This window comes from Rhinolophus sinicus, linkage group LG15 (assembly GCF_036562045.2).
Source record: "Rhinolophus sinicus isolate RSC01 linkage group LG15, ASM3656204v1, whole genome shotgun sequence".
NCBI classification, from domain to species: Eukaryota; Metazoa; Chordata; class Mammalia; order Chiroptera; family Rhinolophidae; genus Rhinolophus; species Rhinolophus sinicus.
Genome location: NC_133764.1, coordinates 5,686,190 through 5,830,368, shown reverse-complemented (window position 1 = coordinate 5,830,368; position 144,179 = coordinate 5,686,190). Strand labels below are relative to the sequence as shown.

At 39.3% G+C, this 144,179-nt stretch overlaps 1 protein-coding gene across 1 annotated transcript; it reads right to left on the bottom strand.

Annotated features, from left to right (window-relative positions):
• Nucleotides 1-50,951: 50,951 nt before the first annotated feature.
• On the bottom strand, nucleotides 50,952-134,061 carry HS3ST3A1 (heparan sulfate-glucosamine 3-sulfotransferase 3A1). Its single transcript, XM_074319681.1, has 2 exons — nucleotides 133,463-134,061; nucleotides 50,952-51,720 (listed from the first exon to the last, which is right to left on the bottom strand). Exons 1-2 carry the CDS (start codon nucleotides 134,059-134,061, stop codon nucleotides 51,099-51,101), a joined length of 1,221 nt encoding a protein of 406 aa, XP_074175782.1. The 3' UTR covers nucleotides 50,952-51,098.
• Between the last annotated feature and the right edge of the window lie 10,118 nt (nucleotides 134,062-144,179).

The window sequence follows — 144,179 nt, the reverse complement described above, 5'->3', positions numbered from 1 at the left end:
CTAGTAACTTACAAGGGAGCTCCTATAAGATTGTCGGCTGATTTCCCAACAGAAACTTTGCAGGCAAGAAGGGATTCACACAAAATATTAAAATGACTAAAAGCTAGGAACCTACAACCAAAAGTTCTCTATCCAGCAAGGCTATCATTTAAAATTGAAAGAGAGATAAAGAGTTTCCCAGACAAGGAAAAGCTAAAGGAGTTCATCACCACCAAACCGGTATTACAAGAAATGTTAAAGGGACTTCATTAAGAAGAGGGGGGTGGGGGGAATAACATAAAGATGAATGATGAAATGGCAATTACTGTGCACCTATCAATAATTACTTTAAAAGTAAATGGATTAAATATTCCAGTCAAAATACAAAGGGCAGGTGAATGGATGAGAAAAGACCAATATATATGCTATCTACAAGCAACCTATTTCTGCTCAAAAGACACAAACAGACTGAAAGTAAAGGAATGGAAAAATATAATTCATATGAATGGAAATGAAAAGAAAACTGGAGGGTAGCAATAATTATCTCAGACAAAATAGACTTTAAAACAGAGGCTATAATAAGAGACAAGAGGGACATTGCATAATGTTAAAGGGATCAAGCCAACAAAAGGACATAACCCTGTAAACATTTATGCACCCAACGCAGGAACACCTAAATATATAAAGCAAATATTGACTGACATAAAGGGAGAGATTGACAGTGATACAATCATAGTAGGGGACTTTTAACACCCCCTTGACACCAATAAACAGATCTTCCAGACAGAAAATCAACAAGGAAACAGTAGTCTTAAATGACACACAAGACCAGATGGATTTAATTGATGTTTTTAGAGCATTTTACCCCAAAGTAGAATAGTATACATTGTTTTCAAGAGCACCTGGAACATTTTCCATGAAGACCACATATTAGGCTACAAAATATGTCTCAGTAAATTTAAGAAGATTGAAGTCATATCAAATGTCTTCATTGTCCACAATGGTATGAAACTAGAAATCAACTACAAAAATAAAACTGAAAAACATACAAACACATAGAGGCTAGACAACATGCTACTAAATGATGAATGAGTCAACAATGAGATTAAGGAAGAAATCAAAAGATACCTTGAGACAAATGAAATGAAAACAAAATGACTCAAATCTATGGGACACAGTGAAAGCAGTCCTAAGAGGGAAATTCATAGTACTACAGGTCTACTTGAAGAAACAAACTAAAAAAAACTCAAATAAACAATCAAAACTTACACTTAATGGAATTAGAAAAAAAATCAAAGCCCAAAATGAGTAGAAATAAATAATAAAGACCAGAGTGCTAATACATGAAACAGAGTCAAAAAACGATACAAAAGATCAATGAAACCAAGAGCTGGTTCTTTAGAAAGATAAACAAAATTAATAAACCTTTAACCAGACTCATCAAGGAAAAAAAGAGAGAGGACCAAATAAATGAAATCAGAAATCCCCCCAAATTTATGAAAATACTCTGAGCAATTATACATCAACAAATAGGACAATATGGATAAATGGATAAATTACTACAAACATACAATCTTCCATGACTGAATCAAGAAGTAACAGAAAATCTGAACCGACTGATTACTACTAATGAAATTAAATCAGTAATCAAAAAACTCCCAACAAACAAAAGTCCTGGACTGGATGGCTCCACAGCTGAATTTTACCAAACATTCAAAGAAGAATTAACACTTATCCTTCTCAAACTATTCTAAAAAATTCAAGGGGAGGGAAACTCTTAAAGTCATTTCATGAGGCTTCATTACACTGATTCCAAAACCAGACAAAGACATTATAAAAAAAAGATTATAGGCAAATATCCCTGATGAACATAGATGCAAAAATTCTCAACAAAATATTAGCAAACTGAATTCAGCAATACACTGAAAAGAGCACACACCATGATCAAGTGGGATTTATTCCTGAAATGCAAGGTTGGTTCAATATCTGCATACAATGTGATACACCATATAAACAAAATGAAAAAAAAATCATAGGATGATAGTATATCAATAGATGCAGAAAAAAGTGTTTGACAAAATCCAGCATGCATTTATGATAAAAACTCTCAGCAAAGACTAGAGGGAACATATTTCAACACAATAAAGGCTGTATACCACAAACACACAGCTGGCATCATAGTTAATGGGGAAAAGCTAAAAGCTTTTTCTTTAAGGATCAGGAATAATACAATGATGTCCACTTTCATTACTTTTATTCAACATAGTCTTGGAAGACCTAGCTACAGCAACCAAACAAGAAAAAGAAATAAAAGGCATCCAAACTGGACAGGAAGAAATAAAACTGTCATTATTTGCAGAAGACATGACACTATATAGAAAGAACCCTAAAGATTCTACAAAAAAAAAACAAAAAAAAGAACACAAAAGTCCTGTTAGAACTGATAAATGAATTCAGTAAAGTAGCAGAATACAAAATTAATATATAGAAATTGGTTGCATTTTGATACACCAATAATGAACTATCAGAAAGAGAAATGAAGTAAACAATCTCATTTAGAATTGCATAAAAAAATACCTAGGAAAAAATTAACCAAGAAGGTAAAAGACTCAGAAAACTATAAACACTGAAGAAAGAAATTAAAGAAGATACAAATAAATGGAAGCATATACTGTGCTCATGATAGGAAGAATTAACATTGTTAAAATTCCAATACTACCCAAAGCAATCTATAGATTCAATGCAATCTCTATCAAAATATCAATGACATTTTTCACAGAAATAGAACAAATAATATTAAATTTATATGGAACCAAAAAAGATCTTAAATAGCCATAGCAATCTTGAGAAAGAACAAAATTGGACATATCATGCTACCTGATACCAAGTTATACTACAAGGCTATAGTAATCAAAACAGCATGGTACTGGCATAAAATCAGACACATAGATCAATGGAACAAAATAGAGTCTGGAAATAAACCCAAGCCTTATGGTTATTTAATCTATGACAAAGGAGGCAAAAACATACAGTGGGATAAAGACAGTTATTCAAAAAATGGTGTTAGGAAAACTATACAAATATAGGAAAAAAAACTGGATCACCTTTTTATACCATATACAAGAATAAAGTCAAAGTGGATTAAAGACTTAGATGTAAGACCCAAGAGCATGAAACTCCTAGAAGAAAATATAGGCAGGAAACTCTCTGATATTGATTTTAGTAATTTTTTTTTCTTTTCTCTATCTCCTTAAGCAGGGGAAACAAAAGAAAAAATAAACAAATGGAAATACATCACACAAATTTTTTTGCACAGCAAAGAAAACCATCAACAAAATGAAAAGACAACCTACTGAATGGGAGAAGAAATTCACCAATGCTACATCTGATAAGGAGTTAGTATCAAAAATTTATAAAGAACTCACATAACTCAGCACCAAAAAACCCCCAAACCATCCAATTAACAAATGGGCAGAGGACCTGAATAGACATTTCTCCAAAGAGGACATACAGATGGCCAATACACATATGAAAAGATGCTTTATGTCACTAATCACCAGAGAAATGCAAATTAAAGCCACAATGAGATATCACCTCATACCTGTCAGAATGGCGATCATTAATAAATCAACAAACAGCAAGTGTTGTCTAGGATGCAGAGAAAAGGGAACCTTCATGTACTGTTGGTGAGATTGCAAATTGGTGCAGCCACTGTGGAAAATGGTTTGGAGATTCCTCAAAAAATTAAAAAAAAGAACTATCTTATGACTCAGCAGTTCCACTTCTGGGTATTTATCTGAAGAAACCCAAAACATTAATTTGAAAAGATATATGCACCTATATGTTCATTGCAGCACTATTTACAATAGCCAAGATATGGAAGCAAGTGCCCATCAGTAGACGATTGGATAAAGACGAAGTGGTACATATACACACAATGGAATATTACTTGGCCATAAAAGAGAGTGAAACCTTACCATTTGTGATACATAGATGGAACTGGAAGGTATTAGGCCAGGTGAAATAAGTCAGACTGAGAAAGACAAATACCATATAATCTCACCTATATGTGGAATCTAAAGAAGAAAATAAACAAACAGATTCATAGACACAGAGAACAAATTGATGGTTGCCAGAGGGGAGAGGTGTTGGGGAGCTAGGTGAAAAAGGTGAAAGGATTAAAAAATACAAATTGGTAGCTACAAAATAGTCATGGGGCTGTAAAAGACAACATAGAGAATATAGTCAATAATGTTGCAACAACTATGTATAGTACCGGGGGGTAGTAGACTAAAATGTCTAATTACTATGCTGTATACCTGAAACTAACACAAAATAATATTGAATGTCAATGTCAACTGTGAGTGAAAAAAATAGTTTAGGAAAACGTATGGAGAAAATTAAATTTCTAATAAATCTCACAAATAACAGAATTGTCTTTTTTGTAGATTTGAACATAAATGGAGCAGATCTTTTCATTCCTTTTAATTTTAACAGTATTAATTACATTCATATGAGTCTTCCCCCAACATTTTATGTATATTTTAATCCTGGAAAGGAAGCTCTTGAGTTCTCCTGGCTTAGTTCTCTCTCTACATATGCACGAATGTATGAATGTGTTTATATATTTATATTATATTGTAGGAGTTTTTCTGAAGTTGTTGAGAGTAAATTATAAACAACTCAAAACTTTACTCCTCAATACTTCAGTGTGCATCTGTTAAAACACTCATATTCTCCTACATAATCACAACAGAAATCATCCTTAAGAAATTTAACATTGTTTTAATCCATGCAGTTAATAGTCACACTTCCCCAATTGTCCCCAAAACATCCTCTTTCGATTTATTTATGTATTTATTTAATTTTTAGTATCTGGTTCTTATTCTTTGCAGTGTCTGGCCCAGTAGCACACGTTTATTTTGCCCACAGTAAGAACCAGTCTGTTTCTTGGACACATTGGCTGTCAGGACGCAACCCTAGTTCTTCATAGAGAAACCAACTCATGTTCATAGAGTGCAGCTCTGCTTCTGGCTCTCACTGATTTCCCTTTGCAAGGTATTGGTCAAATTTTGTATTATTTTTTTATTATTTTCCCCAGTACTCAGCATTGCCCTGGGTTTGTATTTTATTCAAGAGTCGTCAGATTGTTTTGGCTGGAAAAAAAAAAAAAAATCAAGGTTGGCTCTTTAAAGGGTAATAGACAAACGAGAGCACCGTTAGGAGCAGGGGAGCAGCCCTGGTAGTTTAAAGGAAGCCTTGACTTGTTCCTTTTCTACAACTATGAGAACACTCTTCTGAGAAAAACGTTGACAAAAATTTCCTTCCGTCCTGTTTCATCTGTGACTTATGGCATGCAAACAGGAGTAATCACTTCAATTGGTGAGGTTCAAAAAGGCAATTGAGCTGACCTGGAGTCTGATTTCCTCAGGGATGCCTTCTGGAGTGCAAAGGTCAGCGGCAGAAACAATAACTAAAGGCTCTCTTAGCCCCTCAGCCCGTGGCTATTTTCCATCCTGTGGGTAATTTGCCAAAGTAAACTCTTCTAGATGAATGGGGCCTCTCCCCAGTCACTTTCCCTCCAGTATTAGCTGGTAATGTCATCACAGTACAGATAATAGAGGTCCACCCCCACCAAACCCCAGTGTAAGGACTACTTACAAACCTAAGTCCAGGAATCCCCCTGTATTGTCAAATCTTGCAGGGACGGTATAGCCCTGATGTAAAGCTGTCTTCCCCCTCCCATTGCAGCTTTGGCACTATGCTGCATACAGCTTCCACAGTTCCCGTTAAGCATATTATTGTTTGTTTCTTTTTTAAATTTTACTATATGGTTTGGAAGGTTGCAGAGAGGTATTACAGAAAGGGGTCTCCAGCCTTTGCTAGTTTCTGTCTTCTCCCCCCATTTCTGAGTTTCTCACTATCGCTTCCCAAAAGAGAAAATTGTATTGTGTTCTTACCTCAAACCACTCAGTTCCATCCCGCTTCTGCATTTAAATTTGTCTACTTCCACCCATCACAGTGCTTAGCAAAGAAAACCCTTTTGCTTTTACTGGAGAGTCTTCTAAATGAGGGAAACAAAGATGATTTGGTTTATGCCCTCCAGGGGCTCTGGTAAGGGAGCGAGATCGCCACTGAACAATTAACAATAAGGAAGAAGAAAGAAGTACCCACTGCAGCTTTCCTGCCTTTGTGCTTTAGATTAACTTTTTTTTTTTCTTTCTTTTTTTTTTTTTTTTGGTGACAAACCAAGAAAGCAGAAAACCCAACCAACATCTTCCTTGATGGAGTTAGGGCCTTTAAGTTACAAGGTATGGAGAGGTCAACCTCAACCCAAAGTAGTTAAAGCTGGAAAATCTAGGCGGTAGAGCTAGCTTTAGATATGGCATATTAAGGGGTTCCAGTCAGATGGCCAGAATCACCTTGCTTATCCTTTGGGTCATATCCAGGGATCTACATGGTAGATCCTACAGCTTTAGGTTCCTGTGAAATAGAGAAGAGTTGACTCTCCCATAGATCAAAGGAAAGCTTCAGATCTGAGAACTGTGGGCCCTGTTTAGCTAACTTGTGTTATGCCCATCCTGAAACCAACCAATGTGTGGGGACAGAGGGACATGGGCATGGGGAAAAGATGTGCTGACTGACCTAGCCTAGTTCATGCTCTACCCTTGATGGTACAGTCAACTCTACATGAGCTGAGAGTAGACTGAAGTGGTTCTTGCAAAAAGAAATTGAAATAACGTGATGAACAGATGTTCAGTGGTAAAGCAGCAGGTATCTACTATAGTAAGTAATATAAAATAAACCATGGACAGAGGAATTATATCCTACCTATGAAATATTGAGCTGACCCCAAGTCTGCCAAGGCAGTGTAAACTCTGACCTGTCTCCCTCGGCTGCTGACACTGGCCCATCTTCCTGACTCTGGGATATCATCACACAGCCTGGGCAGCTGGTCATGACCGCAAGGTCTGTGTCCTCCAGCTAGCCCAGGGCTCACTTCCCCCACAGCCCAGTGGCAGCACCCACAGACTGCTCCGCTGACAGGGAATAGAGATAGTTCTCATCCTTTGGGGTTGAGAAGATCTGCCCCATTTCTCTACCCCAGAATATTATCTTCCTGAGCCGAGGCACTGTGTGGGATCATGTTCACCAACAAACAGTAAAACTTTCCCCCTCACTATCTTTGGTCCTTTGATTATTATTTGGAACTTAGCAATAGGGCTCATATCTTGTATTGTTCAAAAGCCATTATTGCTGCTGCTTTCGGCTACTACTAGTACCATTATTTTGTTGTTAAAAATGGCAATCTATTGGAAGTCCAGAAATAGGAACTAGAGAATGTAAATTTGACCATGATCTCCAATATTATCTAAGATAAAGAGACAGTACCTCTGGCAAACCAAATCATGAAACATTAATGTGTTTGAGGTGGCTCTGAGAGGGAGGGTGTACATCTAACATTAATATTCAGGTCAACTAAAGGCTTTGGCCCAATAAATTGATATGATGCTTCACAGAACTAAATCTGTCTGGAGTACATTGCTCCCCAGACTCTGATAATACCTGGAAAACTGCCTAATTGGGCCCAAATGGAAACAGCCTCCTGAGTTTTTGCCACTTGACTTGCTTCTGAAAATCAAAATCGATTATTTTGACCATTGCATCTTCTGCCTGTGATAGTATTATGGCTTCCAAGAAGTTAGTGTTTGATTATGATTTCCTTGATGTTGTTTATAATAACCTGCTGCTTGAATGTTTTATTAACAAAATACTGCCTGGCTTTTGAATCTAGAGAATGGGGTTTTACCAGGCTCCCAAACAATCTCCCAAAACAATCTAATGAAACAATTTTCCCTCTAAATCAAATTTGCCACATGATGGACTCTATTATTTAAATTTTGTGTGGCTTTTGATACATTAGGAAGGGGAACCTTGAGAAGCATAAGTTATGATTATTGTATCAAGTTTAAAAATCCCTGTGCTGAGCAGATGCTGGCTGTTTTCCATCTATTTCCATAACTGCATTTAAAAGGCATTAAGTGTTGTGATTGTAGGATTATTTTTGTTTGGCTTTTGTCATCAATTGCAGATACCATATAATAAATTTCCAAGATATATTTTTATGGTGTTGCATTTGGGAATGAGAAAGTTATTGTTTTACATGAGACTCATTGGAAGGATGATGCTGTGTTAATGATAATGGCCTTTGAAATGTTCCACATTCAAGAACATTCCCATTCAAAGTTATGCCCTCTAAATCATTCTCTCAGCTTGCACCATCACTCTAGGAAAACAGCGCATTAAGCTCCATGACTATTATTACCACTAGTCTCATTTTATCTGAACACTTATCAGAGCCCACACAGCCCAGAATGTGGAATGACAAGAAATGTTCTGCTTCACTTTCTGAGCCAGCTTACAGGGGCCTCCATGACCCGTTAGTCTCCAAGTTCTCACTGGCAATTTCTAAGTCAGGCGGTAAGACCCAAGTCATTATACAGAAACACCAAACAAAGCTAGAAGTCTTCAAGCCTTTTCATTGTGGTGGAAGTGACAGGGGACCTAGCATGGTTATTTTCACTAAGGAAATAAAACAAACACAAGCCTCTCAAAGAACCTCAAAAGACCCATGAAAATGGAAAGGTGAAAACATAATCCAAGAAGTGTATATGTTAAGACAGCCTGTGTATAACTTATACTGGAAAGAAAGGAAGGACAAGAAAACCTCCAGTTGGCACCCCAAATTAAGTAACTACTGAGACCTGGTAAATAATGCAAATGAGAGACGCAGGCCCAATGAGTGTGTGTGTGGCAGGGGGGTACAAGCAGGGACAGGAAAGGGCTTCCCCAGGAACAGACAGGTAGTTTCTGTCTGCAACAGTGATCCTTGGCTGTTGGCATCCCACTGTGGCCAGGTATTTTGAGTTTTAAAGAGAAACTGGAATCTCAATTTTTATAGAAAATCTAACTTTACAGTATCTTAAGAATTGTGTGTGTGTGTACATATTTGTGTATACATATTAATAAATGCAACTGGGGCCATTATTATGTGATCTCTCCTTTAAAAAGAACTTGGGCTCAAGGTTTGGGAAATTACTGTTCTGATATAAATTTTATGAGAAATAAAGGTGAGACACTAGTGGTAAATAATATGTATCTCTGTGTAAGGAAGTGACTTTTTAGTTCTGGATGTTTAAGAAAGTTCACACTTCGCATTTTAATTGAGCCCATATTCAAAGTTTTGTAATTTATTTCTAAAAAGGTGACTTTTATTTTTAAGGAAAGGAACTGGTAGATAGATAATGGAGGCAAGCCGACTGACTACTCTGTCTTTCCTTCAACTGCTGAAGAGAAAAATAAGGGGGAAGAGCACAAGCAGTAGTGTGTCTGTAACTCCTGCGTTTCTGTGTCTCCGGAGACCTCACACTTGTTAGTGACCAATGAGATCAGCTATAACTCACTTGCTTATCATCAGCCCTCCCCAACCCGCCCCCCCTGGAGTCACTAGAGAAAGTCCCCATGTGTAGGAGCACACCAGCGTCTATTTCCCTCCCTTCAGCATCGCTCAAGTCTGAGCAGGGCAGTCACCTCAGGGAGGGACTTTGACACTTTCCCTGTTTGCCAAGGCCCTCTGGTGAAAGGGGCTCCCCACAGCTGTACCACAGACACCTCGCCACCCCCCCCATCTCTTCCCCCACCATTTAGTGCTCCTAGAGTAGCAGAAAAGTGGAAAATACCCTTTTTCTTACCTGTGCCCTGCATCATCATGGGCCTTCCTGTGGAAATAGTTCCTTTGGATTTTGGTATCTCCTTCTACTCCACTATTGTGATGATATCACAGAGCATCCCAGCTGAGCCCAATCAGAACTGCATCCGTTGGCACGTGGTATGTGATCTACAGGGGGCTTCTGTTTTTGACAAAAGAAGGAAGGAAGCTGGTTCTCCAGTCCTGTGGGAGGGAGGGAGAGGCTCCAGCTGATCCTCATAGAGTAGGAGGTGACCGCGGCGGTGACATTTGCTAGCACCTACTAAGCATAAAATGCACTGGGCACTTTGCATGTCTTTTCTTGCTTTATTCTCACATTGGCCCATAGATTAGTACTGTAATCTTCATTACTCCTATGAGACTCAGAGTGGTTGATTAACAGCTCAGTTACGCGCTGGATGAGGAGCTGGAGTCCTCCTGTTGGACAGGTCTCTCCACCAACCAACGCTGATGCCTCCAGAAGAAAGAAGGTCAAAGGATTGTTTTACCTTGAGATGGTGAGACCTCAGATTCAGGCTGCATGAAGTTTTGGTCACCATATTGTAAGAGGAACAGTAAGACACTGTAGTGTCTCCAAAGGAGAGAGACCAAGGACTCAGGACTAAGATGCTGAAGGCTGGCTGAGGTAAGTGGGGTCAGAGGATTTAATAGAAAAGGGAAGAGTGTGATCATTTTCGTCAGGTACGTGTGAGAGCCAATGTCAGTGTGATTGTAGAGTATTCATGAATGGTAGTTACAGGGAAACGTTTTGTTTTATTTTTTCCACAATGGAGGAAGTTTCAGGTATGATTAGTGAATTTCACATCCTAAAATACATCCTAAAATATCCAGTAAACTACTTTTCAGGGATGTTTTATAGTAATTTCTCAAAATGTGGTTCCCAGACCAGAATCATCATCATCACCTGAGTCCTGGTTAGAAATGCAGATTCTCAGGCCCCTCCCCATATCCACTGAATTAGAAATTCTGGGGGTGGGCCCAACTGTTTTCATTTTAACAAACACTCTTGTTGACACTGATTCATGTTGAATTTTGAGAGTCACCGCAGGCGTCTATATTTGCATGTCTCTCCTGCCCTCTAGACACTAAACTTCTTACCTCATCCTTCTGTCCTCAGTGTTTACCACAGTGCCCAGGACACGATAGGTACACCCTCCTTAATTGTTTGATGTACAAAAGCATTAACCCTGAAGGAGAACACTTCTGCAGATATAATTTCCAGCTGTGGTCCTTAAAGCACACGCATCATATAAAGATGGAATGCATGTTACCAATGTAAATGTTTATCCCCCCCATGCTATTTCACTACCCACACATGTACCTATGAGTACAACTCTGGGGTAGGATCAGAATTTGAATTTGAATTACTTAAATAATTGCATGAATTTTACTCTTTTCTTTTAAAAAATTTACATATTTATGGAATAAGTAATAAATACATTTACATGGAACAACATTCAAAACATACAAATGGGGATTCACAAAAAAGTAAATCTTCTCACCACCCTATACCCACCCTCTCAGTCTCCCACAAAGCAATTACAAGAAGCAGGGTTTGTTTTGTTTGTTTATTGTATATCCTTTCAGAGATCTTATCCTAGCAATTACACACACACACACACGTCCACACACATACACACATGCATATACTATACAAAAGGATCATACTGTATAGTCTCTTTTTTCCCTACATCTAGGATGTACAATTAAACAAATTAACCAAGTGAGTCTTTTTACTGGTGGAGGGTATGTAAATTGGTGCAGACACTATGGAAAACAGTATATGGAAGTCACTCAAAAATTAAAAGTAGAACTACCATATGATTATGGTATTTGTTTGAAGGAAATGGAAACACTAACTCAAAAAGGTGTTTGCATCCCATGTTCATTGCAGCATTATTTACAATAGCCCAGACATGCACACAAGCTAAGTGCAAACAAACTTTTGAGAATTACTTTTTTAGATTTTCGGACAGAATTTTAAAAATGTGTTCCCATAAGTAAATTCTATAGTCTTCGGATCGCTCTAGTTAAATTTTAGTTCATCCCTCATCTAGAACCCCTCAAGTTGTGGATGAATAGGATCTGAATTAATGAGATAATATTTAACTTATGCTTATTCTTAGATTCTTACTTTGTGTATTTGTCATGTGTCTCCCTTGAGTGTAGTAAAACCACCTATGAGAAGAGACTAGGTCTCTTCTTTCTCATCATACTCAGTAGGAGTACCTGGCCCATGGTTGGCATTTAGTAAGTAACTGTTGAATGAATAAGTTTGTAATGTGTATGGCTAACTACCACTGGGACTGACTGAGTTGTATGGATATATTGGCCTAGTGGTCACAAGTACTGAGTTTGGAGGGCTTGTGAGGGAGACAAAGACATTTTAAGCCTCCGTGCTTGCTTCCTACCTTCTCTCTTTCTAGGGGTGTAGAGCAGTGTCAGTGGTAAGGTAGCACCTTCACAGTGTAGGGAATCTTTAGCACAAAGTCAGGCTGCTTATACTACTGGAGCTGCAGCAGCCAAACAGAGCAAACAAACAAACAAAATCCATTAAACCAACAAACAAAATTGCTCGCCACTCAGCCAGCTCCACAGGGCAGAGACCAGCTCGGATTCTGCCAGACGCCTTGGCTTCACAGCTCCCTGATCTCTCAAACTGACGATTAAAAGAAGACAAACGTTTAATATTTCTTAATGTATGCAGACGATCTTTCCTGTTAGCTCAATAAAGCCAAGCAAATGGAAGTAAGAAAAAAATTTTTTTTTTCTGGTCATTTATCCTTCCTAAAATTCAGAGACTAAATTTAAAAGGTTCTCTATGAAGCCTGAGACTATCAACTAGTTCCTCCCAAGGCCTTTTAAAGATTAACAAAACAAAACAAAACAAACTGGGGTTATTATTAAAGGATAAAGCCTCAAGCTGTAGTCTAATGACAAGGGCTTCTTAGGAATAGGATTAAATGGCCCTGGAACTGCTGGAGTCTAGGAGACAAGGAGGTATAAATAGCCAAATCAAAGGATGCCTATTCTAAATGGTCCTTTCTGCTGGGCATTCTGGGGCAGAGCTGTGCCTGAGGCAGCGCCGCTAGGTCTAGTGGAAGGGAACCAAGAACAGACCAAGCAGACACTACCTTCTCTCACTGCTGTGTGGTCTTCAGATTTTGCAGGCATTCCGCATCCAGTCCAGTGCCTCAGCTTGCAGGAATGGATTAGAGATAAAATGCAGATAAAGCAATCCCCAGAAGTAATCCCCAATGCAATCCTCAAGAGGCTTAATGACCATGTGGATAGAAAAGGACTCCAAAGCCAGCTGAAACTTGGTGGAAATAAAATCTGTGCAAGTCACAGTTGAAATCTTATTGCGCTAAAATGGTTTTTTTTTTTAAAGAAAAAGCTCTCCAAAAACATTCCATGGATGATTTTTGCACCTCCGCAATGTCTCTGTTGTAGAGTGGAGACGTTTCTGCTTTCATCTGATGGATGCCCAGAATTCTGCCTCTGTGCCTCAGATTAATTCTCTGACCTTCAATTCAATTCAAGAGATACTCAATCATCACCCAGTATAAACCAAGACGCGATGTTACGCACGTTAAAAATGTATAAATGAGTGTCAAGAGACATAAATATTAGTTATGGAAAGGGCCTTAGATGTCATTCATTAATTCATTTAAATAAGTACCGAGTGCCAAGCCTTGTCTGCCCCTAGAAAACTGAGGACATAGCAATAAGCCAAGACAGGTAAGGTCTCTGGTTTCTGTTATCTAGGGCTACAATCCAGAATCACAAGAGGAGCCTGTAAGATGCCCATGCCAGGACTTCACCCCACCCTGAAGATTCTGATTCAGTGGATTTTCATAGGATCATGGCAACACAGGTAATTCTTCTCATGGATGTTCTGGCTTGGAACGAGTATTATAGCACCATTTTGCCATCATTAAGTTGAGGAAACTAGGCCTAAGAGAGAAGTTGTGATGTTCCCAAAAGTAAATATTGCTTAATACTTGGCAGGACCTTGAACTTCAAACCACACTATGCCATGGCTTGATAAAAACAGAACAAAACAGAAACAAACAAACAAAACACATATATAAGTGACTATACAGATAGGTAAAGCATGACAAGGAAAGGTCCGAGTACATGAGGACATAGAGGAAGAAGTCACTTTTAGGATGATAATCAAAGGTGCCTTGGGAAGAGCTTTGGATGGGGATTATATAAATTTTTAAATCAGGAAGCGTGGGTCCTCCAATTGTGTTTTTTTTCCCAAGACTGTTTTGACTACTTAGGGTCTCTTGCAACTCTATATTAGTTTTAGTATTGGCTTTTTCATTTCTGCAAAAAAAGGCCACTGGAATTTTGATAGGAATTGCGTTGAATGTATAGATTGATTTGGACCACATTGCCATCTTAACAACACTAAGTCTTGCAATCCATAAGCAAGGAGTTTTTCTAATTATTTAGGTCATATGTCTTGCACCTATTTGGTTAAATTTATTCTTAAGTATTTTATTCTTTTTGATGCTATTATAAATGAAATTGTTGTCTTTTTTGTTTTTAATTTTATTGGGGAATATTGGGGAACAGTGTGTTTCTCCAGGGCCCATCAGCTCCAAGTTGTTGTCCTTCAATCTAGTTGTGGAGGACGCAGTTCAGCTCCAAGTCCAGTCCCTGTTTTTAATCTTTAGTTGCAGGGGACACAGTCCACCATCCCATGTGGGAATCAAATCGGCCACCTTGTTGAGAGCTCGCACTCTAACCAACTGAGCTATCCAGCTGCCTCTGAAATTGTCTTTTTAATTTCATTTTTGGATTGTTCATTGCTAGTGTATAGCAATCCAACTTATTTTTACATGTTAATGTTATATCCTGTAACTTTGCTCAATTAGTTTACTATCATTAATGCTTTTTGTTTTAATGCTTGTTGAGAGTTTTTTTTGTTTTAATGCTTTTAATGCTTTTTTAATAGATTCTCTTGGATTTTCTGTATATAAGATTATGTCATCTGTGAAGTTTTACTTCTTTCCTCCAATTTGGATGCTTTAAAGAAAAAAATCTTGCCTAATCATACTGACTAGAATGTCTATTAATTACTATGTTGAATAGAAGTGGTAAAAATAGACATTCTTATCTTATTCCTGATCTTAAAAGAAAAGCTTTCAGTCTTCATTGAGTAAGATGTTAAGTATGTTTGTTTGTTTGTTTGTTTGTTTCATAAATGCCCTTTATCATTTGGAGGAAGTTTTCTTCTATTCCTAATTTTTTGAGTATTTTTAATCATGAAAGGATGTTGGGTTTTGTCGAATGTGTATTTCTGCATCAATAGAGAAGATCATTTTTTCTCCATTCTATTAATGTGCTCATTACATTGGTTGATTTTCATATGTTTAACCCCATTGCATGCATAAATCCCAATCGGTCATGGTGTATAATCCTTTCAATATGCCGCTGGATTTAGAGGGATTCATTCTTAAGTAATTAAATTAATCCAGTATATAATATAGCTGCCAGTTAGAGTCCTAGTAAGGAGGGTCACACAATCTAAGGAGAAAGGTTTTAATTCTGAGTTCTTACATGGATGATGGAAGAAAAAGCAAGGAAATTAGAAAGGAAAATTCAGACTTTCTTCTTATTGGCTTAAAAAATCTCAGAAAAGACTCTGTGAAAGCTTTAGGCTGCTAAAAAAAGAAAGGCTACTGCTGAAAAATCCCTGACACACAGTGAAGCTTCAAACTCCCAGGTGAGTGACATGGTCCTCCCACTCATGGCATGTCTGTGCAATAGATGATAATTAAGTTAAAATAAATTGGTGAGCAATTTATAGGTCTATAATTCTGTGCATTTTTATGATTAATTTGTGCTCCTGTTATGTATTGCTGCCTAACAAGCCAAAACATGGTGGCTTAAAATAAGAGCCATCATTTTATTATCTCTGGCAATTTCTGTGGGCTAGGAATTCAGAGAAGGTTTAGCTAGGCAGTCCTGGCTTGAGGTCTCTCATTTCAATCAGATGGGGGCTGGTGGGCTTCTCTCTTTATTTAGTCTCAGGGCTTCTCTGTGTGCCTTTTCCACACGGGCTACCTTGAGCTTCCTCACAGCATGGTGACCTCCGCGTGGTAAGATGTTGTGTGTAGGCAGCTTAGAACTCTAGCTTGAGTGCTCCAGGGTACCAGGCTGAAGCTGTACCTCCCTAATGATCAGCCTCTGAAGTCACACAGCATCACTTCCTCTAGCCTGTGAGTTGACCAATCACTAAGGATGGCCAGATTCAACAGAGGAAACAGAGATCCTACCTCTCCAGGATGAGAGTCAAAAATTTGCAGGTGTGTTTTCAAACTGCCTTAGTTTACTTGACTGGTCATTTTAATAATATTTTATTTCATTGATTGGAAAATTTAATCCCCTGCTACTGAAACATAAGCTTTGTCATTTGGCCCACAGAGCTCACAGCAAGGCAAAACTGTTCACTCAGTAGCAAGCAAACTGCCTGAGAGGAAATGATTAACTTCTTGAGTCCTGCATTTACAACCTAAATATAAAGTGAGATTTTTACAAAATATCACTACTCCCAATACAGATATATAAAACCCACCTTCCAGAAAACAATGTTCCATTTTTCTTTATGTGAAGTTTAAGAAAATATCGTAAAATCAAGGCCCCCACAGTACCTGTGGCTGACACTTATTTGCTATTTTTATTTGCGTGAACCATTTCCCCTGTTCCACAGAGCAGAGAACAAACAGCTGGTTAGCCCTTAAATGAACACGATGATACAAGAATGATGTTCTGTGTATGTGCGCTAAAGGAGGTCTCGCTGGATAAATAAAAGCTTGCTCATTTATTTATGATGCAAAAATCCATTGTGCATTCGGTGGGAGGAATCATCAATTATTTATTCAGAACTCCCTGACTCCAAGTACAGCTTTTTGTGTGCATGGGTCATGTCTTTTTTTATTACTTTAACCTACACATAATTTTCTTTTTGAGTGTGGTGAATGTTCTGTCTCAAAGTGTGTGGAACTGTGGTAACCTATACATTCAATAAAGGATTTCTAGTTTATTATACCATTTTCATCTGAACCCTCCGTCTCCCTGTAGTCAAATGCTCAGGAATTATGACAGATGGATATCAGGAGTTCATTCATTCACTGCACACTCATTCCTTTTCCCTTCCCCCCAAGCAGAAATATTATATCACTAAATCATTAATTATATTCTGGGAGCAAACATCTACTCAGGCATCACTGACTTATCCTAACCCTAGTGAAGGAATGATTAGGGTGGCATCATTTCTCAAATGTATTCTATAGCCCTTAAACTCTTCATTTACATTAACTCTAGGTCAATCACATCACATTGCCAGATCAGACAGTCTGGTTTCTGTGGTCTGTGTGGAAAATGTAAATAGTTTAGAGACATTTACAGCCTTCTGTGTAGGTTCTCCAGGGGATTCATTCATTCACCGCCCCCCCCCCCCCCCCAATATATACACAGCAGCCCTTCTGCTGTAGCAGTCAGTTAGATTGTGACTAAGGGAAGGTACATGGCGTGGGCCAGGAATGACTCCTCTTACAGCCAGCTGTCAAGGGCTTTCTCAAAGCAGAGGGTGTGAAGTTGCCCTTATTTCAGGTTTGTCTGGCTGGCTGGCAAAGACTCTTACCCAACACAGCTTTGAGGCACTTGAGCAGTGCCAGCAGCAAAGGGCAGGGCCTTGGAATCCTTACCCAGCATTTCAGGGTGCAATCTACTCTGGGGCCCTCTCCCGTTTGAGGCACTCTGGGTGCATTGAGATGCATGGCTCAGGTTTCCCGTGGGTGAGCCTCTTATGGGGAGAATGGTTGATTAACAGCCTTCAGCTGCCACACCTTTGCACCCAATGTGGCATGCATGCTGAGGCCACACTCTTCCCAGGCTGTTTCCGGTCAGTGATTGAGTACAGGGGCTGGTAGAGCCAGGCTATTTCTTCCCAATGTGGAGTTCCTTCCCAATGTAGAGTCTCTGCTCTAGCTCTTCCCATCAGAGAGACTTTCTCTGGGTTGCATTGCAATTTGAGGTTTTTTTCTACCCAACCTTCCTTCTTTTCCCATTTCCTTTCACAGATGTCAGACCTGCATTGTGATCTGAAGACTCTTCTCACCTACTTTTGCTCCATCTCCTCTTTATTAAAAGATTAAACAGGCATTTCCCCCAGCAAATCTCTCCTACCTTTAAGTCCATTTTAGTGTCTGCTTTCAGGAGAACCTGAACTGACCTATTTGGTTTCTGAGTTCCAGCTTTCTTTTTCTCCTATTCTTTCATTCTCCCCTAGTTCCTGACCATATAATCTATACCTGCCCACACAATAGGCCTATTTTCTTCTTTTCTTTTATGGTGGCAGATCAGAAAGAGATAAATATCCCATTCTATCTAAGCCTAAATCCTTAATGCGCGCGCGTGCACACACACACACACACACACACACACACACACACACAGCCCAAAATTTAAACCTGGTTTGCTTTCCCAGTCTCCACTTTCTCCAGAATAGGTCTGGGTACTCCTTTCTCCAACCCCTCACAAAACACATGAATCCTTCTACTGAAGCAAAAAAACAGTAAAAATCAAATTGAACTTTGTAAAAAAAAAATAGGTGAAAGATTCGTGTGCTGCTATATCTGAATTTTACTTGATCATGTTTTATTTATTTTTATATTACTATTACCAGTGGCTAGAGTAATACTCACATAGCTGTAATAATTGTTGAATAAAGAGCCCACTCAATTTGTTTCTATTGTTTATCAACCCACACTCCTCTTTACATAACCCCTCTGGCACCTCTTTCAAGCTTCCTTCTGGCACTTTTTTAAGACCTTAATTATCTTGCCCAAATCAGAACTCTCACCACACAAATTTGTTCTTGGTCCTCATCTAAAATCCATATTAAAATCCTTAACCACTAGTATCCATTATTTCAGCTGCCAGAAATCTGATTAAATTCAAAAAGTGGAAAAAGAAATGTGCCTTCAACTAGCTGTATATTTTGGATAAGTAATTCCATTTCCCTTGGCTTTAGTTTTCTCACCCATGCTACATAATTTATAACGTGTATTGTAAATTGAAAGTATTTTTGAAGAAATTAATTCATACAACAATATGAATGATTAAAATTTTACTTTACATTTTTTATGGAATATCTGTCTATCTATCTATTTATCTACCTATTATATAGTCGTTAAGTCAAATACATCAATTGCACTTAACCTTTCTGTTGATGGAAGTGAAGAATGTCAAATAGTGTGGAGGCCATCCTGGGAGGAGTAGAAAGGGTGATTCTCCTTGCATCAAAGTATATTGCCCCTGCCTTACTACACACACTCACTCACACCACCTGCCCAAACCGCCCACACTGATGCATCTCTCGATGTGCATACACTTGGGCATGTTTGCTACCTCCTGGGTTACAGTACAAGTCCTTTGGTTGTCCATCAAAGCACACAATGGATGCTCTCACAATGAAAGACGACAACACAAATAAACAACACAAGGGGTTTGAAACACAAGTCAAAACCTTGGTTATTTATGCTTAACCACTCCAAAGTTTTGACAGAGAAAATCTGGCACAAACCTCCACATTTCCTTTCCCACCACTGGGAAGAGACCCTGAAATCCACACACGTAGGAAAAATGCAAGATGTCTCTTGGACCTAATTCCCTCCCTGTCAGCTTTGAGTATTATAATAAACTAAGATAACAGACAGCCTGGAGACACTGCAAATGTTCCTCAGTAAAATGTGATGTAGTGAGACCCTCCCATCTGAGAGATTGGAAGAGAAATGAAGAGCCTATTTCTTTCCTGTCCAAGCTTTTTGGCAGGACCCTAATTTTTCATGTCTTCTTTAGTCTCAGAATATAACCAATATATGTCAGAACCCTTCCCCTAAATGTTCCTGAGGGACCCTTGGTATCACAGGAGTGGCAGCCTCAGGTCAGATGACAGACTGTGGGAAGCTTGTTGTATCTGTCTGATTAAAAGCAGCAGATAGAACAGGATAATGTTTTGAAGTATTAGCCAAAGATTTTTTTCTCTCTTTTCTTTACCCTGTGACACTCACTTTCTGAAACTCAGACAGATAGAACATTCCATTTTCATGTCCCAAGACAAGGATATTTCAGCAGCGATGCCAAAAGGAAGAAGAGTTGACTCAGCTTTGGATCAAAATTGATTTTGAAACTGCTGGCAGGAGCAATGGTCTGCAGGAAGATTTTTAAGTCACAAGGGCCTCAAAATTATGAGTTTCAAGGGCACACATAATACTGCCAATGTTTTGATAAAAACTGAAATGAGAAAGTAGATGAAGAATTGAGCTTTGCTGCCTCTACAATAGATTTCATAGTCTGCGGGAGGAGAGAGGAAAAATAGAGAGGAGGAAAGATGTTCTCCCATGCTGCCTCATTGCTTACTCACCTGGTCCTCGGGTGGGTCACCATGATCACAGCTCCAGGGGGGTTGGGAAAAGTAAGGCAGTAACATCTGCATCTCTCGTCCCTGTGGAGCCTGAGGTGATAAAATCCCGTTCCCTGGTGCCCAGCACAGCAATGGAGCTGTAGAGTAGAAATGGCTGTGATGCATACATATCTCAAGAACTCAGAGTCCTTGAGGCTGAGGAATGGCACAGAGAATGATTGCCTCTTTGCCGTGCAACCACCAAAAAAACATACACACATATACAAAATGAAGGAGACCAGGCTTAAAAAGGCCTTGTAGCTAGGACAAGAACGATGAAACAGCAAGCTAAATGGCCAAATAACTGGAGAAATGATGGGAATAAGGATAGCTCAATAAATATTAACACTGAATAACAACCTAGGACCAGACACCCTACCCCTCCAATACACACATTCACATACATAACCCCTTACACACACTCACAGGTGTGTACACACGTCTGCCTTGGCACTTGGCAAGAAATTGAAGTTCAATGCTATAGAAATTGGGAGAATCCTAAAATTCACACACTCAAAAACTTGCTTCTTGAGTTCTACACATTGTTTTGGGCTTCTAGGAATACAGAGGAGTACAAGAAATTTAGTTTCTACCACCCCGTGGCATGGATCTTAAAAGGGAAAGTAGAATTAGCTCTTAAAATAATATCACATTTCTTACCAAGTTGTGTTCGTGGCCTGAGATTAGTGTCTGCTCATAGGGGATCTTAGAGGTGTGTCAGGAATCAGGAGTCACAAAGAAAGGGACGTTAATGGTTTGCTCTGTTTCCCTAGCTTGAGGGTCTTATTTTGCCAGCCTCTTGTACAATATGCTTCACCTCTCTTAGTTGGGCATCCACAGGCAACCTCTGGTAGTTTAATCTCAGAACAAGAAAGAAGGAGAACCATCTGGGTAGGTGATTCAGAATAAAGGCAAAAGAAGCTATGGGACTAAATTAGGTTTCTCAGTCTTAGACTCTTGAACTTGCCACTTTGCCCAATGCTCATTCTAGTGTAGTTTGTGTATTGGCTCTTCCAGAAGGACTTGTCTCTTGGCCCGGATGCTGTTATTCCAAGTACCCAGCCTATAGCTACAAAGCTAGTAGCTACGCTAGTTACTAAGTCTCTCACTCCCTGAGGCTGATGGAATACCGCCAACTCTGTTTTGATGGAAACCATATGGTTGTAACTTCATGTCAGTGTCAGATGGCAAGACATGGAGTCGGAGCTATGGCTTCTTGTTCTATGAAGTGTTTGCTTGCCTTAGGCATATAAAGATCAGTCCTACAGGCTGCTGGGATAACCAGCATTCCTGAACTTCTCACAAAACAACCTTTTTGCTAGACTTGCATTTGCTCTTGGTACTTCCAGACAAGGAATCAGAAGAGTCATCTCAAAACTGAAGCAGTTCATGCATCATGCCGCCCACCCTGACATTGCCCCCCACAGGGAAATGGTTCACTTAGAAGGCAGTGGGGATCAATCTGAGCTTTGTTCATTTATGGTGATGGAAAATACTAGTCACACAACTCCAAAGTCACCCCGAGTGCCTGTGGTTGATTATAAACAAAGAGGAGGGCCTGAGATGGGCAGAGTCTAGGGCCAGGACCACCATCTCAGGCCTGAGCATGGGAGGGGGCATAAAGACTCCTATTGTTTACCCGGGGCTTCTCTGATGCCCAATCAGGAAGCCCCCTTCACAAACAGAGTCACCTCTGCCAGCCCTTGGGGACCTGGGGAATACATTCGCCCGGTCTTTGGTCTGCGTGTTTAGACTCATGCCACACCGAATTTCATCTGGGAGGAAAAGCTGTTTCAGATGACCATGAATAGCAGCTTTCATCAGCTGTCACTTCACATTAAGGCCAGCATGACATGGAAATGTACTAGAGGCTGCTAGAGGCCTGGAACAGGGGTAGTTCTTTCTATTCTAAACATTTATTGACTTCATTTATCCTTTTAAAAAGGTTAATAAGTCAATTTGGCTGCACCCCACTCCACTGCTGCCCCTTCCTTAGGTTCATCTGACTCTATGGGATGAAAAATTGGTACCTTAAGCCAGATCCGGATGGAACTAAGATGACAATCTAGATTATTTCTGGAGTTCCATTCTGTTTTCCTTTGGAGCAATCAGCTGTGTGCCTCAGCTTCCTTACATGGACTTGGCCTCAAAGAAACAGGATGCATTTTGTGTATTAGGAGAAATGGGATAATGACCCTGTGGGCAGGTATTCTGTCTTATAGTTATCATTAGAAGTAGTAATGGGCTTACTTCAGTGGCATTTGGTAAACAAGCTCTCTATCAAAAAAAAAAAAAAAAAGAAGAAGAAGAAGAAGAGAGAGAGAGAGAGAGAGAAAGAAAGAAAGAAAGAAAGAAAGAAAGAAAGAAAGAAAGAAAGAAAGAAAGAAAGAAAGAAACATAGAAAGAAGAAAACAGGCTATATTTGTAGTGTTGGCCAATTTCTACAGTGTAAATACTCCCACTATGGTTGATTTCAAGCTACCAACATGGCATCACTAAATGTGGAGTCCCTGAATTTGGGAAGATATGAAAACAATTGACCCTAGTAAGCCAGTAGGACTTGGCTCCAATACATAGCTGGCTCATGGGTCTGTTGCTCGATTTTACAAAGCTGTGTGACCAGAACAGGCATGGAAATTTATTGACCTATATTCTTCATACCATCACAGATAATAAAAGAGCTCTTGATCAAGTGATGGAAGAGGCAGGAAGAAGGGAAGTCATAATTGGCTATAGCCCAAGCTAGGTGATGTAATGTGCTTTAAGCTCCAGCCTAAGTGCAAACAGGTAAGAAGAACCATTTATTGGCCATTCAAGATGTTGGAACAGGCAATGGAGACAGGCCAAGCCTGCCTGTCTTGACCCTCAAAATCTTGTTTAGGTTTGGCCATACTATAAAGAAACACAGAATTGGAAACCAAGCCTTATTCATCAAGTCTTAATAGAAATCACCAGATTCTATTGTACTGGGCAGGCAGAAGAAGGAATCTAACAACTTCTGATGAAAAATGATCCTCACTACTAATTTTCTACGTAAGCTGCTATGACTAAAGTAAATTTGCATGAAGTCCACTGGACTCCCCTGATAACCACTGATTAGTTTAAGGATTAGTGTTTGCGTCAGAATAACTGTGTGTAGGGTGCGGACGGTGAAGCTCAACGGCCCCCAGGGTGATCTGGGACAGACACCTCCCAATAGAGGCACTTGAACAGCATGGTTCAAACAGGGCCTATTGGGGAAAACACATAAATGTAAACAGTCGCATCATTTGCCCTCAGTTGTTTCTCTGTGACATGTGAGAAGTGGCTTTTCTGGTTGTTTGTGAAATGTGCGGCATATCCAGTGCTGTAATCATGCGGTCCCTGGTCTTCTTCCCTTCATCACAGTAGCCTGTCTGCCTCTCTTTCTATCCCAGAGTGAAACCGGCCCCGTGCTTAAGGATATTGCCATCTAGGAATATAAAACCTGTATATAAATAGCTGGTATATAAATAACAACATAGAATTTGTCAAGTGTCACAAGGGGGTTCTGATGAAGGGTTGTAAGAAGAGGGGAGATGGCGTAAGTTGTGGAGTGATTGGAGATGGGATTAGGACACAGCCTTGCAACTGGGCCTGGAAGAGTTCACAGCATGAAGACCTGTACAGAAGTTAGGAACTAGGGAGAACAAGAGAACATTCCAGAAACCGTGAGCCACTGTATCAGAGTCAGGCAGGCATGGACTGTGAAAGTGACCAAAATGTACCCCCCCAAAATATGCCTCTCTGACATATTGATTATTGGTTTGATTACTTTTAAGAAACAGAATACAAAGGAGAAGCTCTAAAAACCAAGTAAAAGTTATCCTTTTGTAACAGACATTTGCACATATAAGGGAAATCTCCATTTGTAAGGGTGTCCTCCTCTCTGTACAGGAAAAGAACATGACTAAATTTCTAAAAACTCTTATCAATGGAGAAGGTATGGACTTAAATCTGCATAACAACCTTACTCTTGTTTATTGTTCTTTTCCTGACAACCTCCATAGCTTGTTCGCTCCACCCCCAACATCTTTTTTTTGTCTTTAGGTGGTGGCTTGGGCTATTTTGGGGAGTAAGTTTTCCCAGCCCTCTCCCATGTATATAGGAAATATATTTGCTATTAAATTTCTCTTTGTTTTTCTCCTGTTAGCCTGTCTTTTATTGCAGAGGGGTCTCAGGTAAGAACCTAGAAGGGTAGAGGGAAAATTATTTTTCCTTCTCTGCAACTGTAAGATGGGGAGCAGGAAAGAATGGAAGGAGCCACAGGAAATAATGTGAGAAAGAAATAATCCAGACCAGGTCATGGGAAGATTTTAAAAGGTAGACTGAGCGATTGGACGTCAAGATATAAAAAATAAGCTAACAAAAATTTTTGACCAGGAGAGAGACTCTCTAAGAATTTCTTCTGAAAAATGACTGTGGTGATACCGTGAAGCCAGAAATACAAAGGAAATAAGATCCTACCTATTTCCCTAATCCACCCAGAAACAATCTGACATTGAAACTTTTTTCTGATTAGGATGCCATTTGTATTAAAAGATGACAATTGATATGACATCTGGCATCAATGAAAGAATACGAGACGTGCAATGCTAGCTCTGGAGGTAAATTAACTCTGCTTGGACATCCTGCCAGGACTTGAGTAAGGGCCATGGGGGAAAGGTGGTTCTGACTTCGCCTAGCAGCGCACAACAGTATGAATGAGGTATGAATAATCAAAGAAAATGGAGATAATAGGATTCACTCATTCAATTTTTCTGTGTTATTTTCTATAAAAATGCAATCTTGAGAGAAAAAGATATCATTTCTATTACAAACCTACTCTCCTAAGAATAAGGTTAGACAGAAATGGAATAGATTCATCACAGAATTGTTGTAAAAAAATAATATAAAACCATCTAGCACTGTGCCTGTAGAAACTGCTTCGAAATGCTTTCCAAATATGACTCATTTGACTTTGAAACTCTCAAGTACAAAGTCATCTATGATGGAACACCTGTCCTACAACAAAGGTAGTAGAGCCATGGGTTAGGAGTGAAGGCTCTGGAGCCAGACTGTCTAGTTTGTAATCAGACTATACGTTGCCTCCTTTGAAAACTTAAACAAGCACTTAGCTACCCCATGCCTCAGTTTCCTCTCCCATGAACTTGAAGTTGCTGGGAACACTAAGTGAAGGCCACATGAATTTAGAATAACACCTAACACACAATTAGCACTCAATACATATTAGCCAGGAATACTGACGAACTTCTCTTTACTGAATGTTCACATTTGTTTTGATCAGATGGAACTTTGTTAATGTCCTCTAACATAGAATGGAGCTGAAAAGTTTTCATGCCTCAGAATCTACCTGTAGCAGTACATTCCCTGCTGCATCTCAGAGAAATTGTCTCAATCGAGCCCATTTCAGTCTGGGGACAATCAGGGGTTTTAATTGTTCTCTGTTCAAGTCACCCGTGGGTAGCATCCTGAAGACTTTCCACTTCCACAAGGTCCTCTGACTTGCTCAGGAGCCCCCAGCATGCCCTTTCATTCCGTATCCCATGCTCGGCCAAAGCCCTCCCCGAGGGATAGGAAGATGGAACGGGAGTGCATTTGGCAGTGCATTATTCAATAGGAGCAGAAAGAGTGCCTGAGTCTTTCCCTCTTTCCTTCTAAACACGTTTCCTTCATTGTCTAACTTGGCCTTTTAGAGCAGCCAGATCCTTTTATTCTTTTTAGCTTTTTAGCTTTTTAGATCACCACCAACATCCACAACATGTTTTTAAACAAAACTTAAAAAAAAAAAAAATGCTTCATTTTGTGCCACAGTGTGTTACCAAGAGTGAGAACCATGGAAAGTTCTACTGAGATCTGTGCCCCAGACTCCACTACTGCTCATTGGCCTTACAACATGACTTGGGGAATTTGAGCCTCTTTTCCCAGTCCCAATTCACAGTATTTTCTATTTTGGAGCTGACTTTATTTCAAAATAATATATTTGCCCTCCTTTCTTCTTCTTCTTTTTTTTTTTTCCCCCTCAAACTAATGTACGGGAGCATCTCATGAGAGAACTTCAGTTTATCTACTTCTTCCTCACTCACAATTTACTATCCTTCACCTTATAGAATTACCATCTCAGTCCAGCTTTCTTCAAAAATGCCATTCTCCCTGTTATAAGATAAAGAAATCATGGGGATGTAATGTACAGTGTGGTAACTATAGTTAACAAAACCATGTTGTATGTTCGAAAGTTGCTAAGAGAGTTGATCTTAAAAGTTCTTATCACAAGGAAAAAAGGTTTGTAATTATGTGAGGTGAGGAATGTTAACTAAACTTATTGTGGTGATCATACTGTAGCATATACATATATCAAATCATTATGTTATAGACTTTAAACTAATGCAAAGTTACATGTCAATTATATCTCAATAAAACTGGAAAAAAATTTAAATGCCATTCTCCAGTTATAGGGAGAATAAGTGTGAGAACATTTTCTTCCTGAAATTCACGTTTGTCCAAAGTTATTATTTTGAAGAAAACAATAACTAACACCTTTTCCACATACCTTCATACATCTCCTAAATATATATTTTTTAAAGACCAAATTGACGGATATGCCGTGGTTAATTCCCAAGAAAGTGGGAGGCAGGCTTGTGTGTGTGGAATTCAAGATGGGAAGGGAGCAAAAACAAGTAGATTTAGGGGTTCTCTTCTCGCCCTCCGCTGCAGATAGAATTTCTGAAGAATTTAGAATTTGGGGACACTCCCTCTCATACCCTGACTGACTTCATTTGCCAATTCCTCTCAGCAGTTCATGGTGAAGTGGACTATTCACATGGCAGGGTCTCAGCGGGTTCTCAGGACAACCTCTGGGAATCTGCTCCAGTCACTGCCCCTCTCATTGCCCCTCTATGGAAGAGAAAATACCATTTTGATTTCCATGGCCCTCTGAATGCTAGTGGAGGTGGGATGATAATCTGATGCATAGGATTCATGGGTATAAGCCAAATAGTTTGATTGAGGGTGGGGGGTGAGAAGGAAGAAGGATTTTTCCCAAATTAGATTGAGGTTTCCCTGGAGTGAGACAGAGACAGGGACAAAAAAGGGGGGAGGGGTTATTAGATAAGGTTCCCAGGACCCCAGAGCATATCCAAAGAGATGCTTAAGAAGAAAGAGGCCCCACTCCTTATGAAGCCTTGGGGAGCAGACCCCACTGACAATCACCAGGGGCTTTTCCTGGGGGAGCTGAGTCAGTGGCCTGGGATTCTCCCACCTTCATTGGTGAGTGCACTTTGTCCCTTGAGCACTAACTACAGGGCGGCTGCATTTTATACAAATGGAAATAATGCTCTAAAGACACTATTAGTACAGTCTCACATTATATGATGAAAATGATTTAAAAGGCCAATAATCCAAAGATTGCAGGAAAAATTAAATAAAGAACCACATCGTTGCAAATGACCAAATGTATTGTCACCTTGACCGAGTAGCAGCCCTATTCCATCTGTAAAATGACATTCTTGGCACCGTTCGTCTGTGTCCTTTGTACTATATTGTTGTCTCTGGGTGTGGAAACTCCTGAAGTGGGAGAGGTGACTGCTGTGCTGCTGCTTCAGCATTCGTTGTCAGGATAATCAAAATCGTTTTTAACTCAGAACCAGGTCATCTGAATATTTCATTAAGTGGCAGCATTAATGCTATGCCAAAAATTATACATGGAAGTCAGAAGATTGGTGTGGAGTTTTAAATGGTATACATTGCTATGCTAAAGGCAAAATATTTCTCATGATACATCATGTTTTTTAGAAGGGCAATCCCGCAAAATATTAGAGTGCTGAAAAGGAAAAACAGCCTTGGAACAATATTGTTCTCAGTGATTATAGATTTGGGGAGTCCGGGAATGTACCCCTCCTGACTTATATATAGTTTTCAAACATGCAAGTTCTCCAGGAATGGCTCCTTTGCATCAAACATGGCTTCCTTGGGTCACTGCTGAAATTTTATTTTCTCCCTTCGTAACTACTCAGTAAGAGGGACATTCAGGTTCTAGAGTCTAGACCTTTGCTTAGTGTCTGTCTCCTCCTTACTTGTCCCAGAACAACCACCAGCCCAGATAAGAGGGTAAACCCAGGACACTGGAGAGGAGAGAGGGTAATAGCGGTGGAAGTCTCTTTCCATGTATCCTTTGGTGGGAAAGACCATGGAAGTGAACCATATCAGAAGCCCCTGAGCTAGATTGTTATTAATAACACCCTTGACTTTACTGATGGTATAAAAGAGTCAGCTCAGTTGCTTCCTTCAGAGACACTATGATTGAGTTAATTGAAGTAAGAATTTATAGTTGAAAATCAAGAAAATCTTCAAGCTAAGAGAATAATCAGAATGTAGATCAAGTTATCACATGGAGAAACATAAGTTTTGATATGTGGGAAAGGAAATACAGAAAATTGGAAATTTTTTTTTTCCCAAAAGACTTGCTGGTGATTGTTATTCAGCTTTCTGCTAAATGATAGCTTGGCACTAACTGTTTCCAGAGGCAATATAGGTAGGATATACAAGGTACAGTTCCTAGAACTGGAGCTCAGCCTCTGGAATTGTGCCTGAGTGATAGCCTTTAGAATAGGCATCTTTTAGGGTGGCATGAGCCCAGAGTGTAGACTGGAGCCAGAAATAAACCACTGTAAACTCGCAGAAGAATCCAGCCCACATCTACTAGGGTCATAACTTGAGAGTATTAATTATAAGTACCAGTGATTACTACTGCTACTTTCAATACTTGTGTAGATAGATTGGGAGAAATTCAATTTCATAATTTGCTTATTTGGGTAGGATGTGCTCAATTCTGCCCATGGATGACTTTTTGCAGAGAGGCCTTAGTCATTCCGTCCACCAGGAACTTCTGGAATTGTTGAGATGATGTCCTTTGGCTGGAGAGGATATCCTCTGGAATAAACCAGGAGTTAAGGAGTAGAGACTTACTGATTAAATAAGCTTATATCTCACAACCGTGACCCTCTCACTGGGTCAAAGTTGTGAGATATAAGCTTATTAAAGGAGCGCTTTCCAAGCCCCTTTGGGCAATACTCTTTTCACACTGTCTTTTCTCCATTTGTTCTTTACTTTCTCTCACCTGACCCATGCCTTCCCTCCGTCAGTGAGTTTGGCATATAGTAAATTCCTTCAGTCTTTAATTCTTTTAACTGCTTTAACTAGAGCTTTATTTGTGCTAGATTCTGGCTGTATGAATTGGTTCTAACCCCTCTGTGTCTACACCACATGTGGTTTGCATTAATATCAGGAAGAATGTCCCATGCCAACTCTTGAGCGGAGCCCAATATGCTACATAATACAATGGTATTCATTTCTTCCCCCAACTCTGAAGCTCCTGTTCTTACATGTGAATGCCCTGATTCTCTCTGTACTGGGTTCTAAGATAAGTCAGAATGAACCTAGAAATGAGCAAATGGGGGTGGCTGAAGTGTGGGATTGTTAGTGACATCCAGCAACTTCTAGTGTACATGCTGGGTTCTCCCCTCTCCACCCCTTCTAATCTCAAGAAAATTTTCTCAGTGTGCTACTGGATGGAGTTTGAAATTATAGGAATTAAGTTAAAAGCTCTTGTTTTTCATGGAGGGCCCAGCTAGGATCTCTATTTACTTCCAAATAGCTAATAGAGTAAGAGGAGCTGAAGGGGTCTCCTCCTCTGTTCTCTTTGAAGGTCAAGGAAATCAGGAAGTGACCAGTGGACAAAAGGACTAAGGTGATAACTTGGGAGCTTTGTCTAGGTCTTAAGGAATTTGGAATGGTTACCTGCAAAGATCTCTTTGAATTCCAAGTATGTGCTATGGAAGGCAATGTGGAGGTTCCTCAAAAAATTAAGAATAGAATTACCATATGACCCAGCAATACCTCTCCTGGGTATCTACCTAAAAAATCTGAAAACATTTATCCATAAAGATGTATGTGGCCCAATGGTCATTGCAGCTTTATTTATGGTGGCATGAAAACAACCCAAGTGTCCTTCAATAGATGATCGGATAAAGAAGATGTGGTATATATACACAATGGAATACTACTCTGCCATAAGAAAAGATGAAATAGTGCCTTTTGCAACAACATGGATGGATCTTAAGATTATTATGCTAAGCGAAATAAGTCAGACAGAAAAAGTAGAGAACCACATGATTTCACTGATATGTGGGATATAAAACTGAAAGTCACAAAGCAACAAGACAAACAAATAAAGAAACAAAACTCATAGACACAGACAATAGTTCAGTGGTTACGAGAGGGTAAGAGGGAGAAGGGTGGTAGAAGAGGGTAAACGGGGTCAAACATATGGCGATGGAAGGAGAACTGCCTCTGGGTGGTGAACACACAATGTGATATATACCATAGATAATGCATTACAGAATTGTACACTTGAAACCTATGTAATTTTACTAACCATAGTCACCCCAATAAATTTTATTTAAAAAAAGAAAATAGAAAAAGTAAAAAAAAAAGAAAGAAAATTAACAGATTTTCTGCACTGCTTTTGACATTTCACTGACGGTACTGTACATTTGTTTATGCCCCTGGCATATTGAATTCTTGGATTTTGGTTGAAGGGCTTGAGCAAAGAATCAAGTTACTTTTCTGTCTTTACAATTCTAAGTTGTTAGAAAACTTTAAAAATTAATACATCTTCTATTTTTCATGAACAGGGCAGTGTAGTTGGTGAATATAATTAAGATTGAAACAACAGTTTTAGTGGCAATAATTAGAAGCACTGATTTCATTGCAGTATTTTCTCTTTATTCTTTTCAAATGTTTTTTACTTGGAACACAGGCAAAAAACAAAACCAAATAGAAGCCCTGTGATTTGCCAAAGTCTTCAATATCATCCCATTTTACTTATTACAGGTCTTCGGAGTGCTGTGATGCATGGCCCGAAGGCATAAGGCAGAGGCCCTGATGTACTGGCTAGGTCTAGAATGGAAGCTGAAATCTCAGAACACTTCATAAATCTGGGAGGGCTCTCTTATGCCTGTTGGCGAACCCTTGGCCTCTGATCCCTGGGTCAGGTCCAATAGCACATTTCCTCTAAGTATCTCAGATATAAAGCACGACCAATTGTGCAACAAGAAGGTCCCTGAGGGCCAACTGCCTCTGGCTCCCATTGCTCTACTGAAAGGAGGTCAGTGTGTTCATCCATCCTTTTCATTTTCAGATAGTAAAATAGAGACACAAATAGGCAAAAAGGTTGTGACAGTGACCATCATTAATTTCAACCTGAAAATGTGCTAGAAACCTATGACCATTTTTTGCTTCAAGGCTACTGCTTAGCCCACTAAAACTGCATTTATTGCCAAGAGCAATAAATGATAAAATCACTTTACTTAATTGCTCTTGGACATAATGAAGCAGAAAAGAGAAGGCAGGTCTTTGGATTCCTAGCCTCATCAGTAGCTAATGAATCAAGCATTCCATCCCTGGATACCAGTGGTTTTAACTAGCAATAGGTGCAGGATTTATTGGGGCAGATGGCGATGATATAGGAGGCTGGTGTGCAAAAGTTCCCCTGAACTCAGAGCTGTGTGCCCATTGGGGCAGCCCAGTGCTGTACAACAGATGTATTTCCTGCCCTGGTTACTTCACTTGGGTTCTGTAACTAAAGAGGTCCCTGACGACAAATTCCTCCAACACTTTTAAAACCACATTTCCCAGGAAGGTCTTTCTGAGGTGAAGTAAAAGTTAATGGGAACCACAGTGAGGGGCTGGGGTCAGGTTGCGTTTGGGAAGTTTGTTATGATTCACACAACGCTGTGGAGCCTGCAGACAGAGCCTCTCTGCTGTGACGTGGTAAATGCAGAGGTAAGCGAGTTTGCCAGTTCCTTCACATGGCTTGTTTCTGGAGCAGAGGCAAAATGTCACCCGGCCCACACAAGAAAGGTTGTGTTGGTGTTAAAAGATGTCTTGCGAGCCTCACCAAGAGGGTAATTGCTTGCAAGTCATAACTAATATTAGAACAGTAATATCAATGATAGCTAATATTTATCAAGTACCCATCACACACTAAGCACTACTCTAAGAACCTGACACGTAGAACTTGATTGAATCCTTACAACAATTCTACCGATTTGATGCCATCATTACCCCTGTTGTATAATACTACAAATGAAAATGAAGCAAACTGAAAACACTACAATCTGTCTCTGTGATTTTAGGGAACCTAGATATTTTCTGGGCACCTGTATTTCCGTTTTAGGATTGGAAAGCAGAAATGTGATAAAGTGAAACGTACCATAAAAAACAGGCAATTGTCATTTCAGATCCCAATGATCTTGTCCATTTTCCTTTCCAAACCTCTCTTTCCATTTTATTCCTTTATATTCCCTGAACTCTGGAACAGACATGGCAAATAAGTTTCATAGCCTGGACCAGCTTTAATCAATTGGTAGTAGCTTCCAGAACCATGTGGTCAGGAGCATTCTCAGGGGAAACTGGGGTTCGATATGTCAGAGCACTAAAATCAGTCAGTGATGTCTTCTGTGGGTACAGGGGGAGCGCATGAGGCAGGTAAGCCAAGTGATGTCCGTCTGCACATGGTGCCATGGTACCTCTGCCTGTGACAGCACTGTGCTGTCCTATGCCCTCACACCACCTCCACCAATAATCCCATCCATCCTATGAAGCCCCAGTCCAACATTACTGCGCTGAGGAATGGGTTCACTGTTTTGAGGTTGGAGGTTGCAAGAAGAGTTTCAACAGATATTGGCTCCCAGTCAGAATTACTTTACGTGCATCTCAATGTAACATGGATCTAGCTCTATATTATTATACCCAGGTTTGAAAATGTCTTTTTTCTCACCAATGAGGCAGGAGGTGGGCGGGGAGTGAGGAGCAGCAGGCTGAGGATGCAGTTGGCTGTAGGAACTGCTCCATCACCTTAGCCCAGGAATTAAAGAACCTTGTGTCAGGAGGAGGGGGAAGGAAGCAGAGGAGAACGTCGGTACATGTGTATGGACAGTGACCAGAGTGGCAGCTCGGCAGGAGACTTAGGGTGGGGACATGTACGTTCTGAGCTCTTCTCTCCCAGAAAGCATCAGTTTTCCACTATAAATGACTGAGTGAAAAGGAAGGAGGGCTGGATGCATCAGTGCTGAGATAAGATGGATAAGCGATGCACGAGTGGGGATAGGAAAAAAGGCAGACGGAGGCAACTGACACGTCAGGGTTTTGTGTGTGTTGTATTTTGCGGTTGTTTTTACTTGAATGCTCTAGTTGTTGCAAGGCTGGGACTGGTTGTAGCCTGAGCAGGTTGGAGAAGACAGAAGAAAGGAGAGAAGAAAGAGGGGGTGGTAGAGTAAGCAGAGGAAGTTGTGTGGCATGCGAGAGAAAGGCCATAAAACAACGTCTTCTAAGCACAGTAACATGATCAGAAGCCGCTCAGGAGAAAAACAATATGATGGGGCATTCCTTCGCATTAGTGAGTTACATCAAAAAGTCATAGTTCTGTAATTCACCTTTTTGGAAGCAGGGGATTTGATGATAACTTCAGATCAACAAAGAAAGTATTTTTCGAAAGACTACGTAAGAGAATGTATCAAGGAAAAAGAAGTCAGGAGTATTATAAATTTAAGTTATTCTACTCAATCAGAGGAAAGTGAAGACTTTGTCTTACTCAGGAATTAAAAGTCACCTTACATTGGTTAAAGAAGCCTTCCTATGAATGGCTACCAATCTCAGCAAAGGTAGTTACTAAGTCTGGGTGTTTTATTGGCAAAAACATGGGTTAAGTTCTGAATGGCTCTGTGCTTGCATGTCAGAAGTGGGACCTGATAGATGAGGGGAGGGGTTGCCAGCACATGTAAACTTGGGGGTGAAGGATCTCCCTAGCTGTTAGGTGCCACAGCTGAAGGGAACATGAGTGAGCACTTACGGCAGTCCTGGCATTCATCAGGCAGGGAAACATGTGGCAGACAGACTCTAAGGGGGCCCCCGTGATCCCACCTCTACATACCTCTGTGTAACCCTCTCCCCTTGAGTGTGGGTAGGACTTGCCTCTAGCCATCAGAATATGGCAAAGGTTATAAATGTCACTCCGATAATTATGATAGAAGATTGCATCTTACCAGCAGACTTGCTTGAGAGGCTCACCTTTCTGGCTTGATGAAGTAAGCAGGCACGTTTGAGGAAATCCACATGCAAGGGACTGGGGTGGCCTCTAGGAACTGCAGACAGGCTCTAGTTTCTGAAAGCAGCCTCCAAGAGATGAAAGTGGCCAGATGACAGCAAGAACTGGGTCCTCAATCCTGTAACCTCAAACAAAACATAACAACAACAAACAAACAAATTGAGTTTGGAAGCAGATTCTTCCCAAGACAAGTATCCAGATGAGAATGCAACCTATCATTGCAGCTTTCTGCGACTCTGATCAGAAGATCAAGCCAAGCTTGCCTGGACTCCTGACCCACAGAAACTGCGACATAATACATTCGTGGCAATTTTGTTCTGCAGCAATATGTAATACACACATGAAACACAGAAAAGAGAAATAATTTGTCTATGGTGAATTCAGTGTAACTCAGAAAATATCTGTTTTATGCCCTGGATTTATAGTACTGCTTGGGATTGAATTGTGTCCTCCAGAAAAATATGTTGAAGCCCTGACCCCAAGTACCTATTAATGTGAACCTATTTGGTCTTGGTCTTTGAGGATGTAATCAAGTTATGATGAGGCCATACTATTTTAAAATACTAAAATTAAAAATGGAACTACCATATAATCTAGCAATTCCACTTATAGGTATTGATGCAAAGAAAACAAAATTTCTGACTCAAAAAAATATATGCATCCCATGTTCACTGCAGCGTTATTTACAATAACCAAGTTATGGCCAATCTAAGTGTCCATTGATGGATGAATAAAAAAATGTGTAAGATATACAATATATAATAATATAATGGAATATTATTCACCCATAAAAAAGGAAATCTTGCCATTTGTGACAACATGTTTGGACATTGAGGGCATTATGCTTAGTCTTATTAGACAGCAAAAGACAAATATCATATAATCTCACTTACATGTAAAATCTAAAAACAAATCAACCAATAAACAAGCTCCTAGATACAGAGAATAGATTGACGTTTGCCAGAGGTGGGGTGTGGGGGAGTGTGCAAAATGGGTGAAGGGGGCGTTCCAAAGGTACAAACTTCCAGTTATAAAATAAATAAGTCATGAAGATGTACAGTACAGCATGGTGACTTACTTGATAATGTAGTATTGCTAATCTGAAAGTCGCTAAGAGAGTAAACCTTAAACGTTCTTACCACAAGAAAAAAACTTAACTATGTAGGATGATGAATGTTAACTAGACTTATTGCAGTGATCATTTCACAATATATAAATATTGAATCATTATGTTGTACATCTGAAACTAATATCATGTTATACATCAATTATATTTTGATAATTTTTTTTACAACGATGATGTCATACTAGTTTAGGTGACCCTGAAGTCTAATGACTGGTGCTTTTATAAGGAGAGGGAAATTTGGAGACAGAGGGGACACAGACACACACAGAGGGAAGACAGCCATGTGAAGACAGTTGCAGAAATTTCAGCCATAAGCCAAAGAATGACAAGAATTCTGGAAAACACCAGAGCTAAGAGAGAGGCGTGAAACAGAGTTTCCTACAATGTCTACAGAAAGAAATAATCCTGCCAACACCTTGATTTCAGACTTCTGGACACCTGGGCTATGAGGAAATAAATTGCTGGTGTTTTAAGCCACTCAGTTTGTGGTCATTTGTTAGGGCAGCCCTAAGAAACTCATATAGGTTCCTTGGAAAGTAAGCGTAATGACTCAAGTTCTCAGGGTCCTAAATCTGAGTTCTTTAAAGTGATGAGATACCAGGATAGAGCTAGAGATATGCAGGGCCAAATGAGACCTGTGGTGAAATAGCGTGCGTGTGTGTGTGTGTGTGTGTGTGTGTGTGTGTGTACACATGTGCACATGTGCATGCTCATTCAAACCACATAAGATTATAATAACGAGCAGGTGGTGGGTAGGACTTAATGCTAGATATCAAATGGAAGAAACATAGTTCTTTTTGTTTCATTATGGAACTATAAGAGCTAAACATTGTTTCAATCCCACTTTTTTTGGGATATCCTACATAAAGAAGAAAATTCATTATGTATTAACAACCCACTTCCATAAGCCAACCAAGAGATAAAATGAAATCATGAAAGTCAATTAATCCAAAGGGAGGTTGAAATAAAGAAATGAACAACAACAAAAGAAAAATGGATGGGCCAAATGGAAAACAAATATCAAGATGATAGATTTAAATCCAACTATGTCAATAATTACATTAAATATAAATTGTCTAAATACCTCAATTGTCGTAAGGGATAAAAAAGGCAGAGATTGTCATAATGGATTAAAAAATCAAGATCCAGCTATATGCTGCCTACAAGAAAAGCATGTGAAATATAAAGACACAAATGGATTAAAAGAACAGAAAGAAAGACTTACCATACTAACACTAATAAAAAATAACGCTTAAATGACAGTGTTAATACTAGGCAATACATTTCCAAGACAAGAAAGTTACCAGGGACAAAGAAATCTACTTTATAATGGGAAAGAGGTCAATTTATCAAGGGGACATAATAATCCTAAGTGTGTACGTACCTAATAACAGAATCTCAAAATATGTGAAACTAAACCTGATAAAACTATAAAAAGAAATGAGAAACATTTTGGAGTATTAAATATATTTGTTATTTTGAGTATGGTAATGGTTTCATGGATTTTTACATATCTCAAAACTTATCAAACCATATGCTTTAAATATGTACAGTTTATTATGTTTAATTGTATGTCAATAGAGCTGTTTAGAAAGTATACTGGAAATCCAAAAGAATAAAATAAACTGTTTTAAGTAATGAACTAACATTAATATTTGCTTTATCAGAAAATCAAAATTCTCCCCATGTCTTGCTTTTGCAAAGAAAAAAAAGTTAGACATAGTTGATTTCAAGGAAAGAAATTATTAATAGTACCTAGACACAGGTCGAAAGTTTTAATAATTTTCATTTTAAAGCACTAAGACTAATTTAATGTTGAATTAATATTTACCTCATTGGTAGTTTTAAGAGCCATAAGTATTATGTTCTATAAATAAGCATCAATGAATGACAATAACTGAGCCTGTATTATATGAAATGGGTGCCTTTTATTAAGTAAAATATAATACACAAATTTTTTTTAAACAGAAATAATACTGAAGGGAAAATGACCAACAAAATATTATGTGGAGACAGATGTTTTAAACTCTTTAAGCCTTTATCATAGAAAACATACATATTTTATGTTACAGGTGGATACTAGACTTACCAGGAGGATCACTGCATAAATTACATAGTAAGTGTCTAACCACTACGCTGTACATCTGAAACTGATATAGAATAATATTAACTGTAACTGAAACATCAACTGTAACTGAAAAAAAAAAAAAAAAAACTAAAAAAAAAGGAAAAAAAACACACCTCGATATAGTGATGCATTTTAATAAATACATTTAAAATGGGATTTTTCAATTTTAAGTAAATTTTAAACTTGTTATTGTCTATGATTTTCCTGGTAGTTTAGTCACAGTGAATTCACATTTAATATATTAAACAGTTTCTAGTTTTACTCAATACGAGAGTGAAAAATTTACATAATTAAGAAAATTCCCAGAGAAGCTTTTTGAATAAAATATCTTAGTGGCTTTTGTAAGAAATAATCAAGAATGATGAACATAAAAGAGAAGAAGGAATTGTATTTCCTCAGAGAAAGAAACTGATGAGTTCTCTCAGATGGGGAAAATTTGCAGTACTAAAAATAAATTCAAAGACTTAAAGCTCATAAAAGCTACGTTTTTTGATGACTTAAGTCATAGGAGAACATTTTAAAGAAGTTTTGAAAGGCTTTTTAAGAAAATGTTAATGATCATCAAACATGGCCAAAAAAACTTGGAACTTCAAATACAGTGCCTCCTTAATATAGCGTATATATAAATATAATTTCTATTTCAGCAAATGTGAGAAAACAAATTGCATCAAGTCAACATCTACTACCACGAATGATCTCCTTTCTGTTCCCTTTCCATTACAGGGGGAAGAAAATAAAAATGTATAATTGGCCTAACTGAACTGAGGCATCCAGGGAAACTATTAATTTGTTTGTTATTTATGAATCTTATTATAGTTGCAAAAATCCCTAGGAAGCCCAGATTTACATTTGAAAAATTACAACTTTTAATTTAGGAAAAAGTGCTATAGTCGTATTCTATAAAGCCTTGTAAAGTTGTATTTCGTAGCATGTAAGTGCTATTTCATGGTAAATATCTTAATCTTATGGAATTGCTTCTAAAGACCATTTTCATCATGTTGAGGTTTTATAACTACAAGCATGAATTAATTCCAGGACCTCAAAACATTCTGATAAACAGAGCATTCCAGTTTGATTAGCCTAGTTTTTAAAGTTGTTGAATTTGACCAACGTCCTTGCCACTATATGAACCATCTCTCATTAAGCATTTTTCCCTAACGCTTATTACTTGAAAAATCAATATATTTTTTAACTTCCACATCACCATCTTTCTTCCTCTTCCAACGAAAATATAAAATGTGAATTTCTATACTAGATGATTACAGAAGTGGGATGTGGCTTAAACTAACAGATCTACCAGATCATTGTGCCCATGGTAATGATTAAAAACAAAAACAAAAATAGTCTGCCATGTTGTGGCAAAAGTATTATTGAGAAAGTGTCATTGAACTTAGGTGTTCAGAGATAAACATGGAAATAACCCACCTTTCAGGACACTGACTGCTAAAGAAAAGAAATTTAGTCTGTGACATCAAAAGACTTGTGCAAACCTTCAAGTGGTCTACCACTGAAATGTGTCACCACTAGGATTCACCAAGCAAACAGTTTGTTGAAACTTGGTTTTATATTTGCTTAGCGCTGGTACGAACCTTTGAAAACATTTAATCTACTCCCTCATGAGCAAACTGAGACTCTGAAAGTCCCTGAGGATTTATGTAAAGTCACAAGACAGCAAAAGTCCAGGTCCTAAGGCTGTTAGGGGCTGCCTTCTACAGATCCTCAGAGCCCAGCAATGGGGAGACTCATGGGTCACTCTACCCTGTAACCCCAAGTGTCTGCATTCTATTGGATGACTTATGATGACGAAGCCTCAGTGGCCTCTCTCCTGCCTAGGACTTGTTTCTGCAAAATATGGGGATGTAACTGGAATGACAAACATGGACTCCATCAGTGGGTTTAAATTACTCCTCTCTCTTTCTGATTTCTACTTCGCTGTTAGAGAGCTTTAGGTTTTGGAAATTTTCAGTGTGGATTTGATCAGTCTTCTAATTTCAAGATAAAATAATCTTAAAATGTAATGCAATTATCCCAAATTGCATAATCTCTGCGAAGAGGCCTGAACGGGCTTGGGATGATAAGGATGTACATGTACTTAAACGTACTCATGTAAACTACAGTCATTTTCTAGAACCAAGAGAACGAGTCTACATAGTTTCTAAATAAGAGCTAATATAAAAGCTGAAACTTAGATCCTATTTTTTGTGTGCCAGGCATTGATATAAGCACTTCACATGATAAAGTAATCCTTATAACAACCCTATGCTGTGAGTGCTATTATTGTCATCCCTTCTTTACAGGTTAGAAAACTGAGGCCCAAAGGGATTAAGTATGTTTCCCAGAGTCACACAGCTAGAAAATCGTACATCTAGAAATTCAAATTGAACGTCCATGCTTTTAAGTAATAATCTATACTGACTGTCAGTGATAAAGATTTATGTTACAAAATAGGCTCTGGGGGGCCTAAGAGGGTGGCAGTTAACTTGGAGTTCTGTTAACATAACTTGTGCCCCTGGTCACTATGGGTTTAGGCCTCTGCTGATTAGTTTGATCTGGAAATACTAGCTAAAATGAAAATGCATCATTACCATTCCTTTCACATGGTCTCCCATTGTTCTGGTTTGGCATTGCATTTTACACAGATCCCTAAGCCTCTCTTTGTAAGTTACAGCTCTCAGCCAGGTGCAAGATAAGAATGAGGAAGAAAAACTGGAGAACATAACTGATGAGTTGGGGAGGATGGGATTTGGGATGCACTAAACCAAGAAGAGGGTACAGTCTGACTTATTTCACTTAGCATAATACCCTCTAGGTCCATTCGTGTTGTCACAAATGGCAAGATTTCATTTTTTTTTAATTTAATGGTCGAGTAGTAGTACATCATAGGGACTATAGTCAATAATTTGCAACAACCATGTATAGTGCTAGGTGGGTACTAGACTAATCGGGGGGGTCACTGCATAAATTATATAAATGTCTAACCACTATACTGTACACCTGAAACTAATATTAAATAATGTTGAATATCAACTATAACTAAAAAAAAAAATAACTAAAAAAAAGAACTAAGGGGTGCAAGGGGTGCTCAAGGGTGAAGGTAGAAGAGGGCAGAAGGAAGTCCTGCTGATGTGTGCCCAGGTGGAGTGGAGACTTCTTCAAGGAAACCTTGCAGGAGAAACCACAGCCACCTGGGGAATATCAATGAAATGGGAGGAACCAAAGTTGCAAAAGCTACCCTTCCAATTCCTACAAGGAACACATTCAGATTGAGAGAGAAAAGTGATTTGTTTTAGAAGATGTATGAAAAAAAAAAAAAAAAGGGCCACAGCTATTGGGACATGTGCTTTAGAATTAGGCTTCCCTTGGCTTGAGCCTGGATCAGCAAGGACATCGGTAAGGTGATAACATAAACAGCACTAGTGCTACCGGCACCGGTCAGGTGTTTGGGTGAACTCAGATAGAAGGCTCCTGTGCCCCCCAGGTGGATACATCAAGGGAGGTCTGGCAGCAGATATCAGGAATGTGGTCAAAGAGATGGGTTCGGGCATATACCGTCTAATCTGGGAGGAACTGGGGAAAGAAAGGTCAAGCCCAGCTACATAGGTAGCAGTCCGCGCTTAGCTACTGGGCAACATTGCAAGATTGGGAGCTCATTTACAGAAAACAAAATGAGCCTAATTATCAGAATTTGAGCAAAATGTCCAGGCAGTTGGGGCCTCAGTGAGTGTGGCTGCCTACTTAAGGATTAGGCATCTGAGGACAGTCTCTGAGACTGCAGTGGTTCTGAATCAGCTCCTGGTAGCATTTTTCTCATACCCATTTTTCAAGATGACAGATGCAAGAATTCATGCAGATCCTTTCATTCATGGTGACACTTTCATATTGTTTTTGAAGTGAAAGCAATGAAAGACAGCTTGACTTTTTGTATTCGTAGTGATCCTGCTAAGTAGGCTTACGTGACATTTTGCTTATCCCTTCAGGATCAGGGAGAAGTTGTGACTGAATAAAGAAATACTGGGTCACGTTTACAGTTCTGGTGAGGTTGACAAGCCAGCCTGGAGTTTGTATTGATGAATATATTATGTGGAAAAGGAATGTGGCCTGAAGGAAATGTCTGCCATTTGGAACTTGCATGGTTATGGCTGGTAGACCATTCACTCAAGGTCTGGAGCAGGTCAGAGAGGTCACTTGAGTGTTACATACCATGAAAACTTCCCAGTGTGCAGACCAGGAACCTGACAGTACCTCAAGTAAAAGTGAGATTAAATGTGATCTTTGGTGAAGTTTATGTGTAAATGTGAGTGTGGGTGCCCTGGCTATGTACTGACTGTGATGAGAAGGAAAAAGGTACAGGTTGGTCAACTTCAAGACTCTTCCTTCAAGAATGGAAAAGCCAGACAAGTTGGGGGAATCAGAATCTATCCAGATGAAGCCACGATATACTTTCAGGACAGACAATCAGAAAGGGTTTCTAAGGCATGGGAAGTTTGGAAGAAGGAAGGGAAAGCAGTCGAAGAAGGTAGAGGATTAGTTGATTCCTATTGTGGAAAAGAAAAGCAGGGAAGGAGGACAGGAGAGGGCAAGGAAAATGAGAAACTAGTCTGTGCATTTAAAAATAAATAAACAAATAAAAAAAAAACCCTAGAAGAATTACAAGAAGGAAAGGAACAGCCAAAAACAAAGACTTCAAGTTAAGGAATGAGAACAGAAAAAAAGCATCCTTTTTCATCACACTTATTAGGAATGGCTATTATCCAATTATTTTTGTTTTTTAAATAAGTGTTGGAGAAGATGTGGAGAAATTGAAAACTTCATACTTTGCTGATGGGAATATAAAATGGTGCAGCCACTGTGGAAAAGTTTGGCTGTTCCTGGAAAACTTAAGCACAGAACTACCTATTATCCAGCAATTCCACTCCAAGGTATATACCAAAAAGAACTGAAAACAGAGACTCTACCAGATATTTATACAACCATGTTCATAGTAGCAGTATTCACAATAGTCAAAAGATGGAAACAACCCAAGTATACACTGACATGAATGGATAAGCAACACACACAGACACACAAACACACACACGTGCAGGAATATTATTCAGACTCTAAAATGAAGGAAATTCAGACACATACCACAATGTGGATGATTCTGAAAGAAATTATAAGTAACCCAGACACAAAAGTACAATATGATTCCACTTTTATGATGTATAGAGAGGAATCAAATTCATAGGGACATAAAGTAGAATAGAGATTACCTGGGGCTAAAAGAGTGGGGGATGGAGGGCATTTTTTAATAGGTACAGGATTTCAGTTTGGGATCATGTAAATTTTCTGGAGAAGGTTGGTGGACATGGTTGCAGAACAACATTGTGAATGTAGTTAATGGCACTGAATTATGCATTTAATGGTTAAGATGGTGGATTTTATGTTATGTGTATTTTATCAAAATTTAAAAAAAGGATCCTTTTTAAAAGGGGAGTTGAAAAGATGACTTGGAAGCTAAGTAAATTCTCACAAATCAAAGTAGGATGGATTTCATTGTAAGGGCCATAGAGGCCAGGACACAAAGCAATAGATATAAACTTTGCTGGTCACTTGATGAAAATCTTTGGCAAACCCTAGATCAGGAGGCAAGAAGCACTGCCCCCATTTTCAAAAGATTATAAATGGTACATTTTCTCAGTAGTAGGATTCAAAGAATAAGGCTCTACCTCCTTTTTCAAGCAGGGAATGGTGCAGAAGGTGGGAAGAAACAGAGTATAAAAATTCACAGAAAACAGCATATGTCAAAGGATAAACATGGTCTGTCTGGACCAGATCAAAGTGGTGATGAAAGTGATGGTTAACACAAAAATGAATTTCTTTATAGATATATTTTACTGTTCAAGGTTGGGGGTAGCCTGTAAATTAAAGGGTCCAAAATGGATGGATTAAGATAGTCCCAATTTAGAAACTGTTATTAAGGACTTCTTTTTAACAGAATTTTTTTTCAGAATCCAGAAAAGATATGGCCTCAGAGTCAAGGAGGTGTGATAACGCCAGGACGTCAAGGAAAGTAGGATGAAACACACAATTCAAAGGCAGTCACCACTCCTCCAACGCTGATAAATGTTACCATAAGGTTTGGTGGCCAGCTAGCACTGATTCTTACTAATAAAAGCAAATTTTGGTTGTAGTTTTCAGGGCCCTACGGAAAATAGGTAAAGTGATTGATTTAATGATAATCATTTTAAGAGACAGAAGAAAAATAATTATTGTGACAGTCCCAACCATAAAGTGTTTCCAGACATTTCCGTTGGAATGAATCTGACAGCATAGTTTATCTTCTGCATTTTTTAAAAAATAAATAAGATAACTGAAGTTCAGTGGTACCGAATGATTCATGCAAGACCATTATTCCTGGTCAAATCAAGACTATTCACAAAATTATCCACAAGACATGGATTTTCATCATTAAGGCACAGAAAGAGCTGATGAATTGAAGGAATCATTAAAAGGAAGGTAAGATTGAGAAGATGGATGGATTGGACAGGCCATGGTTTCCTTTCAAGGTATATGTAAGTATGAAGCTGTATGTAAGTCTAATGAATATGTCATCAGATTATTTATCAGTATAGCTGTATCTCTGGCCTCAAACAGTGAGTGGGGAGAATTTTAAATAATGTAGGAAATGAAGAAGGGTTGCACATAAAGATGATAGGGTGTCAGGGAAAAGCAGAGTCAGAGCTGTTTTATACACCTAGAAAACATCATAGTAACAATAGTAGAAATAAGAGAAATGGTAGTAAAAGTGAGGAAGATCATGCTGGAGAAATTGGAGCTAAAGTCAGTTAAATAATGGAAGTGTTGTAGGAATGCATGGGCATCAAAAAGCAGAGAGCAGACTGATGAGAAACCTAGGGACAAGCATTGAAGGACTGATGAGGGAAACGGATTCTGGGCATTGTTACCATGTGGGAGATTTGCAACTTAAGTTAGAAGTCGGTGAGTGAGGCTGGTAAAAACAGATCTGCTTCCAATTTTTCTGTGTATTCATTATATATGGCTTGGGCTAGTAGAGTTTATCATCCTGTTGATACAGAACTTTTTATTAATGGCCTCATCAAATAGCTGGGGCCAAAGAGTCTGAAAAGGAGCTCATTATTTACAGCTAGATGGAAGAAGAGCTAGACATGTTCAATATGGAATTATTTTACAGTTGGAAGCCAATGCCACTGACTACTTTTGCATTTCAGTGAGTAAAAGTGGAGAAGAAAGCCACATCCCCAAGAAAGTTTCAAATGTTGTATGCTGGAATGCTAGTGGGAAGGGATTTTTCTCTAAAGAGAACTTTTCCTAAAATGTAAGGGCAGAATCTAAGTAAAGGTAAAGAAGATAAAAGAAGGTAGAATAAAGGCAAAGTTTGAAATGAAAAATAAAGTATAATTCTGGGACCAGATGGTTATAAAAAGGGTAAAAGTAACAAGAATCTCACTGAAAAGAAAGGAGGACTACCAAAAATAAAAATAAGGATGCAGGGTGATTTTTGGCATAAGGATTTTGATACTGGAAAATATTGAACAGTAAAAGTTCACTCAGAAATGATATGGAAGAAAGAAGGGTGAAAGGAAAGAGGCTGAAAAGATGTTTGTAAGTAACAGTTAAAAGGAAATGTGGAGATTATTGGAAATGGGAAAGAGCTATCACAGACTATATAAACTTTTAATCTAGAAAGAAAGGAAAAAGGAAAAAAAAACAAGTATTCAAATCTAAGTAGGGTGTAAAAATACTTTGAATTATTCTATATAAAGGTAAGTTATGATTGTTATAGAATATTTAGTTGGACTTTCGTTAACAAGAACAACTGCTCTTGGATTTAAAGAGTAAGATCAAGTAGTTTGAAATAACAAAGGTTTGATGCGCAAGGTTATCACTTGATGATAACTAATCAAGAACTCTTGTTTCCTTTGAAAAATTGCAGTGAATGACTGTAAAGTTTTCTTGCTTCTGACTGGTTTGTTCTCTCGTTGACCAGCTGTTGCAGGCTGGAAATAAAGAAATCTGAGCTTAGATAAGGCTTTATGGGAAAACAGGTGGGAGAAAATGCCATGCCCAGACCACAGGCAGACAACCTTGCCGAAGTGGAATGCCAAGTTGCAACTCTGGTTCTTCAGGTCAGTGGTGAGGGGTGAGGCACTAGAACCTGGTAAATATCCTTCCAACACCATCTCCAGTTCCTGCCAAAAATGTACCCCCATGCTTTCATACTGTTTCATCCATCTTCTTTTGGGTCCTGATTTTCTAATGCTAACACTCTTTGGGGAAGTTAAATCCATCTGACTTTCATCTGTCTGGGTATCTGCATCAAATAATTAGATTGCTTTCCCTAAAGCTGAAGCTGAGAGCAATTGCGTAAGGCGGACTGCAAGGTTTTCCTCAGGAATCTGAAGCAGGAAGTAGACACCATGGAGAACGGTGTATTTGAAGAGAGGGCAGAATGTAGGCCAGTAGGGGCTGGGAGACCAGGCATCCTTCGACGCAGCAGGACGTAGGGAGAGAAGGCACTAAAAAGTGAAAGAAGCATGGAGATGGGAGAGGGAAAAACACATTATTCATCTTTGCAATGAAAGCAAGACTCCAGGGGTGGTAAACACACTAGGTTGACTATAAAGTGACTTTGGGAGAGAGTGGAAACACATGGACCATTTTGGCCAATGTGTGGACCAGACAGTAAGCTTAAAGCTTTCTTAGGAATTATCAACTAGCACCAAGCTAAAATTCTAGCCTGATCATGTATCGGCCAGGCAGAGCTATAAAGGACGACATTTCTCATCATATCTGATCCTTTAAAATGCACCTAAATTATCAGAGCCAGGAATTTGGGGATGAAAAGTATGGTTCCAATTTATTGTTATTTTTTATTTTGTCAGGAAAACTAGAGGAGAGTAAGTTGCTGAACATATAGCTATTAAAAGAACACTGCCAACAGTTGGGGATTGAACTAGAAAATGAGGGTTGTAGATAGAAACATACTAACTAAATATCCTAAATATCCCACAATGGATCCGTATATTAGAAGCAATTTCTATTTTCAGTTTCATTTCCTCCTGGCATCATTAAAATTCATTATTTTATTAGTCTGTGTATGAAGTTGCACTGCCTCATAAATTTCCCAAATTCACCTTTTTACAAGCTTAAAAGGGAAGGCCTGCCATTCTGAAACTCCATGATGTGACAAAGAGGTTTAAACTTTCCCTATCCATGTTTTTCACCGATATAATTGAGACTCTGAATGCAAATCCATTTTTATGTTGATGACAATATTTCAAGGACCACAAATTCTGCAATCGTGTTGATCTTTCCCCAATGGGGCTTGACTTTGGGTTTATTGTGTCCCATTCTTCCTCAGTGATTACAGGATACAACAGGAGAATAGGTAGGGTCTTTCATTTCTGCACGAGGAGTTTCATTGGACTGAATTGCAGTCACACTTTCCTATGTTTGAGAGCCATAAATTCTTCTCTTCCCTGCCTCTATGGTATTACATACAAAATTCTTGAGTTTCTAGAAAATGTGGCAATAAAATTCTCCTTGCTTTGCTATTACTCAGCAACTCAGGGCCATTTGTAAACCATAACACATCCATTTGAATTTAGCTGCTTAACAGAAGTGGAGCCATTTATTTCTATCTCTTGTCACTTGGTTGTGTCAAGTGACAAGAAGTACTGTCAGACCTGTCATGGAGGCAAATTGAAACTATAAGAGTTGAACTTGAGTCTTTAGAAATGTTTTATTGGAATGTTATTTTTCCACCTGAAATTGACTGGTTCCCCTTCAGAGAAATGTAACTACCTGTTTGTTACAAGCTGCTCCTGTATTTCAAGTGTAAAAACCCAATTCAGTAATGTTTCTCTTTAGTACTCCTCTTGGCAGAACACAATATTAAACATCGATCAGCTTATTATAATGGAGGCACTTATAAGGTTAGAAAGAAAGGCTTTCAAGAGAAAAACCCAGAGTGGCAAGTGAAAGAATTACCAGTCAAGCATAAATTAGAATCTGGTGTTTAGACCTGGATCCGACACACACTAGCTGTGACTAGATTACTTCTTCTTACACAGGGAACCTCAGAACCACAGATATTTGGATGGGGTAATCCTTTGTTATGGGGGGGCTTTCCTGTGCATTCGAAGGTGTTTAGCAGCATCCCTGGCCTCTACCCACTAGAAGCACCCTACACTCCACCACCCTTGGGACAACCAAAGTATCTCCAGACATGACCCTGGGATGCAAAATCATCTTTTTTTGAGAATCACTGTCTGAAGGATTAGTTTCCTCCTCTGTAAAGTGGAACAGATGAGAGTGGAGAGCTGCTGTTGGTTTAAGGTGAAATGGTGCATGTGAAAGGTTAATCTGCTACATGAAAATAAGGTATTATTATTATTTTATAGACATTTATTTGTTCACACATTGAATTTTAGATATATTCATGGGTAACAAATTTGACAGGTCTCTGCTGACAGAATAGGGTGAATGTGTTTAGGGGAAATTTATCTTCTTTACAAGTGCAAAATCAAGAGTCAAGAATTTATAGGCACATAGATGCTTTCAATCCCTGCATAACCTGCTAAAGAAAGGATTCAAATGCCAAATAGCGATTTGATCCAAATTACCATTGAGGGTTTTATTCTAACTTTAAACATCTTTGAAAATAAGAAAATTAGAGTGGGATTAATACTCCTAGAATAACTAGCATCCATTCTCTAGAATTTATTAATCTCAGTTTATTAGAATAAAATTAATGTTCCTTGAAAGTGACTAAGTTATTGGGAGAATTTAGACACCATAGACACGGCCTGTGTCTAGTGAACTGCTCAGAATGAAGCTGTAGACCTCTGGTTGTTCTTCTGGAGAGACAAGACTTCACTTCTAAGAAGAGTTTAGGAGGTTGGTAGGCATGGGTGGGGAGCACACAGCTTGGATGAAGGATGGCTAAGATGCTTAAATCAAGAGCAAAACTTAGTATTTGGTGTAGCTAAATGGACAAATGAAATCTGAGGTCAAGTCCGTGCCTAGCAGGAAGAAGTACTGCATAGAAACAGAAATGGAAAATTCCCATTCTGGAAGAAACTTAGAGAATACTCATTCTAGGTTTTCATACATTTTTCTGTGATCTATAACTTCTAACACCAGCATGAAATCTTAGAAGTTAGAAGGTTTTTCTGGAGTGCTGTGTAGTCATTCATTTTTTTAAATAACATGAACAGCAACAACAAAAAGTTTACATTCAAGAAGAGGTCCTTTGCACTCAATTCTGTTTTTGTTTTTTTAATTATTACTTCTTAACACAAAAAGATGAAGATTGCTGAATACAATTGTTAGATGCACTTGTTTCCTTGTGCAAGCTACTTTTGCAGAATGCCAAGCAAATGCTTATAAAAGAATCAGAAGCACAAACAAAATGAGTTAAGAGAAAAAATGAAAAACAATTAAAATGGCCATCTTTCTGCTGGTAGTGATGATTTAAATCGAACAAAAACAAGGTGTAGCATTGGAAAATTGGGGGAATAGAATGGAAGGGGCTTGGGGTTTGCTTCACTCCCAAACGTGGGAATTAATAGAGCCAAAGATTTGGAGCAATGATGGAGCATTTAGAAACTGAAATGATTTTTTCTCATTTTCCTGTGTTAGGCTTCTCAGTAAATATTTATTTCACCTGATGCGGCCTCTATGGCAAATGTACAATTGTACTACATATTTAAAACAAATGTAGTTTCCTTTGATTGACAACATTGGAGAAGAAAAATAATATTATTTTAGAATGCTAAAGTGTCTGGTCCTTTAAATTTTGGCAGATACAGAAAACTTCTATGAGATAGGAGACATTTTCCTCTTGGGTTTAAATCTGTAATAAAATGTTGCTGACAGAGTAATTATGCCTGTTTTATATATTTCGTGCATATGTGCTCCTCTCTAAACCAATTTAATTCCCATTAATGCTAATCTTGTTAATGCCCACTCAGAGAGGAAAGGAATACTCTTAATAAACGATTGATTTATTTGAGCTATTTAAATGGGGGATGGGCAGAAACAGATGGGAGAAGAGGAAAAACAACTATTTTACCCACATCTGCATTTCTGAGAATATTTTCAAAATATTAATGAATATTAGGTTATGATTGGTATGAATAGAAAATGAAGACAAAATAAAGTGTCAAAGTGACAGTCCTCCACCCGTGAAAAATAAGGGCATTGCAAGTGAGATGTTTATTGATATATTTTTAGTACTAGCTCCAAGATTAGAAACGAGATATTATGAAGAGAAGCAGATTTTCTTTGTTAAAACGGAGGTAAAGAAAAACAAGATTCATACTTGTAAGCTCTTACAGAAATGGGTGTTCTAAAAAAAAAAAAAGACAGTCAAAACAATAAATAGGTTGTGCTCCTGCCACACCTTGTCCTATTGCCAGTGGGACTGTCCATCTTGTTCTCCATACAAGAATCCAATAATTTCTCTCAACTTCAATCAAGCTGAGATTTCCATATCTCAGGGTACTTAAATAAGCCAACACTGGCTCTTAAAGATGTGTCCAGGTCTGAGTGGTTTCCTTGAGCACGGCTATGTAGTGTGATGGAGTGCCAGAGGGCTAACCCAGAACTTAGAAAGCAATAGGAAACCTTCTCCGTCCCATCTTAGATCATCTCCAAACTAGCTAGCCATTTTTAAAGGTAGAGATGTCTTATTTCCCATTCTGCTAGAAAAAGTGCCATGAAATAAGGAAAAAGTGGAAGATGGGGTTTTTGTCCAGGGTTCACCATCTGGCCTTAAGTTATTTTACCTCCCTGAGACTCAGTTTCCTTATCTGGAAAATGGGGATAATAAACTCTATGTACCAAGTTCTTATACCACATAGTAGTATAAGGATCAGAAAAGATGTTTTATTTGAAAGCACTGTGATAACTGAAATGGTGTACAAACATACAATATTGTTAATTGGGAAACAGTTTAAGAAAATGTGGGGCACAGGAACAAAATTAAAGGGATAAAAACATAAGGATAGATATCAATTTTATCTGGGCTGTGTGTGTGTGTGTGTGTGTGTGTGTGTGTGTGGAGAGAGAGAGAGAGAGAGAGAGAGAGAGAGATTTACCCTCACGATTTTCTTAAAAGTTTTAATGGCAACTGATGCTCATACTTTATAATTATGTATATAAAACATAAAATAAAAATTGAAAGTACTTAGATGAGTAAAGTTTTCTTTTTTTGTTTATCCAACTGTTTGGTGTCGGTTAAACACGAAGATCAGGGTGGAGGTGAGAACTCTCTTTTAACATTCATTGAAAAAAATACTGAAACCAATATTTTCAGCACAAATATTAAACTGCCTTTTCTCTACCGATTGGTAAAAAAATATATTATATTTTGATATTATTTTTTCTTTTTAAATTATATTGTTATCCATCCCAGCCAAAGTCGTGCCCCGTCATCTGGTAGAACTTGAGGTTGAAAGGCCGGTAGAACTCCCGCAGCCTCTGCACCACCTCGCGGTCGATCTCCGGGTGGGTCCTGCCCTTGGTCTTGCCCAGGCAGTGGGGTTTGCTGCTGCCCTCGGCCTTCTTCAGGCAGGGGAAGCCCTTGGTCTTGTTGAAGTAGAAGTGCTTGTCGGTGATGATCCTCTTGAGGCCCAGGAAGTCCTGCACGCGGCCCAGCTCGCCGGCGGGGTCGCTGATGAGCCGCTCGCCGCTCACGAAGAGCATCTGGCCGATGGGGAAGTGGCGCAGCCAGTGCTCCAGGTGCTTGGCGTAGATGCCGATCTGGATGGCGCTCCACGACGTGTCGATGAGGCCCGTGGTTCTGTTTTTGAACGTCAAGCTCTCGAAGGTGGGGATGTCGGGCCTCTTGGAGAGCGTCTGCGTGTAGTCGGAGATGGCTCTGGTCACCGGGTCCCGCACCACCACGATGAGCTTGGTGTCCTTGGACATGGCCGAGATGCGCGCGGGCGCTTCCCGGGTGACGAAGTAACTGGGCGTCTTCTCCATGGTGATCTGCCCCTCCAGGGTTCTCGGCATCAGGTCCCTGAGGAAACACAAAAAGACATGTTAGTGTCTGAAAACCGAGCGACTTACCGTGATTTACGTAGACAGCTCATTCCAAGAAGAGGGAGTGCAACATATATTTTGGAGCCAGACTATTTGAGTTGCAATTTCAGCTCTCACTTACTAGATGTGTGACTGCACACAAGTTGTGTGAACACTCTGCACCTCTGGTTCCTTGTGTATTTAATGGAAAATAATAATAATAATAATATCGATCTCACATGATTGTTGTGATGATTAAATGAGTTAATATACCTCAATAGCTTAGAAAAGTGCCTGGCACAGAATAACTGCTATGTAATTTTTTTTATTTTTTATTATTATCAACCCACAATACTGTAAGAAAATTCTTTAGGTGAATTAGAATATTGTAATAAACACAATTATAGTGCTATGAGAGAGTATTAAAATATTCTGAGCCCTTTCTATAGTTTTCTTATAAACAAAGCAATTATATTTAACATAATATCATAGCATACATGTATAACGCAAAATACTTCTCTCATAATTCCGGAATATTCTCATAACAAGCAAGACTTATTGAATAATCCATCTTTTATCTAATTATTTGAAATGTCATCATTACAGTATTCTAAATATCCTGGTTCCCCTCTACATTGGCCTTATTATTGTGTTATTATCAAGTGAGAGTGTATTTTCATGTATGCCAAAGTAAATTCTAACTTTCTATTGTTCAAAATATTCTTGATGAGTCTTGTCTGTTTATTCTTCCTGATGAATGTTAGAATCACCTTGTCATGCTAAAAAATAAAAAATAAAAATCCCACTGGGATCTTGATGAAGCAGATATTGCTACCCAGTTCAAACATGCTTTCCTACTGAGAACAGTTGGGTCTCAGGGCCAGTCAGAAAGTATGAGCAAGATAGATAAAACCTATTTACTCTTCCAACTTAAGTGCACTGACATTAAATCTAATTTTTTTTTTCTAATTCCATGTTTTATAAGAAATAGATGATAGATGTTGCTCAAATCAATCAATATTAAAATAAATGTATTTGGGGAATTTACAATGACTAAATTTTGTGTTTTGTCCTTTGATCCAATGATGAGAAGAATCAAACTTATAACTATCCTTATATAGGATTCACTTTTATTCCTGAAATGAACTTTATTTGACCATGGTATTCTATTTTTTTAATAGGCATATAGTTCTAGATTTGGTTTGTCTTTATTTTGTTTTGGAGTTTTCACCTGTACTCGTTAATGAGGTGTTTCTGTAGTTTTTCTTTTCATTCATAGCTTAATCAATTGTTAGAATATGAAATATTCTACAAACAAAAGGAGTTGAAAAATGTTTCATGTTTTTCTGTATCCTAGAGAAGTTTAAGTTGGAAAATAAATTTCTATTCCTTCAAAATTTGATGGGTGTCACCTACAAAGCCATCTAATACTGGCACTTTTGGGGGTGAGGGTAGTAAAGGAACTAGGATCTTCAAATCTCTTTTCAGTTTGTCTATCTATAGTTACTGGCTTTTTGTAATACTCTGCCTTGTCTTGTGTCAATTTGGGCAATTCGTGTTTTTCTATAAATTACCCTTGACTAGTTGAAGTTATGTTCAACCGTAATTTTGTTTTCTGACTCTCTTTATACTTTCTAGGTTAGATGATCTTTTCTTATTCGCTGATTTGCCTTTTAGCTTTTTAATGCCCCCTTTATTCTTTTTCTAGTTATGCTTTGTTATTCTTCCAATTTATTTAACTGAATGCTTAGTTCATTTATTTCCAATCTTTCTTCTCAAGCAATAAAAGCATTTCGAGGCTATTTTCCCTTTAAGTACAGACTTGGTCAAATTCCACAAGTTTTGATATGTACTGTTGTCATTTTCATAACTCGACAAATATTTAGGAATTGCATTTTGCACTTGTTATTTCCTTTTTGGTCCAGGCATTATCTAGGATTGCTTCTTTTTTAAATTTTTAATTCTAATGGTTGACTTGCTGGGTTTGTTTTTTGTTTTTTTTTGCTGCTGTTGGTAATTTTGTTATTAATTTCTATTTTGCTTTTGTAATAAAAGAATGTACTTTGTGTTATGTGAGTTTGCCTTTGTTGACTTCCTATAATTTAGTTTTATCTATACTGTTCGCTAATTATAGATTATGAAAAATTTCAAATGTACACAAAACTAGAAAAATTATAACAAATCTTATGTGCCATACACCTAGCTTCAAAATTTAATAACAAATAGCCAATTTCATTTCATTCATAACTTTTCAATTTCCACTTCCCCACCACCCCAAATGGATCTCTTTGAAGGGTATCTTAGACTTTGGGTCAACTGGGTCTTAAACATTCTGGTTTCCATCTGTACTGTATCGGACACAAATTCCTCAACATTTGTGACCATCTAGTAGCACTGACACTGCCTTAGTATAATGATGCTGGTTTTCTCCTATTTTGCTTTCTTTGATGTTGCAGTCAGGTTATCTTTCCTTTCTTTTTTGTTTTTTTGGAAGAGGGAAATGATAAATAGATGTCTGGTATCTGTTGCTTCTTAGGAAAAAAAAAAGAAATCTGCAATTTCTTTAAAAAAAAAAGTTTAATGTGCCCTATTCTCCATTTCTTAACTGTATCTTAAAGTCTGGGTAAGATTAAGCAAAGCCCAGGGAGTTCAGTGTTGACACAAGGGAGATACAAATTGTCATTACTGTCTGTGCAACACTGGTGCCACTGTGTGACATGGATTCACAGATTTTGTCACTGTGTACCTCCCTTAAATGGATTTGAAAAACTGGCTATGCCAACCTACTGTGGAAGCTTAGGTTACACTTTTATAAGATGAGCCAGGAGATCTATCCACAAATTGTTGGAATACCTCATTAAAGAACATTTGATCACATGTGTGAAAAAGTTTTGGATGGTAAAAGTAAATATCACTAAAATGATAAGGAGCATTTGTTTATTTTTTTAAAAAAATCAGCATTCTTGCTTCCTTTCATAGAATCTCTGACTTTTAACTACTCGACCTCATATTTTGACTAATAAAATAGAGATAACATACTTCACTTGGGAGCTACTGGTTGGTAATCTCAGCCTTCCTTCCCTCTGTCTCTGGGGGAATGTACAGATCACCAGCAGCCTTTCAGCAGAGATTAAAGCGGCAGATTGTGCTGGGCCAGAGGAAATACTACTAATATCTTTCAAAAAAGAGACCATATTTTAACTTATCTCAATAGAGTAGGGAAAACAGCTATCCAAAAGAGGGAGTTGAGAAGGAAACGACTAAAATAGGATTTCAGAAGAAAAATATTAATTCCTGTCATCTACAGGATGAGAAAAGCTGACTGGTTTAGCACGGGGTGGAATGGGGAGTCGAGGTTAACTATAAACTGCCTGCAAGCTACTTTTTTAAAAAAGAAGAAGTGATAGTCTAAATAAATCTTTAATTGAGCTTACACTGTAGAAAATGTTTGATTTGTGAAAGAACTTGTAACAGTTTTTTTTTTTTTAATAGCAGTGTCCTTTCTAATTTCTTTATTCATTTTCTTACTGCAATTTGAATTTTAATGGTTAGAAAAGAGCTCATATATGACATAAAATGAAATGCACATATAATTTGGAATACCATATTTCAAAGTGTTTAGGAGAACTTAGAAACTGTCTTTCCTTACCCGAATGAAGTATATACTGTGACTCTACTCTGTGTAAGGGCTTGAGTCTAGAATGGGCAATGAAAAGAACCATCCCAGTATTGTAAGAGCTTTGCAGAAATACCAGACAGGCTATGGGAACAGAAATGGGTATGCAATGAGAAGACATAGGAAGATTGCTTGAAGACAGAAAAAGTTGGGGTGAAGATGAGAAATTCAATTGGATGATGGGAAGGATAGATCCTTGGAGGCCTTAATTTCCAGGCTAACAGTGTAGGCTATTCTAATTTCATCTCTAAATGGTGAAAAGGATTTGAAGACATGTATAATAAATACGGAGATGGCGAAATGGTTAGAAACCAGGATTACAAGAAACAATTAGAGAAGCTTATTTGTTTCTCCTGAAGAAGAAAAGGATAAGAAGGGATTTCACAAAGCAATTAAAGATTACTACAAGGTGAGTTGCATACATTTGCTCTTTGTTCCTGAAAAACACAAGAAGAATTCACAATAACCAAAAGGTGGAAGCAACCAGGTGTCCATATGCGGATGAATGGATAAACAAAATGTTGGCCTCATAAAAGAAGGAAATTCTGACACATGCTACAACATGGAAGGACTTTGAAAACTTTATGCTAAGTGAAATTAGCCAGTCACACAAGGGCAGATCTGTATGATTCCATGAATATGATACTTCATTGACTTCTAGAGGAGTCAAATTCATACAGACAGAAAATAGGACGGTGGTTGACGCGGGGTGGGTCGAGGGGGGTGGGGAGTTGTTTACTAAGTATAGTTTTAGTTTTATGAGATACAAAGAGGTCTGGAGAGTGATTGCTTAACAATGTAAATGTACTTAACACTACTGAACGGTACACTTAAAAGTGGTAAAGATGGTAAATTTTATGTTATGTCTATTTTACCATAATTTATCTTTAAAAGAATTCCCCACAAAGACAAGGGCTTCACTTGCATTGATGGAATTTAATTAGACAAAGGCGTCTTTTTGGCTTTGCTAATAATTAAACATTAGCACAAGGTACTGAAGGAGTCTGTTGTTTTGCTTTCCTCTTAGTAGACCAAAGAGGAACATAATAATTTATGAGATTTTTGTGGAGCTTTATGAAATTAGAAGATGAGGTTTGTGTCCTGTCTCTGCCTACTGCCAGCTGGGTGACCGCAGCCTAGTCATTTAACCTCTCAAATCTCAGTTTGCTCACCTCACCAGAAAAATCCAGCCACAGGTTTGGGAAATCTCGACTATAAATGGAGTGTCAGCAGGACCATTACTACAGGGATGATTCCAAGCACTTTTCTTAAGAAAGTGACACCTGCTGTTCAGAACCCCCAACTGCCGGGAGAACCCCATTCAGTGCAGACACCTGGGACCCAGAGGAAGTGAGAGACCCTCTGGCATGTTCCTGGAACATCCACACATCTGTCTGTTTGAGGCTTCCTGTTTATGACATGTAGACAGACAGTGAAGATACCTGATTTGAGGGCCATGAGCTGGCAAAGAAAGCCAAGTTCTTTGGAAAGATGGAGATAGGCTTGCTATGGTGTGAGAGAGATGAACTGTTTTCAAGGGGAATCAATGTCCCACTATGAGGTGTGGTGCAGTTGTGCCAAGAAGGAATCTGGTAAAACTTCCATCTGATTCAAGACATTGTGCTACCTTAATGCCCTGGGGATTTTATTTTGGATCCAATCAGTGACACTAGGATATGTCTCTAGGGGCCTATGTTTATTTGAGCAACTGTCTATGGTGTGGGAAATGTTATGGCTAAGTAGGAACCATGACAGACCTGACAACTAGTTTGTTCTTTTCTACCTGAGCCATATCAAGTGAGTAGTTTACAGTAGGAGTACGAAGGTGACCCAGAGGGATTCCGCACTGCCATGCTGCTGATAGGACAGAGCTGCCTCCAGGGACAATCCTAGAGGCAAGGCCTCCCTTGGAAGAAAAGGACCCATTGCTCTAGCACTGTCCGCACCACCACCACCTCCATGGCCGGGGCACCACCCAGAGGTAGCCCTCAATGGCACTCAACGACACATATGCATTGTGCATATAATCTATCAAGAAAGTACAAGCAAGGAACCCACCTCATGTGCTTCACCCTTCTTATCCATTTGGGCCATTTTCCCTGAATTCCCACTGCCCTCATATTGTTTTCTTGCTCCCACACCCGCCTACTGGAACTGCTACTGGCTCTCTCTGGAGGTACTTCTTCCTAAAATATTATCTTTCCCCATTACACTTTTAATAAATGGTGTCTGGTTAACTGGTTTTCCATATAGAAATATAAATCAGATGGATATTGAGATTATTATGCTGAGCGAAATAAGTCAGACAGAAAAAGTAGAGAACCATATGATTTCACTGATCTGTGGGATATAAAACTGAAAACAAAGGAAAAAGACAAACAAATGAAGAAACAAAAACTCATAGACACAGACAATAGTTTAGTGGTTACCAGAGGGTAAGGGGGAGGAGGATGGTAGATGAGGGTAAAAGGGATCAAATATATGGTGATGGAAGGTGAACTGACTCTGGGTGGTGAACACACAATGTGATATACAGATGATGTATTACAGAATTGTACACCTGAAACCTATATAACTTTACTAATAATTGTCACCCCAATAAACTTTAATTTTAAAAAATCTTAATCTCTTACCATATATGACAATCAGTTCCTGATGGCATGTAGATATAAATACAAATGATAAAATAATAAAACTTTTGAAAGGAAACCTAGGAGAACACCTTAATAATTTTTAGTGGGGGCAAAGATTTCTCAAACTTCTTAAAGGAGGTAATGATGAATTGGAATATATTAAAAACAGGAGCTTTGTTCATCAAATTATACCAGTAAGAGAGTAAAAAGGTAAGCCTCAGAATGGAAGAAAATATTTAAAATACATATATCTGACAAAAGATTTGTATCCATAATATATAAAGAGTTCCTATAAATCAGTAAGTATAAAAAAAGACAGCGCAAAAGAAAAATGAGCAAAAAACTTGAACAGATACTGAATACAAAAGACAGTACCCAAATGGTCTGTAAATGTATGAAAGGATGCTGAACTATATTAATCATCAGGGACATGCATGTGAAAACACAATGAATGCCATACTAAGACACACTTACCTGAGTGGCTAGTATAAAAACCATAGAGAGTGTGGGCGAGGATGTGGACCAACTGGTTCTCTGTTGGTTTGAGTATAAACTGGCATAATGACCTTAGAAAACTGGCCCTATCTACTAAAGCTGAACATGTGCATACACTATGGCCCAGCAAGTTCACTGCCAGGGCTCTACTCATCAGAAATTGTACATATGTTCACCAAAAGACATGCTCATAAATGTTCATAGTTAATCAAACTGGCCCCAAATGCAAGCTGCCCAAACTTGTATATCCTTCTATACACACACACACACACACACACACACAATATTTCATATGTGTTTGTATATGTATATGTATCATAAGCTACTATATATATGAACTACTATATATATAAACTACTATACAGAATTGTCATGAATGACTCAAAATCTGTGAATATGTCTCTCACACACAATGTCAACAAACATAGCCAGTCACAAAGATGTATATACTATATAATTTCCCTTATAAAAAGTTCAAAACAAGCAAAAACTCTTAGTGACTTAGGGAATTAGGGACTTAGGGAATTAGTGACTGGAAGTGGGGAAAAGAGGTTTCTGGAGAGATGGAAATACACCAGTTCCTGAGCTGGGTGCTGTATACACAAGTGTATCCACCTTATGTAAAATTATTGAACTATATCCCAGGATCTGTGTCCTTTTCTGAATTATGTTATACTTCAATAAAAGTTTACAACAGATAAGGAAATTAGTGGACTGATTTTTCATATTCTTCAAGAAAAACATGCATTTCAGAAAAGGGCATTTGCAAAACCAACTACATCTCCAATTTTGGAAATTCAGATCCTGAAATAAAAGAGGTTGAGCTCCCATCCCTGGGAATCAGTGGACCTCTCCATGACCACTCCCCCCTCACCCCAGGAAAGTTATCAGAAGAGGAGCTGCCTAGTCTCTGCCCCCCACGTGGGCCATTGATTCTCAGGGTGCTATAAGCTCAGCAGTGTTCACAGTGTCATAGAGGATGTGTCTCTAGAGTGTGGACACTAGCACAGAGATATCTGAAGAATGCATTATGTTTGCACAACACTTTATCAATTGCTTTCTCATTTAACCTTTCCACGGCCATAGGAGAGATAAGGTAGATAGCATGTTCCCCATTTTATTCTGACCAGAAGCTGAGATTCAGAGAGGCTGCTTGGCATGCGCAAGTTCCCACAGTCAGTATACGGAAGGCAGTGGATGGTCCCAGGGCAAGGTTTTTTCTATTGCATTGAATCAGAGATGGTCTGCCGGCAAAGAGAAGAAGAAAGGAATATACAGAAGATGGCTTGGATGGAGCAAATCTGACAGATGGAGAACTTGAGAATGTGAGAAAGTTATCCAGAAGGTAGCTGTGAAGATCCTAAAAGACCCAAACTGAACTGTATACAGACAAAGGAATTTGACTTCTTGTATGGGGGAGTTCTATAAAATTAGATTAAAAATATGACAGTATGATTAATGTCAGTGATAAGTCTGAGGCAATGCACAAATTATAATGGAGCAAGAATAGAATGCAGGTAGTTACATACGTTTGGAGGCTCTTCCCATATAACCCACACTTGAGGAGCTAAAGACCTGGATTGATAGTGGAAAAGAACGAGGTAGTGAGAACATGAGAAATATTGAAGGGAGAGAGAACTGATGTGGCTGAAGAGCTGATTTATGAAGGGAGCAAAGTAGACGTTTTCAAAGGATGTCCCAATGTTTTAAAGGTGGAGAACGGTGAAAATTTTGCTAAACAAACAAACAAAAACAATAAAACCCAGTTATTCTGAAAAACAAAGTAGTCTCCCCTCTCCCTAGAAAACAAAACAACAACAACAAAAAAGTAAGTTTTGTTTTTTTTTTAGTAGAGTTGAGGCTGATTTGTAAAAGTTAGGACTTCTGCCTAAGAATTCTAACAAAGGCAAAACATTACTAGTTTATTTTAAACTATGTCACAGATGGATAATAATATCTCCATGAAGACAACAGAGCTTTAGAAAAAGCACAAAACTGGAAACAGGAGTGTGGATTCAGTCTTTTTTTTTTATTAACTTTTAAAATTATTTTTAATTTTTTAAATTAGTTTCAGGTGTACAAAACAATGTAATAGTTAGACATCTATCATTTATATCCCTCACAAATTGATACCCCTCCCCCAATCTACTACCCCTCTGACATCGCACACAGTCTTAACTCTGCTGTTAATAAGCTGCATGATCTTGAGTGAATCACGTCAGTTCTCTAGGTCTTGTTTTCTTCATAAGCCAAATAAGACTATTGTCCTCCGTGTCTCTAAGGCTTTTCTATCTCTAAGATTCCCTGTATGGCGTAGGACTCTAATTCATTATTAATTTGTTAAATGTAAAGCTGTGCACAGCCTCACACTGCTCTGTCCTGATGTGTGATTCCACCAATCCAATCAACAGTTTTGTGTAAATTATTAGACAGGGCACATCTTCATCAACAGAACTGATTTCAAAATCAATGAGATCTGAAAGAATGCAACTCAAATAATGGATGCCAAGAGAAAGCGTTGAGGTTCATTCAAATGAAGGCTCATATGGCATTTCCCCCGCACTTTGAGTCCGCAGAAAGACCAGGAAGTCCCACTGCATTTGATAATGCAGTGACCAAGGAAACCCATCTCTGGCCCATGTTTCCTCTGTGCCCGAAACATCAAAATAAGATGTCACAACTAGAAGATGAAGTTCATGGATAGGACTAAGTCATAAACAACAGATACAGGGCAGCCACTAATTCAAGTTCAGGTGCCTTACGAAGAACATGATGAAGACAGAAGTAAATGAACTCTTATTAAGCATTTACTAGAGACCAAGGTCTGATGCATTATTTCCTGCATCTCACAGCAGTGAAATTATCATAATTTCACAGATAAGGAAATAGATTCAGAGAGGTAATGGGACTTGTCCAAAGATATGCAGTAATGAGTGAAAGGGACAGACTGAAAATCCAGGTTCATTCATCTTCAAAACACATATTCTTTTAACCTTCCCAGACAGCCAGGGAACATCAGTGGGACTCTTTTGGTTGCTATCATTGGCCATCTTTGACATTTTGTCAAAACACATGTATGTTAAAGGCATGACTTGACTCTTCACCCCAGAGTGCAAATCATCCTGCGCGGACTGTGCAAAGAGGTAAAATACATTGCATGTTTTTTCACCAGCTTTCTTCTGAAAGAGAAAGCCATGCTCCCAGGGAAAGTCCCTGAGTTGTAATGTATAGGTAATTTACCTTGAGGAATAAATAAATCTGGCCCATGTACACATACATTTTTTTTAGTCTACACTACCAAACAGAACCATGTGTCTGTTTTTGGAAAACTCTGGCAGTAGAAAATTCTAGGAAAAACATGCTCTTTTCATGGCCACAGCGTGAAGGTAGTTTGTGGGTCCCTGATGGCGTGAGCCTGGAGCAGGGGAAGCTGCTGCAAACTCCTGGTGCTGTCAGCCTGCCATCCCTTGGGCCAAGCTCCAATCACACCAATATTTCTTTTTCCTGCTGTTGTTAAAGGGGACCCCACTCTAAACGTGCCTTGTAAAGCTGGAAAGAAAACTCTCTTTAGTTGATTTGGCTCTTATGGAAAAAGAAGACATGTTTTTAAACCAGCTCCCACACTGACGGAATCTAGATGTGCAATTCTAATAATCAAACCATTGTCTAGATAAGTCAAACATCAATCTTAAAGGCTGGTACACTTCCCAGTGCTGGTGATAGCGGATTTCTTATAAATCTCTTAGCTATCAAATAAAGAAAGAGAAAGAGATGGTTTTTTTCTTCCAAAGAAAGAGAAAGGCTTTATGACAAAGGAAAAAAGTTTATTTCAAGAAAGTGACACAATGTCCATTGGCACTCCAGGGGAGAGAGAAAAGTCAAAGATTCTTGATTGATAATTTTCGGGAACCTTATAAGAGGGCAGAAAATATTATTTGTACTCAGGTCACCGGAAGAACAGTTCTGAAAGGGAAGGGGCAAGAGTTATCTTGAGTCATAAATTCAAACAATAATGATTTATGTTTGTGTAGGACCTTAGAGTTTCCCAAGCAATCCCACAAATTATCTCATTTGTTGACTCTTAGGAAATACAAAAATAGACCAATATGTTACAAGGTTCATTGCTTCACCCTCTGATCTTCTGAGTTTACTTTATTGGAGAACTAATGCATTCATAAGATTTAAAATATCATTTCTAACCCTGTATACATTATCCCAAACCCTGTTTTAAAATGATGTCTGGCTCTTGGAAAATGATGTGCTTCTCCCAGTGTCCTATCAAAATATTAAAGAACATCCAGGAAAAAAACACCCTAATATTAAAAACTAAAGTTCACAGACAAATCAAATAATGTCAGTATATATAAGCCGATCAGAGCCTAAGAAACAACCTGGAAAAAAGATAGGAACAGGTCATACCTCTCCACAGTGGGTCCGTCTCTGGATTTAAGACATTCTTTATGCACCAAGCTAAAAAGTGACAATTATTCTTTTATCCCTGTGTGCAGAATTCAACACTTGCATGCCCCTGCGAGTTAAGTTTTGCACCCTGTGCGCCACTGGTGCCTGATTTGAATTCCTCACTCTAGTGCGGTAGATATGCACACTTTAAAAAACATTAATAAAATTTTTAGAGTTTCAGAATAAAGAAAGTATTTCATAGACATTCATACAGAAAGACAAACAAAATAGCACAATAACTAGGCTACTGACAACTGGGGGGAGGAGGAGTTTGGCTTCGGACTTTAATTATGAGTGTCCAAAGGCTGTAAAAGATTAAAGGGGAAAAGGCCTTTGTACTCAGGTGAGTTTTACTTCATTTGAAGTTGTATCAAAATGACATTTTCAAATATGCAGTGATTCAAAAATCTTAGCAACCGGTGGTGGCTAGCATCTACCTTGAGAAAATCAAACATTGAAGTTTCATTTCAGTTAAACCACAGAGAGAGCCAAATTAAAAGCTCAAGAATGAAGAAGTCAGTGTATAAAAAACTAAGGGGAATCTGAAATTGGTTAGAATAGATACAAGTCAAAGAACAATACTAAATCTAGTTATAAAAAATGACAGTAAATAAAAGAATAAAAATAAAATAGCATTAAATTAGTCAGGATCTAAAGCCTGATATTCATAAACCCTTAGGAGTCTGTGTGTGTGTGTGTGTGTGTGTGTGTGTGTGTGTGTGTGTGTGTGAGAGACAGACAGACAGACAGACAGACAGACAGACAGACAGACAGAGACAGAGAGAGACTGATTACAAAGAAGAAGAGCCCAAGAAGGTGGGAGAAACAACAGAATGTACAGGAGAAAGGAAAGGGGGAAGACTGTTCTAAGTGGCAGCTCCACTGAACACCAGAACTGGAGGAAATGTGGAAAAGCCCTTATCCAGCCCCTTCATTTCACAGATGTGGGAAGATCTGAGAAGTCATGGAAGCCAAATGAATACAGAGCTTGGCTTCAATTCCGGTTCTCTGGACCCTTGGTTCACCACTCTTTCGATAACTTATCATTCTGCCTTAATTCTCAAACTACAATAGAGACAGGGCTTGGCCACCTTGATGCTTCAAAATCTCGGAAAGTAAAGTTCCTCTGTGGAGGGGAAATTCCCTTGTAGTGCTTCTGAAGCAGGAAAGTTCCATTCAGCACGAGCATCGATGAAAGGGAGAAAAGTACCAGATACCAGGTACTTTAACCACATTATAAGATCAATCTAGAACAGGAACACGCAGTTCTTAAAGTGGGCAGGGTTTGGGCCAAAAACAGGCACTGCTCCCCGCTCGGTGGCGACTGCCACAGCAAACCCCGTTTACTGGCTCATCGTGGCTTCTGACAGGGGTTTTATATAAATGATTAGCTTGAGAGCTGTGCTATCAGCTTTTGTGCTGCTGTGGACAGCTGCTTCAAAACAGATTCTTCTGTCAGCCAGGAATTATCAGGTCTTTGCATATGTGCTTCGGGAGATAAGGGAAGGAGCTTGCTTTCCTTGCCTGGAAATCAACAATCTAAGGAGAGTGGGGAAGCTGAGAAAGAAACATGTTGAAGTCACAATAAGGAAAAATCTGAAATTTTAGACAGGTTCTTTGTTACATTTTGGCAACAGTGGATTTTTTGTTTGTTTTCTGTTTGCTTGGTTTTTAGTTACTTTGTTTGTTTACTGGGTACTAGACACAGAGTAGGTGCTAAGTCAATATCTCTTTTTGAGTTTAAAACAGGAAAAGCATGTGAAGCCATGATTTTGCGTAGCCTGGGGCCTTGGACTGCCTGGGTATTCTTTCTAAAATTTGCCATCAGTATCTTGCCATCAGCTTCCCTGATTCTGAATAGCAGAAAATGATACACAATCCGTCTCACTAACATCAGAACAGAGCTTCCCCAATAATCTCGGTCTTATGATATAAAACAAATGTCCAAAATAATGACATCATCATGAAATGAGGCATGCAGACAAAACAAACCTCAGGAAAGCAATCAACGGTGTCCATTAGACACAGTCTATCAGAGAAGCTGTACCGCAGGCCACTATGAAGGAGAAAAGCATTTCTCCAGTAGGGATACAGGTGAAAAACATCAGTAGTCCCTGTAGACAAGAAGGGCTCCAGCTCAAAGCCCTACAATTTGGAAAGTCCCACATGACACAAAAATTTAGTAAAGAAACTGTTCCTCAAGCGCAGGCACAGCAGGGCAACCCATGACCCTAAATAGCCGCTCTCGGGGTGGACCCTGTTCAGGCCCCAGGAAGTGCTTCTCTAAACCTCTTGCCCTGTGTCTTCAAAACAAAGGTCTGACTGCTGAGAATATAGATGGGTTTGTGTTGCTGCCCACACTGGAAACGGGCATCGCTTCTGGCTTGGGGAAGGTTTGAGTGAGGGAAGTAATTAGCGGAGAAAAAAGATAAATTATGTAACTTATCAAATGCCTTCATATTAATAGCATGAAATAGCTTCTTGATAAAAGTGTCATTTGCTGGTATTACTGAGTGTTAATTTCTTTGCTTCTCCTCCTATTACAATTCACGGTCCTGGAGGTACTAACATATTAGCGTGATACTCAGAGCAGTTGCACGTGAAGGTGGAGGGACACTTTGTATTATGAATTGAATGATGCTACTCGGAAACTTGTAAATACGTAGGGCTAGGTGAAAGAGGTGAAGCATGGAATTCTTTCCATTGACAACTCAATATACATTGCAGGCTAGAATTGAAAATAGTTCTGAATTTATGAACATTTTTAATAAGATTTAATTACAATTTAAAAAATTAATAAGAAGTCAACTTGAATTTTTATTTCAAATTTTGATACTTCTTAATTATAATTCATATTTTGTCTTTGGACGTTGATATACTTGGAATACTTCAGAAGGAAAATGACTTCTAAAAACATACGAAAATAATTTTAGTTTTTATACTTACTTTGAGGTACAATTTGGATCATGGTACATCCAAATTTGTACCCTGGCACTTTAAAAATCCTTTAGATCAAGAGTTGCTGAACTATGGTTCAGAGGGCAAATCCAACTATTTTATCAGTAACATTTTATGGAAACATAGCCATGCCACTTACTTATGTGTTGTCTATGTCTGTGTCTGCCTTTGAACATCAACAGCAGAGTTAAGCAGTTGTGACAGAGACCATATGGTCTACACACTCTAAAATATTTATTATTTTGACCATTTCAGAAAATGTTTGTCAACTCCTGCTTTAGATCACTATTGTCAAAAATTTTGATAGTAACATAATTAGTACTTTGTTGAAATTAAGGATGAAAACAAATTGTACTGCATAAGTAAATGAGGTCAGGATTTGTATATATCTTTATTTTATTACTCAGCCAAACATTGCTAGCCCATCAACAGAATACCCAGCTGAGCAATAATAATTAAACCTAGTCATCTTTGGTATTCTGCCAAAACTTTCAGCCATATAAAAACAGTAGATTTAAACATTTTTCTGTTTTGTTGTTATGAAGTAATATTTATCAAAATGGGAGAATAGAATATATTCCAATTAATAGTTTATCAGCTTAACTTACTGCTTTTTAAAGTTTTAGACATATGGGATGAAGGGCCTCCATTTGTCCTCTTGTCCAGAGACCTGCGGAGTTAAGAGTGGGCCCGACGAGAATGTACCAGGGCTCAGAGAAGTCACTCTACAGGATGAGAAGGGAGGAAGGCGAGGCTCTGGCTCCAGAACAAGCCTGAGGGTCCTCAGGAATTGGATTTTCCAAAGGAAACAATTCATAGGGACTGGATGGTTTTTCCACAGCAGAGAAGTCATAGATACACTCTCCCTACATTTATGTGATTAAACAAGAGTTTCTCTTCTTTCAGCACCCGAAGACCAAACATCATAGGCTCTAGGGTGAGACCATGAAAAAAAGAGCTGCTTTCCAAATGGACGTTTTAAAATTAAATGTTTCAAATATTTAAAAATTACACACGTGAAAAAGGTTCATGATAGAAAAATTATAAAATTCAGATAAGCACAAAATTTTAAAAAGGAAGATCATCCACCCAGCATTCAGATGTTCTAAAATATATCCATCCAGACTATTCTATGAAGATCTTTATAATAAATTATTCATAAAATAGATCATTTTATACATGCATTATTTTAAATGCTTTTTGCATGTAGGCATGAATTGGAAACATCATTCCTGATGTTAAATATACATCAATTTCATTTTAAACGACTGTGTAGTATCACATTATATGAACTGCCATAAAGTGTTTAGTGAATCCCTTACTGATGGATACTTAGGTTGTTTACACAGTTAAACAATTTATTCATGTGTTTAATTATTTCCTTGAAGTGAAAATGAAAGCATGCATATTTTAAAAGTTTCTGAATCATATTACAAACCTAACAAATCATAAATACCTTCTGTATCTGTATTTAAATTTCGTCTTTGAATTTTAATATATTACTTTTAATATTTTATTAATATTTAATATTTTATTCAGTATATTGAAGTATATGTTTTCTCATGCACTCATTGTGTGTTGTGATATTACACAATGCCAATAAACATAGGGAAATGATATTTTAACATTTTAATACTTATGTTTTAAACTAGTGAGCATTGTCCCATATATCATTAGGAATATAAATTTTAAAGACATTTCCTCATTTTATATTATTTTTTGCTATTGTTTTCTACTGGATATCTTTATTCTTAGATTTTAAGCATTTTCTATATTATTTATATTTATCCTTTTTTTTTTGTATGTAGCAAATATTCCAGTTTATAATTTCTCATTTCCTTTTCATTTATGGTTTTAAATTCTTTTATGTTTTTAAATCTATCAGTCTTTTTCTTTATCACTTTTGCATTTCCTTTATGATGTTTTCTAAGTAAGGTCTTTCTTACTTTAATATAATATAAATAAATATCCATCTTAATTTTAATTTTATTCATTTTGGAATTCATTTTAGATAATTGCTGAGGTTGAATTCTAAATACCTTTTTTTTAATGACTGATAGATAACTTTCTTTTTATCCAATAATGATCTCACCTATTTAATATAGTAAATTCCTATACAACTTTCATTTTGTATGTCAAGTTTTTATATTGTTTGTATATTAAGTTTTTATATTATGTTCTATGTTTGTTTTGGCACTAGCAGAGCACTCTTAATTATTGTAATGTCCTAATATGTCTTAAATCTAACATGAAATTGCCTGTCAATTCTATTCTTGAATACTTTTTATTGAAAGTGTTTTTTCCCAAATGGACTGAAGAATTAATTACAAAAGATTTGTATCAAGTCCCCTTCCTTCTGCCACTGGAATTGGGGTTTCACAAAATGTATAGATTGGTTTAGGAAGAAATGGCATTTGTCTATATTGGGCTTGTCAATCTAGGAAGATGATATGGTTTTCATTTATACAAATTTTCTTTAATGTTCCTCACTAAAGCTTTTATTTTATTTTAAATTTAAGTTAATATATAGTAAAATTGACTTTTTGGGAATGCAATCCTGAGTCATGAGACATGTGTGCAGTAAATGTTTCCATTTGTATATATCACATTATCAGTAGCCTAAAATAATGTCAATCTCTAAAACTATTTCAGGGATAGGCAAGATATCTAAAATGCAGATAAAGATATAGATATGACACAATGCATATTCTGGCAACTTGCACAATTGTCATGAGTTAAGGATAAAGGGCTATGGTGGGTGGGTCATGATGGATGATCTAAATTCAAGTTTCCCAAATCTGTCCTTGGTGTAGTTAAGTCTGACATAGGCATGTTCTTATCAACTGAAGGCAAAGGTTCTTAATCTGAGTCCCAAAGAATGAGTATCAGGAAGTAGTGAGTTCACTGTAAGTGTATGTGAAAATGTGAACATGAGCATATATGCATTTTCTGAGGGAAAAGTCTGGAATTTCATCAGATGTTCTTAAGAAAAACAATCATCTCATTTCAAGGAAGTACATTCACATTCTTCCCATCCTCTCATTTCAAACATACCTAATTCAGTGCACATATTCAATAAATATTTATTGAATTATTACATGGCAACCTTTAGGTTTGACCTCAAGTGTAAGATTTTTATTTAGCAAACATTTATGGAGTGCCAACTTTGTCCAAGCATCCTATATTAGAGAAAATGGAATTACAAGGACAGAAAGACATTGTTCCTACTCTCAAAGACCTCACCATCCAGTGGGCAGACAGACTTAATAGCAAATGTATTTCATTGGGAGAATTACTATAATGGAAGTGTTTATTACATTCAGAGAAAGAGTGCCTGATCTGCTGAAGGAATTTAGAGATGATTTCACAAATACAGTGGTTGCTTGAGTGAAGACTAGGATGATAATGAGGATAGAGATATAAGTGGTTAAATTGCATAAGCTGTGAACTTGAGCTATTGCAGAGTTAGTCTGATATGGAGGCTAGGAGACAATCGCCAGTTATGCTACATGTATTTCACTTGATCACAGGTTTCACTATGGTTTATAAGGGTCAAAGTGGGAGAGGGAGAGGAATTCTAGAAGAAACAGTGTTTGAAAACATGGAGGCATAGGAGATTGTGGCATGTTCAGGGAACTAACAGATGGCTCAGTCTTGCTGGATCCTACCGTCTTTTTACATGTTCAATTTACAGAAATACCACTGTGAATATGCAAATATTTATGTAAATGGGGGTCCACTGTAGTATTGTTACAAAAGCCTCCAAAACAGGAAACAACTTAAATGTTCATCCTTAGAGGACTGGATAAAAACTTCTGGTACAGTATATCCATATAATGAAATATTTTGCAATGTGAGAAAGATTAAATTACATTTGTTTCAAATTTAAAAAAAAAAAATTCAAATAGTATAAGTCATAAAATGATAGGCTATCTTATATTTGTAAAAATAGGCAATAAAAAACAATTCTTGTGTGTTAAAATATGTTTCACTGGTTGTTAGGCTGAGTGTGTTGATGGTACCAATTCTTTATCCCTCTCTCTGTTTTTACCCTTTTGCCATGGATTTTGCAGCTCATTCATCATAAGTAGAATCCATTTTCCCAGTCCTTGATACTGAGTTCAGCCATGTGACTTGCTTTGGCCAATGGACATTAGCAGTTGTAATACAAGAAGAGGCTTGGGAAAACCTCTTATGTGTTCCACTCATGCTCTTGTGCCTGGCCATCACCATGAGGACATGTCTGGACAAGCCTTCTGGGGGATGAAAACAAATGGTTGAGTCACCCAAGTTATTCCAGCAAAGACCACCCTAGATCAGCTTCACACAGCTGTGATTCCCCAGATATGTGAATAGATGCACATATCTGGAAAGACATCTGGTTGACTCACAGCTGACCACAGGCACAGGAGCAAGGCTAGCTGAAATCTCAGACTACCCTGGATCAGCTGAACCCTGTAGACTTGTAAAATAAATAACTGTTATTGTATGTCTCTGAGGTTTTGTGGTAATGTTATGAAGCATTATTTTAGCCAGAGATAACTAATATGCTGTATTTGTATATAATATAGGCTTGCTAAACATCTGGACAGATGCACACCAAATTATTAACAGTGGTTACCTCTAGGGAAGGGAATTGTGGGTCAACGTTGTACTTCTAGACATTGAAAATATCACTATACCCTCTAAGAAATAGAATTGTTACTTCTGATTTGATCCATTTTCCTTCTTTAACTTGTCCTTAAAATGCCAAAAATAGATTATAGATAGGTCCTAATCCTGGGAGCTGCTTAGGGTTGTAAGATGAAGTCTAAATGGTTACAGTACTGACTTTATTTGTCAAAAGTTATAGAATGGTTGGCTTTGGTTCTTGTGTGTAACACTGATAATCTGAAATCAGTGAATGAGCTGCTTAACCTCTATTTTAGTCAATTTTTCCTTTACAAAGGTGCAAGTGAAGTGTCTCCTGCGGGGGATGGAGTCATGAAGGCAACGACTGTTTCTACTATGACTAGGAAAAGCCATGATGAGAAGCTGTTAAAACTACTCAAAATGCTGTACAAATTAACAAATAAGCTGAAAGTGCTTAGCACAGCGATGATGATGGTGATGATGATGATGATAAAAATGATGGTTTGTTTACTTTTAGGCACAGTGACAGCCAACTGCCATATGATCTCTTAAATATCTTGCAGTTGGTTTAGTTTGGAATTTCAGTTGATTAAAATACATGAGATTTTATAAATAACTCAATACTGATGTGTATAGTTATTTCATTCATTTATGCCAGTTTCCTGGGGAAAGAAACGATTATTGTTTAACCTTTATCAAGTCTAGAAAAAAAAGAAAGTAATTACAAACTATTATTGATTTGGTTGGATTGTTCTCCCCACATTAAGTAAGCTTCAATATATACTGTTAACTGCCTGCAAGACATTTAAAATGTCTATAGAAATACAAATTATCAGAGGCTCATCCCCTGGTGTGAAGCACTGAATTTGGAGTAGAATGAAAAAATAGGATGAAAATGAATCAGATTTGGGGACTAGAAGTACCTGGTTCCATTTCCTAATAACTTAGTGACACATAAGTGTCTTAATTTCTCTGTCTCAGTTTCCTCATCCATTTAATGGAAATAATCAAGGTACCCTTGTTATAAAAACCAAATTCAGTAATTTGCCACCATTTCCTAACTTCCACCCTCAAATTAGTAAGAAGCCTGGCAAAGGGTCAATGAAGAACTTGATATGCTATTGCTACTGACACCCTTCATATTCCTTATAACCACAACGTTTTGACTCATTATAGCTTGCCTTGCCCCAATATGCTTTAATTTTCTAACGTCTGCTTGAGTCGTGATGTAAACAGGATCTGCTGTACTTTACTTTGGACATTTCTGTTATTATCCCATCCTCTTAAATCCATAGTATTAATATGTTCAAGGGAAAACAAGCCTTCAGCTATCATCCCCCATTTAAATATTACAAGACGCTGGCTAGGACATAAAGTAATTTGCTCAACATTATACCAATCAAATAGGAACAAAAATCTAGGACCCTACCTCCAGGCCAGAGTGACCTCTAAAATAATTCCCAACCAGTGTATCTCTATAGAACTAATTCATAGTGATTATAGTTAACAATGTTGAAGAATATGCACAACATTTCTATTTAGATTAAAAAAAAACTCATTGCTTATTCATAAGAAAACTAGACTATCATCCTTGTATGTCAAGTTTGATGAGAGCTTTCTAGACAGCCTCAAACTTTCCAACCAAAAGCAACTTCACATGCTTCCTTCCAAATTCTCTATTGTCTACACGTATTCTGTTGAGCTTTCCTAGTCCCACTGCCACCCTTTCTCCCGACACAGCAGCATCTGTCTGCAATGGCACACCTCCCAAACCCATGCTTCTGCGTTTTTAGTCACAACCTGCTTGTTGGCCAGATTGGTCCACAGGCCACATTAGAAGTCCTTCCACTTTGTGTTCTGCTTTCAGATTCATTGCTCATTGTCTATTTCTTTTGAGGGGCACAAAAACTGCCTTAGCTTCCCTGCCCCAGTAGGCAGGAGGTTCTCTCTTCTTTCAGATGCCTCAGCCGTTCCAAAATATAGTCTTGATCTTGGGAAAAGAAGTAATTAGCCTGATGGGGAATAAACTGCCATTTCAGCAGTTTTCTCACCACTGGGTTTTGAAGTAATAGAAGCCCAGGCAGGTCAGAAAGAAGTTGAGTGCTGTTGGGACCCAATGCCCCACTAAACTCAAATACCCACTACTGGCACCCGAAGCTCATTAGTTCTAACCCAACCCTGCTAATCACCCTGAGTGCTGAATCAGCTGTCATGGGCACTTAGAGAGGCATTCATTAACATTTTAACCTCAAAGTGCCCTGTGTGGCCTGGAAGATCTAAGTCTCACAAGTTGACATAAACTTGAAGAAAGAGTACACCAAGCACTATAATAAGGGAAAATGGGTCGACTTTGTGGGGTCCCCATGAAGACAAAAATTATTCTTATCATTCCTTTGGGGGAATCTTGGCATATTATTACAAACTATGGTCTTCCCTTCTTGGTAACCCGAGTTTTTGAGTTCTGTGGGCACAACCCTTTAGATCAAGGCTTCTCAACTTCAACACTATTGACATTTTAGGATGGGTAACTGATGTGGGAGCTGCTCTGTGTATTGTAGGATTTAAGCAGCATCCCTGGTCTCTACCCAGTAGAAGTCAGTAACATCCTTCCCTCACTCCCAGGGCATGATAACAACCAAAAATGTCTCCAGACATCTCCAAATTTCCCATGGAGGGGGAGGGGGAACAACCCGTTGAGAACCACTGCTTTAGAAGATCTCCACTTGCACTAAACAACAAAAAATAGAATAGACTAAAATAGGAGAGGTTAAAAAAAATCAGAAAATACCATATAAGAGAATGTATTTCATATTTATTGGTTTGCATGTATATGCATATAAATAATGTGGATCACGTTTTTAAAAAGTTTGAAAATATTGATAATCTTTCTTTCAAAAGAACAACTGTCTGTGCTATTGCTAGGAGATGGATATTAGATTCCCACTTAGAAATCTGAATTTTTTTTCTCACTCATTTATTGCATGCTTTTATTTGGTTGTTTTAAATTTAATATGATTTTTATTCAACAACTAATGGTCACTTTGTCTTCTACCTTATTAAGGGAACTGTGGTGGTTTATCTCTCTCTATGTCAGGTAACCAAAATTATAAAAATAGAACATCTTGGGCCATCCAGCAGACTGGTGAATCTTTACTTTGTGCTTCAGGAAAATATGTGAAGTCAAACCCTGCCATCTATTAAACAATATCTATTTAGGTCTCACTTTATCGACAGATCACAGAGTTAGTTGGTGAATATCAAGTCATACAAGGATTGGTATCTGCTCAGTTAGGTACGTGTGACATGAACACATAAAAACTGAAACAAGCATATAACGATAAAATGACATTTAACAATACCAAAGCTGTTTATTAAGTCATGCTTCATAGGCCACACACATGCGCAAACACACAAAGTGAGTCCAAAAGAAGATGATGCTCTCAGTTTGGGCCATATTACCATAAAATGCAGAAGTGGAGTTTTGTAAGCAGTGGTAGCAAGCTCTCAAGCTGAAAAAAATTCCCAGAGTGAGCTAGAAATGCTGAGTGTTTGCAAACAAAACAGAAATGGATCAAAATAGGAAGCAGAAGCAGTAGGTACTGTTAAAAGTGAGAAGTTATATAAGCTAGGAAGTTCACAATGGGAGAGGAAGAACTAGATCTCAAGGGTCCAGCATCTGAGACTAGACTTGAGCAAAAGATCAAATGAAATTTTGTCCATTTTTCCTCTTACATAGCTCCTTTCTAGAAAAAAGTGAATTCAAAATCTGGCCATGTAGTTATGCAGAAAGTGGGTGAAATAAGGAAAAGACAAAGAATGTGGCTAGCCCAGTTAATTTCTTGAGTAGGGAAGAGGATCAAATTAATTGAGATAAAGGACATAATCATTTGTAGGACAAAGCCTGGACCTTTGGGGCCCACATAGGGTAAAATTAGGGAGACAAGGCAGTGAAGAAAGAGTGGTGTCAACAAGAAATGAAACCAGAGGATGCAGGACAATATTTTAGGAAGTGGTCCTAATCAATGGTGTCAAATATCAGATGCCGCAAAGCCATGAGTCAAGATGGTGAGGGTCAGACTGGGTAACACAGTGGACTGTTGCTGCCCTTGGAAAGAACAGCTTCCTTACAATGTGTGCCCTCCAGGGTGAGGCAGGTTTTCTAGTGCCTCAGATAACAGGTGAGTTAGTTTTACATGGAGAAATCTCTCACAGTTTCTCTCAGTAAGTTTTTGACTGCTTTTGTTTGGTTGGTTTTCACTTAATTTGGATTGTCTTTCAACAACTGATGATTCGATTGTTTCTGACAGACAGTTTTGGTGACTTGTGTCTTTCTGCAGACAAATTATTTCAGGTATATTTTAAATTCACTCTTACAGAATTATACAGAGTATGTTTTCTAATTTCTTTGATAGTTTTGGCCACATCCATTGTCATTATTGTATTACCTATGGCTCTTTTTCTGGTTTTTGAATTTAAATGTTCACTTTATTCATTTTCATCCTTTCTAGCTTAATATTAAAATGTATAAGGCCATGAATTCATTCTACTTACATCACTGACTGTACAAACATGTAGTGTTATCATTTGACTCTTACCTAAGTGCAGACTTGATTTCCTTTTTAATTCAATGGTTTAAAAAAAAATGTTTTTAACCTTGGAATCATTTTATTAATTTTATTTTTCCCTTCATTATTACTTTTCACTTATAGTGAAAGAGTAAGTTTAATTTAGTTAAAATTTTGGGAAACTTAATGCTTTTTTGTGACCACGTATATAAACACTTTTGCAAATATTCCACAGACTTTTGAAAAGACTGCCTATTTTCTGCTTGTGGCCCTCTGATACCTATTTATTATATCAAAATTAAGTATATTTTGAGATTTCCATATGTTTATTTTTTCCAATCACTCTGACAAAGATTCAAACGGGTGTATCAGACTATTCCACCAGCAATGCAATTTTTTTTTTAAAAATCTGCTTGTTTCATGGATTATGTCAATGTCAATTTCCTGGTTTTAATACTGTACCGTAGTTATACAAGATGTTAAAGCTGAGGAAAGCTGGGTAAAGGGTACACAGGAACTTTCTGTACACTTATTTGCAATACTATAAACCTATAATTTTTTTCAAAATAAGAGGTAAAAAAAGAAATAAAAATATCTCTGTTTGCATTTCTAACAGCTTTTACTTCATGTATTAATATTTTGATGCTAAATGGTTATGTCCTCTAGCAGATAAAGGTTCATGGGAATTAAGCTATACTCTTGATTATTAAAAACAGATCTTTGGTTTCTTTAAAGTCTTTTATCTTGAATTTTATATTGTTTGATGTAAATTTTGTCAACCCAGCTTGCTTATTTTTGTCTTTTCTTTTCTCAGTTTGAGAGACAGTGTGAGAATGCCCATGTATGGCAGTCAGTTTTGACCATTCTTATATTTGTAAACACTATTTTATATTGCGTTAGTATGCCTCTTATAAACAATGAATTACCATCACATTAATTTCCTTTTATACAATTTCAGTTCATTCATTTTTATTGCGATGTCTCAACTTTCTTTACCTTAACTATTTGAAATAATTTGGATGGTTAAAAATTCTTAAGTCACAAAATTTTCCCTTCAAAACTCTGTATAAGAGGCTTATGTTTTCTGAAATATACTATTTTGAGGAAGACATCTAATGCCAACTTCATTTTCTTCTTTTTAGTAAACCTGTTTTTGTCATTCAGATTATTGTAGAAGTTTGTTTTTCCTCCCTTTGGGTAAACTTTTCTCTTTGGAGTCAGGATACATTAGGGCATTTTCGTTCCTTTTGCATGGTATTCAGTTAACCTTTTCAACTGAAGACTGAAATCTTGTTGAGAAAACAAATAGATTTTTTCTAAAGTTTTCTCCTAGTTCATACTGAAACTCTGTATCGTGGAGGGACAGGAAGGCAGGATTTTCACTCTGATTCCTTCAATTGCTTCTGTTCTTTTGAACGACCAAAAAAGGTTTGATCAGGTTTCTGCCTGCTGACCTTAGAGGGCACCCAAGGTAAATCTATATTTGTCCATATTTAGGGCTGAAATGACTTCTGTTTTTCTGAGTTCCTATTTAAATCTGTCATGGCAAGAGGAAGAGAGAAGAGAAATGTTACGTATTTTCTGGGATTTACTTTGTCACATGAAAAGTGAAATAAATAGCTCACTTGGGGGAAGAGTTAGGGAGTAAACACAAGAGCTATTATACCGAGGCTGAGACTTGAAACTAGCTGTGCAGGGCCCCTAGCTGTACCCAACAAACTGTCGCTGAACAGTAGGGAGCCTCCAGGCCCTGACCCTGCCACCTGCAGGTGTGACTTCTGTTGTTCATTCCTGGCACATGGTGTCTCCCCAGAGTCAACGCAAGATCTATCCTAGGTCACTACACTGCAGCACACCCTCCTTCAGTCCCTGCCATCTTAGCATAGCAGTTTCCGGTGGCATCCTCTGCTTCCTTCCCAGGCCAAGCTTTTCTTCACTGGCTCCTGGCTTGACTGCCCTTTCTTCCATCTAGATGTCCCTGCATTGTCTCTTAGAGAAGTGTATGAACATTTTTGGTACAGGCTATTTCTTTGGCCATTTCACTGGGGATTTGGAAGATGGGGAGACTTACACAAAAAGGTTCCTATTACCGTACTGAACTAGAACACATCTTTAATTTTTCATATTTTTCGTATTATTTCCCCCCCCCATTCTCTGCCTGGGTTTTAAAAACACAGGACAGAGGCCTCCTATGTCCACAAAATGACACAGTAGGGGAAGGGGATGAAGGGAATGGAGCACGAACAAGAAAAAGAGATGGAATGCTCCAGGGACACAGAGTTGATTCTGTATAATTATACATTTTAAATTTCCCTAATTGCTCTGTTTAATTACTGATGTGGAAAGTGTTTCCTTTCAGGGAGTTGAGTATTCAAGAGCCCTCAGGACCAAGAAGACAGACATCACCTGCTTTGGGTTTGGTAATTAAGGCATTATCTGTCACCGCTAGAGTGGGGCACACCCCTGTGGGAGAGCGGAGCCCTCTCAGCACCACCAGCACAGAGATCGTCCACAAAGCACCAAGAGCCAGTGAAAGCAGAGTCATGGGAAGTGCAGTGAAGACAACCTTGGAGTCCAGCAGCATCTACAAAGAGCGATTGATACACAGAAAATAAAACAAACACTTTGCTGCAATTTACTCCCATTCTGCTCATTGATTGTCTTCCTTCTGCAAAGATTTGTTCATAGACTCCCAACTATTCCTGCAGCTGATCCAGCTTCGTGGGTTTCAGTCCCCCTTTATTACCTGTAATTGTTTGGGGACTTCAAGTCACAACCGCTTAATAGTCAAAGTATCAATAGTGGTTTGGTTTTTGTTTGTTTGTTTGTTTTAATGTGTAACTCAACTACTGTGGCCTCTTTAGATATCACTAATAATTTCCTCCTTTTCTTACCCAACATTCGCATACATTCATTCCTCTTGGCACCCACAAAAAGGCAGTGCCTCCTAGGGTGGCCAGATACATGGATACTTAGATGCCATTGGAATGAAGGAGTAGAAATGGGAATGGATGAATTGATCTAGTAGATTCTGATACGGGATTCAATTCAGTATGGATCATACAATGAAGGAAATCATAACTCAGTGTTGGGGACAGATGTCTCTGTTTCCATGTCTGTAAAACGTGGAGGCTCCACTGCACGATCTCAAAAGTCCCTTCTAGTTCTAACATTCTGGTTACGTGGGTCAAGGAATGAAAACTCTGACAAGCAACACAAAGATGGAAGACACACAGATAAGCTGCTATGATCTACCTTCGCCAAAGAACTTACAGCCCAGATGGGTGAAGTGTGATCAGCTGAGAGGTTCCAGCTTTTACGGTCCTTAGGGTCCGTCTCAGCTATTGAGCATAGACTGTGCTCCGGTGGCTCTTGATCAATGACTGAACAAGGTGGTGACACAGGAACTTAGCCTAGTCTGCCCACGGAGGGGCTCCTGTGATGAATGTTCTTTGCTTCAGATCTCCCTATGGGGCTGGCAGAGACTGTCAAGTCCGCATGAGTCAGCCCAATCCAGCTTCCTTTTCTTTCCCTCTATAGGTGGCCCTCTCCAAAACACCTTGACACTTTGAACTCCTCAGGATCTGCTATCTGGAGAACCTAAAGAGTGACAGCAAATGAGTTGTAAACAAAGTGGCATGCAACTCAGAAAAGAGTATGATGAATTCAACCACTGAAGGAGCCACTGGGGAAAGCAAAGACATGAAGGAAGTGGCATCGGAATTTATCTTTGAAGAATGACTAAGGGTTTAATGGGTAGAAAAGAAGAAAATAGGCATTTCAAGTGGAGATATGGACACAAAGGCACAGTGGCATAAAGACGCAGGATGTGGGACCATGGCTACTGGATGGAAATGGCGTATGGATGTCTGCAGTGGTGGGTGCAGGAGGGTAGACTGGGAAGATATACCTGGAAAAATATTGGATCCAAGATGCACGGGTGTCACAAATGCCTATATACTTGTATGTAGTCCTACTGGTTTGTAGACTGTGGTATAAGAAAATGGTAACCCTGGGAGAATAATGAGGTACCTAAAGCAATAAAACATGGAAAATCCATACCATAGTGTTTTTGACAGTCTAAAAAAGTTATTTTATTCTATGTAGGTGGTTTCCTTGAACAAATAGCACCTGCTATTTGTTAGGGAGAAAATGAATTTCTCCAATGATACAACAAAATCAATCATATCACAACACCAATCTATCATGTAAAATTCAGTCTCTAAAGCCATGTTTCCAGGAAAGAAACTGGCAGTTAATATTCCTATCACCATCTATTTATTCAGGAGAAGAAAATGACTTGCTCCTGGAATCCTAAAATAATTTCCTTAAGACTATTACCAAATTCTAACAACGAAGTTCATCCATCCTAACAAAGTTTTCATTTTATAAATACTGAATTGCTTTAATTAAGGAAAAAAACAGCATTTCCCAAAGTGTGTTCCAAGAAACATATAGTCCTATGGATTTTCATTACATATGGTTTCCATGGTCGAAACACTGCATATGACAAAACCCATTTGACTTGTCACAGTGAATCTTAGAAATACAACTCTTAAATTCTGCTGTAAAAAAATCCATTTAAGTTTATTGGATTCATTTTCCATTTATATTTGACCACAAAATCCTCCTACTTTCATAAGATTGTGGAAGTAATATTAGAGTGAATATATTTTGCAGACTGACTTTGAAGGAATTCATAAACATTTCATATCAAAATGTGATAGTAGTAAACAAAAGAATTGCCATCTAGTTTCACAAAGTTACCTTGTATTCTTATTTTTTTCTGTGTTTAAATTTTTTTTATTACTTTCAGGTGTACAAAGCAATGTATTATAATAGTTAGACATTTACATCCCTCACAAAGTGATAAAACCCCCTCCCAATCTACTACCCCTCTGACATGTATATAGCTGTTACAATTCTATTGAGTATATTCTCTATGCTTATAGTTGACATTAATTATAGTTAATTACAGTTAACATTCACTATTATTTAACTTCAGATTCAGGTGTATAGCGCAGTGATCAGACACCTACACAGTCCGTGAAGTGGTCTCCTAATAAGTCCAGTGTCCATCTGGCACCCTACATAATATTTACAACATTATTGATTCTATTCCCCAAACTGTATTACATATCCTTGTGACTATACTGTGACTGCTAATTTGTACTTTCTAATCCCTTTCCATTCTCCCCCATCCCCACCTCCCTTCATCTCTTATTCTTGAACTTGCTGCCCCTGGACTCAGAATAAAATTAAAGAAGGGGATTTATTCCCAGCAAAGTATGTGGATGGTCCTTCTAACTGGTCATGCTGTGGAGAGTCCTGTGAACAGTGGGTCTGGGGAACATTCAATGTGCGATTTTTGTGGTAGAAAGAGAAAAGCACACAGCTGGAAACATACTTCGAAGATATAAATGAGAAGTTCAAGGCCTATGGCTTGCTGGATTTCCAAACATTCATTCACGGAAAGAACTTCCTATTGTGCAAAATGAAGGAACATTTGTATAAGGCTGTCTTCGTGTTTCTGACCACAGTGCAATATTCTTCCTCTTGTTCACGCTAAGTTTCAGTGATGTGACAAAAGTTGCACACGCGACTAAAACAATGGTGCAAACCTGTCGAACACAGCTAGAGAAAATGCAAGCCATTGAGCTGTGCATTCAAACTGGGCTGAAGGCAACCCTGGAGACTGCTTGGAAATGTTTTAGCCTCCTCCACCCCCTCCAGGAAATGAGAGGGTGGGCTAAGCACAGGTTTCAGATTCTGTTATATGATATAAGAGTTGGCAACAGTACTTTTTGTTTTGTTTTGTTTGAAGAATGAGTCCTAGTGGTACAAACAATTGAAACCACAACTGTAACCTATCTACTATCTACACACACATGCACACACACACACACACACACACAAAGACAGGAGGAGAGGAAGGTAAGTCTACTATTAGGAAAAGGAGGATGACCAGGGGTGGATAGTGGGGAAAGAAATGCCCTCCATTTCATTGCTCTGAATAAATGCAACACAACGTTTCCAAGGGATTCTCCTGGTCAGACATACACAATCCCACCTAGAATATAGTTCTTATTTTCACCTTCGAAAGTTAAGAGAAAATTGCAGGGTCCAATGTCTCCGATCACTTTAAGTTTAAATGTCCACAAATGATAGACCCCAAAATGATGGCTTCAGGAGGTCATGGGTCAAATGATAAAAATCACAACAACAATAACAAGATAGTTCACATACACCATCTCTATTCCAACAAAAGTCAAACAAGGCAGAAGTTACTATCTCTACCTTTCCAGATGGCAAAACTAAAGTGTAGCTACGTAAAGCAATTTGTCCAAAGTCACCCTGGGTAAGGAGGAGTGCTGAGACGTGAACCCAAGACAGGCAGATTTCGGTGCTGTTACAAAGGCAGTGGGTCACACAGACTACCTTGGAAAAAACCCTGCATAACGTTATCTGTTTGAATACGGGACAAAATAGACTGTTTTCAAAGCTTCTCAAGGTTAGCTTGCTTTGTGAAACTTGGGGGTATCTGCTATCACTCAAAATTCAAATGATATAAACTTCAGAAGCTTATATCCCTGAATCATGGCTTTTTTTCTGTTTAATCCTCCCAATGGCCCCAGTCAGTACCATGCACAGTCATTGCAAGGGGAAACACTTCAATCTCCCAGCTTTGTAAATGCGACTTTTCATTTTGTTAGACTGATAAGAGTATAAGAGGTAGGCATTTCTTCTATTCTACCCAGGGGTTTTGCAACACTGACTCAAGTCTCTCCTCTCTTCCCGAGACCCCTTTGAAGAGGTGAAGGTCTGCTGGTGAAGTGTTTACTCCACTCTGCCCAGGAATGAACCCACTGGCTTTCACATTCTGATAAATAGAATCAAGACACTATTGAGCGTTTCCATTTGATCTGGTCAAGCAACTATTTCTGAGGTCACTTTAGTGTCATTTGGAATTCAAGAGAATCCATCTATTGCATGAGCCTGAATTTCTCGGTCAATTCAATCAAACACTTAGGGGATAAAGTATAAAAAGAGGGCTGTGTAATTTTATCATGATTTCTCTTTCAAGTGAATTCAAAGAGAAGGCTGGATTGAATTTGTTGGAAGGATAGCCAACTCCTTAGATATGCTTACTAATAAATAGCTCACTCTTCAAAATCCAGAACCCAGCGTTGTATTTTCATCAATTTTTAGAGGTGAAATTCCAGCGTGACTAGTTGCCCTCACATACACATTCCCTCTCATCAGAACAAAAATTTGCAAATGGCAGCTGTGTGTCTGGGGGCAGAGTGGGGGAGCCGATCCTAACCACATCCCAATATCTGAGAGAGAGAGAAGCTAAATAGGTTTTGTCTCCTTTAAAAGTGTTTCAGACAGGAAAGACCTCCTTGAATGTTATAAACTTGAATAGGAAAAATGTCTATTCTCCTTCCCCACCCCCACTCTGTTCCCAGCATCTTTGTTTGAACCTAGTCTCAAAACACATGTAAATCTTGGCCCAGACTAAGCAAATCACCTTAAAAAGGAAGGTTAGAGAACTGTTTATTATTTGAAATGTCTCTTCCTAGACCTTATTTTTGATAAATTGGCTTCAGCTTCATTACTTCATGATATATCTCCCTTGACATTTAATTATACTTACTCCAAACACATTAAGCGAATCAGTCTGAACAGCTTCTTATTAATATGCAAATTTCTCCTTTGAAAACCCATGAATCTGTGAAAAATCTCTTTAGGCTTCCATTAAACCCACTCAGGAAGTTGTATACCTCACACAGACACTTGCCTCATTCACTGACTCAATGATTCAGCATTTACTAATTGTCTGAGTTAACTATTCTGGCCACATCAAGGGGAGTTGGTAGGAAAGAGGGGGACAGGAGACCAAATGGGATTCAGAAGCTGAACACTTAAAAGATGAATGATCAGAAGGCCAGGCCTGAATTAGCGCTGTAATTAGAGTTGAAAATCAAGCCTCTCTGCAAGCACAATCAGCCAGATGAGCTGAAACAGCCCACTTGGAGGAAGAAAAGCCACAGACACAGTTTACCAGTGAGTGACTTCTCTGGCAATTGCCGTTCAGGCTGGAATTGAAGCTGCTGAATTGGGGCTTATGGTGGTCTTCTGCACACAGAGAGATCTCCCGTGCACTCACGGCGCACATGCTCATTGGCAATTGCATTTGCAAAAGACCTGGTTGTCATGTGACATGGGGGACCATGGATAGATTCTCCTGTTTAGCTGAGGAACACGGTGATGACCAGGAGTGGACCACCAGGAAGTCCAAACAGCAAACTGACAAATGAATGGTCCTAGAGCAGTCCAGAAAAAAAAGAAAAAGCCCGCTTTCCAGAAATCAGGAAATAAAGCCTACTTCAGGAGCAAGCTGAAGACACGGCAACAAGGACACAGGCATAGGGTGAGGGAATGAGTTTTCCAGGAGAATCCAAAGCCTGAGGGGTCAGAATTTAGAGGAACAAAGCAGAGATCAACACAGAAATGGAATCCGGATATTCAGAGTTTAAGAGAGAATTAAGAATTTCTTTGGTTGCTGTTGACAGGATATCCAAGATGGGGCAAAACAACCATTCTCCCTCCTCCTGAGACAAAAGTATGAAATTAGGGATGTCTGGGCAGCAGAACATAAGAATATCAAAAAGCAACATCTCGGAGTCAGTTCTGCTGGTTTTATAATCTTGGTGGTTTTGAATACTTTTAAGAAATATTTGCTTACTAAAACAATATGGTGACATGTATCAGTATATGCTTTGACTCATGATAAAAATAGAGGCAGTATAACAGGTTATTTTCTGTGACATATGTGATCTTATGCTGAATAATCTCATGTTCTGCAGAATCCTGTCTCCTCATCTTATCAAAAGAAGGCCATGGCACATGCTCTGTCATTTCTCAGGGTTGCTATAAGGATGAAATTGAATAAAATATGTCCAGGAGGTGGGAGGGGGCTCTATAAACTGTAGAGAATTCTACAATGTAATGTTTCTCTACATAGCAATATCTGTACCAGTTAGGTTTTCTCATTTACATACTAGCCTTACAAATGGCCTTAACTGCTAACCAGAAATTAAACTGCTTAATAAGGGAAGTAGGAAAGAATCTAATGATTCCTACTATAATTCAGGTACCTCTTAAGGTGATTTTTATAAGTTATTTTACTTTATCCTACAGCAACCTTGAAGGAACAGGGGAAAAAATGTCATTGTCCTAAGTCCTCATTGGAACAGAAAGGTCTGGAACACAGACCCTGCTTTTAAAGGGTTCCCAGACCTTTAAAGGGAAGACAAGAAAATAATATAAACATAACCTGGAAGAATATTAAATTTATTTCTTAAGACAAGAGGAAACTACTCTATATGTACCTATCATTTGAAATTGATTACATATTGGAGAAATCTCATTGTATTGGGATAAAAAGATGTTACTTTTATGGAAACAACCTCTTAAAGCTTCAGATACAGTCTATAAATTAATCAAACGGGACAATCACCAAAAAATATTGAATGATATTTATTGTAGTAAAGGGGCAAAGTCTCGAGTATAAAGTTCTTTTCTTGCTTATTTAAAATTCCTGCCTTATACTTAATGAAACAAATCAGAAGAAAAACACTTAACATATGAAGGACTGTAAATTTTGGAAGAGCTTCTCTGAAAATATTTTTACAAATCTTTCAAAGCAAGCCAAAGGGAGAAATTAGGACAGTCTTGGTGTTTTGAGAAAACCAACCAGGAATATCTATTTTGGTACCTTCTTTTTCTCAATCTAACAGTGAAAGCATGAGAGTTTTCTTCTCCTAGATAGATAGAAGACTATGAGAAGATGAATGCATGATTTGGGGAGTCAATGAATCAGGTCCAAGTCCTGGCTGTGCTACTTTGTAGCTGTGCCAACTGGAGTCTTTGTTCCTATGAATGGTTTAATGCCCAATTTACAGTATTGTTAAGAGAGGTGAAGAGCATACAGTATGAGGTGCTTGGGATAAGCAGTCATCTAAAACAATCACTACTGTCATCAAACACACTCTTGAGGATGGGATACACTCTTCTATTGAGCTTTGCAGCCTTCAGGGCTCTTGCACAGAGGGGGGTCTCAACGCACAATTGGTTCTCATTATTCAAGGAAATCATGCTCTACAAAGTCCCCGTGAATACTGAATTAGCCAATATGGAACTGTTGATCCTAGAGGAAACATTAGGTTAGGTTCCCAAGAGCCTCTGGTCACAACATTGAATTGGCCAATCAATACATATCCTCGTTGTATGTGTTGCTATTTAAAGTCACCTTATTTAATATATATTGTGGATTCATTAACATTGAACTCACAGTCAACCACATTATAACGCATGCCTGAACAAAGTTTATCCAACACACGTATTTTCTCCATAGGACATGTCACAGCTTTTCTGAGCTTAGGGACGCTAGACAGCACTTCAGTATTACACGTGGGGCCACTTAAATAGTGAAATCATTAAGAAATAGCACAAAAAACCCACAGCATAAAATAGACCCAAAAAGGACACTTGTTTGCAGTATGAGAGCTATTAATAAAATGAGAAGCGCAGTGTCTCCTTGACCTCAGCTGGGAACACATGTACCGGTTGATTCAAATTTTCTGTTGTTCTGTGCATGCCCGCAAATGACAGTGAAAGTGCTGCAAGTATTAATTTTAGGGTTACAAGTAAATGTTAGCAAGTAGACAAATACAAAAATACAAATCTATGAATAACAAAGGTCAACTGTATTTGTTAAATGGATGCAATAAAACAAACAAAAACAAACAAACAAACAAACAAAAATCTGAAAAACTAGGCCAAATGTATTGCAGGACTTCTGTTCTTCCACATTAGATTTTCCCCTTTTACAACAAAAAAAGAAAGAAAAAGAAAAGGAAAAAAGAGAAAAGAAAAACATCAATAGGTCAGAGACACACCCATTCATACAAAATGGCAAGTTGATGTCAAATTGCTTTCTCTACGCTCATGAATGGTTTTACTTTCCTACCATCTACTTTGTGGGTCATGAAAAGGGGACAAAGAGCAGATCAGCAGAATTATATCTGATTCTGTCATTAAGACCAGAAATTGAAATATCAGCATGTTTTTCTCGTGACTCCAGAATCTTCCCTAAATGACCTGGAGAACCAGTTACTAATTTTGGAACTGCCAGACACAGAGTGATGATTCTCAAAACTCACAAGCCTGAGCAAAACTCTATGCTCATGTTTAGTGATTCTTTAATGATTAAAGCAAGAAAAGTTATACTGCATCCCATTCTCATTTGTCATCTCCCAGAAGTTCAACGTCAGAGCCCAAGCTTTAAAGAAGGCACTTGGGCTTCCAGGTCTCTTTTCAAATAGATAAACCTGCCAACGTTGCCTGAAAAGTCAGTTCCAAGATAAATGAACATATGCTATTATTTAAGTTTCTGTTTGGGGACAAAAAGAGGTTGAAGCTGTTTTAGAAGAAAGGCGAAGACTAATTTTTAATGCAACTCAATGGACTGATTTTACCTTATGGGTATGAGAAAACATGCCCTTATTTCTTAAGTTCTTTTTTGCTCTGGGATACAATGGCCACAAGTTGTCTCCTCCCACCTCCTCCCTTGGGATCTGAGAGAATCCATAGACCTCTCTGCACAGACACATGGTTTGAAGAATAGGATGGGGAGAGGGTCTTTGGAATTAAGACTTTAATTCCATAGTAGAGAGAAGATCCAAATTAATAATGTTGCTAACTGACTCCACCAATGTTTCACCACACCACCACCCCTAGTCCTATTCCCACCCCCGCCAAGGTTAAAGTTGCTGATCACGTCTAATCAGTTCATTTTAGCACATGGAAACTGACAACTCCCAATGAGAAGCTTTTTGTCACAAAATCATAGAGCCAGGATGAGCTTGAGGGCATAACACCTGTGCAGTCTCACAGGTTCCATGCTTAGAAGGACTCTGCCTTCTGTTTGATGCTCTAATGCTGCAGCCTAAAAATTCTCAAATAATTTTTTATTAAAGAATCCTACATTTTTATTTTGCACTGTGCCTCACAAATTATAAAACTGATCTTGCACGTAGCTAAGTACTGAGAGAGGACTCCACACATTCCTGGTCCAGTGCTTCTCTCATCTGCTCTAAGGGATTCGATATTAGGTCTGCAAGACAGGTCACAAACAGACTTCTGTGTGGCGTCAACTCTGTGCCTCAAGAACCCATCCATCTGCTGAGGGCTGGCTGTCAGCCAGTCTCTCTCATGCTACCAGACTCAAACATATTGGAACCATAGCCTCAGCTCTACTGTGCACAGACCCAGTTTATCTTTATTAAAGGAATGAGCTAACAGACAAGCAGGTTAGGAATACACCGTTTCCTGGATAAACAGTATGGTCTTCACTCACTCCCACAGCATCATGTGGCATACCTTATGCATATGTATTTTTATAAAGTAGCTAGAGAAATAAAGCGATCTTATATCATCTAAGAACAACAATATGACTTTCCATTTGGCAGGCTGCCCTGCAATCCTTCCCTCCACAGCTCCTCCATCTCTCTCTACTTCAGGCTCCTGGAGCAATCCCCCTCTTGTCCCCATTACTTCGTATGAAGGTGAATAAATCAATGTGAAACTCTTATTATCTTATTTTCTCTCTGTCCCCTCCTATTCTGTCCTACCAATCTTGAATGGTTGGAGAAAAATTAACGCCTGTGTCTCTGGCAAATGTATTGAAGCTATAATTCAGTTTTAAAACAAGTTTTCCAGCAGTGGCCAAACTTCGGGTAGAAGGTTCATTTTTCACAAGAGTAATTGAATCTTTCCCTTCAATCTTTTTTCAAGTATTAAAGACAACTGAGGCCTCACTGAAAACTCTTATAAAATTTCCACTAGGCACTTGTCAACTGAGGGTAGCGCTACCTCTTGTACATGACAGGGGATAGTGGGGTAGGGTGATGGTAGTGGAAAAGCATTTTCCGTAGTTCACAGACAGAAGGTTATTCCAAGGTAGCGAAAGCAATAAGAATCCTTTATTTCATCAACCTCCACTTTATGCCATCAATATTTCTGTAAGGTCAAAATCTGGGTTTTGGTATTTCTTAAGTGACAGCATTGCTGAATTCAACTGAGTTTCAACTAATACAATAAACATTCTTTAGGAGATTGCTTTGCCCTGCCAAGGTTTTAAAAGGTGCTTTCTATCAAGAAATATCTATTTTGTCTGTAAGTGCTACATTTGTGTATTTTAAGTGACACATTAATTTTACAGTGTTTATGATCCAACAGAAGTGACATGTCTTACTACCTAATGGTCGGACATCCAGCAACTGTGTTTTATGGAATGAAGCTCACTGTGATACCACATGGAAAAGTCACCCTTTGTGTTTACAGACTGGGATTCCACTTTTTTTTTCCAGACCAATTTCTTAAGTAGCTCAGTGACTAACTGATTCCTACCATCCAGATAGGCCAGTGAGTAGACCCGGAGAGGTAGATTCACCATTCTGCAAGTCACTGAAGTTGTTTCTTGATATTTTCATGGTAACACTTTCTTTTCCTAGAAATTAATTTACTGCCCTTGCCCTATAATTGTCTAACTTCTCATTTCTGATCCTCATCACTGCCTTACTCTCCCTAGTTTTGAATCCTTTAGAAAGTAATTGTGTGCCACTTGCCACTGTTTTCCTTTGCAGAGGAAATTGAAAATCAAACAAAATGAAATAAAACAATAAGGAATGTGTAAAATAATGTGGAATGTGAAATTTATGAAATCATGACATGCATTACTGACCAGTCCTTCAAAGCGGAGAGCCACACTGAGACACTGGAGCCAGATGCTCCAGCCCAATCATCTATTTGGGAGGGACAGATGATTGTATATGGTCTACTATGGATGAAGTCCTTGCTGTTTTGTTTTTGTTTTGCTTTTCTTTACCGAGAGTCTGGGTACCTTCAGAGCACACAAAAGAAAAAGAGTACTTGGAGGAGGGAAAAATATCAGGGCAGAGTCTACAAAATAAAATGTATCAGAAATCTCCTAGCCGGCAATCTCAGTCATCACCTGCTGTGTAACAAAGCACTGAAAACTTAATGCTTAAAAAAATACGAAGCATTTCTTTGCTCATGATTCTGTATTTTAGGAAGGGCTTGGCTAAGCGGTTTTCTGCTTCATGTGATGTCAGTTGGTGTCATGAAGCTTTATTCATCTGGGAACTCAGTGGGGGGTCACAGTGATGAAGACGGCTTCGTTCACATGTCTGGGTACTCAGCTTGCAGTGGCTGAAGAGCTGGGCCGAGTTGGCCTCTCTCTCCAGCAGGGTGGTTGGCCTCTTTATATGATGGCTCAGGGCTCCACAGGAATCAATGAAGAAGCTGCCAGGCCTCTACCTGGCTAAGCCTGGGATTGGTATAGCATGGCTTCATCTTAATGGTTGCTGCAAATCACAAGGCCAGCTCAGATCCCAGAGGAGAGGAAAGGATTAGATTTCACCCCTTGATGGGAGAAGTGGAATGCACCAATATGAATGGGATGAATCATTGGAGACAATACAAAACCAACTCCCCATGTTCTTCTCAACCCACATCCTACCTCAGAGGATAGTACTAAAGGTCAGTTGGGGGCAGTTTGTGGTCACCCTCCATCATTTCACTTCACAGGTTAGAAACATTGCCAAAAAACACCTTTTTCCCATAAGCATCACTGCACATGTGTTATTACATCCTCATTTCAAACTTATTTGAGTTACAAGTCAGTCCTATCACCATGAGTCAATTTGTGGGTAAAGCAGGAAATCTGTATTGTAGAATCAGATCAGATGCAATTCCTCAACACGATCAACCAAACAAGCTCAAAAAGAACAAAACGTATAGCATATTTGTGCTGCCTTACTCAGTTCAAAAATGACCTTGGCTTCCAACATCACAGGAAAAGTCGTATCTCAGCCAAATTTCCAGAGACAAGAATAATATAGGATTTGTCTTTGAGCTTCTACGAGTCCAAAGGATTCTCAGAGGTAATTCTGACTTTGTAGGATCTTTACTTTTTACACTGAGTTTAGAAGCTCACCACCAACCATTTAAGATAAGAGCCTATTCTATAAGTTCCAAACTTATCAATGCAGAGCTATAAAGAGAGGATGCTCCTCAGCGCCTCAGTCTGGGCTTTGGTAAATAAGCCTAAATTCCTCCATGAACATGATTTAGATTTGCAGGTCCAGACTGATAGACTCAGCTTTTGTGTTCCAACCAAAAGTAGTTCGTTGGGCTCTATCTCAAGCGTAATGCAATACATTCCTGTACAAGAGAAAGCAAATGGTTTATTTTCATTTTCTTACTGACCTCTGATTACTAGAGTTCTACAACTGATCAAAATGTCCTCAAGCAACAATCTATAATGTTCTACTATTATCTATGTCACTGACTAGCTGCTGGACACTGAGCAAGATATTTTTTTTCCCCTTTTCTGAGCTCCAGTTAAAAGGTTCAGGATTAAAGGGACATTAAAGTTCTAGTTAAGGTAAGGGGGTAAACATCATCATCATCAATGCTTATTCTTGCAAAATATTTTATAAGTTACAAAGCATTTTTATTTAATTATCTCATTCGATTTCAATTTCTAGGGTCCCTTCCATTTTCAACAGTGTATGATTTGATGGATTAAAAAATGCATGTTGAGTTGATAAAATACACCTGTTTTCAGTAGTTTGCTTTAAAGAGTCAAAGAATTTTAAATGTTCCTGCTATGGGGAAAATCTACTTTCCTTAATCTGTACATTTATGTTGAAAGACCATACATCATTTTCAAAATATTTTTCAAAACTTAAGGAGAGGTGTGACTTACTACTTAATGATCAGCTTTCGCTCCCATATGCTCTGTGGTTTATTGGAGAAATTCACTGTAAAATAAGAACCTCCTAGAGAAAAGGCATTCAATCTATCTTCTTGAAAGATCTTGGCATTCGTTCCTGTTAAGGGCTACCCAAAAGAGTGAAATGGAGAGGTGGGGGTCTCTGAGACCACACATTCTTATTTAATCAGAGCAACTTGCCTTTTATCAGTTGTTCAGTTTTACTTCAATGAGAAATTTCATTTGAATCAAGAGTTCTAAGATCATCAAATATTTTAAACTACTGCTTGAGGGAATACATGTAGCTTTGGAAATCTTGCTAAATCTACTTATATATTGTGATATAATTCTCCCTACTGAGACAGTGAAATAATTTTTTTAGTGAAAGCTATGATATAAACTATTCACTGACCCTATATTTCCCCCAAGACCTCCTTTATACACGTAGTTCTCCTCTGTGGTTTGAATGAGTTTTGAATGGATGCCAAACATTTCCTATCTCAATAGCTAAGGAGACTAAGACTACAAAAGAAGTCAAGCCAGAAAAAAAAATCCCAGTCATAAAATTTTAAAGAATTCTCAGATGTTAATTCTGACCAAAGTGCCAGAGTGATTCACTGGTGGGTGATGCTGAGTAATTTTACTTTGGATTTCTTAATCCATGTCCTGTTAATGGATTTGAGCCATAGCTCCAAAGGTTAGGAATTAAAGACCCCATTTCCCTCTCTTTTTATTAAATTATTCTAACCTCGTCCTGGGTAATTCATCACTGTCTCACTCACTCTTGGTATACATGTTGGGAATGGAAGAGCCAGTTTATATAATTACCCTCTCCACCTTCTCAAACATATTATAACAAAGACTGAGTCTGGTTTCTTTGAGATTTGAGAGGGTATCTTCCAATTTTACATCCTATGCTGCAAAATAGCCAGTTCCAAAAGACGCGTGCTCCTTGAGAACTCTTTTCCTTTAGTGGAATCATATCTCTTGCATTATGCTAGATCATTTTCAAGGTTAACTTAGGTTGAGTCTTTGAGCATCATAGCCAGATGGCCATGCGTTGGCTGTTTACATAGCACTCATTCAGTGGACACCACTTCTGAAGGCTACTTGAAGAAAGGCGATGGAGATCAGGTCCTTCCCACACCTCCAGACACCTCCTCCACTTGTGAAAGGTGCTGTCTTTCTCTGTTTGTTAAAGAAATGGAGGCTGTTAAAGATATGGATGTTAAAGGATGTTAAGGGAATGGAGGACTCGGCTTAATTGTACCTGCGATGAACTGACTTGTTCTCCCTCACCCCTGCCATATTCATGTGTTGAAACTTTAACCCTCAAAGTGCCTGTATTTGGAGATCAGGCATTTAAGGAGGTAATTAAAGTTAAGTGAGGTCACAAGTGTGTGCCTTAATCTAAAAGGACTGGTGTCCTTATAAAAATAGAGAGAGATCAGGGATACGCAGAGACGAGGCCATGTGAGGAAACAACAAGAAGGCCAAAGAAAGAGGCCCCAGGAGAAACCAACCCTGTTGACACTTTGATTTTGAACTTCCAGGCCCCAGAATAGTGAGAAAATAAATGTATGTTGTTTATACCATCTAGTATGTGGTATTTTTATGGTATCCCTAGAAGACGCATTCATAGCACATGACCTCGATACCTGGAATTACCCTAAAGAAGAGAAGTTTCCAGGAGACATTATGTCTTTAACTATCTGAGAAGCTACTTGTGGAGCAGCAAGTTTGCTCTATGTGTACCTAGGAGGAAATCTGAAATCTGCTGGAAATCATAAAGATTTGGCCCAATTATAAAAATGAAATTTTAAATGTTAAAGCTATTCAAAGGAGCTGGATACCAAAAGGGAGTGAGACCCTCTCACATGAATACCTGTTTGTCAGGAGTCTGAAGCATCGCATCACATAAAACATTGGACTATTGTGACTCTATGATGATTTTAAGGGGTAAAATTAAGATTAAGGAGACCTCGCATGAAGGGTGACCATTAACCAGCTCATGATTTTGGGCAAGTTGCATAAGGTCTCTTGACCTCAGTTTCCAAAATCTTTTTAAAAAGCAAGTCCAACTTCTGTGGGTAAAAAAAAACAAAAACAAAAACAAATCGATATTTATGGAGCATTATATAAATGGAAAGCATCATTATCATCATCATGTTGTATATGCCATCAAATAAAACCATTCTAAGGATATATATTTATTTTTCTTGCTTTGGATTGCTTAAAATATATGTGTGTGTTTACTAAAAAGGCAATCATCTAGACTCATTAAAAAAGCAAACTCTGAAACTTCGTATTACATCAGAAGAAAAAGAACAAAAAGTCTAGGTGAAAGTCAATTCACCCAGGACAGAGTATTCCCCTTTCCAAAATGGGTGAGATGCCAGCTGAACAAGCTACAGATATAGGGAAACCAACATTGTAACAGTCTAGGCTGATCTTTTCAATCAGGCAAAACTGCCTTTTCCGCGAGTCCCCTTTGAAGGAAAGAGTTTTCTGCCTGGGAGCAGTTCTGCTGTGTCCCATGGCTTTCATTCATCACTTTGCAGGCCCTGTGACTTCTGGCACAGCCCTCGCCTCTTTATTTGTTCAGTTTGGCTCACGTTGCTGTGGAGAAGTGATGTCAGGAGGCTCTGACTCCCGTGAGCAATAAGTTGCAGATGGTGCCTCCACAACCCCAGAGTCTCTCCTAATGTCCTGCTCCTTGGAACAACAGTAATTGTTATAAATGGGCAAGTGATAGGATGAGCAAAGATGCAGGTTTTCCAAGGGGATCTACAAAGCAGCATCCTCTAAAAAGAAATGCAGCCACCTCCACGGCCACACAAAGCCATCCTGATTGGTTATTATTTCAGAACATGGTGCTCACTCGATGGGTGATTGTCCTAATCTGATTAATGAAATGGTGATGCTAACAGAGTGTTCAGCTTGCTGCCTCTCATGGCTGACCCAACTCGGGCAATTCCCCCCAGAACATCAATTCTCAGCGCCCTTGTCAGATAATTGTTTATGAAAAGATGAACGCGTGTGGCAATCTCGGGTGAAGGAGGTTGATGTATGTGTTGTTAATGATCGAAATAATCAGTTTGGTAATAACTGACACGTGTGTGTCAAGTGCAAGCTGAGGAGCATTAGCATTCCTCAGGCACCTCGTCTTTATCTCCAGGCTGGCGTCTGCCAACTGCCCAGGATCACCCATGAATAAATACCGAGTCTTCCCCAGACATAATTAAACTGCCACTGTGGATACACCTAAATAACACTGATATCTTAATGACACCAGATAGTGTTCAAGTAATGAAAGCAGTGTGAGGGGACATCAGTGCTCTGCTCGCTCCACAGGGAGATTTCCGTGAATAACCCCTTCCGGGGTTTGTTTGTCATCATGGTGGAGCTTTCATTTCTGGATTTTTCTCTTTAGTTTGCCTTTACCATCTGAGAAACCTTTCCATCCCTCTCCTGTCTAGATTTGGGAGCTAAGCATCTCTCTGCCTGGGAGAGGTTTTGTATTTTCTGTCATAATCCACTGGGCCCCAGAGGGTGTGGTCATGTGGCTTCTGCAAGAAGGCAGCTGTGCTTGAGACGCGAATGAGCTGCTCCTGGATCTGAGGCTGCATCACCTCTTCCATGAGGTCATGGAAGAGACCTCTCTTCCACGGAAAGGATTCTCCTTCTCGTGTCTGCATCACGCAGAGCATCCAGCACAATACTCAGAAAGTATCCGAGGAATCTTTCTTCTCCAGCCTCTAGTCAGTTTGGGAGATTGTTTGAGCAGGTGATTACGTGTATTTATTTCTCTGCTTAATTTCCACCAGTCCTTCCTCTCCAATATCATAACATTGACTATGCAGACCCTCTCCTCACCACTAAGATGTGTGTATTTCCACCTTGTCTTATTCCTTTGTCTTCATATGCCTCCCTCAAAACAGAAAAAACGTGCCTGCCTCCGAAACTTCATTTCTACCGTTTCTCCCACATCACACTTTATTTTCCATGACTCTGCAGTAAATTTTTCCCCACTGACTTCCTTATGGAAATTGTACTACCTCTTCAGCTTCTCTCTTTACCTTCTCTTTTTACTGAAACCTGATTATTCATAGGCTTAATTTCCTCATCTAAAAAATTAAGAGGTTGGACAAAATCATCATTTCTCAAACTGCATTCTCCAGAACACCATAGCACAGCAAGCTTTCACAGCACAGTGCCAAGGAGTAGACGTTTAGAAAATACGTGTTGAATGAATAAAAATATATATACCATAAAAAATGAATTTCATAGACAAATAAGTCTGGAGAGAGTTGAGATAAATGTGTTTAATCTTTACTCTAGGATTTTTCAAACTCTCTAATGTGCTAGAAAGCACTATGAAACTCCAAAATCATATGGTATGGAACATTTAGCAAACATATTGAACTGTGGAATTCATGTTTTGCAGGTTGCCTAGGAACCCCTCACAGAACACACATTAGACTTAATGATTTCCAAATTTTCTATTCTATTAAATATTCTATGACCTATTAAATTCTATGACCAAGAATCTTACATAGAGACCTCCCCTCCCCTCCATCATCTCAGGGGAAGGAAAGGAGTCTTCAACGTAATCCTTCCCCTTAGCATCTAACACTATGTCTCACCTTTTAAAGCCCCCATTATTTAATTATACTAACAAGTCCAAGTCTCATTTTCTTACTCTAATGCTTTCCAGCAGCCATTTCCATGGTCTTTAATGACTTTGTGGCTGTATTGCTTTTATATATTGTCTTAATCAGTTCAGGCTGCTGAACAAATTACCATAGACTGGGTGGCTTAAACAACAAACACTTTTTTTCTCACAGTTCTGGAGGCTGAGAGGTCCAAAATCACCATGCGGGCAGATGCGGTGCATGGTGAGAGCTCGCTTCTTGGTTGGCAGACATCCACCTTCTTACTGTATCCTCACATGGCAGATAAGGCTACTAATCCCATCATGGGGGCTCCACTCTCGTGACTTCGTCTTAATGTAATCACCTCCCAAAGGTCCCACCTCCAAATATCTTCACATATGAATTGGGAGCAGGGGGCACAGACATTCAGCCCATGGCATATACCCACAAAGCCTCTTAACATCCTAGACAACATTCAGGTTAAGGACCCATCTACAACCTTGACCTTCAGTCTATCATCTTCCAAGACATCACTGATAGTCTCCACTCCACACGTCAGCCATGAACAAAGGCACACACTTACATTGCCCAGCACGACTCAGTCTCCGAGCTGTCAAATACTTCCTGCCTTTTATGTGAACATTTTCTCTTGCTCCATTCCTTTTGCTCAGCACTATTTAACAATTCTTTGACCTCAGGGAAATTCCCCTAACACTGATCCCTCCCAATGAACCAAATCCATTTGTTTTCCTCTGACAGTAGTTGCACCCCACTCTTTGGGCTCCACAATTGGATGCATCAGTGCTTCCTTACACGCATCCCTCCAAACACCACGTGGACTTAAAAGTTTGCTGTACCCGTTGTCACATGTGGGACTCCCGAGCCATAGGCTTTTTGCCTTCTAGCCTCTAGAAATGTCATTAGGACAAGTCACAAAGCTAGCCTCTCCTAGTTCATCATAAATTCTTGCCAACTAATGTAACTGAACTGTTAATGCTTAATGATACTCAGAGGATCTTTTATTCATTTCTTATTATCTCAAAACTTCCTTTACCTGTAGACACACCATTTCCCAAGATGCTCACAGGAGATTGAAAGGTATTTTATGAAAGGAAGGTTCCGTAGCCATATATATTTGGGGAACATAAGGTTAAAATGAAATAAGCTTGTTTGGTTTATTTTCAGAGCCTTAAAATGCTAACATGTACTATGAATCTACTAGAGGGTGCAACAGCATACAACATTAACCAATTTATTTGATAACTGAGCTTTTCATCATTAGTTTAAATTTAAATAAGTAAACCAAATTTTTTAGCATAAACTTCAATTTTCTTTTCAGGACTTGTGGCAGAGGGGTCTGGGCTAGTTGTTCACCCAAGCTATATCCTTTTCTTCCTGGGAACACAGTTACACCTCATTTACCAACCACCCACCCACTATGGGGTGGCATGTGACTGAGCTCCAGCCAATAGTATGAGAGCAGAGATGACGTGCATCACTTTGAATGCTGGTATGTGAAAACGTCCCCTCCACAATTCTCCATGTTCTTTTCTAATTCTGGCTGCTGGACTAGAGGTGAACCTCAGCACAAGTGTGGTAGCATGTGTTATATTAGAAACCTGGGTTTCTGAATCACCACCTAGAGTCACCTGACCAAAAACACCTGTATTGTTGGTTATGTGAATGAAAAATAAACTTTTGTATACGTAGACACTCAAATTTGGGATTTATTCAGGGCCAGGACTAGGGTGAGATGAGTGAGATATTTTCCTTGGGTGCAAAAGTTAAGGGGGCATCAAAAATTCAGTAATCAAGACAAATACGATTTTAATGCAATATTTAAAAAAATCTAAACTGATGCAAAAAATATCCATCATGAACAAATTACCAACATTTTAAATAAAGACAGGATCGCCATTTATTTGCTCTAGCAGCATGTTTCCGTAAGTGACAGCTTTCCACCATGCACGCATCAGCAGAGCTCCACTTTGATGACATCCCTGTCCCGTTCAAAGTGCTACTAGTTAACTCTAAACTGCTTAGCCAGAGCCCTTGACTTTCAGGCTCCATGTATCCTCCCTGCTTAAATGCATTTCATTCTCTGCGGTGGAGGGTTGGAGGGAGATTTTTAAAACTTCTCTTTGAATAAACTGTATTTGCTTCTCTCTTTATGTTGTGCTTCAATTGTTTCCCATTCTTATATTTTCATTCTTTACCTTCTTTATTATACCAAACCCTTCTCAGTTAAGATCCAACTGTCTCCTTCATGAGACTTTATCATAATGATCTCTTTGCCTTGTGGCATTTCCTTTTTCACTTTTATGTTTTTCATACATTATTTAGCTCAAGAATTAATAATGTGTTCCCTGAAAATAAGACCAGGTCTGATATTAATTTTTGCTCCAAAAGATGCATTAGGGCTTATGTTCAGGGGATGTCACCCTGAAAAATCATGCTAGGGCTTATTTTCCGGTTAGGTCTTATTTTCAGCGAAACAAAGTATTTAACATTTTAGGTCTGAATCTACTCTATCCAAGTAAACTGCACAGTTTGTGAAAGAAAGAACCCTGTCTCCATAGTCTTTTTAATCCCCACATATAGAGACAGCAATTGACGGGTACTTACCGATTTGATTTAGACCTGTGTTTATGGCTGTCTGACTGGCAATTGCTGTATTTGGTTCTTGAACACTTTAATTTTCCCTTGGCTGACCACAGTACTTATAATCTAAGTGCCAGGTATGTCAGGAAAATACAATTGCAGCATTAATCAATACAACTTCCTCATGAAAGCATTCTCAAGGGCAATGTCGAAAGTGGGTGTGTGGATGGGATGGGGTGGGGGGCTCTTTTTGCCTCTTCTTAGGTGGCTGGTTTTGGCTCTGTCACCTCATTTATTTATTTATAAAAACGAGTTTCACCTATACTGAATGCGTTTTTCTCCAGAACTTTGCTTACTGGCTGGAGGGACAATGCCCAAATCTACCTTCATAATTATTCAGTGCTGCATTTGTTATTAACATTTCAGGCAGGTCTGAGGGACTTTTTCAAATGCAAATTACAATGAAAAAAGATACCACTGAAAGTTCTCATCCAGCTGCATCAGCAGCTCTTGTACGTGAGCAGGACGAAGGAAGCAGATTTGGGTGAAGGGCTTCCCAAGCCTTACCTTTCCCACCGCAAGTAAACAGTTTGAACCTCGATTAAACCCTGTTAAGTAGTTCTCCCCCCTTTGGTTACTGACAAATACTGCTTCCTCTTTAGCAGGAAGGAGAATTTCAATTGAATGTCTAGAGAAGTGGCCTTTTGGTATCATTTGCACTTCTGGTTCCCTGAATCTAAGGGTTCCTGGTTGTTCCTGATCAAGTTGACTTAAATTCCTGTTGTTGTTGTTGTTGTTGTTGTCCATGGTACAAAATCTACACAATAAGCAGAAATGGCGGTGGCCCAAAGCTGCGTACAAAATCCAGAGCCCTATTAACAAGAGATTGAATTATGTCTCCAAGGCTGAGTATAGCCTGGAGCCAGTTCCTTCCTTCAACACTTTGTTGGCACTGACAGTGCAGGGTTGAGGAGAGGTGAGTGAGTAGGGGGTACAGTGGGTTCACAGGACAGGAAACGTGGTGCCACCCGGCCAGACAGGTGCAGCTCCGGGATGACCAGGTAGAGCATCTCCATAGACGCTGTGCAGGAGAAGCTGCTTGAAGAAAGGAGTAGGTTTCCATGGTGGCACTCACTAATGATGAAGCCATCACAAGCCATCAGTGCAGGATGTACAGTGGCATCCATAAAGCTTTCTTTGATGATGCTTTCTCTCTTAGTTGGAAAAACTAAGATCTTTTCTACCTGTGGTTCCTTCAGGGAGCTCCAGACTTGTCCATGTACCAAAATTCTAGAAACCAGTTCAAATCTCCCTAAATATATCAGAGATTATGCCTCACTAATCCAGTTCCCATCCACAGCATTCCTTACTTTAGATTTTTCTTCTAAGGTTCCTCTGGGCAGCTAGTATACACCTCTCTGAATGCTAGAGTTATTCCGAGAGTTATCCATGAGATAGTACTGATTTCTCAAAAATATTTTTTAAGTTAATCATTCCTAACTCCCTCATCCTTTCAAGTACTTCCTTTTAAAACTGTAAGTAGGCTCTGGGCCTAACTATCCACATCTTTATCAAGCATCCCTTATGCTATTCAGAAGGAATTTTATTTCTTTGATACCCCTTCCAGGTAGGGACTTTAGAGCAATCAATGATCTAATCATTTTCCTATAAATACTCTAGGCAGAAATCTGTAAGGAAAATTAGACACCAGCATAAGGGAACAGTGCCTCTGATATGATTGCCAGCAATTATGGAGGCTGGGGATGTCAAGGAAAATCAGAGATTCAAAAGGAAAAAGAACATTCTTGGTGAATTAACCAAGTTGGGGACTTCCTGCCTAATAAACAAGACATCTTACACACTTGATCAATCGGAGGTTTATTCTTTTTGGTTATCTTGTTTGTCAGTTTTGTTTTGCTTTGTTTCCAAGAGTTTCTATTGAGTAGCTAGCCTGTGCTCCAGGCAGGACTGAGGCTCAGAGTTTCTACCCGTCCAGCTCTAAAACCACGGCTGAAGCCTAGCAATTTGGGCAGCTCTGAGCCTTCCTCTGGTTGCAGAAAAGTAGGAGGAAATTCACAGCGATCAAAGAGGTAATTGTCAGTTATTGCTCCACTGGTTCCAATTTTAGTAGCAAATGAGCAATGTATAATGTATCAAGCTTATTAAAAATAAAAATGAGAACTAAAAGTGCTCATAAGGGAGATGGCAAATCCACGAAGTTTTCCCAAACACAGCCACTAGCAGAGCTGCTGTGTGACAGCACTAGGCCCTGCGTGGTGCTGATGTCCCTGGGATGCGGTCCCCAGTGGACACTCAGCAGTCAGTGCACAGCACTGACACATGCACAGCTCATTTCAGCCTTCCTTGCTGAGTGTTGGTGGCTTAGGAGATGTCAAGTCCCCAACCTACAAGGGCAATCTAGTTAGAAGCACGCTCAGCCTTCCTTCAAAAGAGAGATAAGGCAAAGTTGTTTTTTTTTTTAAGCAGAAAGAGGAAATACTCATCCAGATTTTCAAAACCTGCTGGGGTGGGTAAGATGCCATCCGAGGTTGTAACAGATACCACCTCCCTTCACCATCTGTCCACCCCCAACTCCACTCCGCCTTCTCACCCTGAAACTAAACTGTGGCAATATCCTGTAAGCTATCACCCTTCAGGCAGACTGCCACCATTCAATTCCATCCCGAATCTAAGTACTGCCAAATTACTCTTCCTTAAGTCCCCTGAGAATGGTGTGACTGAAAATCATTCGGTGGCACCTGACTGATTAGCAAATAATGAATGAACATTACAGTCTGGAGTTCACAGTTGACCCCAATAAAGTCCCAGACTACCTACCTCTTTAGCGTTACCACCCACTCCCCCCGCAGCTTGAGACTCACATTTCTGCTGATCCGAAACACCTTTGGCTGCCTGAGCACAGACCGAAACTTTCATGCGTCTTCCTTTCCGTCTGTCTGCCTGGAGCTTCCCCTCCTGCCGTTCCATTCTGGGAAGCCTTCCCCAGATCTTTGCTCTTATAAACCTACCACACAGGGTTCATGCAGCATGGAAATGAGAACAGCAAGATGGAAAAGTGTAATCTACCCTTATTTAAAGGGGAGTCATACTGAACACCCATTTCACTTACACCCATTCGACTTGGCAACAGAGGGAACACAACGGACATGGTGCAGGGGATGTGACCTGATGTTCAGCTGGGAGCATATACTCTGCAACTTGCCATTGGTCCTATAGGTCCCACCTCCCTCAGGGCCCTTCAGAGTGGAAGCACCTCGCCTTGCAGCACTCTAGGTTTGGCTAAAGAGTTTCTCAGGTAAATGACTCTATAAGAACTTGCCTTACATGTGGAGTTTAAGATCTACCATCTAAACAAGACACAATTCCCCTATGACATAAATGGGGCACTTTTTGATGAAATAACAAAAATAAGGAAGATATTTATATTCAGCAGAAGGTGCTGGGACAACCATTCAACTATTTGAGATAAGAAATAAAGTTCCATCTGTACCTCAAACCACACACAAAAGTAAATTCCTGATGTGTTAAGAGTTACGTGTGTATGTGAACATATAAAAGTGTATGTAAGATCTTGAAAAACATAGATGAATATGTGGTCATTCCTAGAGACGTGTTTTTTTAAGCCTGGAAGCAAAGGAATAAATCATGCACATAAAAGATACCTGTGACTTCCTTAAAACCCCTGCTTCTCACATCCTTCATCCAATCTTAGGCAAAATGACCAAAGGAAGATAAAAATGTGAAAAATCCCTCCTTCAGTACTGAAAAAAGTGAAGGGTGACCTCCACATGCAGCTTCAAGGTACTGCCACAGATATGACACAGATGGAATCAAGTTCAGGCAGGTACCCAAGGCGATGGTACCTGGGTATCTTTCCTAAAACAGTCACGTGTGTGATGAGCAGTAAGTAGGAGCTACCCTGGAAGAACTCCTTGAATCTCTCTAGATTCAGGGAGGGTTAGCAAGCAAGGAGAAATCATCAAATGAACAGAACGACTCAGAAACTCAAGGGCAACGGTGCTTGCACCCAGCGAAAATTTTCACTGAAAGATCAGGAAAAGCAACACAGGAAGTAGATCAGACACTGTCATATCATATACACAGAGAGAAGGCTCAGCCACACCAAATTAAAGCAAGCAAAAACAAAACACTCCCCATAAACAAAAGCTCATGGAGAAAGCAGCCATCTAGCCCAGCAGATTCACAAAACTGAGGAGGGCTTCGGGGGGGAAAAAGCCCACAAACGTTTCCCTCCCTGGTGGGTGCTCTAAGATGTGGCCTCTTTTCCCCACCTCTCAGTTACTGAGTCATTTCATTAGAATGGATTTGTCATTAACTGGACCTCCTGTTTATCTAAGGTGAATCACGCACCCTATTTTTTGAGCAAATTAAAGGCCTGAATAAAAAAAGCTTAAATAGTCAAGTATGAGTCAACAGAAAACAACTGACATCAATCCTAGAAAAAGAAGCCATGAAATTTAAACAAAAGAACAAAGCCCTTAGTAAGAGGGGATAACAAAGGTACATTTTGGAGGGAAAAAAAAAAAGATGTATAACAAACAAACAAAACCCAAAGTTTCAAGTGATACCTATTAATAATACACTCACAAAACTTAAATATGGACTTTATCAAATCAGAGAAAATATGAAATACTAAGGATATGGAAGGCTAAGAAGAAGCTACTTGAGAGGTAAAGAGAATTGAAAAGGGGATAGGTGAAATAATGAAAGGAAAGTAAACAAAAGTAGGAAAGTTAATTATCATTGTGGAGGCCAATCTTGAAGTCGTCTCCCCTTAGGCTGCAGAGAAAAGTTACTGAGAGATGAGTACAGGAGGGGAGAAGGGCAGACATATAGAGATCAAAGAACAGAGCTTCAAGATACAGGGATGCGTGGTCCATGGAAAGCTCTCGTAATCTTCAATCTGCAGGCAGAAAAAAGTTTACCATTGACAAAGAAAAATCCTGAAAAAGGACAAGCACGTGATGTGTCCTGGGAAACGTTTTGAAATGCTAAGACTACAGACAGAATGCAATGTGTTGCCCAAACGCAAGACAAAATAAAGTCAAATTTAAAGCAAAGACGTAAAGTCAAATTAAAGGCTAAGAAGTTGAACAAGCAAAAACTACTAAACAATTTCGGTAGAAAAGTAACACCAAAGAAGTCAGTACTGAACATGTACAGATTTTTTTTTTCTTGTCATAATCCCTAAACAATAACAGTATAACAACTATTAACATAGCATTTCCATTGTATTGGGTATTGTAAGTAATCTAGAGATGATTTCAAATATGTGGGAGCATGTGCATAAGTTAGATGCAAATACTACACCATTTTATATAAGGGACTTGAGAATCCACAAATTTTGGTATCCGTGGCGGGGGGTGTGTGTGTCCTGGAACAAGTCCCCTGTGGATACTGAGGGATGACTGTATTATATTTTACATATATATTATGTAATATATTATGCATATTTATATGTGTTATACATATATACATAAAGGTTTTAAGCAATTTACTATCTATGATATTTTTTTCATTGTATGATTCTAGAAATGAACATGTTGTTAACAGCTTTAGTGAGTAGCCAACAGCGACTAGCATTTTCTTTGTCACACTCTGGGCACAGATGTAAGCACACACTATACTTAACGTAACTGAGGAGACTGATAAATGATACAGAAATACAGACTTTCATGTACTTATGCATTTTGGTTAATTGTGTAATTACCTGTTTTCATTTTTCAAAGAGTTAGTTAATATATAGTTTGGCCACCAACTTTTTTTTAAATCAATCTTTTGATTCTGAAAATTTTTATCTTGAAAAATTTCAAAGTGATAGGAGAGTTACAACACTAGTACAAATGAATTGCCCATATATTTCTCACCTAGAGTCACCAATTGTTTCTTGGTTTTTGCCACACTTGCCTGTGTGTGCGAATGCATATATATTTTTTTGTTGAACGCTGATACAGTTAATTGCAGGCATTGTGACATCTCACACTTAAATACTTCTGCCTATATCTCCTAAGAACAAAAAACATTCTCTAAGTAATACAATTATCACACTTAGGATATTTAACATTGTGGCTTATTTTTTGGTTTTTGTCAAGGCATAGGGTTTCCATTAGTGTGGATACCCTTGCTGAAGGTGCCCATGTAAAGTGAGTTGACCTCTTTCAGTGCAAAACAATATAGCCCCATTACTCAATATCATGGACAAATATCTCTAAACAACTAAATAATATAATTCTATTTTCCTCAAAATACAACTGCAATATAGGTGCCTAATAAAGAACCTGATAATGAACTGAAGTTCTTAGCACTACAAGAAAACCTTTCTAAATGTTTTCTTTTTTAAAAAGATAAAGATACCAAAGTTTGGGAAATGAAAGTGGCATCCCTCAAGTTTATAGGCAGAGGGAAGGTTGGTGAAATGCAGACTTAAATTCCAGCAACGTCATCCAGGAGAGCACAGAACTTAGCTTGTGGGGGATGCAGGTGTGAAGGAGCCACTAAGAGACTAGAAACAAACTGCTTCCATTTCTCTCATTTCTGTTCATGCCACAGCTAAGCAGACGTTCCATCCCTCGCGCACATTAGAATCACCTTAGGACCTTTTAAACAATGCACAGAAGCCTTGGAGACCACCTCAGACCAATTAAATAGGGGTCTCCAGGGCAGAACCGGGGCATCAGTGTGAACAGGCTCCCCAGGTGTTTCTCATATGCACCAGCATTGGGACCCAAGGGCCCGGAGCGGTGGAAGCTCAGACATTGGCTGCAGCTGTGTATTTTTGTCCACCACCAGCAAGCATAAGTCTCTTGTCTTAGGCGGTAATGCTAGATTGCATTTTGCTCTCCAGCATTTTCTCACCAGCATTCATGCTGAGATACTGCCAGGCCGGAACCACTCCTAAACACATTCATTGGTCACAGACCTCCCACCAGGCTGGAGACACCAGGAGGTGGACACAGAAGCAGACAAGCAGCCCTTTCGCTCACACAAGAGTCCAAAACACAGAGTGGTGCATTTCACCAGCACAATTGTCCCGAACACAGGTAAGGGAAGAGGAGCCAAGAGCAAAATGACAATGGGATATGCTGGTCTGAGAGTGCTGAAGGAAGATACTTTCCTCAGAGAAGTTCTTGGCAGTGACGGCATGCTTACAGGGCCAGGGAGCTCAGCCAAAGGCAAAAGCCGTAGCTGACACAGCACACTGCATATACCTCTTACAGGCAGCTGAACCCTCAGACAAAGGCCAGTCTTGGTGCTGTCTCAGAATACCTAAAAATGGGAACACGTGACAGATCTGACTCGTCCCTTCCTTCCCTCTACCCATGGCCATTACCACCCTGTGTTTTTTGGAACAAGCAAGTAGTAACTTAGGTTCTGTCTCTAAGAAAGGGGAGCCTACAGCCTGAGAGTTTTCTGGTCTCCTAACACGTGCCAGGAGATGAGTCAGACAGACATAGGCTTGGCCTGGAGTCCAGGATAACTCGCTCTGAAAAAGGCAGGGACAAATGTGTCTGCCTTGGACAGACAGACACCCCAGGCCATTCTTCGAACACTTCACATCCTGTCACCAGTGTGGTGGCCGGGGCACACACGGACAAACAGCAGGCCGGGCACAGTAACCCTATCCGATTCCTGACATTGCAGCCCCCTCCCACGCCCTCTGATCTCCCTTACATCCTGGGATTGAATGGCCCTATAAAAATGTCCAGCGTGAAAGACAGATTCAAAAACTGAAGAAACATTATCCTGATGGAAGTCCTTTAACATCCTCTACCCTCTGCCTTTAGGCCCTTCCCCCAGACCCCAATATATCCACCCCACCCCCACCCCTGGCCAGCAGAGAATTTATGGGCTGTAAGTCCTGTTTTTCTACATTGATGGAAGTCACTGGCAAACATTTCCACTGGTCCAAACTTGATCCAAAGAGTCAAATATCAAGGCACCCAGCTGAGCTCTAGGAGTCAGGGTTTACGAAGCCAATCAACATGGCTTGCGACCATAAACCATCGTATATTTACCATGACAGGACACTATTCGAGTTCATAGAAAGATGGTTTTTGTCTAACTTTCATTGCCTGGAAGGCCCAAGCTTCTTTTACCAGGGGATTGTGTATCAGGAGCAGATACGGAACCTGAAAAGCTAAGTCAGCCAGCTGTTGTTTGCTCACAGCTGGGGTAAAAGAGTCAAATCAGACCTAAACAAAATCCCATAGACCCTCTAGGGTGCACAGAAAGTGGGAAAAATACATACGTGTTATGTCGTATGCCACAGATGGAAGGCAGGGGGACGGGAGCCTGTTTTGGTCAAACTTCCAGCTCCTACTTCCTCCAGGGTGGCATGGGTCCCATGTGGGAAGGAACAAAGTCAGTAAGGAAACCTCTCCAATGTGCCACCATAACCACAGAGAAGATTGGATCTCAGGTCATATGTTCAGGGTGGCCATGGTACTGAAAGAAACTAAAGTTGGAGTACTGGAAAGTGGAAGGTTTATGCCACAGAAGGGAGATAGCAGGTTCTCCGCTCTTTCAGATACCCGAAGGGTCTGTACCCATGTTATGTTTCACTCAGATCATTATGCACGAGGACTTTATGTAAGCTGGAGCCAGAGCAACTGGAGTAGGTTTTTTGTAGGTAATCTGAAAGTAGGAATCCAGGCTCACTGAGAAAGTGTCGGAGACGTCCAGCTGATCCAGGGCGGGGAGGGAGGGTTAGTTTTCTTCATCTCTATAGCAGATGGATGGGTTGGATATTTGGAAAGTTCTTTCCAGCTCTGACACACTCTAGGAATCACAATGTGGATGGAGTCCAGAGGATTCTAGCCCAGCAAAGCATCACAAAACAGCCTAACCTTGAGACACGGTCCCCGATGCTGGGCTGAAAGCTGCTGTTCTCTCTTCCTGGCTCTGGAAATCTGTCCCAGGCGAACACAGCTGGAGTTGCTTCCTTTCCTCAATTTATGTTTCTGAACTTTGTAAAGACTTGTAATTAACTGTGAGAGGGCAATTTAAAATCATAGAATTGCAACTATTAGCACGAGTGCCCGGCATAAGGTTTTTCTGAATTATCATTGAATGAACGGCCCAATCTACTATTACACGATGAACTCTGGACTCATCCCATTGACCAAAAAGCTGTACTACCATTGCTCTGTATGGAGCTAAAGAGTTTAGGATTTGTTTTAGGAAGTTTTTTTATGTTCATCCAAGAAAAGCAATTCTTCCATCAGCAGCGCCTCAGGACATGTGTTAATAATATCTTTCTATATACAGATCTTTATTCTGTCTGTGCACAGCAACATGTATTTTTATCCCTGGGTGTAGAAGATCCTAGAAGTGAAGTGCATGGAGGAAGTTTGAAGGGAGTAGGAATTTTTCTCCAAATATCCAGGTTCTTTTTGATGGAGACCTATATTGCTGAGGAAAGTATCCAATCTGAGAATCTTTCAATGTTTGAGTTTAATCAATTTCCATTTATTTTGATTACTTATAAATTTGGACTAGTTTTCTATCATCTTATTGGATGGATCAAGTTTATTTGTGTTTTGGTTTACTATCTCTCTAGTCTGAAGTTATTTTTGTTCTTTTAGTGGTTACATTTACATGTCTTACATGATGATTGACTTAAAATCTAAAATTGAAATCCATCCCTATCCTTCTTGCTATCAACACAGACTTTAAAATGTTTTAACACTGCCCCCACACTTCACGTTTCTCTCATTCTGAATTCCAGCAGTTTATTGCTGTTATTAATGTTATAGTCATTGCTCATTTAGATGTACTAGCATGTTTACTAGTTTCTTGGCTTAACATTGCTTTTATTACATCATGCTTTCCTTCTGGATTCAGTCTTTCTTGCTAAAGTATGTCATTTAGTCGTTGCTTCAGTGAAAGTCTGTGTATAGTTAACTCTGTTTATCTAAAAGGTCTCCATGTTTTATCTGCTGGAATCTTATTAGTAAATGTATCTTGGACCTAGTTAGTCTATTCTCTGTGTCTACAAACCACCTTTTTCTAGTCCCTCATCTCTTTTATCTCTTTGTTAATTTTGTCAAATCTTTTAGCTATTAATATTTTTCAGTTGTTTTGCTCTGCTGTTTGGTAAATTTATCAGGTTCATCTTTTAGTCATTACTACATTTTTTTTTCCTGCTATTTTATCCTCCATTGAATTTTTAATTTCAACTCTATTTGTCATTTCACATTCTATTTGGTTCTTTTTCAAACCTTTTTTATGCTGTCATACTTTTTCATTATGACTTTTATATTTTCTTTTATTTCTTTAATACTTTGAAACACACATGTAAGTATCTTTCAGAGTACATATTTCTGAGGTCTGTCTGGGGGTCTGTTGAGTCTGCTGCCTCCCCGCCATGGCTGACTTCTTTCCTCAAGTGACAGAAATTGCTAATTGCGCACTCGTCCTCAATTGTGGTTGTTGATTCTGGGGAAGCCTCCTGGGAACCAAGTTATGAAAAATCATCCAGAGTGGTTTCAGTTTTTCTCCTGCCAAAGATAGCAGGGGTGTCAATGCTCCTGAGACCAGTCTTCATGTTGACTTCTCAGCTTGTGGTTCTCACACTTCACAGGAAGTATAAACTCAGACCACATGTAAATGTACAGCTCAGAATTGTGATTTTAATTCCTTGGGCTGATTTTCAAATTTTGTCCAAAATCCTATATCCTTGCCACTGTTTTCTGGTCCTTGGAGGTGAGGTCTTCTAATCCATGAGCTCAAGAGTATAGGGTTTGTCAAAGTGTTTGGCATTATGGAGGGGGCATAGTTGTGTTTCTCGTGCCAAACACAAAGCGAAATTCCAGAACTCCAGCCTTCCGCCCGCAGGTCCCCTCTCCTCTTTCCCTTCTGTGGGTTACTGCAGGCTCAGCCTCTACTTACTGTTCTGGCAGAATTCCCTTGCTTTGAACTTTGGCTTGGTGTACTTGCTTTTGTTGCGGTGGTTGTTATATTTTATGCAACATTCCTGTGTGTGTAGTGTTAGTGGGCAGGGGGAGGCAGGAATTAGATCACATTTTTCCTCAGCTCAGTCCACCTCATTGCTGAAAGTGTTACTGAGATAATTAAAGGTTTTAATTACGAGGCTGTATTGGTACCGCGTCTCACGAGCAGAGAAGCTAACCATCCAATGTCTACTGCATTGTTGTACCACTAAGCAGAGGCACACGACGACAGAAGCCCCCCCAGTGGAGGCTGCAGTGGAATGCTACCCAGCACACAGAGCTAGAGCTCCGAGATGATCCCAGAATGAATCACGTGACTCTGCTCATGTCCCCAGGCTGTGCCCTGCCAGCTCCTTCCATTTCCATCTGTCTATACAACCTGTAATGGTTTTTAAGATGTCCATTTTTCACGACTATCAACTTCTGAAACTTTAATGCAGGAGACTAGACTGGAAATAAAAGTGTGATGTAAAGTCAATCCCTTGGGAAAGGTAGTGGGCGGGGGGGGGGGCGGGGAGGAGAGGGGAGAAAGGTGAAATGGAACTTTTGAAAGCATACCCAGAGAACATCAATGCCACCGCCCCCTTGTAACCTCCCTGGTTTTCACATTCTCTGTTGTAAAATTCTAAAATGGGTCTTTAGCCATTCCACACTCCTCCCACCTTCCTGTTCCCTCAAGCTGTGTCCTACATGGGTAGACTGGGTATTCTATTCTGAGAGTTGCCACTAATCCAGCTTGGAAAGAAGCACAGTGCAGAAGATAGGAATGATCAGGTTAATAAACAGTTCATCTAATCCCTCAAAGTTTTCTTATAGCTCAAAAGTGATAAAAAAATCTTCTAGAATTACTGATATTTGAATAGTCTCACATTTGTGAGATTCCAGCTATTACTCAAGAATGCAAAGTAAAGGATGCCCTTAGGATACGGAGGGTATAAAGCAACAGTCAGTGCTACTATTAGGCAAAGAAAGTTCATCTCTATGATATTTCAATTTCTCTCCCAAATGATTGGTTGTTTCCTTTTTCCACTGTCTACTAAAACAATAATTTCTTGTTCTTTGTCCTAAAATGATAAGAACAACAGATGGTTAGTCCTAACACACTTTTTCATAATAAAGGTAATAACACCTTACAAACAATTTTGGAAAGAAGAAGAGAAAATAATCGCTCATCCATAGATCTAGCACACTCGCATTTTAACGTATTACCTTCCAGTCTATTTTTTTGCCTTGTGACTTTATTTAAACAGTTAAAATCATAGCACCCCATGTATTTTTCATGCATTTAAAGAAGTTTTAGGCTCCTAAACACATCATTTTTTTTTTTTTTTTTTTTTTTCATCACAACCACCCTGTAACTAGAGCAAGGCAAAAGTTCTTGGCCATAGTTTTACAAAGAAGGAAACTGAGATGCAGGCATTTGACGGTGAGTTGCTCAGCATCACGGGGAGAGACAGGAGAAGACCACTGTTATCAAAGCTCTTGATGGATGTCTGCCACCCAGGTAAGTTACATTTGCTACTTCAGCCTGCACAGACTCATGGAAAGTGAGAACAAGAGCCGCCCTGGAATTAAAGGGAGAAAGGTAGGACAGAGGGTGGCTTTGAGAAGTAATAATTACGTGTCTAGCGCATGCCTATCCAGAAGCAATAAAGCCAGTTTTCTTGTGAGACATTTAGTTCTGAAGGGAATTCCAAGAGAAAAAATGCCCAACAAGTACTGTGTGTGATGGCAATACTGGACCAGGTATATAACCTGCTTTAGATTACTTCGATGAACTTTGCTCATTTGGAGCTACAAATTCTGCATTTTTAAAAAAAATCTCAGTGTCCTTCTTTTCATAGTTTATATAATACAGTGGATGCATTATTTTAGCAAATTTTCAAGTCTGAAGATTACAGGAAGAAAATATCCCTCAGAGGGCATCCGAGATGGCATTGGTTACCAATTTGCCAACTCAGATTTGTCTCAATGGTTAATTAGCAACTTTCCCTAACTTTCTCACAGCCCTATGGTGTGTGAGGAGAGTCATATGCCCTGACAATTCACACTGGATAGAGAATAAATAGATGGAAAGATATGTGATAAAACCAGTAAAGTAGAGTGTTAAGAATAGAATCTAGAGAGCCCACTGTAAAATTCTTTTAGCTTTGCTATATACTGAAATTTTTCATTATAAGATGCTGTTTAACAACAAAACAAAAGAGAGAGCCTTCACAAGAAAATGCTTAGTAACAAAATCCTGCTGTCTAGGTGGTTTTCATCTCTCTTAGCCTCACCCTCTCACTATGTCTTTTTAAACTCTATCTATTGCTTGAACACATTTTTCTAAAGATGACCAAATATGACCAGAAAGCATTGAGTCAAATCCATTTTTGAGAGAACAAAACTGAGTGCTAAAGAGAAGACTGACTTGTCCCAAGTAAAGTCATCACATGGTGGGTTCAGGAGCAGAAGGTAGGTCCCTATCGCTTAGATCACACAATGTCCCCATATACTTTCCTTCCTAGGGGATGAACAGTTGAGCCCCTTTCTTGTAGATTTTACCTGGAAGGATGAGGAAACTAATGCATTTGAAAATTTTAAGTGGAGATTTATGAGAAGTTAGGATGCTAACGACAACCCATGGATGAGCAGAGGGGATGAGAGAGCTGCTCTAGTAATTTGATTCTGTGGCGGACACAGGGCTCACAGTTGAATTGCCTGTTGAAACTTTGGCTTCTGTTCGTAGAGGATGGCTCCCTAGAGGAGATGTCGTGGCTGTGTTTAAATCTACTAAGGTCATTTCACCTGCCTGACCTTGAGTCCCATTCTCTTATTTTAAAGGATTTCAGAGATGGGGAATTCAACAGCCATTTTCTGAGTTTCTACCAGGTGTGAGGCACTGGGCCAGAAACCACAGGAAAAAAAAAATTAAAAATAAGCAGAACACAGATTCAAGGAGCTAATCATCCTATTAGGGGTATGGGAGACATGAAAAGAATAATTACAAATGTTATATATCAAATTGCAGAAGTGCGATGACCCTTTTCTACCCTAAGACCATGCTTGTTTAACACCCTGATCCCGGTACGCAGAAGGGATTTTTATGTGGAGTCCTGGAGTTCAGGAGGTCCTGGAGAAATAGTACAGCACATTCCATTAAAGTTTTTCTCCTTATATCTGGATTTCAGTCAAAATATTGAATGTCCACGTGATTGCTCACCCTGACCTCCTAATTGCCAAATCCCTTCCATCCTTCAGTTCTTGGCTCTTTCCAGCCTTCTTCCTGCCTGCATTTAAGATGTCCACTATCCTGGCCTCCATGGCATTACAGTTGCCCTGTGTCTCATCTGACCTCTCTGAATGCATTTTAAAATATTCTTCCATAGCCCAATGCCCCTACAAAGGCGTCTTCCAAGGCCTCCTGTGTTCCATCTCTTAAAAGTTTAATCCATCTACAGTTTCTCCTCTCATTTCTAAGGAGAACACTCCAAGTCCTCTTGTGTCAGGGAAAACCAATCTTGACCTTCAGCTCCCACCATTTCAGCTTACAGCTCATTCTAAGGAGATTTCAGCTCCTTCCACATTTGTCTAAGAGATTCCCAGACAGCCTAAGTCCACACCAAGGGTTAGCAAGGAGCCTGCCAACAGAAGCTAAGAAAGAAGGAAAACTGTATTGGGAAAGAATGAGCTGAAAACAGACTAGTGGATTTCCATCCGGAATGGCTACCAACAGACCAGCAGGTTTCGAAGACTCAAAGGCTTTTTTTGCAACTCTTAAGCTTCATTCCCAGCTTCAATGCTGGGTAGCAAAGAGAGGCTATAGGTGAATTGGGAAGGCTTGAAAACTTGCCCAGGACAGTGATAAGGAAAAGTTTTACTCTGCTGTGGACAGCAGTTCACAGCAAGGTTGTCCAGGCAGCAGATAAAGGCATTTGCACTTCATATGATCCCCGAACCAGCAGCATCAGCATCATTTGAGAACTTGTGAGAAATGCAAATTCTCAGGCCCCACAGTTAGCCTACTGAATCTGATTCTCAGGAGCGGGGGCTCAGGATTCTGTGTTTAGATAAACTCTCCAGGTGATTCTGATGCCCACTTGGGTTTGAGGAGCACTGCTTCAGCAAATGGTGTTTGCATGAGCAACTGCTGCATAACAAGTGACTCCAGAATTCAGTTACTTAAAATAACAGACACTGATTATCTCACACAGTTTCTTAGGGTCAGCAATCCTAGAGCAGCTTATCTGGGTGGTTCTGGCTCAGGGTATCTCTTGAGATTACAGTCCTATTGTCAGCTGGGGCTGCAGTCACATGGAGGCTTGACTAGGTTGGAAGATCCATTTTCATGGATCTCTCACTAATATGGCTGTTGGCAGGAGACACCTATTCCTCACCATGCAGACCTCCTGATAGGGCTACTCACAAAGCATGGCAGCTAACTTCCCCATGTCAAGTTATCCAGGACAAAGAACACACTCAAGTTGGGCAGTGCAGACTTTTATAACAGAACCCTGGAAGTAGCATTCTGTCACTCCTGCCGTATTACATTTGTTATCAGTGCATCACTAGACCCAACCCACACTCAAGAGGAGGGAGATTCAGCTCTGTCTCTTGAAGGAAGGCATATCAAAGAACTTGTGGGCATAACTTCTAAACCACCACAGCAGTTTTGGGGATGTCCACAGAGCTTTAATAGCACATAGTATCTGAAGCATTCCATGTTAAAGATCTTCCAGCTATAAAATAAATAAGCTATAGGGATGTAACATATAGCTTGGTGACTATAGTTAATAATATTGTATATTTGAAAGTTGATAAGAGAGTAGATTTTTGAAGTTCTCATCACAAGAAAAAAAATTGTAACTATGTGTGGTGACGGACATTAGGTGATCATCTTGCAATTAAAAAAATAGATGATCTTCCCAACATATGAGGTCAAGGGTGATCCTAAGAATCAATTGTTGATTCCTAGAGCAAGCAACTACTCTAATATTTTTTTGTTGTTGTTTTGTTTTTGTTTTTGTTTTTTGCCAGTAAACTGACCAGTGCCATTAATCACAATTTTCATTTCTAACACTGGATGACAGAATAGGCATTTGCATGGTAGGATGGCCAACCCAGCATGCTATTAATTTGTGGAACTAAGGTTTCTTCACCCTGATTCTGCCTGGCCTGAATTGGACGAGAACGTGCCAGATCCCAGGTCTCTAAGCTGTTTGCGCTCTCAGTTTCCAGTGGGTCCATGGGTTGCTTCCTAGCTGCTCACTGCAGAGCGCCTGCCTTTCCCTACTGCCTTCCACCCTGGAGAGCCTTTCGGTCTGGCTGTGGAGGGAACCAATAAAGCTAACCATCCCCTCCTGGGAGACAGGAAGAATGAGAGCTTGAGTATTCACACTGACAGTAAATTCCACAAGCTTTCCTTAGTCCATATTAATACAGCACAGTACAGAATAAATATAGAATGGTACAATTTTGGGATCAGAGAGAATGAACAGAAATCACTTAATTTAGCATTCTTATTTTGCAGATTGAAAAACTCAATGACAAGAAGTCAAGTGCTTGGTAGAAGTTCACTAACTGATTAATGACAAAGCCAGGACTAAATTCCAAGCTTCTCAACTAGAAAGTGCTTTTCAACAACCATCCATATGATTGCAATATGCATGAAATGTTCACAGCCTTTGACCTTATGATTCTATTTCTGGGAATACAGTCTAAACAGCTTGTACTGAATATAACAAATAGCATTACAAACAAAGATATCTGTCAAAGTACTACTGATAATAGCCCCAAATTAAAAAGTACTTAAAGGCTAAATGATTAGTAAATTATATACAGTTGATTGTGCTAAAACTCCAAAACACGCATTCCTAAAATTATCTCACTGTATAAAATCGCACAATAAAAATCACAAGGCTTATGGGGAAAATGGAGTTAGGGAACAACATGCAAAAACTTCCTCAGTGGCACATGTTTTAAAAGGTAGGAACATTACAACAATAGTAGCATAGTTTTACACACCTTAAATGGTTATGAAATTCATAAATACTACAATATGACACTTGACCTTGATAAAGCCCTAAAATTTTCTTGTGGAAGTGGGCATTGGGAGAGCTGCTTGTGAGTTATTGTGGTGGAAGAAGAGTTATCTAAAATGCGACCCAAAGCTGTACATCAGACATGAATGGGTATGACTCGCAACTTGCAGTGAACTGAGTTAGCTGGTAGATATTTGAGGCGCCTGCGCGCGCACGTGCATGTGTGTGTGTGTGTGTCTGTGTGTGTGTGTGTGTGTGTGTGTGTGTGTGTTTTCTTACATGGCTGGGTTCAGCTGGGTGCAGTTTTCCACATTCATCTAGTGTTTTTGGTGGATGAAAATGCACATAAACAAATGCAAAATTCACATTATGCTCAAATGATTTCATAATATACTAAGCATGATCAAGAAATATTTAAAAAATTTATTAAAGTAAAAGACACATTGCCATTAATCCCCCTCAAAATAGTCCCCCTCAGTTCACTTATCCCATCATTCTTGCCACTTTCTGAAGCAGTTCTGGAAGTCCACTTTTGTGAATATCTACTTCATCCTCCATCATGACAACGCTCCGTGTCACACATCGCTTCTGGTACGGCAATCTGTCAAATAAGAACATTATGGTGTATCTTCATCCACCTTATTCACTGGATCTGGTACTGTGTGACTCCTGGCTCTTCCCCAAAGTCAAAATGACTATGAAAGGTAAACATTTTGAATCGATTCAGAACATCAAGGCAGCCACGAAAGAGCAACTAAAGACACTCACGAAAGAGGACTTCCAGAACTGCTTCAGAAAGTGGCAAGGATGATGCGATAAGTGTGTTTGAAGCGGGTGGGGGGGGGGCAATCTAAGGGGGATTAATGGCAATGTGTCTTTTACTGTAATAAATTGTTTTTATTTAAACATTCACCATATTGTTTGATCACACGTCGTATTAATTCCCTGGAACAATTTCACTTTTTTTCAAAACAAGCATTATAGCAAAACTGACTGTATTGTGTTCCTAATAAACTTTAATATGAGTTAATAAAATTGTATTTCTAAAGTTGTCTACATACTCTGATCTCCGGTCTCAAAACAGCTAGTCATATGAATATAGAATAAATAAATGTGAATCTGCTTGGCAACCAGTAGGCAAGAGAAGCAATAGACTGACAAATGTTTTACTCTACAAATACGTTATGTTATGTCAGTGTTTTGAAGATATATCTCAAACGAATTATTTAATGACTAGAATAGCTATGAAACTATTTTAATGAACTTTGGTCTATCAGATAAGTATTAGACTAAATGACCTAGAGGTCATGTCTAATGCCAATAATGAGATTTTATGATAGTGTACTTTTTTTCTTAGTCATAAGGTACTTTATTTTGGATAAGAATAAACAAGCTCAGTTACCAGAGGGTTGAGATTTAGTACAAACTCCATGAATTTCAAACAGGCATTGAACTGAATATAATAAAATAAATCCAGTCACACCATCCTGAGCCTAAATATTTTATAATTACAAAAATATGTTTAAAACACATTTTATATTTTGTTGTGATTGTATCTAAGAAAACTGCAAATATGTGAAACACCTCTTATTTCTGTCATTTTTATGTGAACATATGCTGTTAAATAGTCCAAATTACTTTCCTCTGATTATGGAAGACACTTATTTTTTTTAACTACTGTCTTAGCATCTCTGTGCCAATAGAATATAACCCACAGACTCAAACGTTTTGTTTCCTAAAAGTCACTTGAGAACATTTTGAAGTTTTCCTTTATTTTAAAATTACCTTGACTTCAACAAACACAAAAAAAGGTCTTTCCTGGGAAACAGTTTGTCCAGCTGAACACTTCCTTTTTTCTGATGGATGTTATAAAAGGGGAAACGACTCATTTGGCAAAGTATAGTACATCATTACTCAAATCTGAGTTCAATAGTTCAGATTTTTAGAGGCCTTAGGGAGGAAGAAAAAGAACTTTCTGTTTTCAGAAAAATAATTTTGCCCAAGCTTTCAAAACTGAGCTAGTATATTCTACAAAATTCTGATAATAGGCACTCGTAAGTCAGACGTCCAAATCAATATATTGAAATTGCTTGCATATCTAATTATCCAATCTTTAAGAACTTCCTGTTTTGAAGGGCAATGATTTCACCCAAACCTTTAAAACTGTGCTGGCATATTACGATAATAGGTATACATAAGTCAATATGTTCTAGCCAATACACTAACAGAACTCTTTACATGAACTGTTACTTATTTTCTTTTTTATAAATGAAGGGGAAACATGCTTACAAGAAGACAGTTGAAATATAATCTATCCATTGATGTAGTGTGCTAAACAATTAAGGGGTTGCACATGGAATGAGACATTTAATGTCCAATGGATTTCTAAGCATTTCATAATAATCATCTTTTACATTTGCATAGCATTGCTCATCCATTAGATCATTTGATTAATGATTTTCATGCTTCTTTTCCCTGAGAAATCAATAATCTATTATAAGAAGACGTATTTTAAATATTGTCATATCTTTCCAAATGCTTTATTTTTCAGCTAGCATTGTCATACAGAGTAGTGCTGGCAGTCACTCTGATAGTGAGTAAGGAGACTGCAGTTCATGAGATTCTGTCATTTGTTAATTTTACAGAGGCAGATAATTCGAATTCCTGTGAAGATAGTATAGTTATTCAGTCTTCACAAATGTGGGGAAATGTTTCTTTTCAAAAAAGATCACGTGAACAAAATTATGGTGGAAACTGAAAAGGCAATAAATTTAGGGTCTGAGGAAATTTTTTGGCAACCCACAGCCATGGAAAGGACCTGACCAGGAAGACAGGCGTGGAGGAGAAGGCATGAACATTTCCACATCTGTGAATGTCAGGACTCACAAACGTCTCCAGAGATATCCGCCGAAGATATCAAGGTTTACCACAAACACAATCTGAAACTGCTTTAACGTCCAACTCTGCAGCATGTGGGTCTCTTCACCCCTTTATTGGTGGCCCTCTGAAGCTGCTTTCTCATTTGCTTCCCCTCTAGTTTCCTCCTTTCTCCTCTGCTGCAATTATGCCGAGTTGTGGTCATACAACAGAACTTTTCAAAGTTCTGTCACACATATACAGAGGGTGACATGGCAGCTGGCTTTGTTTTAATAAGGATAGTAGATGAGTAAAGTGAAAATGCAGTTATTTGTGTAAATGTAAGCCTGATAGCTTTTTAATTCTTCAGTTCTCTGGACTTCTCTTACTCTCCCCTCTTCCTTCCTCCCTCAATACTCTCCAAACGAATCCCCCTTAATCTGTCACCATGCTATTAAACGCCCACCTTAGATTTCTTAGTGGACTAGAAAGGACAATCATGGTGAAATGGATGCATTATTTGCAACATTCAAATACTAAATCTAAATAGATGCCATGAAAATAGTTCAGGAACTTTAGATACAGAAAGTCCCCTTATTTAAGCAATTTTCAGCTTGAAACGTCCTCTAAGTCCTTTCTCTGTGAGCTTCTACAAACTGGAGAGAAATTGTTACCATCAACTAAGTGAGAAATAAAACACTGCAATACGATGTCAGAGGGGCAATAGATTGGGGGAGGGGGTTACCACTTTGTTTTGTACACCTTAATCTAATAATAAATAAATAAATAAATAAATAAATAAATAAACACTACGATTTATTTTCTTTTTTTGTCATGAGCAATAAATTTGTGAGTTAGTAAAGGAATGAATTGCAATAAATAGTTTGGTTTTCTCAGGTTTCTTTCTTTTTCTTCTTTTTTTAGTATTTTGTGATCATCACCACATTTCCAGAGAGCAGAGAGGAAAGTCTCAGGCGCATAACAAAGAATGTTTACTATTTGGTATTCATGGAGAAGAAATAAGAATATGTCACTGGTGAAAGAATATTAAATGGTGGAAACTTTTTTTTTTTTTTTTTAATTTTAATGCTGGTGAGAGAAAGAACACAAAACATTTAAATTTCTCCATTCTCTCATGGAACTTTCAAGTGAGGTTCAACAAGGTGGAGATTCTTAAAGCAAGTTTATTTTTTCTTGCCACACTTGCGATGGAGTTTACTTAACATAGGCTGGTGCTTAAAAAAGAGCCACTATGTTTTTACCAAAATTTTCAACAACATTAAGGCATAGCAGACACTACTTGTGTTCAGTAATGAATGCTGGACACCTTAGCATCCATCCAAAGAGCACAATCTGCAATTCAAAATAACAAAAAAGACCTGGTTAAAATCTTCTGATAAAAAAAGCTGTTGATCAAATCACCATGCATATACAACCACATCAGAACAGAAAACAGGGCATACGAATGCAGTAGCTAGGACCAAAACATACTTAAACACATTTTAAACTCTCCTTTCATATAAGGAAGTTTTATTTACATGGATGACTAGACATGATGGTCTTAAATCAAGTACAAGGAACCTGTTAGTCGACGCAAGTCCAGTAGAGAGAGAACAACACAGATTAGAGAGATACAAGGGTGACCTTCATTACATGCCCTGTCTCTTCTGAAGCATTTCCATTTACTCATCAACCCATTGCTGGCTGGTTTCTGTCACACCACAACAGTCCATCTGGTCTCCAAGTCACCAACAATTTCCTAACTGACAAGACAAACATTCTTTTGTCTTGGACTTAGCCACCCCTTTGGTAGCTTTTGCTAACACGGACCTTGAAACCATCTTCTCCCCACTAGCGCCAACATGTTATTATGGAAATGTTAAACATGGCAAAAATTGAAAAGAATTGTACAACACCTATTTACCCACCAACGAAATTCTAAATATATATTTTTCTATATTTTTATCATCATATATCTCTCCATCCCTCTAACCATCCATCAATTCATCTTATCATTTTAATGCATTTCAAAGTAAATTATAGACATCAATACAGTTCCCTCTAAACAATTCTGCAAGCATGGCATAACCTATGGAAACTTTCTTCCTTTGGGGCAAGAATAGAAACATGGTTTTCTGGTCCTGCTCTCCTTCCACCCTCTCCTTGTGTTCTGCTACACACTTTCACATCGCGACTGTGGTGACTACTGGCACACCTTCAACAGTCATGCCTTACGATGGCTCTGCAGCCTAGCCTTATTCATGAGCTCCAGCTTACCACAACGCACTTTCCAATTCACTTGTCTGAAACAAAGATGTATGTTCTCCTTGATACCTGTAATTTCCTTCTATGTTCCCTATCACAGTCACAGTTACTAATAACACACCTGAGCTAGACATATTCTCCCATCTCTGCTCCTTTCCTCGCTGCTGGCATTCCAGAGAAAGTTTTATGATTCTTATTACCAAAATGGCTAACAAATCTTCCCCTCACACTCCATGTCTATTGCACTGCTCTAGTTCAAGTCTCCGTCGTCTTTCCTTTAGGTTCCTCAATAGCCATACAGCTCAGTACGCATCCTCTACCCTTCACGTGCCACCTAGGATAAGGTGTCCACAGCAGAACCAGAGGTCTGCGGAATCAGTCCTCTACTGATAGAAGGCCTTCAACACGCATTCCCCAGCCCCTGCCTCTAGGGCTGTGCTGTCTAATATGATAGCCATTGGCCTCTTGGGGCTATTAAACATTTGAAATGTGGCTCCTCAGAATTGAGACATGCTGCAGACGTATAATGCATACTAGATCTATAATATTTTGTATGAAAAACGCAAAATGTCTCCTTGATGTTTTATTTTTGATTGCATGTTGACATAATATTTCAGGTATATTGGCTTAAATTAAAATAGTATTAAAATGAATTTCACCTCTTCATTGTTACTCTTTTAAGGTGGCTGCTAGAAAATTGAAAATGACATATGTGGCTCTCGTTACATTTCTATTGGCTAATGCTGATCTAGAATAAAGTCCAAACTCTCTAAACATGCCATTTACTAATCGTCCATGATCGCTCCTTGTACTTTGATTGAACTTGATGGCTCACTCCTCGCTTGCCAAGGCAGACTGTTGAATTAAACCATGCATGGGATTATTTCTCAGAAGAGAGGTCAGATGATGAAGTGACCCCATTGTGTCTCCTATTACTCCCTCCAAATGCTTCACAGAATCCCAGGCATCCAAAAGACAAAAGGAAAAAAATGGAGAAGCAGAGGAAGATCTATAAATTAAACATGCACTCAAATGCAAAGTCAAGGAAACATCAAAATGGATTATTAAGCTTTTTAGAAAAATGGCCAAAGACTGCTTGGATTTGTGTTTATGTGATGTCTTTTCCAAAATAGAATGTTTGTAGTGGAGCGTATAATCACCTTTACATGAAATGCCATCATCCCAAACAACTGCAGATTTCAAAAATTCCCCCGTCACTGTCATGCGGTTCCGGGAATGACCACTCCCTTCTCACATAGCTGCAAGCAGCTCTGTTATTTCTGAGTTGCATCTCTGGTGGGAGGGTATTCACCTACCTCCTGCATTCACACCTGCCATGAATGTTGGTGGTAGATACTCACCTGAGAGTAACAAGATAAGTAAGAAAAGGTCAAGGGACATATTGGAAACCTTGAGTCTATATTCAAAGTCTGCAAACTATGACCAGTGAGCCAAAGACCTGTGTTGGTACATAAAGTTTTATTGGAACATAGCCATGCACATTCATTTACATAGTGTCTAAGCCTGCTTTCCCACTATAAAAGCAAAGTTGAATAGTTGTGACGGAGACCACATGACCCACGAAGCTTAAAATGGTTACTTTCTGGCCCTGTCCAGAAAAAAAATGCTGACGTCTGCCCTAAGGATCATTTTAAATTTTTTTTTTCATTAACCAAAGAGTGAATCTATTATGTGACAGGTACAGATCCAGGCCCTGGAGATACACGGTTGAAAAAGACTGAATCCATAGCATACAATGCTCACACTTAGTTTCTCAAGGAATCCTGAAGCATATTCATTTTAGTCTTTTTGAACAGGACTTCTGCTCACACTAGCCAGTGATTTTCAAATTTTTGATATTGAGATCCATTATAACAAATACATTTTACATCCAACCCTTTCTGCATGTGCACACACACGTAAATAACTGAACCAAGTTTGTCAAGATAGTATTTGTCTTGCTAGCTATACGGGGTGCATTGTCCTATTTTATCCTATTACAGCCCCTTCCACTTAAAAAATAATAATTGATTTTATTTTACATTGATGTATTATGATTCACAGTTTAAAAACTTCTTGGTATACCAGCTTTTTATTGTCCAGCTCTGGTCTTCACCATAAGCCATAGGTTATAAACTAGCAACCATTTACCTTTGATAAGATTGGTTTGCTTCATCCATGCAGAATTTTATTTTGTTTTAGATCTGGTTTGGGTTTTTAATATATGAATTATTTCCCAATATGTTTGTTTTTATTTTTAATAAGTACTCCAAGATTAGTTCAAAAATCAGAGGACATGGCAATAATGAGTCCACTTTCTGTCTTGGTAAACACCAGCTGGAGCTGAAAAATAGTTTCTCCAATGTTTGCTTCCAACTTGCCATCCTTTGCCACAGGAAAAATGCACCTGAAAATCCCAAGAATTTTTATCACAAGCATTAACTCCCCACAACTTCCCCCCCATGTAAATATAAACCAGATCCAATTTGTTTTCTTTCCATCATTAAACCCTAGCTGGGCGTTCTAGTAGACCCTCTGGCTTTGGGAAAAGCATTTTTAACAAATACTGTTATAATACCAAGTCCCCCTACACCAAGAAGAAAGAGTAAGATCTCATTAGAAAGAAAAACAAGTGGCCTTTATTTCTAAAACAAAAAACAAAAAACAAAAAAAAACAGCAACAAAAAAACAAACACCCACAACATTTGATGAAAGAAACTACAAGAATAATTAGAGTCCACCAGGAAATTAAAAAAAGAAAGATGCCAGTTTTTGTTTACTTAAAAGCTGTGTTTGTGAAATGAAATCACTTCATTGCTGCAGCGTTTTTCTACTGCCAGAACTTTTCAAAACATCCAGAGCAAACATGGCTTCAGTTAAGAAAGGTGATGAGGGTAGCAGTTAGCTCTGGGAATGTAACTTTAGTTGCAGCTTAATCCAGTTCCCTTTTTAAATACCTGAACTTAATGAGAATCTGCAAAGATTTATGACCGTAACAAACACATCGTTTTTGACTTTGTCATTCAAAGCAGCCTGGCAACTTTGATATTTCCTATTGAAAGGAGAGAGCTAATCCAAGTAAGAACTCTGAAAAAGGGAAAAGGAATTTTATTCCCATAATTTGATTGATTACTTCCTACTCTGAACACTCAAGAGAGAAAAAGCAAACTTTTCCTGTCTGTACTCGGATTTCTCCCACTAATCTTTTACAAGCAGGCAACAACCATAAAACACAAATTACTTACAAGGATCCATAGGCCTTGTAAGGTTCCAAAATCTATAAGCATCAAAATATTGGGGAAAACATCTCAGATGAAAACCAGAAATTTAAACACGAATTGAACACTGACCCAATGCAATTCAGTGCTTTAATTCACCAGTTCTGGGAAGAGAAAAAAATAATGCTATAACTTGTTCCATTCTCTGGAATATTTTTTTGTCATTGGTGCAAATCCTCTGAAATTAAATTTATGTAATTCAGAGGCGTGCAATTGTTTGCCAATTGTAGTTTTTAGAACTGTACCCTAGGAATTAGAAATCCTGAGACCATGTTTTTGGCTTAACCTCAGTTTCTTCACATGTAGAAGACACTCTCTAAGATAACTTTTAATTCCCACATCCTTACAATTTATGCTTCTATCTGGCTAGAACAAAAGGAAGTTCAAATCAACAGCTACGTCTGATGCAGCAATAACCTGACCACTATAGTAAAGGGCTTGGCACTAATAATGACCAGCTGGTAGAAATCAATTAGATGAAAATTATTAATAACAATAATAATGAAGATAGACAGGATAGTGTTTGGAGGTAACAAATGGGTAACAAATACTACCATGATTGGTAGTATCAACATGTCTAAAGAATAAAAAAAAAAGTGTCAGTCAAACAGTACAAATACAGAAGAGTGAGAAAGATGGATTTTGGCAATGACTCAGTTATGTTCAAGGTGAGTGCCTGTTTGGAGGATTCCTACAGTCAAAAGGGAACATGGTGTTGTTGATGATAACAGCAAAGGAGCACAGCCACGAACTCACCTTGCCTCAATTCCAGGAGTAGTGAGCAGCTGTCTGATTATATTTCTGATAATATACTGGCTTCCTCATGTAGCTGTTTAGAAGAAGGAAATTTGCACATGTGGACCAAGTAATAGTTGAGTTTTTTTCATTGTTATTGTTATTTTTTAATGGATGGGGTGGGGGAGATCAATTGAGTGGCCCAGGATTTCTGATATACTCAGTAGGACGAGTTCTGTGATCAGATAACTTCTAAAAAAAAAAGAAGAAGAAGAAGAAGAAGAATTACATAGAAAACAGAGATGGCTTTAATTATTCCATATAGGCCAATTAGGATTGCACACAGGACATTTATGAAACACTTGTAAAAATTCACTTTTCAACCATGTGTTGATATATTACCTTGTTTTTAATTGAAGGTTCAACAGCCAGAATCAAACATATCCAAATCATTTAATCACATGAGGCAGCCTTTCAATCTCTACCATCTCTGAGCCACTGATGGCTTGCTATTTAGGCAGGAACCACACATGGGTAATTCTGTCAGAGACCATGATAGAATATTGTCGTGGTGAAGCATTTGCATACCGGATGTGGGTGGATCTGGGCCCAGCACTAGTTCTAGTATTTCCTTGGCTATATGACCTTGAGCAAGTTACTTCACGTTTTTGAACCTCTGTTTCCTGATCTATAAAAGGTGATAAGTGATAGAACCTACTTAATCATATTCATCATATTAATGCAATATCCAGACTATGTGCAGCAGATCATGCAGCATCACCCAGCACATAGTAAGGGCTTAACAAATGTAGCCACTATTACATGTCTAAAATGACACATCATCCAGACAGAAAATCACAAAGGAAACACTAAGTTTGAACTATAGATCAGATGGACCTAACATACATACAGAGAACATTCTATCCCACAGCAGCAGAATGCACATTTCTCTCAACTGCACACAGAACATTCTCTAGGATATATCATATGCTGGGCCACAAAACAAGTCTTAACACATTTAAGGAGACTGAAATCATATCAAATATCTTTTCCGATCACAATGGTGTGAAACTAGAAATCAGTAAAAAGAGAAAAATTGGAAAATTCACACATATACAGAGACTGAACAATCCACTCCTAAACAATGAGTCAAAGAAAAAAATCAAAAGGGAAATAAAAAAATATCTGGAGACAAATGAAAATGACAACACAACATATCAAAACTTATGTGATGCAGCAAAAGCAGTTCACAGAGGAAAGTTTAGAGTGATACTAATTAATGCCTATGTTACGAAAAAAAAAGGTTTCAAATAAACAACCTAACTTAATCCCTTAAGAAACCAGTAAAAGAAGAAAAATTGAAGCCTAAAGTTAGTAAAGGAAGGAAATAACAAAAATCAGGGCAGAAATGAATAAAACAGAGACTAAAATGATAGATTTTTATCAAATGTACATTGCAGGGTTCAAATACTTTGCTATTTTAAAAATGGTTCAAAACGCATGGAGAAAAGTGTATACCAACTAAGATGGAAAAAAACGCCAAATAACTTGGCGTTTTAAGTTACAGAAATTATTTGTATCTACATAAGCATTGGTAGCCTGTGCTTTGCATGAAACAGTTCATAACACAGATCTAATAAAGATAAATTGGATCAACAATTAAGAGGAAACACCGCTAACTTCTTTGAGTCTCAAGATGTAGCTTGTGTATTGTTTTGTTTTGCTTAAGTTAAAATAGAATATGGATAAAACTATTTTTACAGTTGTTAAAAATATCAAAGGAAATGTTTCAAGTCAGGTTTTCATTACTCTATCACACCAGACTCTCAGACGCACAACTGTGTGTTTAAAAACAGAAGCAGAAAATGCCAGCATGCCACCTAGACAGGAACTTGTAAGTCTGATAAGTCTGGCATCCTGGGGTTAGCAGTTTCAGCAGGAAGAACCACCCAGGATGTCCTGGTCCTGCAGTGCTCTAGAGGGTGGATTTTCTCTCTTTCTCCTTCATCCTTTAACCCCGTGATTGCTCCAGGTCTATTTTGCTCCTAAGGCTGGCCTCGTCAGTCATAGCATCTAAACCAAAGATTAAAGCACAAAGTCAAGTAAGCAGAATATGTAAGCTGGCCCAGAAAACCTGGACCACTTTTCTTAGGCATAAGGAGCGTCCATAGCTATGAACACATCTCTTCACCCCATAACCAGCTTCCCGACCCCTGACAACTGCTCCTCCTACGTCTGTAGCAAAAAAGCCAGATGCCCAAGTCTGATTTTCCTCTGACGCCTACTTCAGTTCTTTGTGTGCTCAAAAACCTGTCATTTACATCAAAGTTTCTTTCCAGAACGAGAGGGATTCAGTCAAGGGTGGGCAACTTTTTATACCTTCTTCACTTTACATTTGTCAGCTAAAAAAAAAAGAGAAAGAAAAACAAAACTGTCTCTGTGCTTGTTTCAGGGGCAAGAGAGTAGGAGGGAAGCCATGAGCCAATTTTATTATGAAATCAGCTGAGGGAGAGCTCAGCATGTCTGGAAGCAACAGGTGCTGGCAGTGGAGGGGAAGCTGGCAGGCCTGTGCTGGGGTCCTTCAGAGGGAGGGGAAAGAAGAAACACAGAATAAGAGGGAGCTGACACAGTGGAATACGTCAGTATGAGCCCGTATCCCTTGGTGCCATTAGCTGCCTTCTTTGCTGTTTTTCCTTTTGTTATCATCTTACATAATCCTAGTACAATGATCGAAACCAAGAAATTACCGTCAGTATAATACTATTAACTAGGCCACACACATTATTCACATTTCTCCAGTTTTTCCATGAACGCACTTTTTCTGTTTCAGGATCCAGTCACAAGTACACTTTATTTACTCAGTGATTAGTCTTTTCTATCTCCTCCTATCTGTGACAGTTTATCAGTCTTACTTTGTTTTTCATGATCTTGACATTTTTGAAGAATACTGGTCAGGTATTTTGTAGGTGGCCCTCTATTTGGGTTGGTCTAATGGTTTCTCATGATTAGAGTGAAGTCATGGATTCAGGGGAAGAATTTCCCACAGGTGAAGTGCCCTCCTCATTGCACCCAGGGGTACATGGTCTCCACGTGATAACAAGGCGATGGTAACCTTACCACTTGGCTAAGATGGTGTCTGCCAGGTTCCTCCACTGTAACCTTCTTATTTTTCCCTTTTTTCTGCCTTGCTTTTCACCTGACCACCACCCCTCTCCCCCAGCCCACCCTCCCTAGGTACTGGACTGTAGTCCCAGGAAAGTCTCTCCTGTTGGAACCCTGAAGGCACCTTACTATGAAATTGTCGCACGTGAGTAGGGTCTTCAATAGTGTATCTCAGGTGCATTAAGGGTTAAACAGGCTTCTGTGTGCTGCCTGTTAAGAATCATGGGACCCTCCTCCAGAGTCTGTACAACACAGGGGAAGGAATAAGGCTGCATGTTGAAATAAAATCATCTGGAAGTATTTTCATTTGAAGCTGGCTTTCAGAAACAGAGGCAAAACACACTAACAAAACTAATCTGGGGCATATGGCATTCCTTTCAGTCATGTGCATTTCTAATATAAATCTCCTAATCATTTATATCGTGTTTTTCAGATTTACTATGAAGGCAAGTCTCTTTTATTTCTCTCCAAAGAATAAACTCCCTACCTAAAAGAAGTGAGCTCAGGCAGAGAGTTAAAGTGCAGCTCAGCCATACTAAGAAGATCTTACTTGCTGTAAATGCTACCTAATACAATCTCCCCGCCTTTTAAAAAATTACTTATTTTTTTTCAGTTAAAGTTGACATTCAATATTCTTTTACGTTAGTTTCAGATGTACAGCATAGTGGTTAGACATTAATATAATTTATGCAGTGACCCCCCTGATTAGTCTAGTACCCACCTGGCACTGTACGTGGTTGTTGCAACATTATTGACTATATTCTCTATGCTGCAGTTCATTTACATCCCCATGACCATTTTGTAACTACCAACTACCAATTATTTCTTAATCCTTTCACCTATTCCAACCAGTTCCCCAAGCCCCCTTCTTCTGGCGACCACCAGTTTGTTCTCTGTATACGAACAAACAAAACAAAAACAGACGGCTCCCACCTTTTTTTTAAAAATTCAGACTGCAAATGTACTCTGATTATGTTGAGGTTTTTAAAGTTTAGCCATTCCGTATCCTTGCTGACTCTCCCTCCCACTAGGTGGCGCTACATGTCACTTTCAAAGTGGGCTGCTCTCAAGAGTCAATGAATAATAGCATTTTGTTTTTTTAACCTTTGTGCGAATATCACAAGCCTACTGTCAATTACTAAACTTCATTCTTAATAAATACTTCCCCTTTTCTTTTTCACATTTTCTTTCCTGACCAATCAGCAGACTTATTTATATGAAACAAATATTTTGGCCAGAGTGTTTTTTTTCTTTTCCAGGGGAGGTCAGGAGATTATTGTGGAGGATTTTCACTCACAGATGGCTATGCATTTCACATAAAATATATCTGCACATTATAAATCTCATTGTTATGAAGGAGTATTTACTCACATGAGGTATTCCAGGTCCAGGCTATATATGTGATTTTCGTTGTTGTTATTATTTTTAATGCCTGCACTCAGTAGTCCCAAATCCGGTTCCATATCCTGGGTGTCTGATATTGTTCAGAAGTTCCCTAACCACTTAATAACTTTACTGTTATCAATTCCATCAGTTTCCCCTCCTACGAGGTGTTTGTTCTTGCACACATGTATGTGTGGGTATATGCGTGTGCGCAAATGCACGAACACGCAGGAACTAGGCTGTTTGACTTATGTGCTGGGTGGTCTACTGGGATGATGAGTCCAGAGCTCAGACATTCAGCAAACAAAATGACAGCTCTGTGGCTTCTCTAAGGGGCCACTGGCAACCTCCTAGTGGATGGAGAGTGTCCTGTCAGCGAGAGCTCCTGGCAACTATGTGAATGAGAAAAATTAGACCGTCTCCCCCATAAACATGTGCCCTAGACTCAGGGTCCAAAGCAACTTCTCCCTGCTTTCCTCCTACCCTTCGTCCCTTCCCCATATTCTTAACTCGGCTCTAAGGACAGAGAGGCCTCTTTGGACTTGAGTCCATATGACCTTGCATGGGTGGCCAGACTCTGCAGCTCCCTTGGCTCAAATTTCATTTCCAACCCTTCATGCAGAAGGGCCTCGTGGCTCAGGAGGGTGGGAAACTGCACATGGAGGTACATTGCAGCTGCTCCCAGCTGCTACGAAATGCTGCTTTCTCTGGAAAGGAACCGAAAGTTCCTCTGTTCAGCTTGCCTCTCTGGTGGACTTGAAAAACAGGCGATGATCGTTAGAGGCCAGAAAACTTCAAATTTTGATGAAATCAGGGAAGAATTAACTCCTAAATATCAAGCTAAGTAATCTTTGATCTTCCTGGACGCTATAGAGTAACAATTTAAGTGACACTGAACTCTGTTGAAACTGTCCAGTCTTACTAAAGAAAACAAATCAAAACATAGGAAATAGGGGTGCTAGTATAAGAGACTGGATAATAAATACTATCTTGTCCCAAAATATAAGATTAAAGTTTTACAGAAACCAAATATATGTGTGTGTGTGTGTGTGTATGTATGTATGTATGTATATATATATATATATATATATATTTTTTTTTTTTTTTAAATACTGCATCAATAGGTATCTTTTGTCTTAGGAGAAAAAAAAAGAGCACCTTCTAGTTGGTACAGAAATACATAGGCAGAGAATGGAGGGCTTCTTATTAAATTCTACGCTCACCTGCTCTTGTACTTACAGTAGAAACATTTGTTGACTTCTAGAAAACATCTCAAAGTTTAGAAGCTAAGGAAACAATTCCCCGCTTTCCTTTATGAACCCACCACACATACAATGGAAATGGAGACTATTCATTCTCAAGGATTGCTTTCCCATGACACGCAGGCCACAGACATTTGTTGTGCTGGTATCATGTCTGCTAAATTAAGTAATGTGGAATGTTTTTAAACCCCATCAGGGTGGAGTTTCACATCCAGAAAACTCCACTGAAGTGTCCTAATGATCAAAATTAATAAATTCCCTGGCATATTAAAATTTGCCTTTGTTTCATTTATTTTAGAATAATATTAAGATATCTTAATCAATCAGAAACATTTCATTTGTAGAGATTTTAAATTCATTTTCTTTGCTTTTACTACAAATTTGTTCAAACAAAGAAATGGTTGTTTACACTGTTCTTGGAAAGCAATTTATACAGTACTTTATTTTTTTTCCCAGCCTGAGAAATTTATTGAAACATCCTAGCAACAGGCGTTTCTAACTCTCAAACTTATTCTCCAAGGGATTTTTCTCAAACTTCTTAACAGCAACAGATTTCTCCCTTTGTCAGGACAGTAGGGGGCACTGCCACTACAAACTATTATGGCAAACTGCAAGATTACACTGGGCAAAAAAACAAGGCTACACATTTATGATTCTCCCATGTCAAAGAGCATCTAAAAGAGATTATACAGATTTCTCTCTTCCAGAATTCATTCAGGGTGCAACTACTGAGTCAGTCTCTGTCTCTGTCTCTCTGTCTCTGTCTCTATCTCTCTCTCTCTGGTAGAAATCCTATATTAGAAATGTTGGGCTGACTCAAGAAAGTCTAACTGAACCCTTTATTCTAAAATACCGGCTAAATACAAGCAGCTAAAATGCACTTAATAGTTAAGTGGCATTCTGTGTGGGAGATTCTTTTTCAAGGTTGTCTTCAATCTTTCTCACAAACATCAAACTCCAACTTCAGAGCCAAGATGAAAGAGAACTGAGGCAAAATTTCATTAAATAATCGCATAATCCAGGATCCATAGCTTGGATTTTTTAAAAAAATAAAAGTTTTCTATGTAATTGAGTTAAACTTAAATTTATGCATCCAATAAAAAAACCATTGCAAATGGTAAAACAAAGACATTGCTCCAACACTTAGAAAATTAAATTCACCAAACCATGAAGTCTACTGTGCAGTTATTTTTGTAACCACCATAAATTGCTTTATAGAACTCCTCTGCTGGAGTAAACAATCCAAAGAGAGATTTACTTTACAGCATGCATCCAGTTTCCAAATGAGAGGGTGACCTAAATGTTTATAACTTTTCTTTTCTTTTTTCTTTTTTTCCCCCAATACTTGTGTTTCTAGTTACCTTGAAACCTCCCTTCTCTTTACACAAGCTCAGAAAGTCGATGGAAAATAAGATCCAGGTCTCTAGATATACTGTGCCCTCAAATTCTCATTTCTGAAATGAGAAGAAAAAAATCCTACTTTGTGGAAATAAAGTCTAGTTGGTAAAATGAAAATAAAGGGTTTTAATATAAAATATTTCACCACATATAATATCACCTCAGAGCCAAACGTTGTCTTAGATATTCCAGGCAGTCGGCTTGAAATGTGTTCACTTATACACTGTACGAGGCCGAATTCAATGCAAACTGCTATAGATAAGAGTTTTAGGGGTCTTTAATCACTTCTTTCTTGTGTCCTTGATGGAAAAAACAGAGCTGCCTTTGTGCTAAAAAGAAGGACCTGTTGTTTCCAGATTCAACAGGTCATTTTTATAAGAACTTCCCAGAGGATACAATATAAATGACAGAAACACAAGGGGATTTTTTAAGTGGCTGATGATTTTAAATGATATATTTTCTATATTAAGGAAGGTTGTTTGTTTTTCTTTCCAACAAATGGAAAGTTACTGTTTTAAAAGTGTTTAATGTTTCAATTCAACTTTTAGGACCAAATGTTTTCTCATGAGTTGGGTTACTGTAAATTCAGCTCCTGAAATCAATCTGAGGGTACGCTTGACCCCTCAAGTAAATAAACTTGTCAAATCATGTCCATTTCTGTTTTGGGGATGAATGGTTGATTTAGTGGGCTTTTGAAATATATTTAAATTGTGTGGTAACTTTTGTAATATTGTTTCAGTTAAAATGACAAGGAAACTGCACATTTAAAGAACAAGATAAAACTGTAAAATGGAAAATTCTGGCCATGTGATTTTTCCTTGTTCTCAGGGTAAAGAAAAAAAGGCCAATAATTTATGGCAAACAAAATCCAGGTGACACTAGGATTTATTAGAGTTCGGCTGATTCTATTATTAAAGGCGGTCTAAATTTGAGAAAACTGGCAAATTTAAGATTAAGATCTAAATCAGACTTGTTTCCTAAAGTGTATTAGGAGGGGTTTTTTTACAATGTAACCAGTGTCTCTATATTTCCCCTTTTTCTTCCTTTCTTTTTTTTTTGAATTGGCTACCTCATTTCTAAAGAGAATTGTTTGAAGAGTTTTGGGAAAGTTTCTGCCAGTCTGGAGACAAAAGGTACTCTTCTGTACAAATATAGAAAACACTTTCTAAAACTCATTCCCCCCTCCCCCAACGAAAGTTATTACCAAGGAAGCCTTCCTTAAAACAGTGACTGGTTGCTGGCACTTGCTCCGACATATATTTCCCAACTACCTAGACTCTGGTTCGTGACACTTTTACGAAGTCTCTATATTACTTACCACCTAGGACAATTATCTGGCAAAGGGTCAAGGTAAATAAATACCTGATGGCAAAGACTGCATTAACTACAGGGAATTGCCCAGAAGGTAAAGAAGAAATAAAAACAGGCTTCCTTGGGAAAGAGATCCTAATACTCATAATTGATGAACAGGTTCTAACTTAGGAGACACTTTTTTTTTCTTTAGCTAACAGCAAGGATCCTCTCACAGAAAAGAAGTAAAAGATGAAATTGGCTATTTGGGGGAAAGGGTATCCCAAGGACTAAAGAAAAAAATCATTAAGCACCCCGCACCCCCACCAGCATCCACTATCCTGAAAAAAGGCATGGTGGGGAAGGAGAACCCTCAAGTCAAGGACAACTGATGACCCCTTGCCTTCTGCATGAATCGGGGAGGGAGGTGAACTGGGGGTCACCATCGTCCCTCTCAAGCCCCCCCCCAAACACACACACACACACACACACACACACACACACACACACACCCTCGCTCTGCCTGCCCTCGCCTGTGCGCGCGGAAACTCACCGGTACCAGGCGAGGCCCTTGTCGTAGCTGCGGTCGAAGAAGTGGGGCTCCGCGCCCACGGCGCGCACGTCGGGGTGCACGCGCAGGAACTCGAGCAGTGCCCGCGTGCCACCCTTCTTCACGCCGATGATGATGGCCTGCGGCAGCTGCTTGCTGCCTTCGTCCAGCAGCAGTGCCAGGGTCCCCGGCGGGGCCTCGGCCACGCTGCTCCCGGCTCCGGAACCGCCGGGACCCCCGGCCAGCCCAGGGGTCTCTTCTTCCCAGGCGGCCTCCTCGCCACCTTCGCGCCGCGAGGGCCGCCGGCGCCTCCGCCACTGCCGCAGTTGCAGCAGGCGTTTTCTCTGCGCCGCCGCGGGCCACACCGCCAGCTCCCTCGGGCCTTCCGCCAGGACACCGCGACCCGGGGCCCCCGCCTCCTCGCCGCCGCCGGACAGCCCCACGACGGGGCCCGACAGGGTCTGACAGCGTTCGGCCAGGCAGTAGAAGACGTAAAGGGACGTGAGCAGGGAGCAGAGCATCAGCAAGAACTTCCGGAAGATGCTGCGGGACAGCGGCTCCGCGGAGGTGGGGTGGGCGCCGGCCGGGCCCGGAGGGGCCATCCTAGCCGGAGGCGACGTCGGGCAGCACGCGGGCCATGCTAGGCCGGGACTCCGCCAGGTGCCATGACATCCTCCAGGAAGGCCTGAGAGCTGGACCGAGGCCGCATCGCCCGTGCGTCCCTGCGGCCGTGCGAGCTGCCCCGGGAGGCGGCAGCCGGGGCTCCTCGGGGAGACGGAACCCCGGGAGCCCCGCAAGGGATCCCTGCCTCCGATCGAGGGGACAGGAAGAGGGACGTGGTGCCGTGCTTAAGAAACCATCGTCTTAGATTCGCCAAGTCCCAAGCCTTGGGGCAGCGCTTGGCGCCCCAGTCCCCTGAGACTCGCAGAAATGGGAGTCTTGGCGGCAGTGGAGAAGGCGTGCGTCTCAGCGCCGGCCCCGAGCGACCTCTCGTCACCAATCTCCGCTCAGTGACCGTGCATCCCTCGCTCCGTCCGGGTGAGGGGACGCGCCGCTCCGGGACTGCAGAGCTCCGTGCTCTCCAGATAGCGGCAAGCGAACGTGCCTCCCAGCCGCTGCTTCCTTGCTCCCCAGGTCCGCCTGGGCGCGCCCTCTCGGCTCTCGTGCGAAGTCCCCTGGAGTCCCTCTGCACAAGCGGGAGCCAGAAGGCCCGCGCCGAGCAGTCCACCCCTCTTGGTGAGCTGCCTGCTGCTCCAAACTGCTCTCTCGCCCCACCTGGGAGTCGCGTGGCAGAGTCCGGCTGCGCGGGACCTGTCAGCGGCAGCGGCCACTGTGCTCTCAGGCGCTCCCCCGCCGCTTCCCAGGCCGTCGCAGCCGCCACACGTGGGGTGCCTAGGGCAGCAAACTTGGCGGTGACGTCAACGGCCCGGGCCGGACCAGCCCGAAGACGAGCGCAGCCGGGGGGGCGGGGTGGGATGGAGAAAAGGTGACGCGGACCCCGCAACGACTGCCCAATGACATCGGAGAGGGCGGGGGCGACTGGGGCGACGCCCCTTCCCCACTCCGCCCTATTCCTCTGCCTGGGTCGGCAGCCTAGCGCGTTTGGAGCTGAGCTGGGGGCTGCGGCGGCCCCCGGGTTGTCTGACTGACAGCTGGAGCCGGCCGGATCCCCGGGGGCCTGACTTCCACCCAGCGGGCCACTCACTGGATTAGGGACTCCCAGTCCCTCCAACTCAGCTCAGCCCTTCGCAGCCCTGACCCCCTCCAAGTCCCCTGCGCTCTGCTTCCCTCCCGCCTCTGTCCCTACCTTCCCCCGTCCCGCCCCCCGCCACCTCCCGGACCTTTGGAAGTTTTGTTGGTTGTAGTTCCCAGTACCGCGCTGCACGCCACGCCCCCATTTGTCTCGGGCAAACGGAATTCCTCCGCAACAGCCTCGACTTGCACCTACTCAACTGTCCACTGCGGGACCTTCAGAAGAGGCTTGTCTCCTCTCAGCAGGGTTTTGTTTCTCTTTTGATTGTTTTCCCTTGTATTATTAGTTAAGGATGATCAGGAATTTCTCAGGACCTAGAAAGGAGCAACGTCTTAGGAAATAAGCCAATAAATGAATCAAGGGCAGAAATTAAGACCATATATATATATATATATATATATATATATATATATATATATATATTATATATATATATATTATCAGCTTGGATCTCAAATCCTTATGCCCAGTTTTTTATGGATTTTTTTAATGCTGTTTGTACGTGTGTGTGTGTCGGTAAAGGAGTTAAATATCCTTTCATAAACGGCGGTTTCCTCTCTCTTGCCTCCCCTGACCCCATATCCTCTTCTTGTGCCCCTGGGAGAGCAGGTCAGGAAGGGGTACAAATCGTCTTGCTGTTTAATGGAGGGAGGTGGCCCGTGGAACCTGCATGAGGTAGTTTTTATTCCAATCCGATTTGTCCCCGATTTCTTGGCTTTCTTGTCTCGGCAGGACGCCCCGCAACGTGGGCGGTAGCTTGGCCGCTGCACACCAATCCTTGCAAGTTGTGAGGCAGCTTTCTGGGCCCACTGTGGGTGCTAACCAGGGCCCGCAGCAGGCGCAGCGTCAGTGTTGCAGGAAACTCAGGAGGAATTCCTGCTGCATAGTGTTGGGAGTTTGCAACCTCCTCCTCCCCTGGTTTCCAGCACTATAGTTGCCCGTGGAAGTGGAAGTCAGGGAAGCCCTGCTTAGCCTTCCAGAGGGGTCCAAGTGGTCCTAACTCTGGTTGGGTGGGAGTGGCGTATGTGTGCCCCCTAGATAAATACTCAGTGCAGGACATGGTTTCATGTTTATGAAGTACCAATCCCAACCTATTCTACAAGCCAGCGATGGGTTTATTAGATTCAGATGCCATAAAGCAATGGGCTTTTACAAGGATGCACAGCAAGTCCTGCCAAACTTTAATGCCTCTTTGTGTCCTAAAATTGGATATCGACAAACCAGTTGAAGTTTAATACTAACTTGAGCTTCAGGATATTTTAAAGTTTTTCTCTAGATATTTCAGTCTGTGTTGCAGAAGGAAGACAAAAAGGGAGAAAAAAATAGACCATTTTAAAGTTATTCTGAAAGCATATGCAATCCCATAAATGCTTACAAAGGTGTCTTGGTTTTCTCATCATAAAATGATGGTCTCCAAGCTCCCTTCTAGCTCCCAAATGGTAGGATATTGTGCTTTTATGCTTTCACATTTCAAGCATGGGTGTTTCTTTTATGTGGGTATTAAAAACACACATTATGGAGGAGGCATGGTTCTCAGGATCACTCCCACAATATCTAGGGCTGCTCTGTACATTAGAAGTAAAATATAAGCCACAAATACAAGCCTCACAGCTAACTTAAAATTTCTAGTAGCCACCTTAAAAAAGGTAAAAAGAAACAGGTGAAATTAATTTTAGTAATATATCTAATGACCTAAAAATGTTATTTTTACATGTAGTCAACATAAAAATTATTGAGGTCGTTTTCATTCTTTTTTTTCATACGAGGTCTTTGAAATCCTGTGTGTATTTTACACTTCTAGCACTTCTTTACTGGGACCAGCCACATGTCAGGTGTTCAATAGCCACATGAAGCTGGTGGCTACCATATTGGACAGCACAAATGGGGATGTTGTTTTTGGTGAGAGGGGTAGATCTGTCAGTCTCAACAGGAAATGGCACATTCAAATTACTACAATTGTGGGAGGGTTTATTTGCAAAAGATTTGTTTACAAAGGAGTAGGGAAAGCAAAGGCCAGGGTACAATGCAATAACCCTGGGCTAGTAACTTTGGAACTGTTACTACCCATGAGTGTAAAGGAATGAGGGAAAGAAGAGGTTATAAAAAACTAGATGGAAAAAGTCATCTAGACCAGGCCCTTGAAAGAAGCAGTGAGCTTTACTGGTGGGACACAGCCAGCCAAAGGCAACTTCTCAGGAATGGGTCAGGGAAAAAAAGATTCTTAACAAAACAAAACAAAACAAAACAAAAATACAGTAGGGGTTAGGTATGTGGCTTTATGTCTAATGGTGCCCCAAATTAAGAAGATTGATTAAAGTCTCATGATAACATTAATTACAGTCATACTCCACAACCCTTCAGAAAGTGCTTCCTTTCATCCATTCAGGGGCCTTTATTAGAATGGAAATCAGTCATAGCTAGTCATTATTATAGCACTTTGAAGGGAGAAACATGACTACCACAATATCAACAAGCACTGTGGACTTTGTCGCAGATTCTTCTTATTTTTCCCTTTCTCTGTGTCCTTCCATGTTAAAGCATATATAGCCAGTCCTTCAAGGTGATGAGATTCCGCCAGCAAAAACTCTTATCATACAAACTTGTCTTGTACTCATTGGTGAGATAGGTGAGGGTGATGTCCAATGCCTTCCAGCTTCCTTCTCTGTACCCCCCTCTCCCCTTAGTGGGTGCCCACATCTGTTCCAGAGTCCTCACCCGACGTCTTCCAAGGCAACCTACCTGCAGGCCTTTCCCAGCCCTGGATCTTACAAACTCGTCCACTCTACCATACAAAAGCTCACTGATCTTCCCTCATCCCCTCCCACAGAAGATTTACATTTTAAAGTAAGGAATACTTTTTTTTTAACGACTTTCTCCTAGTCAGTAATTCATGTTTATTTAAAATATTTGGTATACAATGAAGTATAAAGAATAAAAGAAAGCATGCTCAAACTTTTAAATTTCATTACCCAGAGATGACCATGATTAATATGTTTGTTAGTTTTCTTTAAAGATAATATATATACTGGGGGTGCCAAAAAATGTCTACACATTTTAAGAGATGTTATCTATGCTTAAGCAGTAGTTCGTCATAATCAGAAGTGTCTGGACGCTGATGGTAACCACTTTGAGCACCTCTTGTAATTGCAGAAGTCACACGTGACTTGTATTCATCCTTTGTTATCAGTATATATTATTACAATTAATACAGTTTTTTCCTTTCTTAAAACGTGTATTCCTTTTTTGACACCCTCTGTGTGTGTGTGTGAGTGTGTATATATATATATATACACACACACACACATATATATATTTGTGTGTATATCTGTGTGTGTAACACAAACGTATATATATATATGTTTGACTCGAGCAATGTAGGAGTTAGAGGCACCTCGAATACCGACATCCACAGATGGCCAAGTTCCCTATATAAAGTGGCCTAGAACAATGCATACAGTCGGCCCTCTTCATCCACAGACTCACAACTGCCAACTGAAAATAGTACAGGTATTGACTGAAAAAGATCCACGTATAGGTGGACCTGTGTAGTTCAAATAATCTTGTCAAACGGTCAACTGTCGTATATACTGGGAGTGCAAAAAAATGTATACAAGTGGACACATTGGTCAATGTTGCTCAAGCAGTAGTTCGCCGTAATCAGAAGTGTCTGGACGCTGATGGTAACCACTTTGAGCACCTCTTGTAATTGCAGAAGTCAAACGTGACTTGTATTCATCTTTTGTTATCAGTATATATTGAGTATTACAATTTTAATAGATTTTTCCTTTCTTAAAATGTGTATACATTTTTTGGCGCCCTCTGTGTGTGTGTGTGTGTGTGTGTGTGTGTGTATATATATATATAATAAATTATATTGATCATTATATTGCAATGTATAATACTATAATAATTATATAACATCAAATGTGTTTTATATAATTTATTATATGTAAAATTAAAATATAATGTATAATACTGTATTCATTATATAATATGTAATATAATTTATTATATAATAAAGTTATATATAATTTTTATATATATTTATAATACATATTTATATATAAAGTTCTATACGAAATTGTGTATATATCCATCTTCAGATAAATGTAGAGATAGATACTGTTTCAAAAGACTAAGACTTTCCAGCAGTGTGGACAATGTGGAGAGAATCCTTTGGCCACCTATAATAATGAGAAAATTGATATATGTGAACTCATGAATGGTTCTGCTCAAAGAATTTAGGGTACTTCCCTGGACCTTTATTTTTTAAATCTTCCCTTCCCGCAGAAACCCAGCATATCTAAGAAACAACCCTATGGCCTTCCACTGCCCTGTTCCTTTCCTCTCTGTCCCTCACTCTCATTACTGCCTCCATTTCCTGTCTGGGCCCCCCACTGGCTAAGCCAACATGGACGACAGAGAGCTTGGGAACCCACTGATGTAACATATCCAGGTCAGTCTCCTGAAGTAGGATCAAGGGGTAAAGTGGCTCTGGGAGAGCAAACAGACTATGTCCTGCGTGTAGGGTAACATAGGTCTTAGCAGTTTATAATCTTAATGAGACAAAACATGCACACTTTCCTTAGAATGCAAAACTGCACTGTCTTCAACTGAACTATGAGATGATGTACTACACATTCAGCAGATACACATTCGGTTCCAGATGTGCCCTGTCCCTTCCCGTCCCAAGGCACATGGTTTTTCTATGGAGAGTGTGCATCCCCTTTGTCCTTCAGATATCAGCTCAAAACATACCTTCAAAGACGTCTTCCTTGTCCAGCCCCTGTCCCGGTTTGATCAAGTCTCCTGGTACAAATTCTAAAACGTTCCCAGAAGTTTTTCTTACAGATTTCTGGAGGGTTTGTAATGTTATAGGTGTGTGGTTATGGTTACATATGCTTCCCTCCTAGACTGCAAGCATTCCAAAGAGGCCGGGACCATTGCACAATAGTATACCTGGGACATCTAGTGTATTACCTGGTGCAAGGAGACCAGTAAAGATTCGTTGATGAACTAATGAAGCCAGAGAAGAGTTGGGGGCTGGACATTCCAATCTGAGAGAGCACGCACAGAAATGCCAGGAGACAAGAGAGGGCATGGTGTATGGTCCACTGGTTTGTTTCGGTGTGAAGGAAGTGTGAGTTGGCCTGGGGAAGGCATTGAAAAGAGCCAGAAATAGCACAAAAATGAGAATAGAAAAGAAACAGGAACTAGATTCCAGGATCTTGTATGATTTTCTTGGGAGTCTATGCTTTTGTCACAAATCTGTGGAGACTGACATGATTACATTTGCTTTTTGAGGAAGGTTTCTCCTAAAGAAAGCTTTCTCTTAGCAGTGTCAAGACTGGAGGGCAAGATACCAATTCTTATTAGAACGGAGCAAATGTGACAATCAATAATTAGCTAGAAATTAGGAGGGAGATGTGGTGGATTTCAAAATGGGTCTTGAGGAATTGGTTGTGGGGGGCACGATATTTTGGGTCACAAGGGAAAAGCACCAATGTGCCAGGCACAAGAGAGAGTCGATAAATGCTGAATCATTAACTGTGACCAAATCTTCACTTACACTTATTTTAGCACTAAGAAAATGTTTCAATTATCTCTCTATTAACTTAAGAAAGTTTCCTAGAAGCAGAAGTATGATTTTATCAGCCTTTGGGATTTGTCTCCAGCTGCTGTATTACATTGTAGTCTGTTTAACTACACATTCCTTATCTTTTCTCTAGGTTACTCACCATTCCTGAGAATGAACTTACCAGCTGAGAAGCTGTGTTCTTTTTTTCTTAGTGTTCTCACCCAACATTCTGCTTCGATCTGTTCTTTCTCTTTCAAGACTTGCACCAGACATTTTACTGCCAGAAACTACCCTAAAGACAAGACTCAAAAGGATAAACTGTAGTCAAGAAATGATGAAGGAACCTCACAAAAATACCCATTCATCGGATGGGGAATGTGAGGACCAAAGCAATATTAACTATAGGGTCATACTTTGTGCCAGTTGTGGCCACCTTAAATAATTCCAGGAGACATCATTTACGTGGTAATCATTGCAGATTTGTAATTTATTGTGACAATTTTCTGTCAGATGGCAGGACAGGGTTTTGAAAAAGAAGCACCTTTATCTATGTCAAGGGGACTCACATGGGTGCTGAACTCACCAGAATGAAGTTTGCCTCTGACATGTGTGAGGCCCTGGGAGGAGGCGCTTTCTGCCATAAACATTGAGAAGCCAGAGTAGAGATAGGAAGCTATTCTAGATATTTTGGTGAATATCTATAATTTTTGTTCTTCTTCTAATAACAGCAACCTGGATTTTCATCTGGGCAAACACTCCTGCTTTTATTCATGCCATAAGATCTGGATGCAGATAAACTCATCCCTTGACTTTATGTGTCAGAGTAGTCCGTCTTCCAGTCCGCAGGATCTGGTTGAGAAAATGCAAATAAATCAAGGCAGCCCCAGAAGTTCAATGACAGGACTTTGCTAGAATTACTGGAAAAGCTTGTCCTTTGCCCTGGGTTTGTCAGGCTGGCAGGGTATTAGCCTGAGCTGCTGGTGACCATACTTCCCTCTGTGAAGGGAAACCTGCCTGAGGATGAAATCGGCACAGGAATGCAGAGGTGAGTGAGGGAGAGAAATAGATTCCAGGAAACTTGGTCTGGTCCTGGATTCATCACTACCCTGGAATAAATTCTGTTGTTGTAATTTTTAACGTTTACTGGATTTGAGAGCAGCACATCTCTTTCAATTTCATCAGATCTGCTTTTCTACTCCACCATGCAGGCTTGCTTGCCCCCTGGCCAGACAATCCCACTGGTGATCTTATTAATGACCCCAGCCTGTACTGCTCATGCTCACCAGCTAAAATCTACCAGGAACCACCTGCTCTCTCGCTTATCTGATTGTACCTGCTCTCCTGCCCCCGTGACATTAGCCAAACCTAAACTGTGGTCACCTCACCTGACTCCAGAGAGACAAGCTCAAATAGAGTAAGCTAATTCTGACATTCTGAGTTATCTTTTTATTTACTTTATGAGAGGTTTAATACAGTATTAAATTTTTACAATAAGCAAGGAATCTTTGCTTTTGAAATCTAATTGACGACTCTTATATAACGAATTTACTTATTGCTCTCAATTATGTGTGCACATCATTCCAATATAGTTTTTAAAAGCTTTGGAAACATTTTGGTTCTATGAACTTGTTTCAATCACAATAATATTAAGAGAAGAGAAGAGAAGGTTGATTCACTACTGCTTGGGATAGAAAAGTACCTGATCCCATAAACTCAGATTTATTTATAATTGAAACAAACAAAAACAAAGAGACAAAGAAATTGGGGCCCAGCATCTTCAGATTTCAAATTCAAGTGCCTGGTTTCTTGTTCTCAGCCCCAGGAATTAGGAAGGTGGAATTTTAGAAAATTACTTTGAAAACCAAATGCTGGGTAGGTTAGAAAAGCTTGAAATAGAGCTAGAGTTAGATGCCAGCCATGAAATCACAGAATTCAAGCTGCAATGTTGGCAGAGCGTACAAATAGAAAGAGGACATCTACACTATCTTACAAAGAAAGAAACACAAAAATTTGTGATAAGATTTGGATACAGATAAACTCATCCCTTGACTTTGCGTGTCAGAGTAGATAAAACAGATGAAGGAAAAGTTAAAGTCAAAGGCCACCCCAAGTATTCCCATTGAATTGGTTTTTCCACAGTTGGCCTGATGTTTGCTAGTTCTTTTTTTTTCTTAACCTATTTTTACAGTCAGACATGCTGGTGCCTTCCTTCAAATTCACTTGGGCATGGGGATGTGCTAGGACTAAAGAGATAGAGTTGAGTGGATAGTAGTAGCAAGTGGCCAAGTAGGATTGGAAGCTGGGTCAAGTCACTGTCAGAAGTGAAGATACAGCCTTGGTCACAAATCACAGCTCATCAAAAGATGGAGCAGGCTTATATTTTTTTCGAATTAGTGTTTTGGATTCTTTGGATAAATACCCAGGAGTGGAATTGCTGGGTCATAACATAGCTCTATTTTTAATTTTTTGAGGAACCTCCATTCTGTTTTCCATAGTGGCGGTACCAATTTGCAATCCCTCTGGTAGTGCATGAAGGCTCCTTTTTTTCCTCGTCCTTGCCAACACGTGTTATTTGTTGATTTATTGATGATAGCCATTCTGACAGGAGTGAAGTGAAGTCAGATTTGGAAAGATAAATACCATATGATCTCACTTATATGTGGAATCTAAGAACAGAATAAATGAGCAAACAAAACAAATAGACACAAATAAACAGAGGAAAAAACTAATGATTGCTAGATGGGAGGGGGGTTGAGGATGTGGGACAAGGTGAAGGGATTAGAAAGTACAAATTGGTAGTCACAAAATAGACATGGGAATGTGAAATACAGTATGGGGAATATAGTCAATAATGTTGTATAGATTATGTAGGTGTGGGGGCAGAGCCCCAGAAAGAAGTTTCCAGGCTCTCGGCCTCACATAGAAAGGTGTTGGCTCAGGTAGTAAATGGCCAACTGTGATTGCATGGCCATCAGCTGTGGCTAGTTGGCCATCAGCTGTAACCAGTGAGCCGTTGGCCACTAATATAACTGCTGCGGCTACGAAGAGGAAAGAGAGAAAAGAATGGGGGCTAGCAGGAAGATGGCGGCTAGGCTGGCAAGCGTGGATGGCGGTTTGTGGACAGTGTGGATCCAGCCTCCAGTGAGAGTATAGTGCCGCCAGAGAGAATATAGTGGTATGACTCCCCTACCTATGGCTCCGTGGGTGTTCCTTTTTGGCCTCACCATATCCTGCGTTCTTGTATGGGGAGCGGGAGCAGAGACCCTGCAGGCCTCCCCGCACGACAAATGGCGCAGCGAGCAGGGTCTCCCGCATGACAGTAGGGTACCAGATGGGTACTGGACTTATCAGGGGATCACTTCATAGACTGTGTAGATGCCTGACCACTG

Bases quoted from the DNA above. Each gene is read 5' to 3' on its own strand.
- HS3ST3A1 (XM_074319681.1), bottom strand. From the start codon at position 134,061: ATGGCCCCTCCGGGCCCGGCCGGCGCCCACCCCACCTCCGCGGAGCCG. The intron at 51,721-133,462 runs GTGAGTTTCCGC...GTGTTTCCTCAG, and splicing joins AAGGGCCTCGCCTGGTACCG to GGACCTGATGCCGAGAACCC.